Consider the following 144179-nt stretch of genomic DNA (forward strand, 5'->3'; position numbering starts at 1 on the left):
TCTTTGGTCCAGCCTATATGGGGTTCGGTATGCTTCTTGTACTTTCATGGGCATGTCCTTCTTCAGATTTGGAAAGTTTTCCTCGATGATTTTGTTGAATATGTTTTCAGCACCTTTGAGCTGGGCTTCCTCACCTTCCTCTATGCCTGTTATTCTTAGGTTTGGCCTTTTCACGGTGTCCCACATTTCCTGGATGTTTTTGTTAAGGATTTGTTGGATTTACGATTTTCTTTGGTCAATGAATCTATTTCCTCTAGTTTGTCTTCTGCGCCTGAGATTCTCTCTTCCTTCTCTTGTATTCTGTTGGTTATGCTTGTGTCTGTAGTTCCTGATCATTTGCCCAGTTTTTCTATTTCCAGCATTCCTTCAGTTTGTGATTTCTTTATTGTTTCTATTTCAGTTTTCAAGTCTTGAACAGTTTCCTTCACCTGGTTACTTGTTTTTTTTCTTGGTTTTCTGTACTTTCTTTAAGAAGTTTATTCATTTCTTCCAACTTTTTGTTTGTTTTTTTCTCCCATTTCCTGTATGACTCATGTTTTTTTGTTGTTTGTTTGTTTGTTTTTCTTTGCTTTGCTTTTTTAAATTCTTTTGCAAGCAGAACTGTTGTTGGTTTGAGGGACTCACCGTACTATCTGTAGAACAACCATGCACCAGGGTTCCAACTTCTCTACTCCTGCAACACGTGTTTCCTTTTATCTGGCATAAGGACGAGACACAATCTAGGATCAACAGAGAGGAGGGTCTCCGTAGGCATGGTCTGATTCAGGTTATCCTGTGGGAGACTGTCATAGCTATGTTAACTAAGGTGATCCCCCCCCCACTACGAGTGGCGCCATCCCCTAAGCAGGAAACCCTGGTGGAGAAAGTGAGCTGAGCACTGGCAGACCTGCATGCATTTCTCTCTGCTCTTGCCTGTGGATAGGGTGTGACTTCCTGTCCATCTCCTGACACTGTGACAGCCATGCAATAAGGCACTACATCCCGGAACTCCGAGCTAAAATCACCCTTCCTTCCCCAAGTTGCTTTTGTTGGGTATTTCATCATCCCAATGGGAATGAGGTTGGGAGAAAAATGGAAAGCTTTTGGTTTCTCATTTGAGAACATTTTATCGAAGTTAACATATGTATGGTATGAGACAGGCTATGCACAAAACGCTGACAGCATGCTTCCGGGGTGCACACTCCACTCTTCGCTCTGGAAACGTTCCCTCCAGGCCCAGCCTTCCCTCTCAATTCAAGTGGGAACCCTTCAGTGAGTGATAGCCTTGACCACGAGTTCCATTGTCCCCACAGCATCTGGTGGCTCCTGTTTCAGAAATGACAAGAATAGCCAAGTCCTTTCCAGGACCCGGAATGGGCTCCAGAAGCTGGCGATGCCGTGGGTCTCCATTCGGTGGCTTGAAGCAGGGGTTTTAGTGTCCCCAAGGGTCATGTCCCAGCTGTCATCCTGAAAACATTTCCGGAGGCCTCACCAAGAGGTCCCTCTTGTGCTCTCCAGATTGCTGCCCGTGCGTGTGCAACTGGGATTGACCCTGCTTCCCACAGTGCAACTTCCCCTCCACCATGAAGGCTGCCTCTGATAACACTGGGTGGGTCCTAGGCTGGGTCACTAGGACCCAGGCTGCTGGTGACTGTGGTTATCTGCAAAGGCTGGGGGTGACAGTGAGACAGCCACCCGCAGGAGCCACAGCATTGGAGGCCTTTAGAGGGTGCCTGGTTCAAGTCTTAGGGCTAGTCCTTCTCCTCCCTGAGCCACGGGTTCCCCGGAGACTGACATAGCACGTATGAATGAAATAATTGACCCATGTGATTGTTGGTCTGGACAGTGTGCCCTGCCAACCTTCCACAGTTCCCTCTGGCCTGTTCTTGACCCCGAGGGTGGGGTCCCTCCTCCAGAGCGTTGTTGTGTCTGCTGGCTCAGGAAGGGGCTCGCAGGACAGGAGATGGCAGGTCCCTCCTCTGCTAAGTCTGCTTTAGCCTATAGCAGTGATGGCATGCTGCTGTTCCCTCTAAACTGACCCCTAACTCAGGAGGAAGTCACAGGACTCACAGGCCTCTCCCTGGGGTTTACAGGCAAGAATTGATTGCTGAGGGAGAGGAGACTCTGGTGGAGCTGCCGGCTAGCTGTTCCAAGAGCTGCACAGATTCAGCTTTCCCAAACTAGCTTTTTAGTGATGCAGCTGCCTAAGTCACTCATGCTCCTGAGACCCCAGTAAAGATCCCTCTCAACTTGATTGGTCTTAGCATCACTTTGGAGACCCAGCTCTGGGTGTTTGGGGGGTTTCCACAGAAGCCCCAGAAAAAATGGAGAAGACTCCCTGAGTTTGTGGCTGGGGTACCCAGCTTTAAAAACAGAACAGAAAGTGAGCCCAAAACCAACACTTACCCACCTCTGCTTCCCAGATATAAAGTGACAGTCCTACTCTGCCCCCCATTCCGGCCATAATGGACTGAATTCAAATGTGAGCCAAGATAAACCCTTTCTTTTTAATATTTCTGAAATAGTTCTGTTGGGTATTTTGCCACAGCAACAAGTCCCTGATGCACCAAGCTAGACTTGGGTGGAGTCATCTCCGTGGTGTTCCATCCCTCCCTGCCTGGGGTGAATAGTCCTCTCTTCACACCTCCCCAGGAATCCTACCACAACAAAGGTCACTGTCTCTAGCTTGCTGCAATGCTGTGGCCTAATGACAATTTCCCCAAGCCTGTTTCTCCCAGCCACGGGGCCAGGAACGCACTTCTGTGTTGGGAACTGGTTAGGGTGTGGCTAAGTAGACAGACCACAGGGATATATCCGTCCGAGGTGAAAAGGGACACGGAACTTCAGAGTACCAAAGGGGGACTAGGACAAAAATAACAGTGTTTGCCATTTCCCTTAGGGAAACTGTGGATCAGAGGTTGCTGGGTTCCCTCTTGTGGCCACCTCGGGTATTGCAGAATCAAGGCCTGAAATAAAACTACTTTAAAGATTTCCGTGTTTGTATAACCTTCATCTCAGTGTAACATATTAATAACAATATCTGCCCATGATTGTGTCCTGCTGTCTGGCTGCTGCTGACCTCTGTGCACATGTTAACACCTCCCAGGCTCTGAGATTCTGGCTCCTGCCTTCCCCACAAATCTCAGACAACAATACACTACTGCCCAACATAAGCATGTCCCAGAGTTTAAGACATTAGAAAAAACCTCTTTTTGTTTATTTGAACTTCAAGTCTAACTCTTGGTGCCGTGAGCAGGAGCCCACCCTTCCTGGATCTGGGCCAAGGTCATACCATCATTTCATGATCTCTCTCTGGGCCTCCCCTTGTCCCCTGGAAATGCCACGGTGGTTCTGTCTCAGTCTACAGGCATTTTCTACCTTCCCTCACAGTGCCCAGGTGTAGATGGAGTGGGAGAGACCACACCTCAGAGCAGATGCCGGTGATTGCTCAGGGGACTGGAGCCTCTCTAGAGCTCAGCGGTCAAAGAGGCAAAGCCATGACCCTGCGTGGGGGGGGGGGGGGGAAGGACAGGGGGATGCCGCTCCTAATCAGAGACAAGCCCCAGTGTCTTTATCACTTTGTCCCTGCTGCGAGGGCTGGCAACGGACCTTGATGTCAGTGGCCGTGGAGAGAACATGGCCCAGCGCTGAGGCAGCGCCCACAGGAGTCGCCTGCACCCCTGAGGGACTTGGGTAAACTCATGAGCGGGCTTTACTTACACGGTGCCTTCTGTAGATGAAATTATGGAGTGCTTTATGGGGGACCTTGTTTAGATTTAGGGACAAGACAGGAAAGCTGGAGGCCCCAAGTAAACACAGCCTCTGTGTTGTTCTGAACACCCTTGCCTTGGATGTCTTAGAAACACGTTATCTTTCCAGGTGATGCTGGCGTCGTTGGGTGTGTTGAAGACTCTTGGCTCTCAGGCAGCTGCAAATGCAAGGAAGAAAATCAGTCTTTCCTCACACCCCCTTAGGCGTTAGTTTCTTATCCAACCTCAGTGGGACCCCAGGCTGCCTCTCTCAGAAGTGTTTGCACAGCTGAGCATCAAGGACTGGCTGTCACATCCATTCTTGGTCCCATGGGACCTCCAAGCTGCCTGTGGATTAGGGGTTGTAGTAGCTTAAATAAGAAATTCCCCCACAGCGCTGGGCTTTTGAATTCTTGGTCCCTAGTTGTGCTACTGTCTGGGGGTTTAGGAGGTGCCGCCTTGCTGGAGGAAGTACATCACTATGGCAGGTCCTGAGAGCTTAATGGCTCAGTGTTGTGGGTGACCCTGCACAGACACAGAGTCAATGACACAGCCCTGGGAGTCAGATGAGTAGCAAAACCTGACTCATTTGTTTCACAAATCAGGCTGGCCTATGTACCCCCTCCCAAGGTGCCATTGGCTCAGGTGCCTGACTCTGATTGTTCTTTCCACATCGGCATCAGCAGTCTCTAGGTGTAGTAGCAGACCTTAGGTTGACTCAGGGAGGAAATGCCCGCCAGGCATGCTCCTGTGGGCTGGTTTGGACAGGGTGATGTGGCTTGGGTAGGTTGGATGCAGTTCCTACAGCTCAGTACTTCTAGTTTGTTCTCTCTGTTTCAGTCCTTTGATTCAAGATGTGAACTCTCAACTTCCTGTTTCTGCTGTCCTTCCTCCCTTCCATGGCAGACTCTGTGCCTATGCACCACAGGTCACAATAAAGACGTCTGTTGTGGAACATTAGCTTAAGATGTGTTACTTCATTTATGCTGTGGAGTATTTGTTTGGTGATGCAAAGATGTGTTGTGTTCTTTCATGTTGCATTTGTTTAACTCTGTGAAGCTGTGTTACTTTGCCTGCCCAAAACACCTGATTGATCTAATAAAGGGCTGGGTGGCCAATAGCAAGGCAGGAGAGAGAAATATGCAGGTTAGCAGGCAGAGAGAATAAATAGGAGCAGAAATCTAGGGAAGAGAGCACAGAGAAAGGAGGAGAGGAGGGTGCCAGGGGAAGCCACCGAGCCACACAACCAGCCACAGAGTAAGAAGGAAAGAAAGACATACAGAATAAAGAAAGGTGGAAAGCCCCGAGGCAAAACATAAAGTTAGAAAAGCTGGCTAGAAACAAGCCAAGCTAAGGCTGAGCGTTCATAAGTAAGAATAAGTCTCCGTGTATTTATTTGGGAGCTGGGTGTCAGACCCCCAAAGGAAGGAGAAGAAGGAAGAAACCTGTTATGAGCATTTTCCTGCCAGTCTAGTCCCACAGCCCTATCAGCCCCAAGTAACACACAGACACGCTGTATTAATTATGAAACTGTTGGCCATTGGCTATGGTTTCTGATTGGCTAGCTCTGTCTTAATTATTAACCCATAATTACTAATATATGTATTTCGGGGGGGGGGATGCTGTCATTTTATTTGCCTACAGTGACACCTGCTGGAAACAAAAATAAGTCTACCTTTTCAAAATACAAAAGCAAGCTTTAAAAGCCATCAGACATGCATCATCTTCATCTTTATCAACATCATTTGACGTGCCTTGAGCATCAATTTGACTTCAGATTTTGGCTTTGAATTTTCTTCTCTGTACAAGCTGAGTGCTAAAGTTGCATTCTGCTTGGTGATGCCATCGTTGCACCAGTGTGAGGAGGCTGGGGTTCATGCCCATAAAATGCGCACTGCTCTAAGAGGACGCCCTAAGGAGCCCTTTGGTTGTAACGTTCCTCCTGAAACACTGTTTTAAAACTTGCCATATTAACCCCAGTGGATAGGAAGGGATTGGAACTCTGCCTTAGGATAACACCAAGATACCGCTCAGCGGTTGAAGTATGTGATAGGAAACATTCACGGGTTCGGGGGCCATGTTTCAAGCATGTTCACAGTACCTGACACTCTGTGTACTGAAAAACCAATTGGAGATTCTACACATTAAAACTGATTTTAACACTAACTTAACATACTAAGGGTTCCCACCATGAAGTGACACAAGGGAGGATTCCTACTCTTAAGACCCATTGCCATCAGCAAATTTATCCACAAAAATTCCCATCTACAAGAAACTGCAAGCATCCATGCGGAAGAGCCTCAGATGCAGTTTCCTGTCACAGTTTGGCCTAAGATTTCAGTTTATTAGTATTATTATTTAAATATATTTTAAAATTCTTATATATCGATCCCAGTTCCCTCTCCCTTCCTCCCTGACTCCTATGCCCCCCAAACCCCCCTCCCATCCCATTCCCACTCACTCCATAGGGAGGGTAAGGTCTTCCAGGAGGGGTCATCTAAATCTGTGAAGTCATTTGGAGTAGGGTCTATGCCCTCCCTCCTGCCTCCAGGCTAAGGGAGTATCCCTCCATGGGGAATGTGCTCCCAAAGTCCTTCTGTGCAGCAGAAATACATCCTGGATCCACTGTCAGAGGTCCCTTAGTTGCCCAGGCCTCCTAACTGAGACCCATGTTCAGGGGGTCTGAGTTTGTCCAATGCTGGTTTCCCAGCTATCAGTCTGGGGGTCCATGAGCTCCCCCTTGTTCAGGTCAGCTGTCTCTGTGGGTTTCTGTAACCTGGTCTTGACCCCTTTTCTTATCACTCCTCTCTCTGTGCAACTAGACTCCAGAAGTTCTGCTCAGTATTTAGCTGTGGGTGTCTGCTTCTGTTTCCATCACCTACTAGATAAAGGTTCTAGGATGGCATATAAGTTAGTTATCAATCTCATTATCAGGGAAGGGCATTTAAGGAGCCTCTCCACTTCTGCTCAGATTGTTAGTTGGGGTCATCCTTGTAGGTCTCTGGACATTTTTCTAGAGTCAGTGTTCTCTTCAAACCTATAATGGCTCCCTCTATTCAATCTTCCTAGTCCCACATGCTTTCCTCTCCTCCCTTCTCTTTCTCTTAGTTCCCTCTCCACTCACTGCTCCCCCCGCCGCCCCATATGCTCAGGAGATCTTGTTCCTTTCCCCTTCTGTGAGGGACCTTGTATGAATCTCTTAGGTTCCTCCTTGTGTCCTAGTTTCTCTGTTGGTGTAAATTATAGACTGACAATCCTTTGCTCTATGTCTAAAATCCATATATGAGTGAGTGCATACCATGTTCCTCTTTTTGTGACTGGGTTACCTCACTCAGAATGGTTTCTTCAAGTTCCACCCATTTGCCTGCGAATTTCAAGATTCCATTTTTTTTTTTGGTTTGGTTTTTGTTTTTTGTCCCCCCCCCCCAGTAGTATTATTACATTGTGTAAATGTACCACATCTTCTTTATCCACTCTTCAGTTGAGGGGCATCTAGGTTGCTTCCAGGTTCAGGGTTAGGAACATAGTTGAACAGATGTGAGTGTTGCATGGATATGGATAATTTAGGTATATGCCTAAGAGTGGGATTTCTGGGTCCTGTGGTAGACTGATTCCCATTTTACTGAGGGAAATGACCACCCCTGAAGACCGTCTCTGCCACTGAGTAGTCCATTGCTGGGTCATATGCTGGTGGCACGACTGGAGAGTAGTGGAGACTTGAAAGAGGTCACTGAGGGTGTGCCTTCCAAGTTCTCCTCTGGCTCAACTCTCCCAAACCCTGGTTGCCTCCAGCTCAGCATCTTTCCCCCTCCAGAAAGAGCAAGCTAGACAACCATGGGCAGAAACCTCTAAGTTGTCTTATCTCCCTTCAAGATGCTCTCCCAGAGACAAGGCTGGTCCATCTGGAGTATTGATTGGGTCCCAGACCGGTCTACTGCTTCCTTTTCATTTCAGGATTTGGGGACAGAAACCAGCTCACTACTCCTGGGTTTTAGGACCTCAGCCATGTGCTTATGCAGGTGCAACCATGTCTCCTGTTGGCACAGCCTCTAGGTGCAGGCTCTCTCTTCCATGTTCACTTTCTGCCCTAATGTCTCACCTGGTCCTGACAGGGGTCTGATGAGAGCGCACAGATGAGAGCTTGCACACAGCCAGATACAATGCACTCTGCCCTCCTCTGCAACCACACTGAGCCCCAGCGTCCTGCCAAGCTCACACTGGAATCTCACCTCACAGCAATAAGGACACACCGCTTTGCACAATGAAAATTGAGACAACGGTGAACCAGACTATACTCTGACCTGCACTGCTTAATTCTGCACAATTCTATCTTGCTTCTTCCTCTATTTATAACCAAAGCTTGTATCAAGACCCTGAAGATGGACATAGCATCACCTGATGCCTTGACTCATTCTTCTTCCCAAGATGCCCATATTGAACAAACCTCCTTTATTTGCCTTTTATTTAAAAAATACCATTCATCATAACCGAACTGGCTTTATTCCAGTGATGCTGGGATGGTCCAACATATGTAAACCAATAAAGGTAATTAATCCCATAAATGTACTCAAAGATAGAAGCCACATGATCATCTCAGCAGACAGAGAAAGCCTTTGACGAAGCCCAACATCCCTTCATGGGGAGAGCATGAAATAGAGGGGGCATAACCTGACACAATAGAAGTCATATATGGCAACCTATGGCCAACACTTTACTAACTGGAGAAAGGGTCAGGAACAAGGCAGGGTGCCCACTCTCTCCACTTCCTCATTTAGTATGTAAGGTCTTAGAGAGCAAGAAGACAAGATGAAGAAATGAAAAGGATAGCAGGAATAGAAGTAAAAGAAAAAAAAGCATTTGTAGATGATAAGATTCTTTATGTAATTGGCAAAAAAGGTCTCAGAGCTGATAAACTCTTCAGCAAAGTGTCAAGTTGCCAAATTAACACACAAGAGTGTGTAGCTTCGCTATACACCAATGGAAAGCATATGTAGGGCCCTGCATGGACCCCTGAGGCACCTTGAGCAAGCCTGAAGCTGTTGGATGGAACATCTTGCCCCAGAGTTGTTACTGGTACTCTTCTTGATTTGCTAACACACATCAGGTGGGGAGGAGCTAACCCTGCTGTTTTCCACCGTGCTTTGAGTCAGTATATAAGTCCACTCCATTCTCTCAATAAACGGCATTCGGCACTCCAACATTGCTGTTGAATGAATGACCTGCTGTCTTGTCTCTTATTTCAATCTCTAGGCCTTCGCCTGATTCCTGGAGCAGATCGTAGCACGGGCACTACAAGTGGAGGTCCCACCGACATCGGGAAGAAAGGATCACCTAAGAGATGGCCCTTGGAGGCCGGCCAACAAAGTAAGTGAATAAGAGTGTATTGAAGGATGGGTGCCATAGCACTAAAGATATCCTCAGTGGGCAGTTAGTGGCCCTATTGAAAAGACAGATTTAAACTAAGACAGCTAAAGAATTCATTGCCATATTAGAGAAACATAGTCCCTGGTTTATGCACTCTGGAGGCTTCAACATCCCCGATTGGGAACAGGTAAAAGGAGATCTCCAAAAGGCGTATAAAGAAGAGAGGCCTGATAATTTCCCTATTACCACCGTTTCCCTTTGGCGTCTAGTTAAAGATATGCTCCTGAGCCACAATGTTAAAGTAAAAGAACAAATGACAGAAATGAATAGGGCTTTTGAGGAAGTATAAGATTTAGAATCTGTGAAATCTATCAGGGAACAAGAGGGATCCCAACTAGGAGATGACAGTCCTACTGTAACCAATGACGATACTTTGGAGCACAAATGTCATCTCCTGTGGCACAACCCCTTTTCTTGTGATCCCTTTAGTAGAGCCTCTGCACTTTGAGGGATAGAGGAAGAGGCCAAAGTTTTAATAACGAAGGTAGAAGCATCAGGAAAGGAAAGACAAGCTTTTCCTGTGATTGAGACAGTGGAGCCTCAGGGTAACAGGATTAGGGAGCACAACCCACTAAATTTCAAGGATATAAAACAACTTAAGGAGGCTGTCACTGCTTATGGGCCCCATGCTCCTTTCGCTCAGGCAATTTTTGAGTCTTTCACAGCGTTTTGCACCCTGTTGATTGGATGCAGCTCTATAGAGCCACACTGAGTGGGGGCCAGGTGCTAGCTGTTACCTTTTCTCAGAAACTTCTAAGATGCTCACAGGTGTGGCCCCTTTTCCTGACCACTAATTATAGTTTGGGTAAAGCAGCTATAGAATTACACTTTGGTCCAAAGGATAAGAATTTAACCCCACTTCAGGCACCTGTATTCTGGCTCCCTTCTTTATTGTTGTAACCAATGCTACTAATTTTGGAGGAAGTCTCAACTGTTCTCAGCGAGTCTGCCAACTGGTTAGCTGCTGGACACATGAAGTAACAGCTGTCGTGGGCCACGTACCCCAGGCGGTACCTATTCGGGAGACCTCTACAGATGACCATCTTGTGTTGCACAGAGGAAAGCAGATTTCAGGATCACGGCTGCAATTGTTATTTCCATGGCTGCCTCGGCCACTGCCGCTGCATCGACAGTTTCAAGGACAGCCCGCTCCCAATCCGTAAATACTGCAAGCATGCACAGTAGATAAACTATCAGGTGACGTGGCTGAAGCCTTAGCCACCCAAAGCACACTCAATAATCCCGTGCAAATTGGCATTTTAAAACTAAATCTACAAACTAGCCTCCTACAGGGACAGTTGGATTTATTGTGGGAGGCTCATATGGCTTCTTGTTCTCCCTCTCACACATATCTGTGTTACACCTGCTAAAGTTAAGAACGCATCAGTGGTAGTTAGGTTTCTCCAGGGGTCCTGGAGTGATCAGTTTTTAAGTTATACACATGCTTTAGCCATGCAGACCATTAACATCAATGAAACTATCTGATTACTACCAGATAGTAATCAGTGCAGAAGACCTTTCACAAGGACTTGCAGGCAGATTAATTAGAGAATGGGCAAGCTCTCTCTCACTGGGGCTCATAGATTTTGTCCTTGGTGCTATCTGCCTGATCTGCCTATGCCGCCACAGCATTAGACAGGCCCAGGCCAACTTTCAAACAAGACAGATTCTACTGTCTTTGGCTCAGGAGAAAGCGCCTCTGCCCAAGTATGGCCGAACTTACAGACAAATCACCAGAGATGGGTAAGACAGAAGGAAGAAAATATCCAACCTAAGACAGGAAGGTTACAGGCCTGGGTGACCTCTCCCATGATGGATAAGGAATTATGCTGATGTCTTCTGCCACCTAAGACAGGTGTTAGATTATACTAAAAGAAAGGGGAAGCTGTAGGGCCCTGCACAGACCCCTGAGGCAGTTTGAGCAAGCCTGAAGCTGTTGGCTGGAACATCTTGCTCCATAGTTGTTATTGGTACTTGATGGGAGATGTCATTCTGTAAATATGTTTCTCATACTGGTAAATGAATAAAGCACTGTTGGCCAATAGGAAAGGAGGATAGGAGGGACTAGGAGACAAGGAGGAAATAGGAAGTAGTAAGGAGGGGTCAAGATGGAGAGTCTGGAGAAAGCAGAACCGCCATTCCTCCGCTCTCGGTAAGACCACATGGAAATACACAGAAATGGGTTAATACTTAAGACAGAGCTAGCTGATAAGAAACAAGTATCTGACCAACAGCATTATATCAAATACAGAGTCTCTGTGTGTTAATTGGGGCTGGCGCGGCGGCGGCAGCGGCGGGACAAGACCAGCGGCAGGAGGAAAAACCTTACTGTTACAGGTACTCTTCCTGTTTTGCCGACACACACCTGATGGAGAGGAGCTAAGCCAGAAAACCCTGCTGTTTTCCACCATGCTGTGAGTCAGTATATAAGTCCACTCTGTTCTCTCAATAAACGGCACTCCAACATTGCTGTTGAACAAATGACCCCCTGTCTTGTCTCTTATTTCAATCTCTAGGCCTTCGCCTGATTCCTGAAGCAGATCTTAGCGCTGGTGCTACAAGTGTACAGAGAAAGAAATCAGGGAAACAGCTCCATTCTCAATAGCCAAACACAAAAATGCATGAATGAAATATCTGCCAATTAGTCTAACTGATGAGGAAACCAAAGTCCTACACGGAAGAACTAATTTGTGGAAGATGCTGAAAGATAAAAAGACTTCCTGTGACACAAAGCAAAAGAACCAGGCTTGTAAACATGGCCCCCTACCAACACCTACCCACAGATCCAAACATGGTCTCCTACCAACACCTACCCACAGATCCAAACATGGCCCCCTACCAACACCTACCCACAGATCCAAACATGGCCCCCTACCAACACCTACCCACAGTTCCAAACATGGTCTCCTACTAAAACCTACCCACAGTTCCAAAAATAACCCCCTAACAAAACCTACCCACAGATCAAAAAAAATGGTCTCCTACCAAAACTATCCACAGATCCCTTCTAATTACAATCAAAATCCCAGAGCCATTCTTCACAGATAAAGGAAACCCAATCAAAAACGAGTATGGAGACATAAAAGGCCAATGTAAGGAAAGCAATACCAAACAGAAAGAATACTGCAGGAGGCATCGCCTTACCTGAAGAGTGTTAGTGATAAAATGAGCGTGGTGTTGACATAACACCAGACACAGATTGAGGGGACAGAATAGAGGACGCAGATATAACTCCACAAAGCCAGCTGATCTTTGACAACAAAGAAACATGCACACACACACACACACACACACATGCGCATGTGTATATGTGTGAGTGTGCGAGTGTGCATGCGTGTGTGCATGGGTGCACGTGTGTATATGTGTGTGAGTGTGCTGTGTGAATGTGTGAGTGTGCATGCGTGTGTGCATGTGTGTGTGCGCGAGCATGTGTGTGAGTGTGTGTGTATGTGTGTGCGCGTGTGTGCGAGTTGTGAGTGTGCTGTGTGAGTGTGCATGCGTGTGTGCATGTGTGTGCGAGCATGTGTGTGAGTGTGTGCATGTGTGTGTGAGTGTGTGAGTGTGCATGCATGTGTGCATGTGTGTGCGTGTGTTGGAGCATGTGTGTATGTGTATGTGTGTGCGAGTGTGTGAGTGTGCTGTGTGAGTGTGCATGCATGTGTGCATGTGTGTGCGAGTGTGTGAGTGTGCATGCGTGTGTGCATGTGTGTGCGAGCATGTGTGTGAGTGTGTGTGTGTGTGTGTGTTCAGCAATGCCGGGGAGCAGACTTTCTGGGACAAAGGCCTGTTTGACAGCATGGGGCATGTCTGAAGCCCTGTACCACCTCCCCCTGGCACCCACACAGGGCCAGATAATATATCTCACAACAATCCATGCACACACATTTCTAATTTATGTTTTGATTTACGCATTGGAAATATACATCCTGTATAAACCGAAAGCTGTTTTCAACCAATGACTTGACTTTTCTTTTTGAGACAGGGCCCCCTTCTGTAGCTCTGGCTGACCTGAAACTCCCTGAGTAGACCAGGCTGGCTTCAAACTCACAAAGATCTACCTGCTTCTGTCTCTCTGGTGCTGAGATTAAAGGTGTGTTCCACCATACCTGGCTGGCTCTGACTTTTTTTAAGACCACAAATCCTGTCTCAAGCCCAGATGTCTCGCCTGCTGTTTTAGGGGACCATTCGGTTGTAACTTGTGCTGGCCACAAGAGGGAGCCCCAACTCCTTTCTTCCAGGTTAAATTGGAGAAAGTTCATTTTCTAAGAAACAAATTCTTAAGTCCCCAGAATTCACTGAGGACACCAGGTTAATATATAAACCGTGACTGCTCCAAGGTTCAGCTGAGAGGAAGGTTTTCATGATAGATGTGTGAGAGGGGACCGCCAGAGGGGTCTAGAAGAGTCTAGAGCAGAGAGAGAAAGTAGTAGACACTGAACATGGCCAGGTCTGGACTTGGTCCTGGGAGAGGGAGAGACATAGAGAGAGAGGGGACCCAGCAGGCGCATGGCTGAACCAGCAGGGTTGGAGGGCAACCCCACCCCACCCCACCCATACCCCACCCCACCCCCGCGGAGTTAGGGTGAGGACAGGGTCAGTGGGGCCAGGGGCCAGCATGGACCCTGAAATGTGAACTGGGTCTTGTGATACTGAGGGAGCTCAGAGGTCACATACGCTTTGGGATGCTACCAGACACCACAAACGGCCATTTGTCCCGCCTGCCAGCAATACGGAAATGGGTCCTTTGGTAGAGGGCAAAGGGCAAAAGAGGGAACTTGCTTCACAAGTTCCAGAGGAATGCTGGCCTTTGTCTAACTGCCAGAATTTGGACTTGACATTTGAAAGCCACTGATGAAACAATCCGAGTCGTGCCCTCCTCATAAGCAAAACTGTTTTTGTTATTTTTTGCTGTTTACACATTTCATCCATAAGAAAAGTATAAAGAAGGGGTGGATCATCTACACACATGCACATCCACACACACACATGCACATCCACACACACATGCACCCACGCACGCGCGCGCACACACACACACACACACACACACACACACACACACACAACAATCCTCCCTCCATCCTTCTCTGGGAGACACATCACAGTTCAGTATTCACAAAGTTCACTGCTCTGGAGATACACGAATTGCACTGATGAAGGTCACAGGTCCCACCAAGGGGACTGTATGTGACCATTCCACTGAGACCAGGAAGGGGACAGATAGGGAGAACTGGTATGTGGTCACAGATGCATTGGACTTTGAGATTAATATAAAGGAAACAATTGGCAGAGGAAGTCTAGAAGCTGTTCCACATCCAAACTGCATTTAACAGATGATGTGTTAAAACCTGACCCATACAAGCTGGAGAAGTATGTACTCTGCAAAGGTCCTGTCATGGCTCCCTATGGGATGGCCAGATGTCCTGGTGGCTTTTCCCCAACTCACTGGCTCACCCCCATTCTTGGGTGGACTTGGGTGAACAAGGCATGTGTTTGTCATCCAAGAACCACCACATTCCAGAACCAGATTCTCCCCATCCCTTATCCTGCCTCCAATCCATCAGCACTAATGGTCAATGCATCACGTTTCCACCTTCATATACTTTCCCTATGCACATGCTCCATACCCCTATTAAGCCCGCCATTGCAGCTTGACCTGTGGCCATCTCCATCCTGCTAAGAGTAAGCCTTCTGTGACATTGTCCCCAATAAATCTCTTACATGAGGCTCATTGCATAGTGTGGTCTTTGTAGCATTTGTTAGCCCTGATTGCCAAGATACTTTCATCACAAAACTTTCAGCATATTTTCCCTTGCGTTTCCTTCTCAGATGCCAGCCGAAGTGGAAGCATGGTTTCCTTGACACTCTGGACTTCCTGTTTCCTAAAGGGCATGGCCTTTTCTCCATGATGCCCCGTCCTGGAAGCTGCTCCAATGTTCAGCATGACTGCTATATTGTTTTTCTCCCAAACTTGAATAAAATTGTCCTCAAGCTTCAGTGTGAATCTATTTTTTTAAGTAATGAGACCAAGGACCCAAATGTAACCTTTGTTTTCCCTAGTAACAGGGTGTCTTAGTCAGAGTTTCTGTTCCTGTGAAGAGACACCATGGCCCCAGCAACTCTTATAAAGGAAAACATTTAATTGGGGTTGGCTTACAGTTTCAGAGATCTGCTTGCCTCTGCCCCCTCCCCAGTGCTGGAATTAAAGGCTGTGTGCCACCACATCTAGCTACTTCTTCTTTCTTTCTTTCTTTCTTTCTTTCTTTCTTTCTTTCTTTCTTTCGTTCTTTCTTTCTTTCTTTCTTTCCTAATAAAAAAAAAAAAAACCACTTTATCCTTTTTCTCTCCCAAGCCTACGTATATTTTTAAGCACACTATAAACCTTTGGAGATTTTTCTTTATCTGAATCTGTCTTTACTGTAAATCTTTATCTTTTTCTGTCCATGAGTCCTTTATCTGCTAAACAACAATATTGATAAACTGAAAGCCATAGCTGTTTCAGCCACTGTCTATCCAAGATGGTGGGGTACGTTTACCGCCAGCACTGAGAGCTGTGCTCACTGCCTTGGTTTATGCTGCTATCCAGCAGCATGCTGCTGGCTTGGAGATGTGGTCACTGCCATTGCCAGCTCTCGTATATACCATTCAGTTGCTAGCAGGACTGACAATACAGGTGGACAGTTTGAAATTTCCTGCTTTTCTGGGAGATGTAGTAGAGAGAAGTCAAGATATAGGATGAGAGAAGTAAGATGTCTGGACCATTTCTCTGGTAAGATAAGACCACATGGAAACACTAAGATTGATAGAAATGGGTTAATATTTAAGACAGAGCTAGACAATAAGAAACCATAGCCAATGGCCAACAGTTTCATAACTAATACAGTGTCTCTGTGTGTTATTTTGGGACTGACACGGCTCTGGGACCAGGATGGTGGAATTAACTCACCATGACCACAACAACTCTTATAAAGGAAAACATTTAGTTGGGGTGGTGGCTTACAGTTTCAGAGGTTGTGCCCATTGTCATCACAGTATAACATGGAGGCAGGCATGGTGTTGAAGTAGCCGAGAGTGCTTACATCTTGACACAGGCAGTAAGGAGTGGTTTGAGACAGAGTGTGGCTTGAGCTTATATGAGACCTCAAACCCTCCTCCAAATGACACATTGCCTCCAATAAGGCCACACCTACTCCAACAAGGCCACACCTCCCTTTGGGGGCCATTTTCTTTCAGATCACCACATTCCTGTTTGTTTATTATAAAAGGTGAGCAAATAGGAAGGGGTGATTGTTGAGGGATATTTTTATTAAACTATGTAAAAATGTGTTGTTGCCTGCCTAAGGTAACTGATTGGTTTAATAAAGAGATGAATGGCCAATAGCCAATCAGGAGAAGTTAGGCAGGACTTCTGGGCAAAGATAGGAACTCTGGGAAGAATAGAGGCAGATTTTTCCAACAAGTCACTGGGGGAGACAGACATATGTTATGGGGGAAAGGTAAGGAGCCAAATAACAGAATGTAGATTAACATAAATGGGCCAATTAAAATTATAAGAGCTAGTTGTGAACAAGCCCAAGCTAAAGCCAAACTTTTATAATTAATAAAAAGTCTCTGTGTCATTATTTGGGAGCAGGCAGCCCCCAAAAGAAAGACCAGCAGTATTGGGTGCCCAACATGTACACGTAAATCCACGTAGAGCCTGAGAAAGCTGATAAAAAAGTTCCAAACATGGAGCCAGACACAGCTTCTGGCGACTGTGGCCTCTCTAGTAGTCCAAGTTCTTACAGCATACAGCAGCATGGCTCCTTTACGAGGCCCTGCCGTTCAGTGGGGTACCTGAGCAGTATGTGTGGTACTTGCTACTTAGCACCAGATAAAAATGCCCACCACAGTATGAACCCAGAAACTTCCCAGAGCTGGGGCAGGTGAATGGGCTCCAGTGGGAGCCAGACATCAGCACCCTGTGCTAAGAGAAGACTTGGAGTGGTTAGACTAGCAATTTAAGGTTTGCTTCATGTTGCCAGAAAAAAAACGAGGCAAGTGTGGCAGGGGAGGTCAGATCCAGGCTGAGAAAACATGACCAGGTACAGAATGCTTGAAAAAAGTGCTCATGCGCTGAGGACAGGAAGGAGAATGGGTACAGACAGTCCAAAAAATAGTTTAAAATAATAAAGTCTTTAAAGAATATAAAATGAAATTTCCTACTTTACTAAGAAGTCTACCAGATCCACAGTGGCCTGTGGGCCAAAGATGGAAGTGTCAGTTTACAGAAGAACTTCGGGTGACTGCCCAGGTAGCGAGATGTCTCTGTCAGTTCTAGAGTTTATATAGTATCCTTCTGCGGTCTTTGATGATGTTAGAGGCAGATAGTTATGGTTACGGTTTTCTTTAGTTAGGATTAAAGATAAGTTACTGATAAGACTTTAGACTCACAAAGATAGGATGGATGATGGATAATTTCTTTAAATCTTGCTAAATGTTAATGGACTAAATATTGTTAACTATAGTTCTTACTTGACAACTGTTTTGTTATATGTAATTTTACAATGTTAGGGTTAAAACCATTCTTTTTATTTAGACAGAAAAGAGGAGATGATGGGAGATATCATTCTGTAAATATGTTTCTCTTATTGGTTGATGAGCAAAAACACTGTTGGCCAATAGGAAAGCAAGATAGGTGGGACTAGGGAGATAAGGAGGATTCTGGGAAAGGTAGGCATTGAGTCAAGATGTAGGACACAAGAGGAGTAAGAGGTCTTGTCCGTGTCTCTGGTAAGATAAGACCAACAGTTTCATGATTAATACAGTGGTTGAGTGTTCATTTGGGGCTGATGTGGCTCTGGGACCAGGCTGGTGGGAAGAATGCCCATAACACAAGACATCTGGACCCTGTTTGGTGCTTTGCTGACTTGGACTTTTTAAATGCTAATGGACAAAAACTGGCAGTTGCTGAGGTGTTGTATTGCTGAAAAAACTACTGAATTGACCAGTCCTATATGTTTTAAGGATGTCTTAACTTCAAAGTGGAAGTCAAGAAATGTGTTGCATTGGAGGAGAGGCTATGCCTTTGTTTCCACAGGAAACAAAAAGCTGTGGATTCCTTCACAATGAATAAAGGTCAGATATGACCAGGGAAGACATGGAAGTCTTGACTACAGATACAAAGGAAGAAATCAAGAACTACTACAAGATGGGTGATACATAAGCTCATTCTTCAACATGGGAACAGCTCTGAGACTGGATGAGACATGATAAATCTTGTTGGCTACGGAGTCCTCATGACTTAATATCACAAGCCAGCCTTTCACATTGCATGGATGGAGACTTATACTGCAGTTTGGTTATGCAGTCTAAATGGACTTAAAAAAACAGACAGGCACATTTTACTTCAAACAAGGAGCAGAGAATCATCTTTAGCTGACTTGTGCACACCGCACACCCCATACTTGTGTTAAGGCAGAGATGTACGTGACCTTTAAAGGTTTGTATGTTTTCAGAACAAAAGGACCAGACAGTAATGAAGGCAAGACAAGCAGAGCAGGTAATCCAGACTCTTGAAATGTTCTGTTGCAGTTTCCTCAAAATTCTGCATCCAGAACAACTTTAAAGCTGCTAGCTGAGGTGGTCCAACCTCACAGACTACTCCATCCAGGACTTCAGATAAGCTCTACACTTTAACACCACACAAAGACTGAGCAAATAAATAAATAAATAAATAAATAAATAAATAAATAAATAAATAAATAAAGCAGCTAGCTCTTCCAGGCCTTGACCTTTATGTTCCCTAACGATGCCATTAACCCTAGACAACAGGGAGTAATTTTAATAACGTGATGCCCACATTCCCAAGAGGTTGGATGGGTTCTTTTTGGTGGTGTTAGCCATCATTTAGTGGGTTGATTCTAAGCTATTGGTCATGCTCAGGAAGGAAACTAAGCAAAGGGGGTTAGATTCAGGGATCTCCTTCTGAAAGGATAAAAAGGAGCTACATAGGAATGATAGCATGGAAGGGTAATACAAAGTAAAAAACAACTATTAATTTCAAATATTTTACATTGGTGTAGGTTTTTGCATATTGATACAAACCTAAGGTTATTTTTGTTATACTCTATATGCTTCTACTCCCGTTTAAAGTATTTTTATATATCGATACAAATTTAAGGTTATTTTTGTTACAGTATATTATAAGGGGCTGTATCTATCCAGTTCATTTAAAACTGTAATGTAAAGTTCTAGTCCTTGGGAGCTATTATTATAAACTACTTAGGATAATTAAGAAATACAGGTTAGTAGTCAACTATGACAATCAAACTCATAGTCGTGTTAGGTGTGTTTTCAAGATCAATCAGAGATTTATTTTAGATATATAGATGGTCTTCAAACACTTCAGATAGCTACCTAATATGGCATTTAAGATGTTATAAGAAGATAAGGCTTTTAATGACACTGAGATACGTATGATCATGGCAGCACTAATCTACGTCAGAGAAGATGATGCTTATTGAAGAACCTCCATACGGAGTTTGCTTTCTTTGGTGGCAAAGCTAGCCATTGTGCAAGAAACTGCCCTTGCCTCCACTGATGACAGTTGCTGTCCAAATTGGGCAATCAGGACACAAGACAAGTGACTTCCAAACTTTGCAAAGACAAGGTAGGCTGGTTCTTCAAAATGCCTGCTTCACAGAAAAGTCTAAGGGATATTCTAGGCCTGTAGGCTGAAGACAGATGCCCTGACATTGCAGAGGAATCTTGGCAGCTAGCTCTCTCTGTCATTTCTTTGTTTTGGAAGCTGTTTGCTCTGCAATTCCTGTGTACTCAGGTAATACTATATCCTTCTTGGGTCTCTGATGTGGCTGAAGAACATAGGGTTATTGTTTCGCAGTTTTCTTTGTTACCAAATTCAGAAAAGAACCTTATATGGAAGATATAAAGTTTATAAGATGGAGAAGCATAAAAGTTTAAGTTGTTTATCTAATAAAATGTTTTAAGGTCTAAAAAAAAGTATTTTATGTCAGTAATAAAAGCTATGATAGAAAGTGATTTAGGAATAAAACTTTGGATTCATCAAGATATGGTAGATAACAGATGGTTTCCTTTGAATTTGCCAAATATAAATGGACTGGACATTGTGAATGTAATTCTTACCTGATAACTGTTCTTATTATATATATTTTTACTATGTTAGAGTTAAAAGCTTTCCTTTTAATTGTATGAAAAAGAGAAGATGTATGAAATTTTATCAAACTGTGTAAAAATGTATTGCTGTTTTACCTTGCCTGCCTAAGGCACACAATTGGTTTAATGAGGAGCTGAACAGGCAAGAGAGGTCAGGCAGAACTTCTGGGCAGAGATAGGAACTCTGGGGAAGAGTTGAGGAAGATTTCACCAGCAAACAAGGAGGGAGACAGACATAAATTATAGGGGAAAGGTAAGAAGCCAAAGTGCAAAATGTAGATTAATAGAAATGGGCGAATTTAAACTATAAGAGCTAACTGTGAACAAGCCTAAGCGAAGGCCAAGCTTTTACAATTAATAAAAAGTCTTTGTGTCATTTTCTGGGAGCCTGCGGTCCCAAGAAGGAAGAAGGAGACTGCAAGGCACAACTGTAGTTGCTGTGACCCTTAGGCTGCCGCCTGCTATCGGGTGGCATTGGCATCTTTGGAGACCCCAGAGATCTGCGATGATGGCCAAGTCCCGCAAGAGCAGACTGTTTCATTCGCTGTCCAGTTTCCGTGAGACCTTCTGTGGCTAGGGAAGTGCAGGCTTAGTTCCAGCAATTTGTACTTAGTTGGAACAAGCTGGACTACCTGGTTCTGGCTGATTTGTAGCTGTCTGGGATATAGACTTTGAGAGAACACTTGGACCTGATGGGCTGCTGGAACAGATATGGTGTCGGAGCATGAGATGAAGTTAAGAAGTTTAGGGGGAAATTCTTTTCTTGGGTATACAATTGAAACAATTAGGCCCATAGTCCTGGTAGTTGGGAGAGGGGAGTTCTAAATCCAGGGAAAAGGAAAGAGATCCCACCCTCGGGGATAGGCAGTAGGTGGGGAAACAAGCTTTTGACTGACAGGAGTACTTATCCGGAGGAAATTTGACCCATGAGAGGTGGACTCAAGCCAATTCCCTGAAACTTGCAAGAATTTTAAGTTTAAAAGGAGAGATAACGTTTAGATATGTTAGCATTGCCATTGTTTGCAATCACTACTGAAATCCATGTTATAAAAAAGACAGTAGTGCTGTGAGCCTCTATCATTTATTACAGAAGTATCAATTATTATTCTAGGTATCAGCTCCAGAATATCTGTTACTATGAATTTGGCTGTATGTAGAATGTATACTGGGTGCTTTGTATTCTCAAATGGGCCCCAGAGAAAGCAATTCCTTCTCACCAGGGCATCAGCAATAAGAGCTGAAGCCTCTAGATCTCACTATATATATATATATATATATATATATATATATATATATATATATATCTTTAGTTTTTCCCTTTGACATAGCACTGAGAAGCCCCCTCTACTGAGTTAACAGCATGAGTTATAAGTCCCATCTCCCCTGAGACTTAAGTTTCCCGGAACGTTGCAGTTTTCCAAGTCCAGGGGAGAGATGTGAGGTGCCTGCTTTCCTCGAGATCCTATCCACCTTCCTGGCTTGGAGAGATACGCATGCCTGTGGGTATAAAAAGCAGAAGCCTGGTGGGAACGAGTGACCTCAGGAGAACTTTTAGAAGAAGGAACTTTTGGAGACTTTTTATAGGAACATCCTATTTTTTTTTATAATTTTTTTTTTATAATTTTTAAATTTAATTTTATATAACAAAGTCCATAAACAAACATTTATAGACAATATTTCGGAATTTGGGCGTCGTTCTTTCCAAACTACTTCCTGCTGGTAAGGGGCGCTGTCTTGGGGGATTCGAAGAAGATTCAGATATCCTAGCTGTAGTCTGTAGGGCTGTTTTGTCCAGCTGTTTTGAATGTAGGATCAGCTCGTACTCTGTTTCAGGCGGTCCTCCAGAGAATTTTTAGAAGGAATTTTTAGATTTTAAGAGAGCTTTCAGAGAGAAACATTAGAGAGAGCTTTTGAGAGAGAACTTTATTGGGAAGGCCCCATCTTTGAAGAATACAGAGCCATGAGAAGGAGGAGTGTGTGAGCCGGTTTATTTCCTGCTCACCCTCAGACTCCTTTTGGAGTCTGTCTAGCCCTAGCCTGGACCCCAAGACAGCATCGAGGATGGAATTTGAATGCTCTCATTCCAGAAGAAGCTTGGGTCATAGTAGAAGTTTGGGACATTATCATGGTTTAATAAGGATCAGAAAAAAAAAAAAAAAAAACAGGCTGAATAGATGAATAACATACATCAGAGACAGATGAACACAGCAGGTTCCTGGTCCCAAGGATGCCTCCAGCCTTCGGATGCTCCTCTGTCCCCATGCTGCCAGCAAGAGAGCTCCAGGTCCCTTCCCCAGACCTCACATCCACCCCTGTCCCCACCCACAATGGGCATGGTCATTGACACAGGTGCCAACAAAGTGAATATCTCATTACAATTCCCCTTTTAATCTAAAGAAAAGATTTAGGCTTGACACAAAACAGTGAATAACAAGTGTGCTCTAAGAAAAGGAAAATCAAGAACATAAAAAACTTAAGATCTACATATCTAGTTCTAGGGTGAAGTCATAACTGAATTTACAATAGAGTTGTCCTAAGCTGGAAAACGTAAGTCTAGTACCTAATATATCTAACTAGGAAGAGAGAATAATAGTTGTGATAGTTTAATCTTCAACCTCATCAAGACCTGAGAAGGAAAATAACAATACTAGAGTAGACAGGAAATGCAGATGGGCAACTTCCAAATGATGCAGTGAGGACAGAAACAGCAAGCCACCTGAACAGTCACCCTAGGTCTCACAGCAATGTCAAAATCAGGGAGGTAGAAAGGCTGTCATACCCTGACTTGGCAAGGTTCAGCAGTCTCCTATGTTTGTCTCTTGCAAGCACATAGGACCTCATGTCCAAATCAGTGGTCAAGGTGGGGGCAATTCTTTGCTAAAGAGGCCATAGCTGAAGCGAGAATGAACTCCAGAAGGAGCAACAACAGTGTCCAACATATTTTCAGAAAAATGTGTGGTGCTGTCAGGAGCAACAGTGTCTCATGTTAATGGAGTACTAATATTAAAACATTTAAATGCCATGTTCTTCAGGTCTATGAAGTGTTTGAAGATCAAGCATCTATGTCTGTTTAATCTCATAGGTATAGGAAACATGGGTGAAGATAATCTTTAATACTCAGGAACCTTAATATAAGACTGATTGAAACTTCCCTGAGTAAAGTAGGGACAAATACATAACAAATACCTAAACAATATAGATATATATATATACATATTTACATATGTATATATATATATATGTCCCTAAAACAGAGGTAGAGTAGAAATGTCTTGACCAGAGGTAGAACAATAAAGTGTAGCATGATAAAAATATCCTAAATTGCATTGATATGCAAAATGTCTTGAACATAAGTAAAAGTATACATACATAGAGTATGGTAAGGATAATGTGCATAAAACATCATAAATGGAAAGATTTTATACAATATGATAAAATATAATATAGATGTCATTCTTAAATATGTTTCTCTTATTGGTTAATGAATTAAGCCCCGTTGGCCAATAGGAAAGCAAGATAAGTAGGACTTGGAGACAAGGAAGATTCTGGGATAGGAGTAGGAGATTCAAAATGTAGGACCGAGAGAGCAGAACTCCTGACCCTCTCTCTGGTAAGATGAGACCACTTGGAAATACTTAGATTGATAGAAATGGGTTAATATTTAAAACAGAGCTAGCCAGTAAGAAATTAGTAACTGGCCAACAGCTTTATATCTAATGCAGGGTCTCTGTGTGTTATTTGGGGTGGATTGTAGGCTGTTAATCCTTTGCACTGTGTCTAATATCCATATGAGTGAGTACATACCATGTTGTCTTTCTGTGACTGGGTTACCTCACTCAGAATGATTTCTTCTAGTTCCATCTATTTGTCTGCGAACTTCAAGATTTCATTGTCCATTCTCCCTAACCTGCATCCCCTCACATCCCTCCCCCCACTGAGTAGTACTCCATTGTATAATTGTATAAATGTACCACATTTTCTTCATCCATTCTTCAGTTGAGGTTCTAGGGCACCATCTTTGGCTGCTGGACCTGGAAGATCCAAGATTTTCCTGTGGAATAGCAACTTGGGGGACCATTGTTTCTATTGCTGTGAAGACACACCATGGCTACAGCAACTCTTTGTGGAAGAGTTAAAGCCTCTGGAAATCAAAATATCAAAGAAGCCACACTAGTCAGCTAAAGAGGCTAAGCAGTGGTGGCATACACCTTCAATCCCAGGCCTCAGGATTAAGAAGTAGATGGATCTCTGTTAGTTCAAGGCCACACCGACTACACAAAATTGATCCAGTCCTAAAAGAAACATCTTACACAAAGGTGATCTCAGCACCTGGGTTCATAGGCCTTCAATACCGGCACTTGGGAGGTGGGGACAGGGGGATATGGCTGGGTGGAGAAAGGAAAATAAAGGAGGAGACAAATTGAGAGCCTTTTGCCTCTGAGGATGGTAGAGACAGGAATGCCATTTCAGTTGATAGAGGTGAGAGCTAGGGGCTTAGCTGATTTGTTAATCTGATCTTCTTCAGCTTGCAGCTTGAACCCCAACATCCGTCTTTGGGTCTTTCATTTTTCATGCTACACCTGGCACCCAAGGTTAAAGTGTGAATTCATGAAAAAGCTCCTTTGAGGTCGCCTGCCCAGGCCTAAGCCTGAGCTGCAGGCAGGACCCCTGCGTCCTTCCTGCCTGAGTCCCTGAGGGACCAGCAAGGTTTTCTTCTGTTTTCTCCTCACATATTTGAGCAAATGTGGGATTTTTCAGTTGCAGCTTTTCTAAACAGTCTTCAGCTGCCTCCCAAACTCGGGAGGCTTCAAGGTTTCCCTAGAGCCCCTCTCCTTGGGCCGAAACTCTCAGTTCATGACCACAAGCTAGTTCTCTGATCAGACGTGTTACACCCCACAGTTCACTGACATTGTCCGAAGATTTTTAAGTCAATTGGGAATTCTTAAAGGAAGGGATTAGTTAAAAAAAAAAAAAAAAAGTTTTCCCCACGTTAAAAAAAAAAGGAAAACAGTATTAAAATGAAGAGAATTATCTCTCTGTGTGATTACATAATAGATGATTTAAAAAACGGAACAATTAAGTGGAGGGATAATCAACGTAACTGGAACTGAAATACTGTAAATTATCGTTTTGATAATTTTTGTTGTCAGTTTGATAATTGTTTATATCTGAAAAACTTAAAAACTTGGTTAATATAAGTGCTCACTTAGGAAAATTTATCAAAACATATTACAGCGATATTCAAACACAGACTGAGGAGTTACACATGGAACCCAATCCAGCCTTACATTTTCAGGTTAAACAGGAACATCTAAGGTCTTAAGAGACTCACCTTTAATATTTCCAGTAATTTTTTTTTTTTTTTTTTTGGTTTTTCAAGGCTGAGTTTTTCTGTATTGTTTTGGAGGCTGTCCTGGAACTCACTCTGTAGTCCAGGCTGGTCTCAAACTCACAGAGCTCCACCTGCCTCTGCCTCCCAAGTGCTGGGATTAAAGGCGTGCACCACCAATGCCCAGCTATTTCCAATAACTTTAAAGGAAGTACCAAATGAAGGCGATCCTGTAAGAGCTACTTGGAAGCTTGTGACAGGGTTAGATTTAAAGAAATTCAAGGGAGCTGTAGTCTCATGTGACATCCATTCTCCATTTGTGAAGCAGATGATAAACATGTGACACACAACTTTAGTCCTAGCACTCTGGAGGCAGAGGAAGGAGGATCTCTGTGAGTTTGAGACCAGCCTGGTCTACAAGAGCTAGTTCCAGGATAGCTTCCAAAACCACAGGGAACTCCTGTCTAGAAACAAACAAACAACAAAAAAAAAGCAAATAGCAACAACAAAAAACAAAAACAAATAACAACAAAAAACAAAAGCAAACCAACAAACAGAAAAACAAAAAAACATGTGGTCTATTTGTAATTTTAATAGGTTTATCCCTGTAGGTTAGATAGATTTGATTAAAGCTGTGCTAGAACCTGAACTATAATTAAAATGGATTTTCTGGTTCAGAAAAGAGGCTCAGAATACTGAACAAAAATCTAAAGTAAGAGGCATGGGTGTCCCCCAAGGTCAAATCCTTAGAGAAGAAGATTATGCTACTTTTGAAAGGCAATGTCAGTATGATGACCATTGTTATAATTAGTTTTTCTGCCAGCCTGGTCCCACAGCCACGTCAGCCCTAAATAACACACAGAGACGCTGTAGCAGATATAAAGTTGTTGGCCTGTTGCTAGCATTTCTTATTGGCTAGCTCTGTCTTAAATATTAACCCACTTCTATTAATCTAAGTGTTTCTACATGGCCTTGTCTTACTGGAAAGGGGGTCTGGACCTCTCCCTCTCAAGTCCCTACATCTTGACCCTCCTCTACTACATCTCCCAGAATCCTCCTTGTCTCCTAGTCCCACCTATCTTGCTTTCCTACTGGCCAACAATAAGAGAAACATATTTATAGAATGGCATCTCCCTTCAGACCATCTCTTTGGTTTATGCCATGTAGCAGCTTTGAATGTTTGGGACAGAACTGGAGGGGCAGGAAAGAAAATTGAATCATTTACAAAGTTATACAGGGCCCAAACGAAACATTCACAGATTTCTCACAAAGACTGTCATCGGCAGTCAATAGAATGGTATCAGATTCAGGAGCTAGAAAAATAATAATTGAAGCAATGGCTTTTAAAAATGCTAATGTCCAATGCAAAAAGATAATTAGGTCTTCAAAAGCAAGATCAGTTCCTCTGGAGGATTGGGTCAGAGATACAATTAATATTGAAGCTCATGATCATGATACATGGGTAGGAGAGGAGATTTCAAGAGGTTTAAAGAAAAGAATATCAAAATGTCAAATGTTTTTATTGTGCCAAACAAGGTTACTTTAAAAAGAATTGTAAACAGGGCATTTCTAGAAACAAATCTTTTTATAAATATAATCCAAACAGAATGCCCTCCCTTCTGGATTATGCAGAAGGTATGACAAAGGCAGGCTTTGGGTTAATGAATATAAAACAAGAAGAGACTATCAAGATAATCCTTTGCCTTTGGGACATGCCTCGAGGAGGCTCTCAAAAGCCCCTACATCAAAATCTGTTCATTTGATTCCTGCCACCATGGATTAAATTCCTTCCTAAAACAATTAGATAACCTAATGCCTATTGAAAGAAAATATATTGTTCTGTGTGCTAGAAGAGCTTTAGAAACTAAACAAAAATCTTCAGGAGAAATTACAAATCAAAATTGATAAAGGTTAGATTAGGAGCTTCCTGAAAGTTAGGGTTGGGGAAGAGTTTTGTTTTAGTCTCATCAAAAAAATAAAAACCATACTTCTTAAGAAATTTAAAGACCTTCAGACAAATAAGCATCCAAAGAAGAAAGGAAAACTACCTGGTAAAAATTACCAAGACAAGAAATATCTAACCTAATGCCATCTCTGATGTCTCCAAAAAGAGGATGGAATCAGCTGTGTGATGACACACGCTTTTCATCCCACCACTTGAGAAGCAGAGGCTGATGGATCTCAAGTTAGTTTGAGGCAAGCTTGATCTACAAAGTGAGTTTCAGGACAGCCAGGACTGTTAAAACAGAGAAAACATGTCTTGAAAATTAAAACTAAAATAAACAAAGAAGAGGAGGGGAGGAGAGGAAGAAGAAAGAGAAGGAGGAGGAGAAGAAGAAGAAACCCCACAATTTAACAATTTCAACAGGACTATAACACGATTAAGCTGAACAATATCAACTAACGATTGACTTTGAACTACAAGCTGCTCATAACAACTTCAAGGTTACAAGCTGAGATGATCCAGCCTCACAGACACTGCTCAAAACAATTTCAGGGTGCCTAGCTGAGATACTCCAACCTCATAGACTACTCTAGCCAGGACTTGAGACAAGTCCTGTAGTTGCCCATTACGCAGAGACAGGTCAGTTAATCTAAATTTTTTTTTCAGGATCCCCTAAAGATGCCATCACTCCTAGACAGCAGGAAGTAACTTTAATAGCAAGATGCTCACATTCCCAAGAAGTGGAGCAGGTAGTTTTTGGTAATTCAATAGGTTATGGATATTTGTTATTGTATAGGGGATTGGTTACAAGTTGCTATTGGTAAAAAACGAAAGAGGGGAATATATGTATGATAGGATAAAAGGGTAGATTACTGAATCTACTCTGAGGGGAAAAAGGGGAGGCTATAGATATGATAAGATGAGAAGGTAGATTGTTGAATCTATTTTTACAAAGCAACTATCAGTTTTAAATATTTTACGTTAGATTAGACTTCTGTATATTGAATACAAATATTGAATATTGATGAAAATTTGAGATTAGTTTTGTTAAAACATACTGTATATATATTTCTAATCTTGGTCAAGTTATTGTACCTATACAGCTCACTTAACAATGCAGTCAAATTTCTAGTCCTTGAAAGTTCTTATTACTATATAACATAATAAGGCTATGCCAGTCAATAATTAGTCACCTGTTACAATGGAACATGTAATCATATTAGGTGTGTTTTCAAAGTCAAACAGAAATATATTTTTAGAAAGATAGGTCATCTTCAAACACTTCAGAGATCTACAGAATATGGTATTTAAAATGTTTTTAATCACATGGGTGTTTTTTTTTTTTTATGACAATGAGACATGTCTGCTCCTGACCATACCAATCTACTTCAGAGAAGATGGCGGGCATCAAAGAAACTCTGCATGGACTTTACTTTCTTTGTGGTAAAGGTAAGCCACTGGGACAGAAAGCACCCTCACCTTGACTGATGCCAGTATGCTGCCCAAATTGGACAAGGAGGACACAAAAGAGAATGACTGTAAAACCTTGTCCAGACAAGGCAGCACAGAACCTTGGAAAACCCTGCTTCACAGAAAAGTCTGTCACGGATGCTAGGCCTAAAGGCCTAAGATGGGAGCCCCAGTGTTGCAGAAAACCTTGGGTGACTGTCCAGGCAGCCAGCTGTGCCTGTCATTTCTCACGTTTTTTGGAAGTCACTTGCTTGTACTTCCTGTTTACTCGGGTAATAATATTATTAGGACTCTGAGGGAGTTGAAGACTTACAGTTATAGTTTTCATTGTTTACCAGGCTCAGAAAGGAAATTACTAAATATATGTAAAGTGTAAAATGTTGAGAGACATGAAAAGATAATTTGATAATGCAGATTAAAATAGAAAGTGAATTAGGTAGAAGACATTGGATTCACCGAGATAGAATAGATAATGAAGTATTTTTTTCTCAATTTGTTAAAATGAAAATGGACTAGATATTGTCTCTGAATTTGTCAAATGCAAACGAACTAAATATTTTCTCTGAATCTTTCAAGTGCAAACGGGCTAAATATTGTTGATGAACTTGTTGCCTGTATATATTGTATATACTTATTGTACTTGTATAGATTTTTCTTATGTGAGTTGTAGCCTTCTCTTTTTGTGTTAGACAAAAAAAGGGGCAATTTGTTGATATATTGTTTATGATTTATTAAAGCCACTACAAAGAAGTCACACTAATTAGCTACAGAAGCTAGGCAGTGGTGGTACACACCTTTAATCCCAGGCCTGGGGGTTAAGAGGTAGAGGTATCTCTGTTAGTTCAAGACCACACTGACTACATGAAATTGACCCACTCATAAAGAAACAGCTCACACAAAGGTGATCTCGGCACCTGGGTTCACATGCCTTTAATCCCATCATTAGGGAGGTAGAGGCAGGAGAGCAGAGAAAGGAATAGATGGAGGAGGAGACAGGACTCCGAGGATTCATGGAGAGAGTAAGAACTAGGTAAGAAGCTTATTTGCTTCTCTGGTCTTCAGCTTGAAGCTTGAACCCCAATATCAGTCTCTGGGTCTTTCATTTTTCGAGTTACAATCTTATGAATGTAAACATTTAATTGTGGCTGGCTTACAGTTTCAGGGGTTCAGTCCATTCCTGCCATGGAAGGACATGGTGGCATGTAGGCAGACACAGTGCTGGAGAGGTAGCCAAGAGTTCTACGTCTTGCTCTGCAGGCAATGGGAAGCATTGGCAGCACTGGGCTAGCTTGAGCATCAGATACCTCAAACCTCACCCCCACAGTGACACACTTTCTCCAGCAAAGCCATACCTGCTGATAGCACCACTCCATAGGTGGGTCATTTTCTTTCAAATCACAACAGACCTATGTTGTCTGTGCAAAGCTGGGCAATCAAATTCCCCAGTATCCTGTTTGTCCACAGTTTGGATAGGGTTCTGGCAGCAGCCAAAGTGAAAAACAGATCTTCACTCAGTGGCCAGCTTTGCCACATTGAAAGCAAGCTCCTGGTAGAGTTCTGTGCTCTGTTGTCTTTTATGGAGAAGATTGGGGCTGATGCCAGGAGCTGGCATTGCTCTCCATCAGGTAAACCTGTCCTGAAAACACTTTAAATGCCACATTTAGTAGATCTCTGAAGAGTTTGAGGACCATTCCTCTATGAAGAATGTCTAAACTAGATAGACTTTGCCTCTTTCTAGTTACTTGTTTTAGGTTTAACTTTGAAAACATATTCAGGAGGCTAAATAAATCTTATTCCTGTAATTAATTATATTAATACTTAGCATGACTGAAAGTATAGTTCTGAACACATTCAAAAAGGTGACTAACCATTAACTTCATGTCTTAATTATGCCAAACAGTGTACAATGGGTTAGTAGCATTTATAAGAATAGGACGTTAGATTCATTCCATTCCTGTTTTTTTTTAATTGAAGTTCTTTTAGTATCAAAATAAAACTTTTAATCATAGATACAGTCCATAGAGAGCCTGGCAACTTTACTGATCCCTTTATAGTGTACCATTCTGAGCTAGACAAATAGTGCTGTGAACCTGAGTAGCCCTTAGGAACTTATAAATCTTGGTTTAAACAAAGAAGCTAGACAAATATCACTGTGAACCTGAGTATACCTAAGGCATTTCTAAATCTTGATTATCAAATATCAAACAGATGCTGTTATTTGCCTAAACTTTCTTAGCAGCTTATGTTGAACAGTTAGCAAAGACATAAGTAGCTAGACATACATCTTAAATCAGCTTTTGTTCATCGGAATAGACCTATATAACCGTAAAAAAATTTATTGTCATATACAGTATATTCTAAGCAAGAGTCAGATCACATATATAGTATGTTATAGAAAATATAACTATAAATTCTTATCATCATACAGAAATCCATACTATCCCAGATATTTGAGACTTGTTGTTTCCTCATTCCAAAGGGAGATATAATGATGACCGGAGAGCTCATTAGGACTAAGAAGTTTTACAGTCCTTGCTTTATGCCATGTGGTCATCTTAGGATGGTGAAGTCACATGACATGTACTCTCTAACCTTGATAAAGATGGCTGCCAGTGATGCGGCAGTTGCTTTCATCTTCAAGGATGCCAGCCAAGATGGAGAAGAGCCACTTGGTTGCTATGTGTACTTACTTTTCATTGCTGACAGTTTTTTTTTTTTTTTTTTAATATTTACTTATTTACTATGTACACAGTGTTTTGCCTGCAATGCAGGCCAGCAGAGGGCACCAGAATACACTACAGATGGTTGTGAGCCACGATGTGGTTGCTGGGAATTGAACTCAGGACCTCTGGAAAAGCAGCCAGTGTGCTTAACCTCTGAGCCACCTCTCCCGCCCCCAGTTGCTATTTTTAGAACATCTGTATTTCCATATGTATAATTTCGTTGAAAGTTGCATTCAAGTTATACACACACACACACACACACACACACACACACACACATTCATGTATGGATTTTTAATTATAAGCCTTTTGTTATAAATTTGAAGCAAATTTTTTCTGCAGATTTTATAGATTTTTTAACCATCCCAATGAATTTACAAATTCTGAGATAAGGGTTCACAGCATAATCTTTAAAGTATTTTTTTTTTTTACTAGAGCACAGAGAAATCACAGAGATAAAAGATTTTTTAAGGGTGAGAAGTATAGAAACTGTAGAAGTTTAGATACAAAATATTGGGGATCATTTGTTTGTGCAAGTAGCAGTTGTTAAAGATTTGGGAAAATTTGGACGTGAAATTCACCAACTTTTTGGCCATTGTTTGTACTGGGGCCAAGCTGTCATAATAAAGGCTATGGAGGAAGAGAGGGAGGGAGTCACAAAGCAGAACACTGTGTGTGTGTGTTTAATTGTTATTCTTTTTACATACAGCCACAGTTTCCCCTCCCTCCCCCTACTCCCCCCACCTCCCCCTCCCACCTCCCATCCTCTCCTCAGAAAGGTAAGGCTTCCATGGGGAGTCAACAAAGTCTGGGACATCAAGTGAAGACAGGACAAGCCTCTCCCCCTTGCACTGAGATTGAGCAAGGCCTCCTACCACACGGAATGGGCTCCAAAAGGCCATCTCATGCACCAGGGACAGATCCTTGTCCCCCTACCAGGGTCCCACAGCAGCCCAGGCTACACAACTGTTGCCCAAATGTAGAGGACCTCGTTCTGGTCCCACAGAGTCTTCCTGGCTGTGGGTACAGAGTCTGTGGGCTCCCATGAGCTTGGGCCAGCTGTCAACACAGAGATTTCTTATGAGTTAGGAATGCTCAGCCTTGCTTGGGCTCATTTCTGGCTAGCCCTTTTAATTAATTAGCCAGTTTCTCTTTATCTACTTTTTGCCTCGGGGCTTTTTACTTTTCTTTCTGTATATCTTACTTGCACTGGTTAGCTGGTGGCTGCCTGGCTGCCTGGCCTGGTCCATGTCCCTCTTTCTCTGCTTTCTCTCATTATTCCTCTTCCAAGCTCAGATTCTCCTCCTATTTATTCTCACTGCCTGGCCTCTCTCTGCCTAGCTATTGGCCATCCAGTTCTTTATTAGACCAATCAGATATTGGGAAATAATGCAACTCATCTTTACATAGTTAATCTTTACAAATGTCAAATAAACAAACTGTCATTTAAACAGTTAAAGGAATAACCCATAGCATGAACACTTAAAATAATACTTCACAAACACTGGCCTCCATTCAGGGACACTGACACATGCCTGGCCTCAGTGGCTTTATTCCACAGCCCCTTTGACCACATGGCTGAAACGTGTAAGTTCTGCTGCTTACTGGGGCTGGAATATGGCCCCCTTCGTTTAATCACATCTTCGCCAGCTTCCTGCTTTCCTACACTGCTTAAGTGTGGCTGTCTTTGAACTTGTTCATTAGACCACACTGGCCTCAAACTCAAAGATCCGCCAGCCTCTGCCTTCCCAGTACTGGAATAAAAGGTGTGCATCACTGAGGTTACCAAAACATCACAAGAACGACCTCTAGGCAACACGCTAAAATTCTTCTCCTGAAATCTCTGGAGTGAGCACTCCACAATTCATCAACTCACACTCAGCACCAATATCTTTCCTGTTCCTGCCAGGATGAGCCATTAAAGCATTCTACTGCTTTCCTAACCCAAAGTACCAAAGTCCATACCATATTGCTCCAAATAAAAGCCTGGTCAGGCCTATCACAGTTAATGCCCCAAACCCTAGTACCAACTTCTGTCTTAAGTTTCTATTGCTGTGAAGAGACACCATGACTATAAAGAACTCTTATAAAGAAAACATTTAATTGGGGGATCTTTGAGGGAGTTGAAGACAAATAGTTATGGTTATAGTTTTCTTTAGTTAGGATTAAATATGTTACATATAGGACTTTAGACACACAAAGATAGGATAGATGATGGAATATTTTCTTCAAATCTTGCTAAATGTTAATGGACTAAATATTGTTAACTGTGATTCTTTTTTGATAACTGTTGTGTGATATATTTTGCTATGTTAAAGTTAAAACCCTTCTTTTTATTTAGACAGAAAAGAGGAGATGATGGGAGATGCCATTCTGTAAATATGTTTCTCATACTGGTTAATGAATAAAGTACTGTTGGCCAATAGGAAAGCAAGATAGGAGGAAAGAGGAAGTAGTAAGGAGGAGTCAAGATGGAGAGACTGGGGAGACCAGACACAGGCCCCATTCCCTGGTAAGATGAAAGCATGTGGAAATACGTAGATTAACAGAAATGGATTAATACTTAAGACAGAGCTAACTGACAAGAAACTAGTACCTGGCCAACAGAATTACATCAAATACAGAGTCTCTGTGCGTTATTTGGGGTTGGCACAGCGGCGGGACAAGACCAATGGCGGGTGGAAAAACCTTACTCCTTACACCCCACAGTGACACACTTCCTCCAATAAGGCTCTACCCACTCCAACAAAGCCACACCGCCTAATAGTGCCATTCCCTATGAGAGTATGAGGGCCGATTACATTCAAACTCCCCTACCATAGATGAGGTAAAGGAGGAGGTTCAAGGCCTGAAGTCCAAGGCATTCCTGTGACTCAGGGGATTGTTCAATGGATTGTCTGTTGGAGCTGAGTCCCTGGAGGGCAGGCTGGGGCAGCACCTGACTTTTAATAGGCACTCTCCAACAGAGGCTGTGTTCTCCCAACAGCTACACACAATGTAGGCCTTCAGATACATACCCAGATACATACCCAGGACCTCCTTGACCTCTGGAAATGAGATGGAGTATGGTGATGCTTTGTTGGTGCTCTAACAAATAAAGCTTGCTTGGCGATCAGAGGGTGGAGCTACCACTAGTTAGCCACAGAGGTCTGGAGATGATAAGGGAGTGACAGGGAATGATAAGGCTGGACAGAGACAGTGGCTTAGCCCTTTTCAGGCTGAGGAGTTAGCTGTGGCTGGCTCCCTTATCTCTCCCGTCTTTCAGCATTTATCCCTATATCTGATGCCTGTTTTTGGTTGGTTGGTTGGTTTGTTTTGTTTTGTTTGAATTACTATTAAGATCAATTAGAACTTGTGCAACAATGGGGATAGCCCCCTTCCATGCAGGTAGTGTCACTAAAAGCAAGAGCTTGATCAGTGATCAGAATCCTTGCTTGTTGCTGAGTAGGTGACACACCGAGTTGCCCAAAATCGTGGGTCAGAGGACAGAGTGGTGGAGTGAGAAATAAGCAATAAACAAAGGCCGGTCATGAAATGGGGAACTCATCCCCACCAGGTCCTTGCAGGGCCTCAGGTGGGAAACATAGGCTCCAAGTTTGTGGCCATTATCAGGATTTTACACAAAGTTTGGGTCCTACCTTGATTGAATGTCCACATTGATCACTAGAAAAATTAAGTTCTGATTTTATTTTTAAAGGTAGCATCCCTATGACAGCTACTAACATGAGGTGAATGAGCAGCGAAGACTACCTGGAACCTGGATCTACAGATTGTTTTTGAAAGTTTAAGTCATAGGTTCTTGGGTACAGGGCACACGGTGCCCTCTAGTGGACACTTAGGGTATTCAACCCATACAGGTTTGCGGAGTCTTGGCTGCAGTCTTTGCAGCAGCCATTAGAGGGAGACATAGTCTGCTCCAAAACTTCAAACTAAGAACACAAAGCTAGAAACTGTCTTGTCTGCTCTGTGAGACAAAAGTCTCCTGACACAGAAGGGACTAGAAAAAGGACTTACCTGTTCTACCCCCACATAGCACCCCCATGAATGGGACTCAGAACTTTGCTTCCGTGTACTCCTTGGACGAGAGGCCCGTAACCTGGAAACATCCTGATGGAGTCTGACCACCTATAATGCTCCCACCAGCCTCCTTCCAGACAGTCCCAGCTGACTGGAATGCAGACCAGACTACTGCTTGGGCAGATAAATGCAGCAGCCCTTCCACTCATGACTCTAGCAAACATGCTCCCACCCGGGGAAGCGAGTTTATCTCCGAAAGACTATTGGTCTCTTCTCCCACTACTTCCCTGCCTCCTGCTGGAGAACCAGGGAGCCTGACTCTGAGAGGCTGCTCGTGCTGTGAAATTTCTATCCTTTTCCCCACCCCCACCCTCCTGTCTGCCTCTGGCGCTGGGACCTGAAATCTATGTCTGTGTGGGGCACTGGTAACACCGTAAACTCATTACCCACAAGTCTGCCTCAGTTTCCCCTGAAGCACCACATTTGAAATCTTTCACTAGTGTACCCCAGGCCTGTCCAGGACTCCCCCTGTACCTGCAAATCACTATTTTACAAGAGATCTGCCACATTAAGATGGATGCTGGTCACTCAAAGAGAATAAGACCCACAGTCTAGAAAAGTCAGGCCAAACTCCCAACAGCCCTTTCTCTGGAACCAAGAGTCAAGTCACAGCCCCTACCGCTAAGAACTGCAAAACAGAGCCTCACTCAGTACCAGACTCCACCTGTAAAATCGCATAGACTAAACACAATTGTCCTAAGAAATAAATCACCATTGTTTCCGTATGAAACAAGCTCAGAGCTCATCAAAGAGTCATCAGGCCCTTTCCCTGGGAAGAGACACTGAAGAACCCAGCCCACCTCCATCTTAGGCTTAAAACCTATCTTAGGGTAAAGACAAACTCGGTTCATCCCTGTTTATAATGAAAACTCTGTGTCTCAAGGATTGAGATGCGCCCTGTCTATAACATTAACTACAAATTGTTCTGTGTGCTTGTCCCAGGAATAGCAAACACGCCCTGTTAACCCCAACGGCGAGAATAAGACCACTCTCACAATCTGAGCCCAACCCAGAGCAAGCTTGATTCTCATTGGGGCGTACCCAAGAGCTGGCCAGCAACTGCTTCCCAAGTCAGGTTAAAGAGAGCAGCCCAGAATCCACCTCTCGGGCCCCTTTTAAGGAGTAAAATCGCCAGTAGTTTTACAGAAGGGGACAATGGGACAGTAAAGAAATAGGAAAAAAATCTTTATGAAAAATTCATGTAATCTGCTAGGGAATCACACAGAGACAATTGACCTGAGCCCTGAGCGAGTGGGGGTCACGGACCCCGGTCTGACAGCTGGGAACCAGCATAGAACCAACAAGACCCCTGAACATGGGTGTCTGTTAGGAGGCCTGGGCAGTGGAACCAGTATTTATCCCTAGTGCACAAATGGGCACTGGGAGCCCATTCCCCATGGAGGGATACTCTCTCAGCCTACACACACAGGGGAGGGCCTGGGCCCTGCTCCAAATGATGTGACAGACTTTGAAGATCCCCCATGGAAGGCCTCACCCTCCCTGAGGAGTGGATGGGAGGTGGGGGGGAATGGGAGGATGGCAGGAAGAGGGAATTGGGATTGGTATATAAGATGTTTTAAATAAAAATTAATTGAAAAAAAATGTACTTGAAAATTATAACATATAAACCACCAAAAAACAATTTTAAATCATGTGATCACCAAGTATTAGAGGGGAGTCAGAGAGGGCCAGGGAGGGTCAGGGAGGGGTCAGAGAGGTTCAGAGAGGGGTCAGAGAGGATCAGGGAGGGTCAGGGAGAGGACAGGGAGGGTCAGGAAGGGGTCAGGGAGGGTCAGGGAGGGTCAGGGAGGGTCAGGGAGGGCCAGGGAGGGCCAGGGTATTCTCAAAAACAAACCACAGTCATGGGTTGGGGAAGGTCAGTTTCCAGGAATCAGAGAGAAGCTCAACTGTTACAGTAGAAAGAAACTTATTTTTAAAAATACAGCATAATGGCTTCTGCCTTCAAAATGGAGTCAGACAGGTTCCTTAGCCCTTGTCTCAGAAGTCAATAACTATCATGCAGCTGCATCCTTGCTTCAAGATGCTCGTTAAGGCTGCTTGCAACAGCTACCGTTGCACCCTGCGATCATATCTTTTGGGGGGGGTCCTTATGACTAACTCCTTATGGTTTCGTTCTACTCCTGTAAGACCCACCTATCGTGCCTGCCAATCACCATTTGGGAACCCCTACCCCTGGGCTATAAAAACTTTGTCTTCCTCATATCTAATGCTCATTAGCTTTTATGCGGCAGAAGTACCTTGATGTATCGGACACAAGGCGCGCTGCAGCAGAGCTCACACCCTGCACGGATGGAGCAAGGGGGTGTCCTGCGACTGGGTATACATATTGCAGTGGCAGCTGCTGATGAGGCAGCTGCTGGATCTCAGCCACTGAAGCGGGCTGGGGCTAACACCCCTCCCTTTTGGAGATAGCACTGTGCCGCTGAGGCAGGGTTGGCAGTGAGGGCCTTGCTCTTTAGACTGCTTCCCATTGTCTGCGTGCATCGACATCCATCGTTGGGGACCGCAGAAAACTGGCGGGTTTTCTTCTCTCTTTCTCTGTCTGCCACGCTTCCAAGTTTGTGCCTTCACATGAGGCCAGATACGGTTAGCTGGCAGCTGAGGCCTCTTGCTGAGGGCAACTCTCTGACATTGGCTAAAGCCCTTCTACCCTCTTTCCGGATCCTGACAGCCTGACTGGGTGTGGAGACTTTTTTCCCTCTCTTGTAAAAAGCCTGGTAATACATCAGCCAGTTAAATATCACCAGGGTGGTCAACAGTTTCCTAAGTCTGCAGACGGGCTTCTGTTTGCTAGGGCGCTTTAATCCTCCAGCAGCGAAACCGCCCTGGGAAGAGCTGGACTTCACAGACTGCACTTCCTTCCTTTCCTATAATGGGAAACTCAAAATCATCCCGAGGAGATCTCCAAATCCATTCCCTTACAGCCTTACTTAAACCAAGGGGACTTAAAATCTTCCAAAGAGAAGGCCTGGGGTTATGGAATGAGGTCCTGGGTCCTGCCGGCAGATATCTCCGACCCTAATGCCTGAACCCTGTAGTGATAAATTATTTATGATTCATTAAAGCTTGACAGAAGATTCGGAAAGCAAAGTCAGCTCCAAGCTATAGAGATCAGGCAGTGGTGACGCACACCTTTACTCCCAGCAGCCAGAAGCTAGGAGGAATCCTGGGACTCAGGGTTAAGAGGTGGATGGATCTGAGATAGAATCCGTCTAAAAGAGTAACAGATCACACGCCTTTAATCCAGCACTAGACGGCATAAGAGATAGAAGCAGGGTCTTCGGTATTCAGTGTCAGGCATTCATGCTCCAGCCCTGTTAGAGGGAAGAGCTCTCTGGTAGCTTGGCTGCTTTGCTCCCCTGATCTTCCAGCCTGAACCCCAATGTCTGCATCTGGGTATTTTATTCGTTCATGTTACAGCGACCCATTAGGGAGCCAACGGGGCAGACTCCAATGGGGGAGAAGATTGTGAAGATTGCCCAACTGCTGGCTGAACTGCCCTTGAGAAAGCTGCCAATCAAATTAGGTGACATCCCAGCCCTCCATCCCCTTCTCCCTTGTGTGTCCTCATGGGCTCAGAAGACAAAGAACTGGAGCCATCATTGACTCCAGAGAGCAAAAGCTGATATCAAGGCAAAGGCCCAGCCCCACTGTTTGTGCCACCGCCTGTGGCATCTCCCTTAACGCCTTTGAACAGTTCTACAACCTCAGATACTGGGAACAAGTGTCCCCGATGGCTTGGTGTGGCCCTTTAAAATCTGCTGCTGAGAGGGGCTACCAAGCTCTTGTTACATGAAGATTCCCGGGGAAGGTCCCCATGGGTTGGAGGCTCTGGATGACAAGCCACAGGAGGGTGGAATTCATGCCCCCCCAGGCCAAGTCTATTTCAGTGTCAATGGCATCCTCTTAACCCCCCAAAACTGGAAAGACACGTATCAATCCCCTCTTCCCAGCCCTCTATTAGTACAATGGGAAGCCCTTTTTAGAGATGCACGTCAAATACGTGATAAAGTGAATTACAAAAACAACACAACAACACAAAGATGAGCTCCACCCCACCCCGGCTCAGTTAATAAGCTGGGAACATGACCAATCGTTCAGCCAGGGCAACTTTCCACAGGAATACAGCAAGCCCCACTCCCTGCCGGCACAAATCGCCTATGTGCACTCCAAGCCCGGGACCATTTGACTGCCCTATGCAACAGGAGCTGGGGAGGCCCCTTCACTGACCTTTTTAAAACAGAAACAAACCAAAACTCTCCCAGATTTCATACTGAGAGTACAGGCCAGTCTTGACAGAAAAATAACAGACCCCACAGCAAAAACAAAGTTCCTAAACAATCTTGACCCCGGAGCACAGACACGCTTGTCACGGCCTAAAAAAGAACATGGCTACTCATGACATTGGGACTGTCTCATATCAGGCTTCCTCTCTTGCCTGAGCCTTTGCAGTCACAACATGGTCTAATTGGAAATGATTTAAATGTGGAGAGACAGGAGAGCCCAAAAAAACAATTCAACTGCCTCCAACCCCCTCCCCAAAGCCTTCTGAACCCTTACAGGACAGGCTTTCACTGGAAGACGGACTGCAAATCCAAAACTAGCCAAGAAGGCAACCTACTACCACCTTTAAACTGCACAGAAAGCAGCCTTCACCCCACCATTAAGAGGAAAAAACCCACAAGTGCCTTGGATCGCTAACATACTTGAAAAATCTCACCCAAAACATTCAATTAAAATTGACAATAAAAATTTCAAATATTTGATAGACACAGAAGCAGACAAAACTATTCTAAGGCAAGCCAAGGTCCTCCTACATTAAACCCTCCTACCCAGACATGGGTGTAGGTGGTCTCTCCTGAATATTCATAACCCAAGACTTTTATATATGGGAGGACCCAGAAGGAGCACATAGGACCATTAGACCCCTAGTGTCAGATATGGCAGCCAACATACAAGGAAGAGATGTCCTAGAAGATTTAAATGTGGTCCTTGCTAATAGAGAAAAAGAATTCATCCAAATAACACATTGCTAAAATGAGATCGAAAGAACCCCAATCCTAGGGGCCACTGCTGAATACCTCACTCCCTGCCTGGAGTGGATCATAGAAGATCCTGTCTGGGTGTAACAAGGGCCTTTAAACAGGGAGAGATTAACTATTTATAGCAACTAGTTAAGCATCAGTTAGAAACAGGCCACGTTTGCCCCTCTAGAAGCCCCTGGAAAACCCCACGTTTTGAAATTAAAAAAAAAAAAAAGACCAGGACTTGGAAGTTACTCCAGGATAAGACCAATAAAATTTGGGGCTCACCCTTTGCCCCAATGGTAGCTTTAGACATTAAAGATTGCTCCCTTCCAAAACCACTCCAAGAACAAGACTGCAAGTGTTTCACCTTTTCAACACCTAAAATCAACCACCCAGGGCCGGCTGACAGATATGGGAGGAGGGATAAGTCCTCAAGGCTTGTCTAGCAGCCCCTCTATTTTTCAGGAAGCTGCAGCCTGCGCATTAAAACCCCTTATTAAATCAGGTTTCCATGAATATCATTACATGGATGACCTTTTAATGTGGCAGGGCAAGCAACAGGATCAAAACTAAGCTGGGAGAACCTTAAACAACACGCCATAAACACCCTGAAGGACAGCAGAAAGTAAACGCCCTCAAAGACAGCAGAAAGTAAGGGCCAACTTGTCCCGTCCCACCCTCCCCCCATCACATTCAGACAGGGATTGCTCTGACCTTAGTAGGGCCAGCTGAACCTGTTACTGACTTCAGCCATCTAACTTTAAATATCCTTCCAGGCTTCCTGGGCAAGGCTAACTGGCTGAGTCCTTGGTTCCCCACAGGGACCAGCCAATTGCAGCCTTTGTTTGATCTACTTAAGGGCGACAAAACCCATTCTAGCCTCTTTCCCTGGCACCAGCATGTAAAAAGGTCCTTTGTTCTATTAACAATTATATTTCAAATGCTTCCCTGGCCTGTTAGATCCCACAAGAGCTAATCCAAATCCTTAGATTCCTTGCCCGTGGTGGTGAGCGCCCTATTCCAATCCCACAGGGTTTTAGAACAGCTTCACGCACCAGTAGAGGGAGCTCCCAGACCATTAACTGAAGAGAAGGCACTTTACAAATCACAGGAAAAGAACCTGATATGATCATTCTACCCTTCCCCCTCCCAGCTATCCAATGCCTCCTAAGAAACTATACTTCTTTTGCTAACAGCCTCATCGGCTTTCCAGGTCACATAGATACCCACTGCCCCGAGGATAAATCTCTGGCAACCATACCACTCCTAGGGTGGTCCCCTTCCCCAGTTACTCCCTTGGTCCCCTACCCTACAGGCCCCACAGGGAGGGGACAAGGGTCTGCAGATGTAATATGTCAAGGAGAAAATGACACCGAGTCCCACCTTTCTTCCTCCCAGAGAAATCCCCCTCCCCAATTCTCTGCCACCTTCCTGATTCTAACACACCTCAAAGAACCATTTAACCTATAGTCAGACAGCGTCTATGCAGTTAACCTGCTCCCTGGACTAGCCCACTCTTATGTCAGGCTTGATGGCAACCTTCCCTCTCCCCACTACTAATAAAAACTTTCAAATATGCCCCCAATAAGAGCGGGGCCCATTTTGATCACCTGTATCCGAGTGTACTCAATCCCTCCCTGTCCCCTGCCTGGCGTCAATAAAATCGCCACAACTGCGTCCTTCACTATGTCACCCCTCACCAGTGAAGAACTCCAGAAGCTGACACACATCAACTTAAGAGGACTACAACCTAAATTCCCCAACACCCCCACCAAACGCCTTAAATGTATTGGCAAACTCACTCCTCTTGTAACCCCTTAACCCACACTCCCGCTATGCAACAACTGGGCACCACTCCCAGAGGCCATGAGGTCAACCGCTATGCCATACCATTGTCACCATCCATTCAGTCATTCCCTAGGTAGAAATGCACTCATCACTGTTGATACCTGGCCCCGCTTCACCTGGGCCGCAGTGGAATGAAGCCGGGGAAATTCAAAGCAACTAATTAATCACACGGTCTTCACTTCTGCTGTCATGGGGTCCCCTCCAGATCAAAACTGATAATGGGCAGGCTTTGTGTTTGTTTGTTTGTTTTGGGTTTTGTTTTTGTTTTTGAGACAGGGTTTCTCTGTAGCTTTGGAGCCTGTCCTGAAACTCGCTCTGTAGACCAGGCTGGCCTCGAACTCACAGAGATCTGCCCGCCTCTGCCTCCAGAGTGCTGGGATTAAAGGCATGTGCCACCAACCCCTGGCCTAATGGACAGGCTTTTAAGATCCACAAATTTAAAAACAATTTTTTTCCTTTTTTTTTTTTCTTTTTTTTTCTTTTTTTTTTGCAAGACTTGGAAAATAGCTTACCACACCAGCGTCCTCCACAATTCTCACGGCCCAGCCATCACAGAAAGAACACAGCAGACACTCACAAAACAGTTTGTCAAACAAGCACAGGTCTCCCTACCACCAAGCATCCAATTAAATACGGCAGTACTCACATCCAATGTGCTAAATGTTCATGCTGCCCAGGACAAAAGCCCCCATTGCCCATCACCGGGGTCATCCACCACACATGCCACCCATTTTGGCCTAAAGAAGTGCTGAAGGTACCTGATACCTTGCTAACAAGTGGGAGGAGATTAGCTCTTGTCTTCCAAAAGGATCAACCTCGTCCTGTCTGGGTACCAGCCCATAATGTCCCACATGACCCCTTTAGTCAAAGAGATGGCACGCTTGTTGGTCACACACAAGAAAAAGAGAAAGTGATGCGGGCACCCAAGGACTCCGACCACATCACCTGGGATGACCTACATGCCCTTGTTGCCACAGCCCAGTGCAGCTGCTGGCCCCAGTCTTCCCTTTCCATTATTCTTGTGGTCATTTTTGCTCTTTTAGATGTTAATGCTCACAGTCTGCCCACCCCTGATATTTCCACTGGTGTGTCTTTGTTAGGGAGACTTACCAAAGTCACAACATCATTACAGGCTCTAGGGACTGCCGACTAAAGGATGCAGGAATGCTGTCTCCCTCCTCTTCTGCTCCAATTCCACCAAACGTTCAAACGCCCCTTGCATTTGCTTCCCATACAGACAATCCAGATTTGAACAAGAGTGCCTGGATGAGATAGAAACCCACGGGGGATTCAGGAGAGGAGGCTGTGTGTGATATGGAAGAGTCCTGTAATCTAAACGCCATGTTTTCGTCAAGGAAAGCCTCCTCCGTCACAGTACCTCACCCCTGGAATGAGCGCTGGCTCACAGCAGTTTAGGTGAAGTTCTATGCCCCACCATAGCTCAAACACCTGTGGCTCATCTTCCTGTGTCCCAGCAGCTTGTCCCGGCACCCCAGTCCACTCTAACACATCACAACCGTCTCTCTTACAAAGAGCAGGTTCATCAACAGATCAAAGCCACTGTCACACGGAGCCGACACATCCCATACCTGTTTCTCCCTGTCACCACCCACTCCAGCAATATACCTCTGCTGACAGCCGTATCAGTCAGTACTGTAGCCTGAATTCTAATTGGTCTTAATGATAAAAACCCAGACAGCAGGGGTTAAAGCTGAAAGGTCAGAGAAGCAGAGCAGCAGCCAAGTTCTTACCTCTATGAATCCTCAGACCAAAGGGGCGACCCTGTCCCTAGGAATCCTCGGCTGAATGCAATGAGCTCCTGTCTCCTCCCGCCTTATAGTCCTGTCTCCAGGCAGCCATATCACTCCTGTCTCCACCTCCCTAGGGCTGGGATTAAAGACTTGTGACTCCCAAGTAGTGAGGTTAAAGGTGAGAGACGCCACCCCCTGGCTGTCTCTCTTTTAGATCGGATCAATCCCCTGTAGCCCAGGCTGGCCTTGAACTCACAGAGATCTGCCTGCCTCTGCTGGGATTAAAGGTGTGCGCCACCACTGCCTGGCCTCTACGGCTAACTAGCAGCTAGCTCTGCACTCTGATCTTCAGGCAAACTTTATTTGTTAAAGCACAAACGAAACATCACCACATTTCTCCTTACCTATCTAAAATAGAAAGGTTATAACTAACATAAGAAAAACTATATACGATTAAGTACAATAACTATATACAATATATGCAGGCAATAAATGCATCACCAATGTCTAGTCCATTAGCAACTGACAAATTCAGAAAAAAAAAATACTCCATTATCTTATCCTATCTTGGTCAATCCAACAGGATGTACCTAATTCACTTTATATTCTAATTTTCATTGTCAACATTATCTTTTAATGTCTCTCAGCCTTACACATTTTACACCTCTTTAGTATCTTTTCTGAGTCAGGTTTAAAAAAAAAAAAAAAAAAAACCAGGAAAAGTATAACTGTTTAATCTTGAACTCCCTGAGCTACCGAGAAGGAAATAATATTAACTGGGTAAGCAGGAAGTACAAGTGACTTCCTAAAAACGTGAGAAATGACAGAAACAGATGGCTGCCTGGACAGCCACCCGAAGTTCCTCTGCAAGGTTGGGGCGCCCACCTTTGATCTACAGGCCTAGCATGTCTGACAGACTTTTCTGTGAAGCATTGTTTTTAAGAACTGTCTCACGTGTCTTAGCAAGGCTTGAAGTCACTTTCTTTGGTGTCCTGCTTGTCCAGTTTGGACAGCATTCTGTCAGCAGTCGAGGCCAGGACACTTGCTTGCCTACTTTTGCCACAAATATGTTTCTTTGTGGAGTTTCTTCAACGCCCATCATCTTCTCAGACAGAGATTAGTGCTGCCAGGAGCAGACATGTCTCATTGTCTTAAAAAAAAGAACCATATGTTATTAAAACATCTTAAATACTATATTCTACATGTACACCTCTGAAATGATTAAAGATGACCTGTCTATCTAAAATAAATCTCCGTTTCACCTTGAAAACATACCTAACATGACTACAAGTTTGATTGCAATAGGTGATTTAACTACTAACCTGTATTTCTTTATTATCCTAAATAGTTTGTAATAATAATTTTCAAGGACTAGAATTTTGCATTACATTGTTAAATGAGCTGTATAGGTACGTTAAAAAAGATTAAAGATTAGAAATGTGTGTACAAAATGTTCTAACAAAAATAATCTTAAATTCGTATCAATATACAAAAATCCATGTCAATGTAAAATATTTAAGACTATTAGTTTCTTTTTTGGTTTAAAAGTAGATTCAATAATCTATCCTTATCCTATCATATCTACATGCCCATTTTTTTCCTTCTCAAAACAAGAACCCTGAATCTAATCTCTTTGTTCAGCTTTTTTCCTGACCATTACCAATTACACCTTGTAACCAACCACTGTAAATGATGACAAATATCCATAACCCCTTGAACATCCAAAACCCATCCAACCCACATTTTGTGAATGTGGGCGTTGTATTTTTAAATGTATTTCCTGCTGTCTGGGGATGACATCATCTTTAGGGGACCCTGGAAAGAAAAATTTGGATTAATTGTCAAGTCCTGGGAGAGGTAGCTTTATAATTTGTTGTCCAGTCTGTTTTGTAATGGGAAATGTTCAGGAATTGTCTCTAGTCCTGGCTAGAGTATTCTGTGAGACAGGATCATCTCAGCTAGTCATCTCGAAATTGTCAGGAGCTTGTAGTCCAAAGCTGATCATTAGGTGGTTTTTGTCTTAGTCCTGGTTAGGACTAAGTTAGGTGGTCACGGTTCACTGCAGAAAATTGGTAGAAACTCAAACCTGAAATCATGTACAGAAAGCTAAATGAAGATTTTTCCTAGAATTAGTTAGCACTCTATACCATCAATATCATGACAAAGGTTTTAAAAAATATATGTTAAGCTTATAAATTTAAGATAACATTTATATCTTAAGAAAAGCTTTAAAGAGTCAAAATAAAACCAAAAAAAAATTATGTTAGTGGCAATAAAATAGACATGTCAGGTGGCTCTTCTGACATGAGACAGAGATTCTGGTTTTTAGGTTAAGAAGCGTGCTTGGATTTAAAGGAGAGAGCCACAATCCAACTCCAGTGTCATCTTCAATTTTTAATTGGAACAAGACTACAAAAAGACCATTTGCATTATGTGTCTGTAGAGAACAGCAGGAACAAACATTTGGGAAGATTTATGAAATTTTATCCTGTTATAAATGTGATATGTTGTTAGGCCAGTTTACTCTTTTGGGGGAACATTTTTTCTGTATGATTTGTTCTTTTTCTTCAGATGTCTCATTTGTCCAGTGGTCTTCAGATTCCATAGTTATAGCCTTCATTCCCCTGAGAAGACAAAAACTAAACCAGTCCCCAACCCTAACTTTGGGGGATTTCCTTTTTGGCAAGTTATAGCTAATCAAATGTGTTTATTAGTATTTATTAGTCACATAAGTTCATTTAGATTGAATGGTCATGCTGTTTGATTAACTATCACCTCTTCAAATCAAAAGGTGTCTCTTCTTCAAACTTTATCAATTTTGATGGTATCCATAGCTTTTCTTCTCCTGTGGAAACAAAGGCAAAACCCCTTCCCCAACGTAACCCATGGCCTGGTTTCCATTCTGAGGTAAGCATTCTTTAAAGTACACAGACTGATTTAGTTCCGTATTTTTTTTTCTATTATCCAATGTCTCTCTATAGCTGTCTGTCATTCTTTTGCATTAACATTTAGAAAATTCAAGTTAATAAAGCATTATGCAATGTATTTCTGGGGATCTTTATTACCCTTTTATGTTTATTTAGCATATCCTTTAGAGTTCGATTTGATCTTCTATAGCTGCTTATCCTGTAGGATTATGTGATATACCTGTAATATTCTTTATATTGTAATAAGCAAAACTCCATTTCATTTTACTAGAGACACATGCTGGAGCACTGTCAGTTGTAATTTGTACAGGTATTCCCATGATGGCCACAACTTCTAGAAAATGTGTGATTACAGAATCAGCCTTTACAAAACTCAAAGCAATTGCCCATTGAAATTCTGAACAGGCATTTATAGTGTGGGTTTCATATTTTAATTTTCCAAATTCTACAAAATGAAACACATCCATCTGCCAGATTTCATTCTTCTGAGTACCCTTTGGGTTGCTTCCTTGCAGGTAGTAGAGTTTGGTCTTATAAAGAACAAGTAGGTCTCTCTTAGGATCCTCCTTGTTTCCTGGTTTCTCTGGGGTTGTAGATTGTAGGCTGTTAATCCTTTGCTTTATATCTAATATCCACTTATGAGTGAATACATACTGTGCTTGTCTTTCTGAGTCTGGGTTTCTTCACTCAAGATGTTTTTGTTTGTTTGTTTGTTTGTTTGTTTTTGTTTTTGTTTTTTTTTTCTAGTACCATTTTTTTTTTTTAAACACTGAGTAGTACTCCATCGTAAAAATGTACCACATTTTCTTATCTATTCTTTGGGAATCTAGGTTGTTTCCAGGTTATGGCTATTACAAATAATGCTGGTATGAACATACATGAGCAAATGTTCTTGTGGTATGAGTGTGCATCCTTTGGGTATATGCCCAAGAAAGGTATTGCTGGGTCTTAAAGTAGATTGATTCCCAATTTTCTGAGAAACCACCATACCAATTTCCAAAGCACTATACAAGTATGCACTCCCACCAGCAATGTAGACATGTTCCCTTTACTCTACATCCTCTCCAGCACAAGCTGCCATCAGAGTTTTTGACCTTGGCCATTCTGATCCATATAAGATGATCTCAGAGTAGCTTTGATTTGCATTTCTCTGATGACCAAGGATGTTGAGTATTTCTCTAAGTGCTTTTTGGCCATTTAAAAATCCTCTGTTGAATTCTCTGTTTAGATCTGCACCCCATTTTTTTTTTAAATTGGATTATTTGGTATTTTGATGACTAGCTTCTTGAGTTCTTTGTATAATTTGGAGATCATCCCTCTATCAGATGCGGGGTTAGTGAAGACCTTTTCCCATTCTGTAAGCTGTTATTTGCTGGTTGACTGTGTCGTGTGCCTTACAGAAGCTTCTCAGTTTCAGAAGGTCCCATTTATTAATTGTCTGTGCTACTTGTGTTATATTCAGGAAGTGGTCTCCTTTCCCAATGTGTTCAAGGGTACCTCCCACTTTCTCTTCTAAGAAGTTCTGTGTGGCTGGATTTATGCTGAGATCTTTGATCCATTTGGACTTGAGTTTTATGCATAGGGATAGATATTGACCTATTTGCATTCTTCTACATATTGACATACAATTGTGTAGTTTCATTGTATAGTTTCAACTTCATTTTTTTTAAACTAATCCCCCCCTCCCTTTAAGCTTAAGGCTACATTGTTTGTCTTATCAGAGAACAGAGGCAGGGAACAGACTGAGGACAGCTGCAGCTGCTAGCTTGTAGCCACAAGCTAAGAGTGGCAACCTGAGGAGATGAGGTCTAGGGAAAGCCCACAACCCACCAGAGGGGGGACACCCCCCCACTGTCTGAAAGACACACACGGGATTGTACAGAAGCAGCATGTGTGGTGGGAGCTGCCTGAAGGCAGAGCCAGCGTCCAGGGCAGGCAAGTCTGGTGGTGTGTTTGGAGCAGGCACCTCTGGAGTTTAGAGCCTTCGGGATTTGTTGTAGAGAGGCTGCAACACTTGTTTAGAGGCTTAGGGGAAAGGGAGAGAAGAAGCTAGCCAGTGGAGTGCTGACTCTGTGGGAGCACCGTGTGCAGTTCCAGCCTGTGCTGGTGGCTGCAAAGCCAAAGGCAAGTGGCTTCTTCATGAATCCATGCTTTAAAGTTGGGCTCTAAATGTAGCCCAATTTCTAATAGGTCTTAATAACAAAAGCCTGGAGCCAGGTGTTGGGGTAAATCCTGAAAGATCAGAGAGGCAAAGGAGTAAACCACAGCCACACCTTACCTCACCAACTTCCCAGCCGAAAGGAGACCAAGCTCCTGTCCCCTCCCACCTTATATTTCTCTCTCAGCCGAGCCATGTCACTTCCTGTCTGTCTGTACAAACCTCCAGACCTCTATGGTTAGCTAGTGGCTAGCTCCACCCTCTGATCTTCAGAGAAGATTTATCTGTTACACTACAAGGTGTAAAGTATATAAGGGTGAGAGGACACATTAAAAGACAGTTTGGGCAATGCAAATTAGGATAGAAGGTGAATTAGGTACAGGATAGATAAGGAGTATTTTCCTTAAATCTGTCAAATGCTAACGGACTAGACACTGCTGATGTATTTATTGCCTGAATATATTGTATATAGTCATTGTGTTTACGCATATGTATATAGTTTTTCTTATATCAGTTATAACCCTCTTTAAATTGTAGACAAAATGGGGAGATACGGTAGGGTGAATGAACTACTCCCATATCTCACTTGGCAGGAGATGGACTCAGTCATCCAAGGGGGATCTTGGAGCCTGTACCCATGACTTGGATGGCTTAGGCACCAAAGGGAAGGTGGCAAATACTCTACACTCAGCGCCGCCCATTCAGATACATGGTGATGCTGTGGACAGGGAAACCCTCACTCAGTCACTCAGGCCTACTGCCCAGTCGCTATAGGACCTGAGAGCTGGTTCATCTGGCCAAAATCTTTCTTTCCTCTGCTCTTCAGTTTGCATCCTCTCAGTGAAGTTCATCTTAAGGGCTAAAAGTCATAAATCCCTAGGTTCTTAGAGTCCCCAGGGACGTTCCAAAACATTTAAGTCCAATTAAGTTGTAAGATTCAAACCTCATATATTCTTCTGGTGGCTAACAGTATAGTAACTATTATAACCAACACATATGTATCCATCATGCCTGGGATGATCTTGTCTAGCCAGCTGGAGAATGGGACTTCACTTGGTATGGTGTGAACAGAGAAGGGGGATTTTGTGTCATGCTTAGTGGGAGCTGTTACCCTTTATTCCTAACAGTGTATCACCTGGTGGGACAATGGCCAAGGCCCTTCCAGTATTGACTACACATGCAATGAATTAACAATAGTCCCAGAATGATGATCCATTCGTAGGCTAACTGGAAGGGTGTTCTGTGGAACAGGAAGGGCTATGGCTTCAGTCCGAAGTTTCCAGGTAACTGTGAAAATATTAACTTCGGTAGGGTGCTGTATTACTCTTTATATAAAGGAGACAACTAGGAGAAACTCATTGAAAAGACTATGGCGGTTTGGGTAAAAACTGTCTCGTCCTACCACCCCGAGTCTCAATTCTTTACTTGGTCCCAGTTGCTGATGCTGCTTGGGGAGTTTGTGGACCCTTTGGGAGGCGGAGTCTTGTTGGAGGAAGTGAGGTGGCCGGTGGTGGCGGGTTAGCATTTACAGCCTTTCTCCACTTTCAGTCATCTCGCTGCTTTTCCGGGTGTGGCTGGGGATGTGTCCTCCTATCTTTCTGTCCAGCCGGCTACCGCGCCTCCACCGCCACATGGGTTCAGCCTCAGAAACAGGAAGTTCGGATGAATGCTTTCCTTCACAAGCCACTTTTGACTTTTGATCACATCAAAGAGTTTAGAAGTGGGTAACAGGAATCGGGTATCACTCTGAAAAACCTGGCTGTGTTGTTTTTGAAGGATTATGGACGACTTGGTAACTTTGAATGGGAAAAGTAATTGAATTCTGTAGATAGAGCTTGAAATCTGGCAGTTCTGAGAGGAATATAGACTGTGGAGGCTCCACTCCAGAACTGCACAGAGGAACAAGATCTGCACCTGGGCTAGAAACAATTCTGAAGCCACACTAGGACACGGGCATACTCGAACATGTGGCTCTGGCAGGCCATTCCCTTCTCTCCCATCCCCTCTGCCTTGCTAAAAACCACTGGGTGACATTCCTAAAGCTGCCACCAAGGTCTGTTCCCTTGTTTGGCCACTTCCACCTCCTGAGGCTGACCACCAAAGTCCAGCAATCAGAAGTCCCCTTTGGTTCACCCAAGATGCCCAATTAAAATTAAACACTGCAGCCTAACATGGAGTTTCCCCCTTTACCGTTATAAACCACCGTTTTTTCTACGTGCCATGTCTATTTCCCCTCTATCCAGAGGAGTCCTTTGTCCCTCCTGGACAAATACCTCTTTTCCCCTTTCCTTGTCCCCTTCTCCTTTACCACAGCATCCTGGCCCATTCTCACACAGACCTCCCTTCTCTTAAAAATGACACCTGCAAGGCCATTCGCTGCTGTTTTCTGCCAGAGTCGGGAAGCAGCCGCTTAAACTTCCCCCCACTTATTAAAGGGTCTGTCTGTGAAAACAGGTGTTTGGATGTGGTTTGTTCCTAATCTGGGGTCTGTGAGGAAGCCCCCACTGCTGTGGGGTGTGTCTCCTTCATTGGTGCAGTGACCCACTCTCTGTCACATGTTCTAGTCCTCCTGGAGCCTGGCTTCCTCACCCAGCAGTGGCCGGACACCCAGCCGGCTGTCGTAAACAGTCCCCAGATTATACAGTGACAGCCACTGAATGAGTGTCCAGTGTCCCTGCTCTGTCCTGTGGGATTGCGGAGACTGCACCTACCACAGCCTTCACTGGTCATGGTGGACTCCCACAGACTGTCTGCTGTTCATGTATGTTCTGTGCAGCCATGCCGGTTCTATGCAGCCATGCACGTTCTGTGCAGCCACGCACGTTCTGTGCACTCACACACATGCTGTCCACTCATGCACACATGTTCTGTGCGCTCACGCATGTTCTGTCCAGTTATGCACATTGCATCCACTTAGGCACCTTCTGTGCCGTCTGATTTCATAGGGGGCTTCCCCCCTTTTAGTTGGTCCCACTTCCAGAATCCAGTGCCCTTCCCTTCCTCGGGGGGAAAAATCCTGTTAACAGGTCCCAGTTTCCTCCTCGCATGCACTGTGGTCCCTCTCTTGGTAACAGAGCCTGGGTGACAACCCCCTCCCTCCCAGAGGCTGTTCCTTAGCCTCTGGAGACACACAGGGATGCTTGGTATCTCCACCTTTGGCCTACAGGCACCAAGAGTGACTGACTCACTTTGGGATGACAGCTACAACACGCAGACATCAAATCTCCTGATACTACACAGGCTTGACCTCCATATCCACTAGATAACCAGTCTGAATGACAGCCCATCTCCCAACAGCTCTCTGTGCTCACCAGCTGCTGCTCTGCGCACGCACCCAGCCCTCCTTCTCCTCCATCAGTTGCCTTCTCAAAAGTCTCCTTCATCTACCATCGCCCGGCTCCTCCATCCACCAGGATTTCACCGAGGCTAGGTAGAGCAGCTTCTCCGCCCTTGGCTCCCCCGCCCCCAGTGACTTCCTCCATTCACCCAAGTCCATGGTGCCACAGAGCCTGGCCCAAGCCCACAGCTCAGCAGGTCACGTCCCTTAGGCCCAACTTCAGTGCTATGATGCCTGCAGGTGCCGAAGTCCCTGCCCCTTCCTTCCAGCCAGTCTGACCCCACCTGTGCTCCTGGACATCAGCCTCTCCAGCACTCCTTAACAGCCCCTCTCTCCTGGAGTTCCGCAGCATCCTTAGGTCCATGTAGGGCTACTCGGAGCCCGCCACAAACTGCCTCCCCGCCCCTCTGCCTCTTGTCCCAGCTACCTGCTCCAATGGCCATCCCTCACTCCACATTCAGTACAATGCTTCTCCCATGCCCGTTTAAAGCCAAATTCTTCCCTGTTGACAACCAAATAGCTACAGCACAACTTAAACCATGCGATAACACTTCCTTCCACCAAGGTCCTTGAGTTTGCCACTTTCCCACCTTAATCTTTTCTGGTCCTGATATCATCTACGGTATAAACTGCTAAAGGTAATTAAAACATACAGGTTGATTTCAGATGCCTCATAAATAATCATATTCTTTAATATGTCCATAACTATAATTATAGTCATGATTAATTACATAAGTAAGCTACAGTTAGCCATATATGTACACATACATATGTGTGAGTGTGTGTACATACATACATACATACATACATACATACATACATACGTTTTCAAAGTTAAGCCTTTGGAACAAGTAACTATAAACCAAGTTTGTCTAGTCCAGTCACACTTAATAGACAATGGTTCTCAAACTCTTCAGAGATTTACTTAATATGGTGTTTAAAATGTTTAATTTAAAAAAAAAGAAAAGCTTTTTGTGATAGGAGACAAGCTAGCTCCTGATGGCACCGTTAATATTCTCCAAAGGAGATGGGTGGGCACAGAAGTTTTCTTTAAATGTGGCAAGGCCAGCCACTGCGTGAAAAACTGCCCATTACCTTAGCTGCTGCCAAGACCCTGCCCAGAGTGTGGGGGAGGTGATTGTCATGCTCTTCCTAGACAAGGTGGGCTGCCCTGTCCCACCAAGTTTCCACTCTATGGGAAAGTCAGCTGGATTTTCTGAGCCTGGTAGCCAAAGACTGATTGATGCTGCCCTGGGACCCCTGCCCCCAACTGCCCAGGTAGCCAGCAAATCTCTGTCATTTTAATTGATACAAAATCTATTTAAATTATACTTTCTACTCAAATTAATCCTCCGTGGGTCTCTAAGACATTGATGACTAGCTGTAGGTTTAACAACAGCAAACACCCAGCTGTCTGGTCAAACCCATTTCATGCGTACAGTTTGCTTTGCTGACAGGCTTTTCACTAACAAAGATTTAACATTTCTAAAGGTTATGAGAAACAGACGAATGAATTATGTAGGTCAAGGAAAATAAATGATACAAGTTATGACAGTTCAAGAAACGTGCTAGGGTCTGAAAATGCGAAAGTTCAAGTCATGAAGGTTTAAGTAAGTCATTTATGGGCTTAAAAAAAAGCAATTTAAGGAATAAAAAAAATTGTTTCATATTTCTTCCCTTCTCTGTATGGGGCCCCACTCACCCTCACAAATAGTCGGAATTCACACACAGTCCTCCAGCCTTACAGATCCCCCCCCCCCAGCTTGCTCCTTTCAAGATTTCTCTCCTCATTCCCTCATGTCCTATTCCCTTACTAGGAAAGGATGTGCTCTCCAGAATGGACATGGATGTTCCTTTTTCTCTGACAGGACACCACCTCTCCGTCTGTTTCTGCACTCGTGAACCCCTCTCTATTAAAGTCATATACCCTTCTCCCCATCTGCAAACCCCAATACTCCTGACCCTTAGCCAGCCTCTGCCTAGACTTCACCACCTCACCCTACAGCACTCCCTTACTAACAGACAAAGAGACTAACCAGTCCTTCCTTCCACCTAGTCCAGGACCGTTGCAACATTAACTGCTGTTCCTTTAAACTCAGTTAAGTCTCTAACCCTTAGGCTATCCTCTCCATTATCCCTAACAACACCACACACTTTTCAGCCCTAAATCCTAAAAAACACTTTCTTCTCGGTACTCATGGATATTCATTCCCATGACATTTTTGCCTTCATGATGATGGGTTCTGATATTCAACCATCTCTACAACTGACCTGGACAGATAGTCCTTCCCCAAGGGGTCAGAGATGGTACCCACCTTTATAGACCAAACATTGACTTCAGACCTGGCCTGCCTTTTCCCTTTCCTCCTGCCTGCTTCAGCATGCAGACAACTTCCTTCTTTATGGTCCTTCCCTCCCTCATAGCCAGCCTGACATCGCCTCGCTCCTCAGTATCATCAGATCCAGCTCTGTCCTTCCAAAGCCCAGCTCTCTTCCCCCAAGTCACCAGTCCTGGATTCTCTCCCACCCTACTCTAGAATGCCTTGCCCATCTCTGATGCTTATCTTTGCCCTCAGCAAACATGAACTGCCTTCCCTTTGGCCAATTTCTTCTGCCCATGGGTCCCTACATACTCACTCTTAGTATATCCACTATACCAAGCAGCCTCTGGAACCCCCAGAAGTCTCTCCCCATTGGTAAACAATTCTTTAAACAAAACAAACAAACAGCAACAATAAAAAACCCTCTCCTGCAGCCCCAGCCCTCCTCCTCCCTCCCAGACCTATACAAACCTTTACAGACATTTCCATCCTTATCCTTCCAGAAGACAAGGTTATGCCCTCAGGGTCTTAGTATACTCTCTAGAACTGAACTTTGCTAATGTCACCTAACTTTCTAAGAATCCATCATCATGAAGGCAAAAAGGTCATGGGGATGAATATCCATGAGTACTGAGAAGAAAGCGTTTTTTAGGATTTAGGGCTGAAAAGTGGGATGAGTCCCACTGGAGCTTCAGCATCCTTGGACATCTGCAACACCTGCTGGCCAAACATCATCATTGCAACTTAAAGTTAAGACCATGAGAGGCATGGATGACCTTCTGGATTTAATATGAGGTAAATTACTGGATAGTTTTGTGTTTTAAGCTGGTAAATAAGTTATTAATACGTTTTAATGGTTTGTTAACCACTGCTATAACCATGGCAGGTAATATTACCACACAAAGATTTAAAAATCTTTTTGCTTTTACTATGAATGGAATTTTAAAAGAAGTATATTATCAGTGTATTACTGTTAGCCATAATTTCTATTAGCTTAGTAATTCATATCATATCCTTAAATAAATGGTTTGATAATAAAACTAAGCATGAGGAACTTATAGAAATGATACAGATTTTCCAGACAGGTATTGAGAACTTAGCAAAAATGATTCATACACTTGAAAATGACAATCATAATTTGACAAACAGAATCCCCAAAATGGAGCATGGTAATGAACACTTAATAGAAAAAAATCATCCCATGTCTAAGAGTAATGGCAAGCTTGCAGATAAAACCTTGTTTATGGAAGGCAATCTGCATGCCATATAAATAATCTCTTAAGATGAGAATAACAAATCTCTGGAATCATATGTAAATGATGAGAACAAGAAACTGACTGAGAGAATGAAACTGTTGGAAGTTTTTACATTTCAGTAAGTTCAAATGCTTCAAAAAACAATGGTGCATTGATTACAGGCCTAGAAGACTTTCTTCAAACTGATACACCAGGAATTACGGTACAAACTAAAGAGAATTAAAAAAAAAAAAAAAAAGATTTAACATCACTAGTACCTTTCAGTGCCAGAGATGACTGAACAATAGTCATATCATCATTACCTGCTATGGTCTATTCTATTACTATTACTCAAAACCTAGCAAATATTGAACACCAAGAAGGATATAAAATGCAAATGGCAGCCTATACAGATGAAAGATTTTAAAGATGTGAAGGAAGCAGTAGTTTCTTATGGCATGCATTTGCCATATGTGAGGCAGTTAGTAAAGGCATGGGCTACACGAAAGAGAATAACTCCAAGTCACTGGCTTCAATTAGGCTCGGCATTCCTAGAACAGGGTCCACATCTGCAGTGGAAGTCATATTGGAGGAAAGAGAGAGGCCAAGGCCCTTGAGCATCAAGGCATAATCAAAGGTTATGAGGCTTCACAAGATCAAATTCTTGGTGAGTGCTGTTATGCGGATGCTGGTAGTCAAGCTACATACAATGAACACATCTTGTTCCTATGCCATACAGCAACTTGAATGCTTGGGAACCAGAGAAAAGATGGCGTCATATACTAAAGTTATACAAGGCCCAAAAGAACCCTTTAGTGACTTTTTGCAAACACTGACTAAAACTGTACAAATAGGAGTCGCAGATGCAGAAGCTAGATTAATACTCATTGAATCTCTAGCTTTTGGAAATTCTAATTTGTACTTATATAAAGTAAATAATATACTTGAAGGATTACTGGACATAGGTGAAGATGTCAGCATTACCACTCCAGAATCTTGGCATCTAAGTTGGCCTCTTCAGGCAGTCAAGGTTCAACTCTTAGGGACTGGAACCCTATCTCAGGTAAAAACAAAGCATGAGAAGGGTTGGATGTATTGGGCCAGAAGTACAAAAAGGAAGGCTAGGACTATATGTGGCTAATAGACCTGTAAATGTAAATCTATGGAGCTGTAGTATGTTGCATAGGTGTCTGACCCCTAGCAGATGATAATGATGAAATTGATAAACTATCAATAGGAAATGTACTAAAGTCCTCAGAGTTTTATAAAAAATCAAAACCATGTCAGTAGCAAAGGTTTGCAAAGACTTTCATCACTTAGCAACAAGCCAAGGAATCATAAGGAAAGGTCCTATTCTTTATACAACCAAACTCCACTATCTTCAGGAAGTAACCTGTGGTGATATATTGTTTATGACTGATTAAAGCTTGCTTGATGATTCAGAAAGAAAAGTCAGCCACAAGTCATAAAATCCAGGTACACACCTTTAACACCCACAGCCAGAAGCTAGGACTCAGGATTAAGATGTAGACAGATCTCTGTGGATCCAAGGCCACCCAGATCTACACGAGATTGATCCAGTCCTAAAGGAAACAGCTCACACAAAGGTGATCTCAGCATCTGGGATCACATGCTTTTAATCCCAGCATTAGGGAGGTATGTAGGACAGAAGCAACGTCTCAGTATGCAGCATTAATTCTCCAGTCACACTGAGGAAAGGCAGCGATTTTAGGCTTAGTGTAGAGCTCATGGATCAGTCCTTTCAGCCTGAGCTAAAGGTGAGACCTAGTGGCCAGATGCTTTGCTTTTCTAAAGTTCAGCTTGAAGTTTGAACCCCAGTTCCTGTCTCTGGGTTATTTATTTTGTGTGTGTTTTACAATAACCCAAAGAGTACTCAAAGGAACAAAATTTGGCAAAGGGATGTGTTGCATTTTGTAAAATTTGGAAAATTAAAGTATGTACACCATACCATAGATAACCTCAGCATTTCAATGGACAGCTGCTTGTAGTTCAGAAAATGCTAATTCAGTAATTACATGTTTGCTGTAAGTTATTACCATTGTGGGTATACCTGCACAAATAAAGACAAACAACACTCTATCATATATCTCTCATAAAATAAAACTTTTTTTTTTTGCTTATTACACTATAAAGCATATACAGGTATACCACATAATCCTTCAGGGCAGGTAGTTATAAACAGATCAAATTGAACTCTAAAGGACATGATAAGTAAACAGAAAGGGATGATAAAATACCCCAAAATAGGTTATATGGTACTTTATTAACTTTGAATTTTCTGAATGCTAATGAGAAAAGATCAACAGCTGTGGAGACACATTGGATTATAGAACAAACAAACAAACAAACGCAAAAAATCCTATGGAATCAAACTAACCAATATACTTCAAAGATGTATTGACCTCTGAATGGAAACCAGGACATTTGTTACATTGGGGAAGAAGTTTTTCCTTTGGTTCCACAGGTGAAGAAAATCTACGGATAACATCTAAATTGATAAAGGTTAGCCACTGGTGAAGAACGTGCCCTTTTCTCAACTGCTGACAGTGTGCTGTCCAAATAGGACAAACAGGACACCAGAAAGAGTGACTGAAAACCTTGACAAGACAAGGCAGCCCAGTCCTTCAAATCATCCTGATTCATAGAAATGTCTGCAGACATGCCGGGCCTACAGACCAATGATGGATGCCCCAACATTGCATAGCAATCTTGGGTGGCTGTCTAGGCAGCCAGCTGTTTCTGTCATTTCTCACATTTTTTGGAAGTCATTTGCTCACACTTCCTGCTTATTAAGTTAATATTATTTCCTTCTCAGGACTCTAAGGGAGTTGAAGGCTAGATAGTATAGATATAGTTTTGCTTATTTACCAGACTCAGTAAAGAAACTCACTGAAGATGTGTTAAGTGTAATAGGTTTGAAAGATATTAAAATATAATTTGATAATACAAATTAGAATAGAAAGTAAATTAGGTATGAAACTTAGAGTCTAAAGAAAGAATAGATATAGGAGTGTTTTCTCTGTATTTATTAATGTACTTGTTGCCTGTATATATTTTATATACTCATTGTACTTACAGTTTTTCCTATATTCGTTATAATCATTTTTTAAATTTTAAACAAAAAGGGGGATATGTGGTGATATCTTGTTTGTACAAATAAAGCCTGTCTGAAGGTCAGAGAATGGAGCTGGCCACTAACCAACCATAGAGGTCTGGAGGTCTGTACACACAGACAGGAAGTGAGATGGCTGGGCAGAAACAGGAAGTGAGGTAGCTTGGCAGAGAGAAGATATATGCAGGCAGAAATGACCTAGCTCTCTTGTCTGCTGAGATGCTAATGAGGTGAGGTGTGGCTGTGGCTGGCTCCTTCATCTCTCTGGCCTCTCAGCATTTTCCTCTATATCGGACTCTGGGGTTTTAGTACTTAGACCAATTAAGAACTCCATTTATACTTCACTCTGGTCTAGAAACTCTTGAAGACCACCACTTAACCCATCCTCCTCACAGGAGGATCTCTAGCTACTTCTGGCTACACTTGTCATATAGATGGCAGCTTCTTCCTGTCAGGTGGCCACATCAGACTAAAACCAACCCCTCCGTTAATAATATTCATCCTCACCCTCTGGTTCCTGTTTCCCCAAGATCATCTGTCCCCACAAATCCCATCTCTCTTCTATCACTCCTAATTTTCCTCTGCCCAAATGATTGCCAATCATCCACTTCCAAAATTCATTAACTGGCCAGACATTAATTACACACTTTAAACAAATCCTACACTTCTACACTCACAATTACAAAATGTGACTAAATCCAAGCCATCCCCCCTCTCTCTGTCTGTCTCTCTCTCTTTCTCTCTTTCATATACACACTAAACACACAATGGGCTATGTCCTTCTGTATGCTGTGAATATATGTTTCTCTTATTGGTTGATGAATAAATGCTGATTAGCCATTAGCCAGGCAGGAATTGTAGGTGAGTCTACCAGACTAAGAGAATTCTCGGAAGGGGGAAGGAAGAGAGAAGTAGACAGGGAGATAACATGCAGCCACTGAAGGAGTGACATGCTGGAGAATTATGGGTAAGACACAGCCTCATGGCCATACATAGTATAATGGAAACGGGTTAATAATTGAAAGAGAGAGAGAGAGCTAATAGAAGCCCGAGCCATCTGCCAAACAGTTTATAATCAATACAGGCCTCTGTGTTTATCTGGAACTAAATTTCTGCAGGCCTGGGTGGAACAAAACTTCTGTCTACAAATGGTGCCCACATGTTTGGCAAGAATTTCCCCATAAAACATGACAAAAGTTTAAAAAGGGTTCTGAATGTACAGAAATAGAGTTGCACTGGGCACCCCAGTCTCACAGTCTTATGCAGGCCGTGGTGCAGAGACACTGTGGAAGTCGGGCATGCACACGGCATGGCAGATTCCTGCTGCGGTACACAGAGGCAGTGTCTCCGAGTCACAGAGCATGCATCATGGCACATTTAGCTTTTACTCATATGGACAAAAAAGGTTTATAGACAGTGTGCTACAAGCTGCCTGATGGCAGCATAGAGCAGAGTTGAGCTGGTGACCAGAGCCTCCAGAGCTGGCGGTAAATGTATCCCTGTCCAGTTGGAAAGCCTGATAGGTTGCAGCTAGCAACCAAAACTTCAGCTTTAATCTTAGCAGTGCTGTTTAGCAGATTAAAGACTCATGGTCAGAAAAAGATAGAGATATAAAGACTGATTCAGATGAAGAAAAAATCTCAACAGTTTGCGTGTGCGTGCGTGTGTGTGTGTGTGTGTGTGTGTGTGTGTGTGTGTGTGTGTGTAGCCTTGGGAGAAAAAGGATAGTGAAAGTCCTTAAAAAGAGAAATAGAGTAGCTGGGTGTGGTGGCACATGCCTTTGATCCCAGGACTAGGGGGGCAGAGGCAGGAGTATCTCTGATTTCAGGGCCAGCCTAATCTACAGAGTGAGTTCAAGGACAGCCTTAGTTACACAGAGAAACACTGTCTCAAAAAAAAAAAAATAAGTAAAAGAAGTAGAGTAATTTTTAAAAAGCCATGAAAAGATGGGAAGAACACAGAGCGTCTGGGCACTGTATGTTATTGTGTTGCTTTGAATTGTTTGACTGCTGAGGACGGAGCAAGTACTGCTAAAAGACATTTGATTATAAATGCTGCTGGATTAATCCAACTCACATATTTTGAAAATGCCTTGACTTCAAAATTTAAATCTAAGGACATGTTACTTTGGAAAAGAGGTTCTGCTTTTGTTTCCACGGAAGATGAAAAGCTATGGATTCCTTCCAGGCTAATATGATTTGATCAAGCCAGACCCCCAAAGCAGTGGCCCAGGTGGTCCAACATTCAAAACAGCTGAGATGTTGCCGCCTCACAGACCACTACAGCCGGGATTTGACCAGGGTTATCAGTTTCCTCGGGGTCCCCATGGGATTGACAGGGCCCACAAACAGTAGGAAGTAGTTTAGGGAGAACGACACTCAAATTCCCAAATATTGTTTATAAATGTTTGTTTTCATTTAAGTGGGGTTGGTTATAAATGGTTAATGATCACAGTCAACAATATGATATAGAAATAAATACTCTACATTAATATAGATTTTGGCTTATTGATACAAATTTAAGGTCAATTTTGTTATATGTATATTTCTACTCTTGTTTAGGTATTGTGTTTATACAGCTCCTTTTTAAAAATGTAATATGTAATTAAATAAAGATTACAGATAGTTACCTGTAATAGTCAAAATTTATGTTATTTGGGGTTTCTAGATATACAGAGATATATTCTCATATGGATAGGTTTCTTCAAAACCTTTCAAAGAACTACAGAATATGGCATTTAAAATGGTTTATTAGGGTTTTTCATGACAGTGAGACACACCTGCTCCTGGCAACACCAATTGTATCAGAGAGGAAGATGGGCATCGAAGAAACTGGTTATGGAGTTTGCCTTCAATGTGGCAAAACTGGCCGATTGGACAAAGAACTGTCCTGGCCTCAACTGCTGACAGTGAGCAACAAGCTGACAGCTTGTCCAAGCTGGACAAGCAGGTTACAAAGGAAAGTGACTGCTGGAGTTGCCAAGGGACAGGAAGGTTCTTCAGGGTCCCTGCCTTACAGAAGAAAGCAACCAACAAACTGCCAATACAAGACAAAACAGACCTTCAAATTTCCTACTTCATTAAAAGTTCTGCTAGACACTGTGGCCTATGTGAAGTTGGGTGCCCCAATGTTACAGAGGAACTTTGCGTGACTGTCCAGGCATCAAGATGTCTCTATCAATTCTAGAGTTTATATATTATCATTCTGAGGTCTTTGTTGGACTTGAAGACAGATAGGTATGGTTATGGTTTTCCTTAATTATGATAAAAGATAAGTTAAATATAAAATTTAAACACACATAGATAGGATAAATGATGAGACATTTTCTTTAAATTTCGCCAAATGTTAGTGAACTAAATATTATTAACTATAGTTCTTGCTTGGTAACTGTTTTGAAATATATGATTTTACTATGTTAAAATTAAAATATTCCTTTTTATTTAGACAGAAAAGAGGAGATGATGGGGGATGCCCTTCTGTATGCTGTGAATATGTTCCTCTTATTGGTTGATGAATAAATGTTGATTGGCCATTATCTGGGCAGGAAGTACAGGCAGGGCTACAAGTCTAGGAGAATTCTGGGAAATGGAAAGGAGAGAAACAGTCAACAGGAAGACACCACCTAACTACTGGGAAGATAGGATGCCAGGAATTCTCTGATAAGCCAAGACCATATGGAGACATTGTTTAATAGCAGTGGGTTAATAATCAAGAGCAAGCTAGCCAATAAGAAGCCTGAGCCATCAGCCAGACAGTTTATAATTAATATAAGCCCCTGTGTGCTTATTTGGGGCCCTCTCAACTTCACTGATGCTTCCTTCAATTCTTCCCACTGCTTTCCTGGTACCTCCCTCCAACCTCCCCCCCCCCCATAGCCACAGTTCCTCTCACCAGGGATGTTCCACTCACCAAGGTCCAGCCCCATCCCACTTGTCCCCAGGAAGCCAAGCTCCGCTTTGGGAGCCAAAGACAAATTCTCTCAATCTCTCTGTTCAGTGCAGAAATTCTGTTACAGACCGTCCCTTTCACAGTTTGAAAAAAGTCTCCCAAATTGTCTTCTCCCCTGCACAGTCACCCTGCAACATCTAGTCTCTTTCTTCACCATCTAATGTGTCCCTTTCTGCACTGTGCACCATCCAATGGGTCTCTTTAAGCACCATCAAAAAGGTATCTCTCTGCACCCTCCTGTGAGTCTCTGTCTGCTCCATCCATTACTTCACTGTCTGTACCATCCATGTAGTCCCTGTCTGAACCCTCCTGTGAGGGTTTCTTTATGCCCCAACAGTCTGTCTCTGTCTGCACCATCCAGTGGGTCTTTGTTCACACAACCCAGGTGGTCATTTTCTGTACCATCAATGGGTCTCTTTATGTGCCATCCAATGTGAAACTTTCTTCATCATCCAACGTGTCTATTTCTGCACCATCAAGGGTGTCTCTACATGCCACAGCCAATGTATCTTAATCTCACCATTATATGGTGTCTCTGCCTGCCATATATATACACTGGATTTCTTGTGCACCATCCAATGCATCTCCTTCTGCACAAACAGGTCTCCTCCTGCACTGTCCAATGTGTCCCTCTCTGTACCGCACAATGGGACTCTTTCTGAACCTTCCAATGTGTCACAGTCTACACCATGTGGTGGGTGTCTGTCTGCATCATCAACTGAGTGTCTCTGTGCCCTGACCAGCAGGAGCAGCAACAATGACCTGAACCCCAAAGGAGCTGGAATGAAGGAGAGGAGACATGAGAAACCAGCAGCAAGTCAGGCTGCCTGATCAAGCTGCAAAAAAAATTATTTTTCCCAAGCATTTTATATAGTGGTTAGGGAGGGAAGCTAGGTACAGCAGGGATTCAAAAAGGAGGAGGGAGGTCGTTGCCTGGTAACCAGACCACCTGGTGTTCTTAATTATAGGTCACTGAAGGTGAGCAGGATATTGGCTAAGAGGAAATGCAGGTAGAGGCGAGCAGGTTGTTAGCAGGGGAAGAGGTCTCAGGAGTTGCTAATACACTAATTGCATAAGGAGGGGTTACCAAGTAACCTAACTGCATTCCTGTAAGCCCCAAACTCTACCTGTCAGGAAGTTGGGGAGGGGGAGGAGGTAGATTGGGACTGAAGGTAGCAATCTTCTAATTCAATGGGCTATTCTAAGAAAAAGCTGGCAATCTCTGAGGCTTATGCCACGATTGCTCCCAGCATCTCTGCATCAACCAAATTAGCTCTGTACCATCCAGCGAGTGCTGTCTACACTGCCCAACCCCCCCTCTCCCCACCATCACTGGGTCTTTATGCATCATTGTGTGTGTCTATTTCTCCCCATCCAGTAGGTCTTCCCTGAGCAAAACAGGGACAATTACTTTAGCTGATGGGAGATGATGTCATTCTGTAAATGTTTCTCTTGTTGGTTAATGAATAAAGCACTGCTGGCCAATAGGAAAGCAAGGTAGGTGGGACTGGGAGACAAGGAGGATTCTGGAATGTAGTGAGGAGATTCAAGATGTAGAGACTTGTGAGAAAAGGTTCAGACCCTCTCTTCAGTAAGATAAGACCACATGGAAACACTTAGATTAATAGAAATGGGTTAATATTTAAGACAGACCTAGCCAATAAGAAACTAGTAACAGGCCAAGAGCTTTATATCGAATACAGCTTCTCTGTGTGTTAAGTAGGCTCTGGGACCAGGCTGGCAGGAAAACTGCTCATAACAAAATGATGCCTGCAACGTGGGTACTAAGAACTTCCACTTAAAACTTAACAAAAGCTTAAGAAAGGATTTTAAAAACAAAATAACAGAGACAAGCAAGTCTTCTTGGTAACAGCATTTTTCTCAGTTGGGCTCTGTTTTGCTAGAGACAAGCAGAGATTTGCACAGCTCCTTTAAGGGGAGTTCCTGACTCGGCATAAGTGGCAAACCCTGCTAACAACTTAATGGTGTGTATGAGAGCTGGCAAAAGCAGTGACCACATCTCCAAGCTAGCAGCACGCAGCTGAATGGCAGCATAGACCAAGGCGGTGAGCACAGCTCTCAGATCTGGCAGTAAACATACCCCTGCCATCTTGGATAGACAGTGGCTAATATAGCTGTGGCTTTCATTTTAGCAATGTTGTTGTTTAGCAGATAAAAGACTCATGGCCAGAAAAAGATAAAGATTTACAGTAAAGACAGATTCAGATAAAGAAAAACCTCTAAAGGTTTACAGTGTGTTTTAAAATATATGTAGGCTTGGGAGAGAAAAAGAATAAAATGGTTTTAAAAAGACAGAGAGGAGCTGGGTGTGGTGGCACATGCCTTTAATTCCAGCACTGGAGAAGCAGAGGCAAGCAGATCTTTGTGATTTCTAAGTGAGCCTGGTGTATAAAGTGAATTCCAGGGCAGCCAAAGTTACACAGAGAAACCCTGTCTCAATAAATGAAAAAATAGAAACAGAAGAATTAGAGTAATAAAAAAGCCATGTGAAGATGGAAAGTACACAGAGAGTCTGGAAACTGTATGCTATTGTGTTGTCTTTGAATTGCTCAATTGCTAAGGAAGGAATAACAGCTAAAATACATTTGATTATCAATGCTGCTGAAATGATCCAACTTATATACTTTTTCACATATATTTTAAAAATGTTTTGACTTTCAAATTTAAGTCTAAGGACAGGATACTTGGGAAAAGAATTTCTATTTTTGTTTCCACAGAAAATGAAAGGATATGGATTATTTCCTTTGGTTTGATCAAGCAAGACCCCCTGAAACAGTGTCCCAGATGATCCAACATTCAAAACAGCTGGGACAAGGCAGCCTTGTAGACCACTACAGCCAGAATTTCTGGGTCTACCCAGAACAACACCCAAATTCCCAAATATTGTTTATGAGTATTTGTTTTCATTTAAATTGGATTGGTTATAAATGGTTAGTGACCACAACCAATCTCTTTATAAAGGTAAAAAGGGGATTATTGTATAGAAATGAATACTTTGTTTTGGAACGGATTTTCATTTATTGATACAATTTAAGGTCAATTTTGTGATATGTATATTTCTCCTCTTGTTTAGGTATTGTGTTTATATAGCTCATTTAAAAATGTAATGTATAATTAAGTACAGATTGTAGATAGTTGCCTATATAGATAGTTAACTTATAGTTAAATTAGTTATGTTTTCTAGATATACAGAGATGTATTTCAAATGGATAGGCATTCTTCAAACCTTTCAAAGACCCGCAGAATATGGCATTTAAAATGGTTTAGGGTTTTTCTTAACAGTGAGGCACAGCTTCTCCTGGAAACACCACTTGTGTCAGAAAGGAAGATGGACACCAAAGAACAGGTTTTGGAGTTTGCTTTCAATATGGCAAGACTAGCCATTTGGACAAGATACTGCTCTTGTCTGGACTGTTTGACTTTATGCTGTATAAACTGGACATGCAGGACCCACAGCAAAGTGACTGCTGATTCAAGATGGACATTGCTACAGAGTTCCTGCTTCATGGAAGAGTCTGCCAGACAGTCTGCAGGATACAGAGAAAAGGGACTGACAAACTGCCAGTACAGGTGGACAATTTAAAGTTTCCTGCTTTGCTGAGGAGTCTGCCAGACACACTATGGCCTATAGACTAAGATAACTTTACAGAAGAACTTCAGGTGACTGACAAGGTAGCAAGATGTCTCTGTCATTTCTAGAGTTTATATGTTATCCTTCTGTGGTCTTAGAAGAAGTTGAAGACAGATAGTTATGGTTATAGTTTTCTTTAGTTAGGATTAAAGATAAGTTACATATAAGACTTTAGATTCACAAAGATAGGATAGATGATAGAATATTTTCTTTAAATATTACTAAATGTTAATGGACTAAATACTGTTAACTATAGTTATTATTTGATAAAATTTTGTTATATATTTTACTATGTTATAGTTAAAACACTTTTTATTTAGACAGAAAAGAGGAGATGATGGGGGATGTCATCCTCTCCCCAAAATTCTCCTCGTCTGGTATCCCTGCCTATACTCCCTGCCTGGCTACTGGCCAATCAGTGTTTTACCCATCAACCCATAAGAGAAATTTATATACAGAAGGACCTCCCCCATCATCTTCTCTTTTCTCTCTAAATAAAAATGTTTGAGGAAGTAAAGAAAGTTTTGCCTAGCTGGGGATTACAAATTGCCCCCAAAATATACAAAGAGAAGATTCTATCAGTTATTTAGGATATATAAAATAGGTCATTAGAAAATTAGACCACAAAAAGTACAGATCAGAAGAGATCATTGCCAGACTCTTAATGATCTTCAAAATTTGTTGGGAGAGATTTCTCAGCTACAGACTATTATTGGAGTAGAAAGGCATGATTTAAAAGTCATAGAAATGACCTTAAAAGGGGACAAGGACTTAAATAGTTCAAGGATTTTATCAGCTGAAGCTGAAAAGGAATTAGAAGGGGTAGAAAAGAGGATAGTAGAAGAACATGTGGACCGTGTGGAACTAAACCTAGACTGTATTCTGGTTATATTACCATATAGAGAATACCCTTCAGGGACTTTGATGCAGAGGGAAGATATCATATTAGAATGGATATTCTTACCACATAAGCAGAATAAAAATTTAAAAACATATATAGACAGGATTTCTGATTTTATTTTAAAAGGTAAATTAAGACTTTGTCAAATGACAGGAAGGGATCCGGCAGAAATTATAGTACCTTTAATTAATGAGGACATTTCCTCCTTATGAAAAGGTAATGAATATTGGCAAAGAGCTTGCAGTAACTTCTTGGGAAAGATTAGCAACACCTATCCCAAAAGTGAGAGAATCAAATTCATAAAGAAAATGATTTGTATCCTTCCATGCATTGTAAGGAAAACACCAATCTCTACACCAATGCAAGCAAATCAGATAAGGCAGGATATAAATCAGGAAATACAAGTAAAGTGGTTCAAAGCCCTTGTAACTCTGTACAGAAGGCAAAATTGTACGCCATTCTCATGGTACTTACATATTTTACAGAATCTCTTCTCAATATAATTAGCAATTCTCAATATACAGAGTCTTCTTACACATTGAGAGTGATAAATTTATTCCTGATAATACAGAATTACTTTCATTTGATTACAATAAATAATCAGAAATAGAACTCATCATATGTGTGTGTGTGTGTGTGTGTGTGTGTGTGTGTGTGTGTGTGTTACACATCAGATCCCATAGAGTCTGCCAGGTCCTCTGGCACAAGGCAATGATGAAATTGATTGTTTATTAATAGGAAGTATGCTAGAGGTCTCAAAATTTCATTAAAAAAATATACTATGTAAATAGCAAAAAATTTTTAAAAAGGATTTTTTCATCACTCAGCAACAAAATCAGGAAATAGTAAAAAAAAAAAAAAATCCTACTTGTTCCTTCTATAACCAAACTCCTTTACTAGTAACCCCAAAGTAAACCTAGTTTACTACCTAGTAACCCTAAAGGTATACATAGAAATGAAATTTGGCAAATGGATGTGTTTCACTTTGCAGAATTTAGAAAATTAATATATGTGCACCATACAATAGACATATTTTCATGGATTCAATGGGCCACTGTTCCAAGCTCTAAAAAGCCTGATTCTGTTTTCACATACCTATTAGAGGTAATGGCCATTATTGGTATATCTATACAAATAAAAACTGATAATGCTCCGGCATATGTCTCCAGCAAAGTGAAACAGTTTTTGAATATTATAACATAAAGCATATAACTGGCATACCACACAATCCTACAGGACAAGCAGTTGTTGAGAGATCTTGTCGTACGCAAAAGGAAATGCTCTATAAAAATGCAGGGGGAACAAAGACCCTCAAACACAGATTACATAATGCTTTAATAACATTAAACTTTCTTAATGCTAATGAGAAAGGAAAAACAGCCAAAGACACTGGACAATAAAAAACTTCTAAAACAGCCGGTGTACTTCAAGAATGTATTGACCTCAATATGGAAACCAGGATATGTGTTTTGCCTTTGTTTCTACAGGAGAAGAAAAGTTTTAGATACCATCAAAGTTGACCAAGATCAGATTTGAACAGGAGAAGCCTCTGGATGAGGAGAAATGATAGGACATCTACCAAGGTATATCCCACGAGTTGTATGGATACCTCACAAAGGTAGGGGGGTTGTTCTGTTCTTCTCTTTGCAGAAAAACAGAAAACACCCATCTTCAAGAAGCCAAAAGACACCGATTGTGTAGATGCCTAATGAAGAGAAGATATCTATCCATAAAGGACCATCAAACAAAGAAGAATCTGACATAACTCATGCAATCCTTATACTAGACTCATCTTCTCACTTCCCAGTACGGTCATAGTTCCAATTCACATAAAAATCAAAGCTGGCTTTGGAGCTGTAGTTGGCCCTCCTTCTTCAAATTTAAACATGTCATTTAAAGCAAGTTCATAGTTTCTGTATCATATCCAGTGGCCATTGAAGTAAAACAGAAGAAAACAAAATCTAGGACTACTATTGTCTTAAGTCTGTTTTCTCTCAAAAATCCTATTCCCTCATACTTGTTTACATGCTTATTGTTACCTTTCCCTGTATGATTACCTATTAAGGTTAAACGTTCTGTGCTAATAGTAATGTTTAAGTATTCTACAGTGAACAAAATCTTCCTAACAGCAATCTTTGAATTCTCCAGAAAGAAGATAGGGCCCCACTTCATCAATTCCACTTGATTCAACGTGATGTCTTTTGAACAAGTATACACCACCCTAAAACTGGTTTGAGACTGTACTGCTCTAGACATATCCAGACTACCTAGCTGAAATGGTGCACCTTTTTTATTTTATTTTTTATTATATTTTTCTTATTTTGCATGTCAATCCCAGTTCTCTCTCCCTCCCATCCTTACATGCCCCCCTTGACCCTCCCTCACATCTCATTCCCAATCTATTCCCCAGTGAGGGTGGAGCCTTCCAGAAGTGATCATCAAAATCTGTCAAGTCATTTAGGGTAGGGCCTAAGCCCTCCATCATGTCTCTAGGCTAAGGGAGTATCCCTCCATGGGAAATGTGATCCTGAAGTCCTTTCATGCACCAGGGATGCATCCTGGTTCCACTATCAGAGGTCCCTTAGACTGACCACACCTTCTAACACCCACATTCAGGGGGTCTGGGTAGGACCTATACTGGTTTCCCAGATATCAGTCTGGGGTCCATAAGCTCCCCCTTTTCGAATAAGCTGTTTCTGTGGGTTTCTGCAGCCTGGTCTCGACCTCTTTGCTCATCACTTCTCCCTCTCTGCAACTGGATTCCAGGAGTTCGGCTCACTGTTTAGCTGTGGGTGTCTGCTTCTGCTTCCATCAGCTACTAGATGAGGGCTCTATGATGGCATATAAGGTAGTTATCAATATCATTATCAGGGATTTAAAGTAGCCTCTCCTCTATTGCTCAGACTGTTAGTTGGGGTCATCTTTGTAGATCTCTGGACATCTACCTAGTACCAGATTTCTCCTTAAATCTATAATGGCTCCCTCTATTGTGATATCTCTTTTCTTGTTTTCCTCTATTCTTCCCCTGACTCAAACTTCCTGCTCCCTCATGTCCTCCTCTCCCCTCCTCTTCTCCCCTTCTCTTTCTCCTGACTCCCTCTCCCCTCACCCCATGCTCCCAATTTACTAAGGAGACCTTGTCCCTTTCCCCTTCTGTGGGGACCATGTCTGTCTCTCTTTAGGTCCTCCTTGTTTCCTAGCTTCTCTGGCAGCATGGATTATAGGCTGGTGATCCTTTGCTCTATGTCTAAAATCCATATATGAGTGAGTACATACCAAGTTCATCTTTTTGTGACTGGTTTATCACTCAGAATGGTTTCTTCTAGTTCCATCCATTTCCCTGTGAATTTCAAGATTCTGTTGGTCCCCCCACCCACTGAGTAGTATTCCAGTGTGTAAATGTACCACATTTTCTTTATCCATTCTACAGTTGTGGGGTATCTAGGTTGTTTTCAGGTTCTAGCTATGACAAATAATGCTGCTATGAACACAGCTGAAGAGATGTCTTTGTTGCATTTTTGGGGTATATGCCTAAGGGTGGAATTGCTGGATCCTGTGGTAAGCTGTTTCCTATTTTACTGAGGAACTGCCATACTGATCTCCAAAATGGCTGTACAACTTTGCACTCCCACCAGCAGTGGAGGAGTGTCCCCGTCTCTCCACATCCTCTCCAGCATAAACTGTCATTGGTTTTTCCAATTTTAGCCATTCTGACAGGAGTAAGATGGTATGGTATCTCAGAGTTGCCGTGATTTGCATTTCCCTGACAACTAAAGATGTTGAACACATTCTTAAGTGTCTTTCAGCCATTTTGGATTCCTCTATTGAGAATTCTCTATTCAGTTCCGTACCCTACTTTTTAATTGGATTATTTGGTGATTTGGTGACTAGCTTGTTGAGTTGTTTGTATATTTTGCAGATCAACTTTCTGTCAGATGTGGGATTGGTGAAGACCTTTCCCCATTCTGTGGGCTGCTGTTTGGTCTTGTCAACTGTGTCCTTTGCCTTACAGAAGCTTCTCAGTTTCAGGAGGTCCCATTTATTAATTGTCGATCTCTGTATCTAAGCTACTAGTGTTATTTTCAGGAAGCAGTCTCCTGTACTAATGTATTCAACAGTACCTCCCACTTTCTCTTCTAAGAGGCTGGATTTATGTTGAGGGAATAGACATGGGTCTATCTGCAGTCTCCTACACACTATCATCCAGTTATTGAGATGCTTTCCCCCTTCCATTGTATAACTTTAGCTGTTTTATCAAAAATTAAGTGGTCATAGGTGTGTGGGTTAATATCAAGATTTTCAATTCAATTCCACTTGTCTACCTGTCTATTTTTGTGGTGATACCAAGCTGTTTTCAGGACTATAGTTCTATAGTAGTGCTTGAAGTCAGGGATGGTGATGCCTCTGGAACTTCTTTGCATTGTTTTCCTAGTTTCTACTTTATTGATTTCTGCCCTCAATTTGTTTATTTCCTGGCATCTACTCCTCTGAGGTGAGTTTATTTTTGTTCTAGAGCTTTCAGTTGTTCTATTAATTCTCTAGTGTGACTTTTCTCCAGTTTCTTCATATGGACACTTAATGCAATGAACTTTCTTCTTAGTATGTGGTGTCTTCATTCTCATTGAATTCTAGGAAATCTTTAATATCTTTCTTTATTTCTTCCTTGTCCCAGGAATGGTGCAATTGCTCATTGTACAGTTTCCATGAGTTTGTATGGTTTATGCAAATTTTGTTGTTGAATTCTAATGTTAAAGCATGGTGGTCTAATAAGATTCAGGGGGCTATTCCAATTTTTTTGTACCTATTGAGGTTTGCTATATATGTGGTGCTGAGAAGGAGTTATATTCTTTTATGTTTGGATGGAATGTTCTGTAGATGTCTATTAAACCCAATTGGGTCATAACTTATGTTAGTTCTTTTGTTTCTTTGTTAAGTTTCTGTGTGGTGGTCCTGTCCAGTGGTGAGAGTGGGTGTAGAAGTCTCCCACTATAAGTGTGTGAGATTTTATGTGAGATTTGAGTTTTAGTAATGTTTCTTTTATGAATGTGGGTGCCTTTGTGTTTGGGGCACAGATGTTCAGAACTGAGACTTTGTCCTGATAGATTTTTCCTGTAACGACTGTGAAATGACCGTCTTCATCTTTTTTGATTGATTTTAGTTTGAAGTCTAATTTATTAGATATTAGGATAGCTACACCAACTTGTTTCTTGGGTCCATTTGATTGGAAGATTTTTTTTCCCAACCCTTTACTCTGAGGTAATGTCTGTCTTTGATGCAGCAGAAGGATGGATTCTGTCTTCGTATCCATTCTGTTAGCCTGTGTCTTTTTATAGGTGAGTTAAGACCATTAATATTGAGAGAAATTAAGGACCATTGATTGTTAATTCTTGTTTGTTTTTTGATTTGTTGTTGCTGGTGGTATTGTGAATAGATTAATCCTGCTTTTTCTTTTGACTTCTGGTAAAATGGGATTATCGATTGCCTATGTGTTTGTGAGTGTAGTTAACTTCCTTGGGTTGTAGTTTTCCTTCCAGTACTTTCTGTAGGGCTGGATTTTTGGCTATGTATTGCTTAAATCTGTTTTTGTCATGAAATATCTTGTTTTCTCCTTCTGTAGTGAGTGAGAGTTTTGCTCAGTATAGTAGTCTGGGCTGGCATCTGTGGTCTCTTAGTATTTGTAAAACATCTATCCAGGACCTTCTGGCTTTTAGAGTTTCCATGGAGAAGTCAGGTGTAATCTGATAGGTCTGCCTTTATATGTTACTTGGCCTTTTTCCTTCTCTACTCTTAATATTCTTTCTTTATTCTGTATGTTTGGTGTTTTGATTATTATGTGGTAAGGGGATTTTTTTTTGTTTTTGTTTTGTTTTGTTTTTGTCCAGTCTATTTGGTGTTTGGTATGCTTCTTGTACTTTTCTTCAGGTTGGGGAAGTTTTCTTCTATGATTTTGTTGAATATGTTTTCTGCACCTTTAAGCCTTCTTCTATTTCTATTATTCCTAGGTTTGGTCTTTTCACAGTGTCCCACGTTTCCTGGATATTTTATATTAAGGATTTATTGGATTTAAGATTTTCTTTGGTCGATGAATCTATTTCCCCTAGTTTATCTTCAGTGCCTGAGATTCTGTCTTCTATCTCTTATATTCTGTTGGTTATGCTTGCATCTGTAGTTCCTGATCATTTTACCCAGCTTTTCTATTTCCAGAATTCCCTCAGTTTGTGTTTTCTTTGTTGTCTCTATTTCAGTTTTCAGGTCTTGAACTGTTTGAATTCTTTCCATCATCTGTTTGATTGTTTTTTCTTGGCCTTCCTCACCTTCTTTAAGAGATTTGTCAATTTCTTGCAGTTTTTTTTTTTTTGATTGTTTTATCTTCCATTTTTTTAAAGGGTTTTTTTTATATCCTCTTTGAGGGCCTCTATCATCTTCATGGATTTTTTTTTTTTAAGATCATTCTCTTTTGCTTCATCTGTGTTTGGATGTTCAGGTGTTGCTAGTGTAGAATCCCTAGACTCTGGTGGTGTCATATAAGTCTGCTGTTGGATGTGTTCTTATTCTGTCGTCTTCCCATCTCTTCTTCCAGTGGGTACAGGTGGGGTCTCTCCCTCTCTTCTCTAGTAGAGGGTGGAGGGGCATGGCAGGAAGGGCTCCTGATGCTGGGTCCTTTGTTCTGCCTCCAGGTCCCTCTGGGAGATTCGGTCAATGGTGAACCTTCTTATTACACCCTGGCCAGAGCTTCAGAGAAGAACTCGAAGTAATCCTAAGAAAACAACACCCCCTTTTCCTATTGTTGGCATTAATGGTATTTTGGGGGTTTCCTTTTCTCTCATCACTAAAAAAGGGATAATTCACCTGCTTGGGGTTGGTTTTAAGTTGTATAGGGTTGAATATGATGCTCAGAATCAGGTAACTCTTTTAGATAAGCTTAAGGGTCTGGAGGGGAAGGGTATGGTTAGGATGGGATATAGGTAGATTAACATATCTTCTTGTGAACTAATTCTTAGCAAATATTAGCTATGTATATTCATCTTGTATACTGATACAACTTAGGATATTTTATCATATTGCTCTTTACAGTTCTACCTTTAGTCAACACATTTAAGTTCTATCTCTGTTATTGAGAATTATATATATTATATAGTTATATTTTTTGAAGTCATTGTCCTTGCCAAATTATTTTGGGAAGCTTCAATCGTTGTACAACTATGTTCCTGAGTATTACAGATTATCATTACCCATGTTTCTTATACCTATGAGATTAGTCAGACATAGATATTTGATCTTCAAACACTTCATAGACCTGCAGAATGTGGCATTTAAATGTTTTAATGTTAGTACTTCATTGACATGAGACACAATTGCTCCTGACAGCACCGAGCTATTCCCAAGTATATGTTGAGCATCGATGACACTCCTAATGCAGTTCATTCTCCTCTTGGTTAATGGCCTTTTGGGCAAAGAACTTCCCCCATCTGGACCACTAACTTTGAATGTGCTATCCTACTGTGCGTGCATGAGATAAATTTAAAGAAGACTGCTGAACCCTGCCAAGTCAGGGTAAGAGCCTTTCTACCTTCCTGCTTCTGTGTTGGTGAGTCAGTTATGCTAGGCCTTAGCCAAAGCTGGCTGCCTCTAAGCTGCATTGAGACATTGGGTGACTGTCCAGGTAGCCTGCTGTTTCTGTCTTCACTAAACCTTTTGGAAGCTGCTCACCTGCACTTCCCGCCTACCCTAGTATTGTTATCTTCCTTCTCAGGTCTTTGATGAGGTTGAAGATTAGACTGTCACAATTATTGTTCTCTCTTCCTAGATAGACTTAAACTGTGCAGTTTAGGACAACTTTGTAAATATCTGTTATGCCTTTGTCCTAGGACTGGATATGTAGTCCATGCCAATTGCTCTACATTGCTTCTCTGGCAGTAGGCCTCAAATTGTGTGTGATTTTACCTTCTCTTCTCCTAAAGCATACTTGTTAGTTGCCATCATTGTATATAGCTTTGTATCAAGCCTAAATCTTCTTCTTTAGACTAAAAGGGGAATTGTAGTGATATCCACCTCCACACCTGTAGCACTGACCACGCCCTTTTGGGTGTGATCCCAGGTGAGGGTGTGACCAGGGATAAGGGTTAGTTTTAGGGCTCAGTTTTCTCTCTTGCTGCCTGCCCCAGTTACAGAGAGAATCCAGGTGGCAGGGTCGGCCTCCTTGGAGTCGTAACCAGAGGTGGTCATCTGTTCCTTGTGTAAGTACATTCTCCCTAAATAAAATTCACTTAACCTGTACTGAGTCTAGTGAATCTTGATCACCACGCAACAAAAGGGTTTTACTTTAATGTAGTAAAATTATATATAATAAAACAGTTACCAAGCAAGAACTATAGTTAACAATATTTAGTCCACTAACATTTGGCAAAATTTAAAGAAAATGTTCTATTATCTATCCTCTCTTGGTGAGTCTAAAATTTTATGTGTAACTTATCTTTTTTCTCATAACTAAGGAAAACCATAACCATAACTATCTGTCTTCAACTCCATCAAAGACCTCAGAAGAGTAATATGTAAATGCTAGGATTGACAGAGACATCTCGTTGCCTGGACAGTCACCCAAAGTTTCTCTGTAACACTGGGGCATCCATCTTCATCCTATAGGCCTGGAGTGTGTAGCAGACGTCTCACAAAAGCAGGAAATTTGAAACTGTTCCACCTGTGTTAGCAGTTTGTCCGTCATTTTTCTCTGTGCCCTGCAGACTCTTCCATGAAGCAGGAACACTGGAGGGCTTTCCCATCTTGTTTTGGTTCAGCAGTCACTGTCCTGTGGGCCCTGCATGTCCAGTTTATACAGCATAAAGTCAAACAGTCCAGGCAAGAACAGTTTCTTGCCAGAACGACTACTATCCTTGTCATATTAAAAGCAAACTCCACAAGTTTCTTCGAAGCCCATCTTCCTCTATGACATAATTGGTGTTGCCAGGAGCAGACATGTCTTATTGTCATGAAAAACCTTAATGAACCACTTTAAATGCCATATTCTGTAGGTCTTTGAAAACTTAAAGAATATCTATTCATTTGAAATATATCTCTGCATATCTAGAAAGCCTAATTAACATAACTATACGTTTTAACTTTTATAGGTGACTATCTATAATTTGTGTTTTATTATATATTACATTTTTAAAGAGATGTATAAACATAATACCTAAATGAGAGTAGAAATATACATATAATAAAATTGACCTTAGATTTGTATCAATAAACCAAAACCCATATCAATGCAAAATACTCATTTCTATCTCATATTCCCATTTTTTTTTTAGAGATTGACTGTGACCATTAACCATTTATAACCACCCCTATTTAAAAGAAAACAAACATTTACAAACAATATTTGGGAATGTGGATGTGGATCTCTCCAAACTACTTCCTGCTGTTTGAGGATACTGTCTGTCCCAAGGGAGACCCTGAGAAAACCGAGGAACCTGACCAAATCCTGGCTGTAGTAGTCTGAGCCAGGATGTAGTAGACCATGAGGCTGCATGGTCTCGGCTATTTTGGATCCTGGATCAGCTGGGCCATTGCTTCAGGGGGTCTTGCTTGATCAAACCATATTAGTCTGGAAGGAATCCATAGCTTTTCATCTTCCGTGGAAACAAAAGCAGACTTCTTTCCCAAAGTTACCTGTCCTTAGATTTAATTTTGAAGTCAAAGCATTTCCAAATATATAGGTTGGACTAATCCACCAGCATTTGTAATCAAATGTCTTTTAGTAGCTGTTATTCCTTTCTCAGCAATCAAACAATTTAAAGACAACATAATAACATGCAGTAGCCAGACCCTCTGTGTACTTTTCATCTTTATATAGCTCTTTCTATTACTCTGTTTCTTTTTCTTTTCTTTTCTTTCTTTCTTTCTTTCTTTCTTTATTTATTTATTTATTTTTTGAGACAGGGTTTCTCTGTGTATCTTTGTATGACCTGGAATTCACTCTGTAGATGAGGCTGGCCTTGAAGTCACAGAGGTCTGCCTGCCTGTGTCTCCAGAGTACTGTGATTAAAGGCGTTGTGCCATCATACCCAGATACTCTATTTCTTTTTTAGGACTTTCTTTTCTCTCTCAAGCCTACATATATTTTAAACACGCTGTAAACCATAGAGGTTTTTCTCCATCCTCCCCAATCTGTCTTTACTGTATGTCTCTGTCTTTTTTTGACCATGAGTCTTTTATCTGCTAAACAGCATGACTAAAATTAAAGTGGTGGCTGGCCCCACCCGATTCCTTGGATTTCTAAGAGTAGCTTCACGGCAGAGTACTGGTGGGACCATGCTTATTACCATAGCTCTGCAGAGTTCCTGAGTCCATACCACCACCAAGAAGCATGCTGCCGGCTGCTCATAAACACCATCTAATTGTTTGGAAAAAGAGCCCTGCGCTTTTTGCCACAATGCTGACTCAAGAAGCCTCTCTTAAAGGAGCTGTGAGACTCTGCTTGTCTCTAGCAAACAGAGCCCACCTGAGAAGATGCTGTTACCAAGAATCCATGCTTGCCTCTGTTCTTTTATGTTTAGAATCCCTTTTTAAGCTTTTATCATGTTTTATGTGGAAATTCTTGCCTCACGATGGGTGTCGTTTATATACAATGGTTCTGTCCCACCTGGTCCCACAGTCAATTAGCCCCAAATAAACACAGAGAGACTTATATTAATTATAAACTAGCCAATGGCTCAGGCTTCTCACTGGCTAGCTCTCTCTTAATTATTAACCCATAGCTACTAATCTATGTATTTCTACATGGCCTTATCTTACCAGAGAACACCTAGTGCATCATATCTTCCTGATAGCCAAATGGTGTCTCTCTGATGGCTTCTCTCTGCCTCCTCTTCCCAGAATCCTCCTCGTCTGGTAGTCCCGCCTATACTCCCTGCCTGGCTACTGGCCAATCAGTGTTCTATTCATCAACCAATAAGAGAAACAGATATACAGAAGGGCATCCCCCATCATCTCTTTATTCACAACCAAATTGGTATCTGCCAGCATCATCCTTTGGGACTCACTCTGCACTATCCAGTGGGTTTCTATCTACAACATCCAATGTGTCTCCCTGCACATTTGAGTTTGTTTCTGCATGCACAATCGAGTGGGTCTCTTTGCACCATCCAATGAGTCTCTGTCTGCATCATCCAACGTGTCTGTGTCTGCATCGTACAGTGGTTCTCAGTCTGCAGCCTCCGGTGGGTGTCTGCCTATACCACCCAATGGGTCTCTTTCTGCACCATCCAGACAGTCTCTTTATATTCCATCCAATGGATCTTTTCCTGCATCATTGAGTGGGTCTTTATAGGCATAATCCAGTGAGTCTACATTATCAGATATTGCGGTAAATAAGGATCAGGATAAACAAATAGGCCGAATAAATGTTTATTCAGGGAGAAATAACTTACAACCTAGACAGATGAACACCAGGAAATTCAACCCGATCCTCTCCTGTCCGAGTCACACCAGCAAGAGAGCGCCTTTCCTCGCCCCCTCCGACCTCCTTCCACAGGTCACTTCCGCCCATGGCTCCACCCCCCAATGGGCGTGGTCAGTGCCACAGAAGGACTATCTCACTACAATTCCCCTTTTACTCTAAAGAAAAGATTTAGGCTTAATACAAAACTATATACAAAACAGTGAATAACAAGTGTGCTCCAAGAAAAGGAAAATCGAGAACAAAATGACCTACATATCTAGTCCTAGGGTGAGAGCAAAATGGAGTTTACAATAGCGTTGTCCTAAGCTGGAAAACATAAGTCTAGTACCTAATATATCTAACTAGGAAGAGAGAATAATAGTTGTGATAGTTTAATCTTCAACCTCATCAAGACCTGAGAAGGAAATTAACAATACTAGAGTAGACAGGAAATGCGGATGGACAACTTCCAAAAGGTGCAGCAAGGACAGAAACAGCAAGCCACCTGAACAGTCACCCTAGGTCTCACAGCGACGTTGGTACACCCAGATTTGGCTAAGGCCAAGAGAACTTGACAGACCACAACAACAGCAGGGAAATAGAATGGCTGTCTTACCCTGACTTGGCAAGTTCAAGCAGTCTTCTATATTTGTCTCCTGCAAGCACATAGGACTGCATGTCCAAATCAGTGGTCAAGGTGGGGGCAATTCTATGCCCAACAGGCCATTAGCTGAGGCGAGATTGAACTCCAGCAGGAGCAACAACAGTGTCCAACATATTTTCGGGAAAGTGCACGGTGCTGTCAGGAGCAACAGTGTCTCATGTCAATGGAGTACTAATATTAAAACATTTAAATGCCATGTTCTGCATGTCTATGAAGTGATTGAAGATTAAGCATCTATATCTGACTAATCTCATAGGTACAGGAAATGTGAGTGAAGATAATCTGTAATACTCGGGAACTTAGCTAAAAAGACTGATTAAAACTTTCCTGAGTAAAGCAGGAACAAATACTTAAACAATATAACTATTTACATATACCTACATGTAAATCCCTAAAATAGAGGTAGAGTATAAGTGTCCAGACAAGAGGTAGAACTATAAAGGGCAGCAAGATAAATATCCCAAATTGTATCAATATACACAATGTCTTGAATACAAGAAAAGTATACATACATAGAATATGGTAAAAAATAATGTGTCTCTTTCTGCACCATCCAGTTATACTCTATCCTGTCTGCATCATTCAATGGGTCTTCTTGAGTACCACCCAATGTGCCTCATTCTGCATCATCAACTGGGTCTCTGCCTGCACTGACCAATGTGTGTCTGTCTCTAGCATCCAGTTGGTCTTGTCAGTATGATTCAGGGGTCTCTGTCTACACCATCCAATGTCTCTTCCTAAACCAACCAATGGGTCTCCTTCTACAGATAATGTGGATTTAAAGCATTGAACCACTGGTATTATCTCAACTGATTTAATTTTACCTGAAAAGGAAATAGAGGAAAGGAAACACAACACCTTATACATAAACCTGATTAATAACATCACAGCCACATCAAGGACCCCAACGCCTCAGGGAATGGCAAAGCATCAGGGTGAGCCTCAGAGACATGGCAAAACCTTCCTGTGGTCCAAGTATGAATGCTGATGGATGATTGACATTAGGTTTAAACGGATGTATACAGGAACTGTCAACCGCCGCTTCCTCCCACCAATGACCGCAGCCTGAGACTGCTCCTCCACAGAGGTTTGCTAATCCATGCCCTCCTTGCCTGCTGTTTGCAATAAACCTGCCTCTGGCTCAGTGGTCCCCAGGCTGCTGGTGAGTCATCAAAACTGTGTGGCCCACCCAAGCCCAGCTTTTCTGTATGTGTGTTCTTTTGTCTGTCATTTCTTCATCCCTGTAACCCCAGTTAGATCAATCCCTAGGCCATGCAGGTTGCAGCATCTTGAAAATGCCCACACCACAGAGTAAAGGACTTAGACTGGGGAAGAAACCACGCAGAATGTTCTAGAACTATGGAACAGTGATGAAAAGTGTGACTGACACATAATGGGAATGCTGGGAGGAGAAACGGAAAGGCAGAAGAAGGATCTGCTGTGATAACCATTGAGAATGTGTTCCCTGAGCTGCTGCCAAGGCAGGGAAGCCACACAACTATAGGCCGGAAGGCAGCGGCACCGGAATGTCAGTGTCAGACAACAGAAAAATCAAAGGCAAACAAAAAGCCTTGAACTAAGCCACGGCCAAATAAATAAATAATCAAAAACAAACCATTTTTCTAGAGAATCGTTTGCGTCTTTCCTCAGAGACCATGTGAGCAAGAATAGAGTGGACAAAGGTATTCAAAGTCTAAAGAGAAACAGACACCCACTCCAACCCTGCCCCTAACCAATTATCCCCGCACATACCACACTGACTCCATGCTCCTGGCCCCTCCCTCCATGGCGCCTGCTCTGTACCCACAGGAGCCACTCACTCGCTGGTACATCTCTTCCTTGATATCCAGTGTGCAGGCAGCTTGTCTCCTGCCTCCCAGATGTTCCATGCAGCCTGCTGAGCTCAGCAAAATGCCAGTCCTGGGCTCATGGATCCTAGGCTTGGATGCCATGCCCTCGACACATTGTCCCTTCTAGCATGTCCGTGCAACAGGTCCCAGTTGCCTGTCCCTTCCACAGACCACTAGTCAGATGCTGTGCCGCCACCGAATGCACCTGCATGCCAGACCCCGTCCAAGAAGGAATCTGGTCAGCCACATTTGTACAGGAAAAAAATAATAATCTATGGGACCCATGTCTCATTCATTACCAAAGACTACACAGCAACCGTGGTGGCTGAAGACACTCAAACTTGAGTTGCTGGCACTCATAGCAGACTGTATCCTTGAACTGGAGCCAGGGTGACCCTCTCCTCATATTCTCATCAGATGTTTTGTCACACAGATGAGAAAATGAAAAGTGTGTCTACCGGCCTTCTTACAGCTTCAGTCTGAAGTCTCCCACAGGCTCCTGCTTTCACACTTGGTCCCTAGCTGCCATTGCTTCTGAGTGGATGCAGGATGCGCGTGTGTGCATGCGTGTGCGTGCGTGCATGTCTGTGTGTGTGCGTGTCTGTGTGTGTGCGTGCGTACGTGTCTGTGTGTGTGCGTGCGTGCGTGTCTGTGTGCGTGCGTGCGTGTGTGTGCATGCGTGCGTGCGTGTCTGTGTGTGTGCGTGCGTGTGCGTGTTTGTGTGTGCGCGCGCGCGTGTGCGTGTCTGTGTGTGTGCGTGCGTGCGTGTCTGTGTGTGCGTGCGTGTGTGTGCATGCGTGTGTGCGTGTCTGTGTGTCTGTGTGTGTGTGCGTGTGTGTGCATGCGTGTTTGTGTGTGCGCGCGCGCGTGTGCATGTGTGTGCATGCATGTCTGTGTGTGCGCGTGTGCATGTGTGCGTGTCTGTGTGTGTGCGTGCGTGTGTATCTGTGTGTGTGCATGTCTGTATGCGTGCGTGCGTGCGTGCGCGTGTGTCCTTTGGGGGATAGAGCCTAACTGTAGATGTATATCACCGTGGGCTGGAGCCCTGGGCCCTGCATGCTTTTCTCCTCCCTGGTCCACTGTGATGTGAGCAGTGCCCACCACACAATTCCTCTGCCTTCCCCTGCTGTGATGAATTGAAAACCCTGAACCCAAATCCACCTTCCCTCACTTAGGTTGTTTGTGCTGGGTGTCATGGTTCCCACAACACAAAGCTACCTGCACAGTCCTGACAGGCAGGGGTACAGAATCCTGGAGTTTGTGGAATTTAGTGAAAAGCTGTGTTCTACTCATTGTTTTTGTGTTTCATCTAAAACATTCATTGCAACAGACATGCACTGTTAAAAAATATTGTGACATTTTCTTTCTTAATTTCTCAGTGAGTCGTTCAGCCTTTCACACACACTGACGCATTCGGGAGGAAGGAGACCAAGTCTGGGTGGCAGCCAGAGGAAAATCACACAGATGACAGGAGGTGGATTTGGATAATTTACTAACTGTATTTGTAGAGAAATAAGACTTTTTCAAACTGAATTTCTAATGATGCTGTTTTGCATGTCATCCGGAAGAGACTCTAAATTCTTCCAGAAATATAGCTAACACAGTCACCACAATTTTCCCTACTTTAAAATGTATTATGTATGTATGTATGTATGTATGTATGTATATATATATTATGTATATATGTATGTAATGTGTATGTATGTATTATGTAGTATGTATGTATGTGTGTGTATATATATTATGTATGTATGTAGTATGTATGTATGTACGTATGTATGTGTGTATATATTATGTATGCATGTATGTAATGTGTATGTATGTAGTATGTATGCATGTGTGTATATATAATGTATGTATGTATGTGTATATATGTTATGTATGTATGTATGTAATGTGTATGTGTCTATTATGTAGTATGTATGTATGTGTGTATATATATTATGTATGCATGTAGTATGTATGTATGTACGTATGTATGTGTGTGTGTATATTATGTATGTATGTATGTAATGTGTATGTATGTAGTATGTATGCATGTGTGTGTATATATATAATGTATGTATGTATGTGTATATATATTATGTATGTATGTAATGTGTATGTATGTATTATGTATGTATGTAATGTGTATGTATGTATTATGTAGTGTGTATGTATGTGTATATATATTATGTATGTATGTAGTATGTATTATGTATGTACGTACGTATGTATGTATGTATATATATTATGTATGTATGTATGTATGAAAGAATAGGGCTCACAAACCTAGTTCAGAGTGGAAACTTGAGGGGGAAGGCGTGAGATCCTGGCAAACTGAGAGCTGGTTCCCTTGATGTGGGAGACTGCGGACACCCATCTCTAGCGCCCATGCCACTGCCCATCCTCTCTCTATTGAGCATTCTTACTTCTTCCCTCATTGGCATCGAGTCTGCACATCCAGGCCCCCATCTGCACAAATCCACAGAGCAGCTTCTTCGCAGATGTGTGTGAAAAGCTGACAACTCGATGAGACATTAGGAAGAAATGTCACAATGTTTTCACCAATGTGTTTCTGTTGGTGTGAATGTACTAGGTGAAAGAAAAAAAACATAATTCATTCTTTACTAAATGGTGTGTTTAGATAACCTGTACACTCCAGGATCCAGTGTGTGTCCAGCTTGGGTGAAGTATGATGTGTCCATGAGTAACTCTGGGGGTTGTGCTGGAACTGAGCAGCTGGCACCCTCTGGGAGACTCCGAACAAGAGTGAGAGAAATAGCCTCAGACTTTGGTGTGCAATAGTCACGTACTTGGAATTGTCCTCTTTCTATTGCTATGCAAAAGCAAATTATTTCCCCCAAATAGGACATATTATGCCCACTTGATCTTGTTTGTACACAGTGGGGACACATCCCTACCTGTTCTGTCTTGTCATGAGGTGAGGACATGCCTCACTCGACTACAGTCAGCCTTGGACTACTGGGACTCTCTATGTGGCCTTCAGTCTTTCAGAGGATAGGCTCTGGGTCTGGGCTTCCACCTAGGGTGATGCTCACAGATAAGACCTTGGGTTTCTATAACATCACATGAGAGCAGCTGTCAACACCTAGGGGTCAGTGGGGGAGGAACTGAAGTCACCTCTCAAGAGGAGGCATGAGTCATAAATTGAAAACATGAATGTAAACTAACACAACACACAAACCCACTTTAGGAAGTATTCAGTAGCTGGGAGATTATTTCAGAAGCCACGGTATAGGTCATGCACCTCAGAGCCTGGGCCAAGACAGGGTCACCTGAGGTTGACCACTGATGCTTAACCAGAGAGTTGGAGACACACACACCGGAGGGGGGGGGGAAGAGTGGAGCACATCAGCTCTACCCTCAGTATTGCTCTGTAAGAGTTGATCCTCGTTCCAACAAGTGACACTGCTCATTTTCCCCGAAGGACTCTGTACTTCTTCAAGAATGATGGGCACACCAGCAGTGATCAATGGACCCGTGCACCTTCAAAATGCACTATGAGCACTCTCTGTGCTAGCCCCACTGTCTAGGTCCAAGGGCCCAGCCCTCACTTCTCACTCTTACATTGGGGACTCTCGAAATGGCCCTATCACACTCTGTCCCTGCTGTTTGGGCTGTTGACCAGTTGCTGTCCATGTATGAGGATCACTTACGGAGAGAACCTCATGCTACTAATGCATCGATCCACATGTGACATGTGTCACACTTCCAGGGTGTCATTCTCTGGCTACATGAAGGTGTTCTCTGGATGGAGCCCTACACATTGAACAGCAAGACTCAGATCCACCAGTGTAGGGCAGGTTCTTCCAGCTGTGGGTAAGAGAAGCCCTTCCAGAAATCTATGCTATTGGGAGAGATGGAGCCGTGCTAATGAGACCCTCCTAATCAATCATCTCTACATGGTACAAGCTGCAGGCTCATGGCAGGGAGCCATTACAGGTCTTAGAACTTGTCAGAGATGACACCAGCTCTGCTTAGTTCAGGAGAATGTAGCTCAGGGCCTGGACAAATAGGAGTCACATGGTGCAGAGAGAACCCTTGCCTTCCAGGAGTCCCAAGGTAAGACTGGTTCTTTGTCAACTTCCCATGTGCCCAGGCATATGGGGCTTCGCCTGCCCTCCTGTGGCCATGTAGTCTGTTGTACCATAATCAGAGATCCCAGCCAATATGCTTTACAAGCTCATAGCCAATGTGACAGAAGGTTCTCCAACACTTCCAGTCAGGGATTTCTCTGGGGACACCAGAGTGAACTTCAGTGCCAAGGGAAGGCTCTGACCTTGATTTCTGTCTCCTAATAACACCACCATATGTTATTGTTCCTAGGGATGGCCTCTGAAAGCTAAGAAATAGGGGAGCACTACATGTAGCACCCCCTGTAATAATAGCCCGAGCCCATTAGCTGCCTACAAGCCATGATGCAACAATCCAATGCAGACTTCAGCTTCATTTACTCAAAGCAATGTGTTTGGAGATGGATGAAACTGGTGAAATACCAGGAGGCTCTGGAAGTGTGGAGTGGGATTTACTAGGATATCTTACCTACTATGGTGGTTTGAAAAGGAATGACCCTGGTAGGCTCATATATTTAAATACATGATCAGTAGGGTGTGGCCCTACTTGAGAGGATTGAGAAGGTGTGGCCTTGTTGGAGTAGGTCTAGCCTTGTTGGAGGAAGTTGGGATGGGCTTTGGATTTCCAAAAACCCAAGCCAGGCCCTGTGGCTTTCAGTCTTCCTGCCGCCTGCAGATCTGGATGTGGGACTCTCGGCTCCTTCCCCAGAACCATGTCTGTCTGCTTATTATCATGCTTCCCACTATGAGGCTAAGGACTAAACCTCTGAAACTGTAAGAAAGCCTCAATCAAACGCTTTCCTTAAAAGAATTTCCATGGTCATGGTGTGTCTTCTCATCAATAGACACTAAGACAGAAGTTTTGGTACCAGGGACTGAGGTATGACTGTGATAGGCCTGACCATGTCTTGGGTGGAGGCAAATGGAAGTCTTAGTTAGGGTTTGCAGTAGTTTGAAAGAAAATGGCCCTCAAAGGCAATGACTCCACTAGGAGGTGTGGCCTTGTTGGAGGAAGTGTGTCCCTATGTGGGTTTTGAGGTCTCTTTTGCTCAAGCTTCCCTCAGAGTGACTATCAGTTCCCATCCTGTTGCCTGCAAGATGTAGGACTCTTAGCTACTCCAACACCACATCTCCCTGCATGCCGCCATGTTCCCTGTCATGATGATGACTGAAACTGTAAGCAAGTCAGCCCAGTTAAATGTGGTCACGGTGTCTCTTCAAACCAATAGCAAACCCTAAGACAGGGTTTCTACTGGTATGCCTAAACACCATAGCTAAAAAGCAAGTTGGAAAGGATTTATTTGCCTTACATTTCTACATCATAGGTAATCATTGGGAGAAGTCAAAACAGGAATGCAAGCAGGACTGGAACCTGGAGGCAGGAGCTGATGCAGAGACCATGGAAGGCTCTGCTTACTGGCTTGTGTCCCATGGTTTTCCCAGCCTGCTTTCTCACAGAACTCAGGAACACCAGCCCAGGGATGACACCACCCACCATGAGCTGGGCCCTCATCCCGCATTGATCGCGAAATGAGAAAATGCTTTACAGTTGGATCTTAAGGAAGCATTTCCTCAGCTGAGGCTCCTTCCTCTCTGGTGACTCTAGCTTGTGTCAAGTTGACACACACAAAAACCAGCCAGTCCATCTGACCCCTTGTCAACTGACACACAAGAGCATCACTATTAAGCCATAACCCTCCCTTTCTCATTCATTCTTAAGTTCTCGCACTGAAAACATAAATAACTTTAAAATACTACAGTCTTTACAAATTCAAACACATTAAAATTTCAGTCCCTTTGAAGTGGCAAATCTCTTTTAAAATTCAAAACTCAACGTCTCTCAATTATGGGTAGACTACTTTCTTGCTTCAAGATGAATGCTATGGAATAATCCTGTTGTACACTGTGACGATTCGCCATTTGCATTGGTTTAATAAAAAACTGACGGGCTGGTAGCCAGGCAGGAAATACAGGTGGGAGACAACCAAACACAAGATACGAGGAAGGAGGGTGGGGTCAGAGGAGTTGCCAGGAGACAGAGGGAGCAAGACATTCTGGAAGACGGGTAAATCCATGAGCCGTTACTATAAATATAAAACTCATCAATATAAATGAGTTGATTTAAGTTGTAAGAGCTAGTTTTAGTAAGCCTGAGCTATAGGCTGAGCATTTGTAATTAACATGCGCCTCAGTGTGTTTGTTTGGGAGCTGCTGGTGGGACAGAAACTTCCGCCTACGGAGGAAAATTCAGCATGTAGTCACAATCAAATCAAAGCAAAATTAAATTCCAGCCCTCCAATGGCTGGGATCTACTCACGGTCTTCAGGACACCTCCAATGGGCTTGGGCCACTCCTCCAGCTCCGCCCTCTGCAGCACACACAGGTGGCTTCCAGGCTCCACCTCCCTGCCGCTGCTGTTCTTGGTGCTCATCCCGTGGTCTGGCATCTCCAAAACACTTCAGTCTGCTGCTGCAACTGGGGTTCGCTTTCACCAAGCCTCTCACAGGCTCTCTGTTCATGGTGCCAAGCCTCAATTTCTCTCTGCATGACTCCTTCAGTCCTGGGCCTTCATCGGGCCTCTCCTGGTCTCTCACATGGCCAAGCCTCAGCTGCTCTCCATGACCTCTTCATGCCTTCAAAACCAGTACCACCTGGGTGACTCTTCCACATTTCCAACTCCAGCTACCAGTACCATGTACAACTGTAACCACCTCTGGAACATAGTTTCTCTGTGCTGTCAGCAGGTGGAGGAGGCAAGGGAAGGCTGGGCAGATGTCATCCCCATGACAATGTTACCCACAGCTCTCAAGGCAGAGACACCACTTTGTAATCATTGGGCATCAGAAGTTTTACTGATTTCACAAAGACTCCAGAGTCTATGGCGGCCTGGATCTTCTCATGGGGGCATCAGACAGGTAAGAGAGGGCCCAGCAAGCATCTGCCAGCAAGTCTGAGTCGCTACTGAAAAGTAGGAGAGACAACACAGGCAAACAAGGAGAGACCTTTTCAAATTGTGGAGGTGGCTTCTCCCCTCTGCAGAGGTTTGACAGGGCACAGAATGCATTCCGCGTCATTGTCAGCTGTGTGAACTTTAGTAAGGAGTGTTAACAAGGGATTAAGGATGGAACAATTATGCAAACCAAACTGTCTCCAGCTGTGTTTCCTAGAGCCCCGACTCCCTGCCCTTGTACATCTTCAAAGTCTGAGTTAAGCAGCTCTATAAAAATGGAGATGGCTCCTGCTTCAGTGACCATTTTGGCAATGTTTGTCAGAGCCCAGGCAGCTTCGAACTGCAATGTGCAATTCTGACTCCTCTTCAGAAACTCCACAAACCGGTCGTCTACTCCTGGAGTGTTAATAACGCCATCTATTGGAGGACTTGGCTCTTTGGAGAAGAGTTTCCGGAATTTCGGAATCTCTGTGTGGTTGCTAACTGTAAGTCAGAACCATCAGAAAAGAGCATCCTCAGCATTCTCTCATGACTCCCCTGCTGTGGAGCTCATGCAGGAATCCATCAGCAGACTGTCCAACATGGCAGCCTCTTCACAAATCAGTTCCGCGTTTCTCCGTTTAAAAAGTTGTCCCCACTTCTGTTCCCGAAGCCGAAAGCCCTCTTCCTCCCTCCTTCATCTCATTTCCTTAGGGTTTAAGCATTGTTCTTATAGCTCTTCGCTGGGTAATTGTCTTTCCCTGGGCTTGCCACGGTCTCCATCCCAGCTCCGCTCGATCAGACTTGGCGGCAGGCACAGCTGTAGCTTGAGCAGCAGCTTCGGCAGACAATACGGTGGACCTCTGCTGGACCCATCTTAGTCACTGCTAATTTCTTAGCTCCAGCTGACCAGCATCAAGTATCCCAGCAAAGCAAAGTTCTGCTTTAATAGTTCTGGTATCTTGTTAATCACAGAGGATTCTTCAGCCCCTGTTAACTAGAACCATGGGATCTTAATTCAAAAGAACAAAGGGTCCTGATAGTCTTTAACTTCCCTCTGAAACTCCACAAGCCAGGTCTCCATCCTTTCCACATCTCTCAAGAGTCTTATCTTCCAAACTCCCATAGGACATTCCACAGAGCTCTTAACACTCAATGGCTCTTCTAGCCCAAAGTTCTAAGTCCTTCCAAAATCCTCCCAAAAACATGGTCAGGTCTTTCACAGCAACACTCCATTACTCTAGTACCAATTTGTCTTAGGGTTTCTACTGCTGTGCCTAAATACCATAAACAAAAACCTAGCTGGAGAGGAAAGGATTTATCTGGCTTACACTTGGAGATCACTGTTCATCATTGGAGAAAGTCAGGACAGGAACTCAAGCAGGGCAGAATCCTGCAGGCAGGAGCTGATGCAGAGGCCATGGAGGGTGCTGCTTACTGGCTTGCTTCCCATAACTTGCTCAGCCTGCTTTCTTATAGAACCTTATAGAACCCAGGACTGGCACCCCATGGATGGTACCACCCACCGTAGGCTGAGCCCTCCCCCACTGATCACTAATTAAGAAAATGCCTGACAGCTGTACCTCATGGAGGCATTTCCTCAGCTGAGGCTCCTTCCTCTCTGATGGCTCTAGCTTGTGTCAAGTTGACACACAAAACCAGCCAGTACAAGGGCACACCCTGGGACTTTAGATTATAAAAGCTATCGGACACTTTAAGTGGGGCTTAAGGGGACATCCTAATAGGATCATGGGAGACCTCGGTGCTGATGATAATTTGAACTATGGGAGCCAGAAGCAAGAAGTTTCAGAGGGAAAGAATATCAGTAAGTGGTCTGAAAAATGGTTTTGTGATATTTCGGCAAAGAATGTAGCTACTGTCTGCCCTTGTCTGAAAAGTCTGCTTGAGGCTAAATTAAAGAGTTTTGAATTGACAGCTTTGGTAAAGGAGATTTTAAAACAGCCTGGCGTTGACTGTGTATGTCATGTGGTTATTAATGGCCAATCTTATGCAGATCCATAAAGAAAACGTGCAAGCTAAGGAAGGAGAAATACAATAGAGAGTAATGCAGCAAAATCCACTGCCCAAGGTCATAAAAAAGTTAAAGAAAAACTTGCTCCTAAATGGAATAAAGGGGTGATGACCTCAGGGCTAGGCCCCACCCAGTTAAGCTTCTAACAAGTCAAAGGAATTAAAGAAAACTTAAACAGTAGAGGAAACCATTGAGAACAGATAGCTGATGCAGATATAATGGAATGAGGAGTTATGTCCCAGAACTAGCAAGCTCAGAACTTGGTAGTTTGGCCACGTGGTTCTGACTTTAGAGTCAAGAATACAAGAAATGGGTTATGGAATCTCCCTCCACGGCTAAGGAAAACCTCTGAGGCCAGTCATGTGACAGGCATGTCCCTCATGGAGGCCCAGAGAGGCCATTTCGTGAAGCTGTGCATATGAAGCCTAGGTTGCCTTGGAGGCCCCAAGAAGCTGGAGATGATGGAGCTGTGGATATGCTGAGGAAACCTGCAGACTGCGTTCGGAACCAGTCCGAGAGAGAGAAGTGTGTCACAGTCAACAAAGCTGGAAGGAGTCGGAGATCGGAAGAGAGTTTTGACATCAGACACTGCAATGCAGAGTTGGAGTCTGCCCGGCTGGTTTTCAGTCCCGCTTTGGTCCGGTGTTTCCTCACTCTGCCCCCTTTCCTGCCTTTATGAGTAGTAATGTATATCTTGCGCCATTTTATGTAGGAAGTTTTGAGTTTACATGGGATTACAGGTAAGAGACCGTCTTACATCTCAGAAAAGACTTTGGGCTTTTAAACAGTGTTGGCATGGCTACAAACCATGGGGATTTTGAAGATGGGCTGAATATATTTTTGCATCATGATATGGTTACGAGTCTATGGGGGCCATGGAGTGGAATGTGGTGGTTTGAAAAAGAAGCCCCCCCCCAAGCTCAGATATTTAGACGCATGGCCATTGGGGAGTGGTACCACTTGAGACCCACCCAGCGGCTCTCTCTTCCTGCTGTCTGCAGACCCAGATGTGGGCCTCTCAGCGCCTTCTCCAGCACCGTGTTTCCCACATGCAGCCATGCTCCCTGTAGTAAGGCTAATGGACTAACCCTCTGAAGCTGTAAGAAAGCCCAAACTAAATGCTTTCCCTTAAAAGACTCTCCATGGTCAGGGCTAGAGGGGTAGCTCAGAGGTTGAGAGCACTGGCTGCTGTGCCAGAGGTCCTGAGTTCGATTCCCAGCAACCATGTGGGTGGCTCACAACCATCTGTAACGAGATCTGGTGCCCTCTGCTGGTGTGCTGGTACACTTGCAGGCAGAACATTGTATACATAATAAATAAACAACTTTTTTTTAATTTCCATGGTCATTGTGTCTCTTCTCAGCAATACAGCTCTGACTAAGATACCTACTACAATCAGGGAAAAAAGTATCCTTTTCAACCAGAACAGAAGCTGAACAAAAGGCAAATGGGAGCTTTTAGAAAGTTAAATGTGAATAGATAAAAATTATCCGAAGCCAAGTCCAGCAAAGCTCAAGGCAAGTGGAGTACTTTGCAAGGAGAAGCTGTGGGTTGGGGCACGCACCTGTGTCTCTGTAGGAGGACAGTAGGGTGTGCTCCCAGTAGAACACCACCGCTAGGTGGAGCCAAGGGACTCCTTGACAGCTCAGAGGTCAGAGATCATGTGCCCAGAACTGTCAGGGTACAGAAGCTGCTTTCTTGTGGTCTTGAAACCCTAAAGAGCTACTTCTGAATGAGACATCCAGTCATTGGGGATGTAAAGCACAAAGCTGACGTGAGGGTTTTGAATATAGAAGTAGATGTGTGTGATGGGATATACTATTTATTTAACTGTGTAAAAAACGTGTGGTAATTGTGTACGTCGTTTAACCATGTACAGATGTCCAGCTTTTGTCTGTGTGGCATTTGTTTAACTAGTAAAGATATGTTACATTTGTTTATGCTGCATTTGTTTAACTATGTAAAGATGTGTTACATTTGTTTATGCTGCATTTGTTTAACTATATAAAGATGTGTTACATTTGTTTACTCTGCATTTGTTTAACTATGTAAAGATGTGTTACATTTGTTTATGCTGTAGTTTAACTATGTAAAGATGTGTTACATTTGTTTACTCTGTATTTGTTTAACTATGTAAAGATGTGTTACATTTGTTTATGCTGCATTTGTTTAACTATATAAAGATGTGTTACATTTGTTTATGCTGCATTTGTTTAACTATATAAAGATGTGTTACATTTGTTTATGCTGCATTTGTTTAACTATGTAAAGATGCATTGCTGTTTCACCTTGCCTGCCAAAGGCACCTTTATTGCTCTAATAAAAAGTTGAATGGCCAATAGTTAGGCAGAGGAGGGACAGGGGAAGCTGGTGGACAGACAGACAGACACAAAGGAAAGCAGGATGGACAGTAAATAGATGAGATAAATGAGCCTTGGGGCACCACATAGATTAATAGAAATATGTTAGTTTAAGTTTTAAAAGTAAAAGGCTAGCTAAGAAACAAGCCACAACTAAGTCCGAACATTCATAATTAATAATAAGTCTCTGTGTCATGATTTGGGGGCTGGCAGTCCAAGAAAGCCTGCTACATAGGCGAGACATGAGCAAGATGAAATAGGATGCTCCGAGTGTATCCTCAAAGAGATGCAGCCTCAAAACAACGCACATTGCAAAAGAGGTCCTTGTGAGGTGTCTGGTACAAACAAGAACATCAGAAAACATGTAGTACTGCAGACAGACAGCAGAGGGAGCGAGAGTCCAGATAAACTCCTAAATGGAAACAGGCAGCTTGCTTTTTAAGCCAAACTCAGGAAGCACAGAATGGCAGGGATGGCCCTGCACTTCTGATCCCCCTGCCTCCACACCCCTAGTGCTGGGATTGCAGGGGTTCAATACCAAGCTCTATAAATGCCTTTTAAATGTTGTTTGTTATTGCCGTGTATGCATGAGGTCAGGCAGGGGAGCATGTCACAGCTCACATGTCACATGTCGCATGTGAAGGTCATAGCACCATCTTGGGAATCATGGTCCCTTGCTGCACTTAGAGGTGAGTTAGAGCTCAGGTTGCCAGGCTTGTGTGGCTTTTACATGTGGAATCTTCTCACTGTTTCCAGAAGATTCTTTAAAACGAGGAATGAGGCATCAGCTGCTCTTGCATAGGACCTGAATTTGATCCCTAGCATACGTGTTGGCTGACAAGTGCCTGTAAGCCTACTTCTGGATAATCTGATGCCATCATCTAGCCTCCAAGGGCATTACATACTTACAGACATACATGCAGGCAAAACATTTCTATGAATTAAAAAAAAAAAATTGGGCAGAGCACACCAATCAACAGATTCCGTTCCCTAAGACCCATTCCACTGCTCACCTGCCCTCCCCCACTTACACTGCCCAGCTGTGGGCCATACCAGTCAAAAGAACAAGGAGAGGCCACAGCAGTTGAAGACATGATAGAAGAACGAGACTCATTGGTTGAAGAAAATGTTAAACCAAAAAATTCCTAACAGAAAACACCCAGGAAATCTAGGACACTATGAAAGACCAAACCTATGAATAGTAGGAATAGAAAAAGAATCCCAGCTCAAAAACTTAGAAAATATATTTAACAAAATCATATAAGAAAATTTTCCTAACCTAAAGAAGGACATGCCTATAAAGGTACAAGAAACTTACAGAATAACAAATAGATTGGGTCATAAAAGTCTCCTAGTCACATAATAATCAAAATACTAAATAAAATAAAGGATGAATATTAAAAGCTGCAAGGGGAAAGGCTAAGAAACATATAACGGCAGACTGCCAGATTAATACCTGGCTTTCCAACAGAGACTCCTAGTAACGGGGGACGTGGATCCTGAACCAGTTGTCCTCTGTAATCATGGAAGGTCTCAAGTGGAGGGCCTGGGACACCAACCCAGCCACAAAACCTACAGCTTGTCCTGCCTGAAGAGTGTTCTGGGACTGGAACCTACAAGAATCCTCATTAAAGGGACCAGAGTAACTTCATTCAGCATGTGATGGGAGCAGATGCAGAGTCCCACAGAATCTCACAACCAAACATTAGACAGAGCTCAGGGAGTCCTAAAAAGGAGGGGGAGGAAAGATCAGAGGGTCAGGGACACCTCAAGAACAGAAGCAGAGTCAGGAAGACTTCTGAGTGTGAGGCCAGCCTGGTCTACAGAGAGAACGTCAGAACAGCCAGAGCTCCACAGAGAAACCCTGTCTCAAAAAACTAAAAACAAGAAGACCCAAAAAACAGGACTTTAACCGTGTGTCCATAAAGCCAGGACATCACAGATTGGGTGTCCAGGGCGGCAGGTCCTGTGCTGAGACATGATAGTGCTCTAGCTGCCGGCTGTCCCCTTAGCTGGGCAACGTGCCGTGCCAGGGAAGGTGCCAGCTTCCCCCAGCAGCGCCTGAGCCATCACTTCCGCCTCGGATCGGCTCCGCACAGTGGTTTCCCAGTCCCTCGACCCCAGGTCATCTCTCCACACTCAGTGCTGCCTCTCCTGAGCCTGAGCAGGGGCTCTGGGAACTCAGCCACGCACACCATCTTCTGGGTGTGTCCTCAATAATTAATGACAGGAAAGGATGACCTGACCGTGACAGCACAGATAAAGCTCACCAACTCCCGGGAGGGGGCACAGTGGCCACGACAAAGCCTTAGGGACAGCAGAGCCCCTGGGAGTGGAACTGGGAATGTGCTAGGCTTTGGAGAGTTCTCAGGGAGGTGTGGGTAAGGCAGAGACGAAGGCCTTGGCGCTCAATCCTCACTCTCTCATCCCAGAGAACTGGGGGAAGATGTTGTCCTTGGTACCTGGCAACCCTGCTGAGACACAGGGCCAGAGGCTAGGAAAGCCCAGAGTCTGGTAAGGTGAGACCATGGTAAGGCCCCCAATGCATGATGGGTGTGTGTGGAGGGAGATGCTCACCCCTATGCCCGCCTATGTGCAATGGGGCAGCAACATGATGTCATCCCGGGGAAGAGACCCGGGGATTCACCATCCTGAGCCTGGCACATCATGGTTGGTTTCCATCGCTTCCAGAGAGTCTTTAATGCGGATACAGATGGCCACACCAAACTCTACATTTGGCTAAAAGGGGGCAATCGATGTATGCTAGTTTGAATGTAATTGACCCCCATGATCTCATGGGGAGTGGCACTATTAGGAGCTGTGCCTCTGTTGGAGGAAGTGTGTCACTGTAACAGTGGGCTTTGAGGTTTCCTATGCTCAGGATACTGCCCAGTGTCTAAGTCGACTTCCTGTTGCCTGCAATATGTAGGACTCTCAGATACTCCTCCAGCACCACGCCTGCCTGCACACCGCCATGCTCCCAACATGACTGATAATGGGCTGGGCCTCTGTAAGCAGCCACCCCAGTGAAATGCTTTCCTTTATAAGAGTTGCCATTGTCATGGTGTCTCTTCACAGCAATAGAAACCTAAGACACAGTACCATCCACAGGGAGGAGCTCTGTGTCCTGGGATGGAGGGTCTCAGGTGGGCTCATGCCTGGCCTCTTGTCTATCATCTTTTCCAAGGACAGCTGCCTCTCATCACTGTGATGAGCAGGTCTCGGGTGACCTGGTTCTCAGAGCATTAACTGATGAGCATGGTGGCTCGGCTCTGCAATCCCAGAGACCGAGGCAGGAGGATTAGGGTTGCATGGTGAGGCCTTGTCTCCAAACAAATACCTACGAAACTTGTATTTTCTTGCCATATCTAGGAATAAATTAGTTACCTTCAGCCTAAAACAAGAGCTAGGAACTGAGCCTCCGGCTCAGATGATATGTGATGTGTGAGTGTTCAAGGACAGGGTCTGCCGTGTAAGGCTCCTTCAGTAATGTTCAGGAGGTCCTTCTCTGTCCCATCCCACAGCCCCGGGCCACCTGTCTCCATTCTCCCTATGACAACTTTGGGTGAAGTTGAAATCCTGTGCGATTTCCCTTTTGGCCACTAGAGGGACACAGGTATTCCTGGAGCTCCTTTCCTGAATGAGTTCCTCTACCTTGGCCTGCCATTCCCTGGCCTTGCCTCACCACACAGGGGTTCCCACAGGGGTGTAGAGGCCCACTGTGTATCAGGAGATGTCTGGCAGATAGACAAGCTTCCCCTCAAATAGATTACAGGATGTCTTGCTTTTCTGTTACTGTGGTAAACACCCTCACAAGAGCGACTTAGGGAGGAGGGACTTACTCTGCCCCAGTTAGAAGGTAGACCCCATCTTCCAGGGGGTGCGGGTAGGGGGGTCAAGACAGCAGGAGTTAGAAGCAGCAGTCGCGTGCTTCCATGGTCAAGGACAGAGAGTGAATGCATGCTACTTCCCAGCTCCCTTACCTCACTTAGACATCCAGGGTCCCAGCCAGGAATCACGCCACTCACAGTGGGCAGGGTTCCCCACATCCATAAACACAATCAAGATAGCCCCCCTCAGGCATGCTCAGGGGCCTCTCTCCTGGCTGATTTTAGGTCCTGCCAAGCTGACAATACTAACCCACACACAAATTTAAAAATCACACCCAGTATGCGTCAGGGCACATCACTCTAATCCTAGCATTGGTGGCTAAGGCAGAAGGGTAGCTAAGATTTCAGGGTCAGCCTGGGCAACTTGAGACCCTGATATGGAACAGAAGGAAAACAAATACTTAGGACTATTGTATTGCTACTAATCTAATTTTTGTCATTATATCAATGGTCATATAGAGTACTAACCAATTCTAGACAAAGGTTTTGTCTACCTTCATGTACCTGATTTCTGGTTTGAGTCTTTATAAGTTTTTCTACAGTGAGCCATGGCCATGCCTAACAGCAACCTTTGAAGTCTTCAAAAGGAGGATGGGACCCCACAATGACAATTTCACCAGGACTATCACAACACCATTATGCTGAGCAACACCAAACAGAGATCAGCTTTGAACTACAAGCTGCTCATAATGTTTTTGAGGAGGTCACTGAGGTGATCCACACTCATAGACTACTGTAGCCAGTAGCCTTCTACTTGCCCGTTATACAGAGACTGGACCACACATGATACAACTTGACAATTAACCCAAATTTTCTTTTTAGGATCCCCTAAAGATGTCATCATCCCTAGACAGCAAGAAGCAAGGTTAAGAACACAATGCCCACATTTCCAAGAGGTGGGGTAGGTGGCTTTGAGTCACTCATTGGGTTATGGATATTTGCTATTGTTTAGGTTACAAAATGTTGTTGGTTACAGTCAGGAAGAAAGTTGAATGAAGGATTAGATTCAAAGGTTTTGTTTTGAAAAAATATGATAGGATAAAAAAGGTAGATTATTGAATCTACTCTTAAAAAGCAACTACTAGCTGTAAATGTTTTACGTTGGATTGGACCTCTGTATATTGTATACAAATGTTACATATTGATTTGAGATTAATTTTGCTAGAATGTACTGGACATATGTTTCTCATATTGCTCAAGGTATTTATGCAGCTCTGAAGGTGTGGATATAAAGATTTCACTAGACCTAAGATAATGACAAATGGGTGTTTAATTGGGGAACACTTACACGGATAATAACAAAGAACCTCAGAACCATTTCTCTGCCCTTCCTATCAGATCGGCTGACCCAACAGAAAGAACACATGCAAGAGAAGCCACACCTCATACTTCCCTCTTTCTTCTTCTGTTTGCATGAAGCCACGCCCAAAGGGCGTGGCCACCTTACAGGTTCACCGGCAAGACACCACTACACAGCTCATTTGACAATGTAATGCAAATTTCTAGTCCTTGAAAGTTACTATCAGCAATATAGGACAATAAGGAAATGTAGTTTACTAACTAGTCAGTGACCACAGTTAGACTTGTAGTCACGTTGGGTATGTTTACAAGTCAAACTGATATTTTAGAAACACGGGTCCTCTTCACAAACTTCAGATGTGTACAAAATATGACATTTAACATGTTTTAATAACATAGGTTTTTTTTTCTTTTTTCTTTCTTTTTTTTTTTTTTTTTTTTTTTTTTTTTTTTTATGACTATGAGACATGTCTGCTCCTGGCAGCACTAATCTATGTCGGAGAACACGGTGAGCATCGTAGAAACCCCACATGGGGTTTACTTTCTTTGTGGCAAAGGTAAGATGGCGGGAAAGAGAGTGTCCTCGCATCATCAACCGCTCATGGTGTGCCGCATCATCAGCTGCTCACCGTGTGCTGTCCATACCGGACAAACACAACACCAAAAGCAGTGACGCAGACTTGGCCAAGAAAAGGTGATGCAGTCCTTCATAATATCCTGATTCACAGAAATGTGTCAGGCATGCCGGGCCTACAGGCCAATGATGGACGCCCCAACATTGCATAGCAACCTTGGGTGGCTGTCCAGGCAGCCAGCTGTTTCTGTCATTTCTCACCTTTTTTGGAAGTCATTTGCTCACACTTCCTGGTTATTCGGTTAATATCATTTCCCTCTTGAGGCTCTGAGGGAGTGGAAGGCTAGATAATGTACATATAGTTTTCCTTGTTTACCAGCCTCAGTAAAGAAACTCACTAAAGATGTGTTTAATGTAATAGGTTTGAAAGACATTAAGAGATAATTTGATACCACAAATTAGAATAGAAAGTAAATTAGGTCCAAAACTGTGGACTCATCAAGATAGAACAGATATCGGAGTATTTTCTCTGAATTTGGCCTAGACTTCGTTAATGTACTTGTTGCCATGTGAATATTGTAGATAGTAATTATACTTATTGTACAGTTTTTCTTGTATTAATTATAACCATTTTTTAAATTTTAGACAATTGGAGGGTTATGTGGTGATATCTTGTTTGTACAAATAAAGCCTGTGGGGGGGGGGTCAGAGAATGGAGCTGGCCACTAGCTAACCATAGAGGTCTGGAGGTCTGTACAGAGAGACAGGAAGTGAGGTAGCTGGGCAGAAACAGGATATAAGCAGGGAGATGCTAAGGAGGTGAGGGGTGCTGTGGCTGGCTCCTTCTCTCTCTGATCTCTCAGGTTTCCCTCTACATCTGACTCTGGGTTTTTATTATGTAGACCAATTACGAACTCCACTTACAAGATCCACTCTATAAACAAAACAAATTCAAACAAAGGTGATAATAGGCCCATGAGGCAGGCGAGGTTCCTGGGGAAAGGTCTGAGGTTCATTGGTGGTGTCAGTTTGGGAGGCACAAGCAGGGACTGGGGGGACCCTGTCAGCTGACCATGCAGCAAGTTTTGAGAGGGACTGTGGAGCACCCCTGGGGAGCACGGAGTAATGGTGCTCCTCTGAGCAGGGCCAGCCTGGTCCCTGACTGAGCACACGGCATGTGCATATCAGGTGGCGGCCAGAGTGAGGCACCGAGTCAGGGAAAGTTGTTTACAGGCTCTAAGCACTGCAGTGATTCACGTGTTACCTTGGCTCCCTGTGCCCAGGCTCTCAACATCCCTATCCATCCCCCTGCCCCAGAATCCTCCGGATGGGAGAACATGAGACATGAGGATTGATTAACTCTGAGCATGGTGTACAAAGCTCTGTCTTGTGGGAAGGGAGAGCTACTAGGGTCCTGGAGACTCACACAGACTCCACCTATCCACTCCCAATCCCCTGCAAAGGACCAGCAGACCCGAGAGAGGCTGGATTCCAGTTCTGGAACAGAAGGGAAGATTCACACCAGAGGGGAAGATTCACACCAGAGAGAAAGAGTCACACCAGAGAGGAAGAGTCACACCAGAGAGGAAGAGTCACACCAGAAGGGAAGATTCACACCAGAGAGGAAGAGTCACACTAGAAGAGAAGATTCACACCAGAAGGGAAGAGTCACACCAGAGGGGAAGATTCACACCAGAGAGGAAGAGTCACACCAGAAGGGAAGAGTCACACCAGAAGGGAAGAGTCACACCAGAGAGGAAGAGTCACACCAGAAGGGAAGAGTCACACCAGAAGGGAAGATTCACACCAGAGAGGAATATTCCCAAGGACACGGGGTTCCTGACCTGAGGATGTAGGTGACCTGGACAGTCCCATGCCTAAGAAAATGTCTAGGAAAGGTGATGGGGGTGACTGGGACACAAGGACCTTATGAAAGGCCCATTAATGGGGGAAAAGACTTTCAAAATGATTCTACATTTATTTCCTCGTTGGGAGGGGCAGGGGGTGTGCTGTGGAGGACAAGGCAACTTGTGGAAGTTGGCTCTCACTTTGCAAACCTTTTGTGAGGGCCCCAGGGTGGAGCTCATACCATCACTCTTGGCCCACAGAGCCTTCCCCCTCACCAGACTTAACACTGTTCAAAAACAAGCTATTAAGAAAAAGTTTTAAATGATACCCAAAGCGTTGGCCTTGCATTTCCTGTACAAATCGCATCCCGAGGCAAGTGAACGCTTGAAGGGAAATTCCCCACCACCTTTTTTATTTTTTATTTTTTTTAATTGGAGACAAGCTGGACTGGAGCTTGTTATGTAGGAGAGGCTAGCCTCGAACTCTCAGAGATCCACCTGCTTTGGCCTTATGAAGGCTGGACTGAAAGGTGCAGGCCACCAGGCCTGGTGGCTCTTTTCTCATTGACAGGCACTTTCTAGCTTCCTGGGGTTCTTTTGTTCCTAATCTTAAACCTACACTGAAGTAGCTGATGTGTCTTTATTGGGCTTGCTAACCCTAATTAATCTTCCTTTAGCATTGAAGCCACAAATCCCAGTGTGGCCTGAGGCGGCGAGGCCCCTAAGGCTTACAGGGACTCCTGGGGCTGCTAAGGTGACCCTAGTTTCTGGACCCTCCCTGACAACAGTGCTGAGACTGTCCTTTGTCTGTGGCTTGGCTAATCTGTCCCACATGGCTTGCACAATGCCTTGGGTTCCTTTGTTTCTGTCTTTCAGTTCTGAGACCCACTTGGTAAAAGCTTGTAATGCTGGCAGGAGTGGACTTCCCCAGGCGCATGTGTACTGTGTTGCTATATCCCCTGGATGTCCTAAACCAGTCTCTTGCCTTCAAGAGAGCCACTCCCCACCAGCAGCATGGGAGAAATGACTGCTTCCTCGATTTCTCATAACCTGACCTCTTAGATGCTCCCATGGCACACAATTCCACCCCAGGCGGCGTGAGCCAGACCTTAAAGAGATGGGAAGAGAGACTCCAGCCCTTTTAGCTGGTGCGCTTAGATTTTATGTAATTCTACCATGTGTGTAAAAATATGTAGCATGCTATGGCTACTTCAGCCTTTTTTATTCACTTTTATTGTGTGTTAAAAATATTATTTTTATTTGCAGCATGCCCAATTAAAATGCTCATACGCAGATTTATGAATGTTTTTTAAAGGCCTGATGAGTGCTGCTTTACACATATGAGCACTTTGAACCCTTTAAGGCCTAATAAAGCGATATCCCAGGCCTATTAAATATTTCATAAAACTTTAAAAGGCTAATTCCTTGTTTAACAACATGCATTAGAGTCAGAAGATAAAGATTTCATTCAGTTACAAAGTTTAATGTTGTAGACATAGATTTGGTAGAAATTTTCTTCTAAACAAGTTCTAAGTAAACATATATTAGCTATAATTATATTTCATTTGTGTAATAGTCATGGGTAACATAAAAAAACATGTTATTTCTGTTATAAAATACTTTTTTCTTTTTTCTTTTCTTTTTTCTTTTTTTTTTTTTTCAAGACAAGAGTTTCTCCATGTAGCCCTGGCTGTCCTGGAACCCGCTGTGTAGACCAGGCTGGCCTTGAAATGACACAGATCTGTCTGCCTCTGCCTCCCTACTACTGTGATCAAAGGTGTGTGCTACCACACCAGGCTTCAAAATATTCTTAATATGAAACTATTAAATATAATGTTTTGATCCAGGCTGGACTACATGTACAATGATGTGTATACATGTTCGCTAAAGATCTTGGAGTTACTTTCTTTGCTCAGTGAGGCTGGCAAGAGCTATAATCCCAACCCACAGTAACATTCAGTCTTAATGTCTGAAACCTACCTTGCATATGGTTACATATATGTGTACTGTCTCCATGTGTTTATGTTTTTCTATCCTGTACTCAATACCAAGCCGGCTTGTATGTAAGTGCTCATGTAAACTAACGCCATTAAGCTGGCTCAGACTCCCAACTCCAACCACTCCTGCAGGCTAAGCCTGGCTGCAGGCTGTGTGCCAGTCAAAGGGACAGATAGTGTTGAAGGGTAGGAATGCATATCCAGTCAGTGTGAGCATTGACAAGTAGGGTCTAATGGTCCTAGCACCTTCTTCAGGGAAATCAACATGAATTTTTAAATTAAAAATACATTTCAAAACATATACAGAATTACACAGTTCTGGTTCAAGTGCCTCCATCCATGTCTGGCACTACAGGATGGTCCTCACTGCCTAAGGGCACCAATTAATTTAACAAATGATTACTCATACACCAGTGTGCAATTTTTTTCTATGGGATAATTGCCTTCCCCTCAAATGCTAAACCGATGACTTATCTGTTTTGTATGCATGTGAAAATAAATGGAAATATAAGCACCGGATGGATTTTAAGGATTTTTTTTTTTTTTTTTTTTTTTTTTTTTGGCTACTGCCACCTCTAATCATTTTTAAATCATTTTAAATCCAAGAAATCACTTTAAAAACCACTCAAAGACTCGCGAAGGCATCTGAAGCTTTACAGGTGATCTTAGAGTGTCACGCCATTACTGTTATACTTGAGACAATCATCCCTCTATGTTTAGTTCTGGAGAAAGATAGAATAGTTCAGGTGAAATACCTGTTGAATGACTAACACACAGGTAGCTCAAAAGGAATAAAGTGAAAAATGCCAAACTTTATCCCTGCTTCGGACAACTAACTCACAAGTCAGAATAAAAGCCAATCCCTTTTAATCCTGGCAGAGGCAGGCAGATCTGAGTTTAAGGCCAGCCTGGTCTACAGAGTGAGTCTCAGGACATCCAGGGCTACACTGAGAAACCCTGACTCAATTTTTTGGTTTTGTTTTGTTTTTTAGACAGGGCATCACCATGTAGCTCTGGCTGTTCTGGAACTCGCTCTGTAGACCAGTCTGGCCTCAAACTTACAGAGCTCTGCCTCCCAGGTCCTGGAACTAACACATCTGGCTGAACAATTTTTTTTTTTTTTGAAGTGCCCTTTATAATGACATAACTTTAGCAAGTAATTCATTTAAATTGGTTAGGGAAATGCAAGAGTATTACTGTAGTTTGTGTTTGCCATTGTTAGATATGTGGGGTACTGTTTTATGTACAGCCTCCTGGGTTTTTGTTCAAAAATTATCTTACTAAAATGTTTCAAAAACAAGATATATAAATGTTATAGCATGAGTTAGACATTTTGGGGAAAGGAAGATCGAAGGAAAGGAAAATGCTATTGTATAAAAATGCACTTTATGTGGTAAGGTAAAAACTTCCAGTGAAATGATGGGTGTAATGCTGGAAGATTAAAGTACCACGTGAAAGGGTTACGGAAACTAACTCTTCAAAAGTGGACGTGGCTGTAACTAAGCTGTTTTTTGTTTTTTCCGCTCTTGAGATAGGGTCCCACAACTATGTCCAGCTGAAACTAGCTATGCGTAACAGCCTGATTTTCAACTCACAGAGACCCACCTGCCTCTGCCTCTGGGATTAAAGGTGTGCACCACCACACCTGGCTTGCTAATTGACTTAACAGCAGTGCATGCATTTTCTCGTAAGTTACGTAACCATTGTGCTACTCCTTTGAACGGACGAGTATTTATGTCTAACGAATAAACAACACTAATAATACTCCTTTCACTTTGGGAGACTGGGGACCACGGGTCCCTCTAGTGGCCACTGTTAGTACTGCAGTTAAGATTCTGCAACCTTGTATGGGTGCCTTCTGCTCAGGTGCCAGGCAGAGGGCTCTTGGTGGTCAGTGTCCTAGAAGACCGCTTTCATCTGGCAGAAGTCCAAGGCTTTGCCACTTAATGAGCCCATGTTGCCTGCTGTCACAGGACACTCATTTTAAATGTGAGGACATATTTTAAAATGTCACGGTGAACAAGGCCTCAGGTCTTTATAACCCCAGGGTTAGCCACGCCGCTGAGAGTGGCCAGGGTCCATCACCCTAAGCCAGGAGTTCAGTGACCTCTGTGTCCAAGCAGGGCATTGACACGGCAGGTGTGAGATGCTCCTGCTGAGGCCCAGATCCTTTTTCTGTCCACTTACCCAGGCTTACGCCGTCTCTGGCTTAGTGGCCTAACGTACACGGCATCCTAATCCTCTACAGCTCCGAGAAAACAGGAGCATGACCTGGCCTCTGAGGACTGGGTTCAAGGACGCAAGTACATTTCCTGAAGCCCCACCCCCACCCCCATGGCACATTCTCCCTGTGACGATACATCCATGTTGAAAGGGGCTCCCATTCATCTGCAGAGATGCTCAGGAAGACCCAGGGCTGACAGCAGGGCAGCACCTTTGCATCCAAGCCTGAGGCCTGTCCTCTGTAGGAAGCACATCCTCTACTTACAGCCAACAGAGTACCCCCATCTCCATGCCCCATGAGCAGCTGCCTACAGGGGTTTGGGGTGAGCATGGCAGCCTGAGCCACAGGAACTTACTTTGCATTCTTGAAAACAATTAGGTCTCTCTTTCCTTGGAGAAACGGGGTGGGAGTGGGGTATATCCCCCTGGTTCCTGAGTGTGCACTTCAGATGGATTTTTTTTTTTTTTTTGGCCTGTGTGTGTGTGTGTGTGTGTGTAAAGCATGAAGCAACAATGTGAACAATAAGAAAAACTTAGTGATTAATAAAGAAACCAGGCTGCTGCAAGAAGAGTCCCACTGCACAGTCACACTGCACATTCCCACTGCAGAGTCACACTGCACAGTCACACTGCACAGTCACACTGCACAGTCACACTGCACATTCCCACTGCAGAGTCACACTGCACAGTCACATTGCACAGTCACACTGCAGAGTCACACTGCACAGTCACACTGCACAGTCACACTGCACATTCCCACTGCAGAGTCACACTGCACATTCCCACTGCAGAGTCACACTGCACATTCCCACTGCAGAGTCACACTGCACAGTCACACTGCACAGTCACACTACACAGTCACACTACAGAGTCACACTGCACATTCCCACTGCAGAGTCACACTGCACATTCCCACTGCACAGTCACATTGCACATTCCCACTGCAGAGTCACACTGCACAGTCCCACTGCACAGTCACACTGCACATTCCCACCGCACAGTCACACTGCACAGTCACACTGCACAGCCACACTGCACATTCCCACTGCAGAGTCACACTGCACAGTCCCACTGCACAGTCACACTGCACATTCCCACTGCAGAGTCACACTGCACAGTCCCACTGCACAGTCACACTGCACATTCCCACTGCACAGTCACACTGCACATTCCCACTGCAGAGTCACACTGGTCACACTGCACATTCCCACTGCAGAGTCACACTGCACATTCCCACTGCAGAGTCACACTGGTCACACTGCACATTCCCACTGCAGAGTCACACTGCGCAGTCACACTGCACATTCTCACTGCAGAGTCACACTGCGCAGTCACACTGCACATTCCCACTGCAGAGTCACACTGCACATTCCCACTGCAGAGTCACACTGCAGAGTCACACTGCACAGTCACACTGCACAGTCACACTGCACAGCCACACTGCAGAGTCACACTGCACAGTCACACTGCAGAGTCACACTGCACAGTCACACTGCACAGTCACACTGCACAGTCACACTGCACAGCCACACTGCAGAGTCACACTGCACAGTCACACTGCAGAGTCACACTGCAGAGTCACACTGCACATTCCCACTGCACAGTCACACTGCAGAGTCACACTGCAGAGTCACACTGCACAGTCACACTGCACATTCCCACTGCAGAGTCACATTGCACAGTCACACTGCACAGTCACACTGCAGAGTCACACTGCACATTCCCACTGCACAGTCACACTGCACATTCCCACTGCACAGTCACACTGCACATTCCCACTGCAGAGTCACACTGGTCACACTGCACATTCCCACTGCAGAGTCACACTGCACATTCCCACTACAGAGTCACACTGGTCACACTGCACAGTCCCACTGCAGAGTCACACTGCACAGTCACACTGCACAGTCACACTGCACAGTCATACTGCATAGTCACACTGTACAGTCACACTGCACAGTCCCACTGCAGAGTCACACTGCACAGTCACACTGCAGAGTCACACTGCACAGTCACACTGGTCACACTGCAGAGTCACACTGCAGAGTCACACTGCAGAGTCACACTGCAGAGTCACACTGCAGAGTCACACTGCACAGTCACACTGCAGAGTCACACTGCACAGTCACACTGCACAGTCACACTGCACGGTCACACTGCACGGTCACACTGCAGAGTCACACTGCAGAGTCACACTGCAGAGTCACACTGCACGGTCACACTGCACGGTCACACTGCACGGTCACACTGCACGGTCACACTGCACAGTCACACTGCACAGTCACACTGCAGAGTCACACTGCAGACACCGAAGCTGGATAATTCTCAGTATCTGTAATTGAGGGGGGTCCTCAGAAGTGACTGGGGCAACAAGACTTGTTCCTGTGAGGTGAGGTTTGGTCAGCTTACAAAGGGAACAGAAGTGTCAGGTCCCTGTCATGACTGCTGCTTTGTGTCTGGAAAGGGGGCTTTAGCTTATGCCAGAGATTTAGCTCTAACACACAAGTGCTCTTGTTTGTAATCGAAACATAAGACTATCTGTTTAACTCTTTAAGAGGATGTAGCAGTCTCCTTACACACAGATTTGCGACAGTCAACTTTGAAGCTTTACAAAGTTGAAAACAGACCCAACACTGTGTTCCTAGGGTTTACCCTAAAGAAGTGAACACACACACACACACACACACACACACACACACACACACACACACACACACTACATAGTCAGGATATTTATAAACATTGCAAATTAAAGGAACTGACTCTCCACCACTTCATGAATAAACAAGTCGTAGTGTGTTCACAGCTGCTCAGCTACAGCAATGAACTTGGTGTTAACCTCATAGTCAGTGCAAATGGGCCTGGAGTGCTCCCTGTCCCTCGAGGAGGCTGCTTAACCGTTAGGAGAATCAAGGAGGGAGAAAAAAGCAAGCAAATAATATTAACATGATTCACAGAGGGAAACATGCAAATGGCCCTGAATTCTGTTGCAGGATGCTCCACTTCCTTTATAAAATGAGAGACACTAATTAAAATTGCTGCTTGTCAAATTAAAAACAGATCTGAAATTCTGATTGCTCACTCTTGAATCCAGAAGCAGGCCGTCTTCTACACTGCTGAGAATTCCAAGTGTGGAGATTTGTCTGTCTGTCAGAAGATACCAAGGCCTCTCTGCATCAAGTGTTGGGAAACTTACACAGAGAGAATCAGGAGAAGCAGAATAGGACTCCTATTCCAGGGATCCGGTTATACCAGGGCAGTAAAATAGTGGGGAATAAGGGAAACCTGGTCCATGTCTCCTGGGCAGGGACAGAGAGGAGCAGACAGTTGAGCTTCTCTATGTATCTGACTCAGGTAATTTTGCTTTTCGATGCAGGTTTGTGTAATCCCGCAACTATAGACAAAGGTCGGGCTAGGGAAGATGGCTTCCTGGTAAAGAGTGCTCACTGTTCTTACAAAGGACCAAAGTGTGGTTCCCAGTACCCACACTGGGCATCTTACAACCACCTGTGTGACTCCAGCTCCACGGGATCCAACACCCTCTTCTGGCCTCTGTAGGCACCATTGTTTGTGTGCAGACACCCACACATGGAGACACACATCAACAGAGTTAAAAATGAAAGCATGTCTTTGTTTGTTTGTTTGTTTGTTTTTCAATGGTTTTAGTTAGGACTAAACAGTTGGTTCTGTCGGTAGACAGCTTGCTATGCAAGTGTGAGGACCTGAGCTCAAACACAAACTGTGACTCTGTAACTCTGGTTCTCGGAGACAGGAAGCAGAGACAGGTGAACCCTCAGAGGCACGCGGGTCAGCCTAGAGTATGCAGGGCTGGAGTAAGAGCTCTTGTGTCAAACAAGGTGAGGCTGCCTTCTAACCTCCACACCAACAAGCAGGCATGCACACAGACAACTGAAGATGATTTCTTAAAACACAACATTAAGTTGGGGGGGGGGACAATTCCTGAAATTGAAAAAGGAAAGGAGATAATCGTAGAGTCCATGAGTGGCAGTGTGGCCCTGTGAAGTGGCCTTTGGTTTAGACACTGCGCCAGCCAGCTATGGCTGGACATTCTAACAGGGAGCATCCTAAAGGACTGAAAAACACGTCTTGTGCATGTGTGGAAGTGTGTGTCTGTGCATGCGCCATGACGTGTTTGTGGTTAAAGAACAACTTGAGAGAGTCATCTCTCCTTCTGCCCTGTGGGCTCCAGGGGTCAAACCGAGTTCATCAGAGTTAGTGGCAAACACACCGTTACCCACTGAACCATGTCAACGGCCCTATGGGTAATTTTCTTATAGGCTAAAGCAAAAATAAACAAGTAAATACTCTGCTAACTCTTGGTCTTTATCTCTTTTATTTTCCAATTTTTGTTTTATGCGTATGAGTATTTGGCCTGCATGTGTCTGTTTGCCACATATACACAGTGCCTGTAGAGGCCGGAAAATGGCATCATGTCCCTCGAACTGGAGTCTCAGAAGGATGTGACCCACCACATGGATGCTGAGAATCAAACCCTGGGCCCCTGCAAGAGGACATCTTAACATTGAGCCATCTCTCTAGTCACTGACTTTAGTTTTGCTCAATTAGTTGTTGAAGGCTGAGGTTTTCAACTTAATAAATAAAATATTTTAGTCAAAAGAAGCAAATAAATGCCCTATTACCTATTACCAATCTGAGTTGAAAATGTCAGCAGGAACCTGTAAGCTTTCGCTATAATATTGACAACCCTTTCTCCTAAAAGAGGCTTTGAGAACTGCAGAGCAGAGGTACTTCGAACTCTCTACTGTAATTCTATGATTCCAAAGATTGATAAACGAAAGGAAAGAAAACATTTTGGGGGGCCTGGGAAGAGGGGACTCAACAATGCTGTCACCAACCCTGATAACCTGGATTAGAGTCCTGGGCCCCACATGGTAAAAGGAGAGAAAGGACTCCCACAAGCTGTCCTCTGACCTCCAAGTGTGTACCATGACAGATGTGTGCCCCACACAACCACAGATAAGTAAATGCAAAATCTTTATCTGGACTTTTCCACGTGAGTTAAAATTCAGAGTAAGCAAGGAGCAACTTCAGAGAGAGCCCTGTGAATGGAGTTCTTAATTGGTCCAGATAATAAAAACCTGGAGTCAGATACGGAGGAACGTGCTGAGTGATCAGAGAGGAATAAGCCACACCTTAACTGCTAAGCATCTCAGCGGAGAAGAGAGGGAGCTCTTGTTTCTCCATGCTTATTTCCTGTTTCTGCCCAGCTACCTCACTTCCTGTCTGTCTTACAAACCTCCAGACCTCTATGGTTAGCTTGTGGCAAGCTCCATTCTCTGACCTTCAGACAGGATTTATTTGTACAAGCAAGATATCACCACAGAGCCGAGCTAATAAGATAGATTTGCACAAATCACCCTTTGAACCCCTAACAAAATAATCAGCCCAGGCAGCTTGTCCTTGGACGCTAAGTCCGTGGGGTGAAATATGGGTATGGAACTACATTGTGCTGGTTCACTGAAGGTGACATTGTGAACTGACTGCGGAAGTCAGCCTCGGGAAATGTGGTAGCCCAGACAGGGCACTGCATAGCCTCCCTGGAGAAGCTTCCTGCATTAGGACAGAAAGGAGCATGGAATGAGTTTCGAGGCAAGCGCCTTTACCTGCTGAGCTGGCTAGACATCTGCTTAAGTAGCTTTAGACAGTCTGTGGTCTTGGCTACTCAGGAGACTGAGACAGGATAACAAAAAGAGAGCTGAGGATGTATGGACACTCCGTGGTACAGTACCTTGCCCAGTGTACAAGAGGCCCAGGTTAGTTCACTGTAACACAGAACAGAACAGCCAACCAAGGGAGAGAGAATGCCACCCAAACATGACGGGAGCATTTACATTACAGCCCAAAGATCCGCTCAACAGAAGGGGATAGATCCTCGCCCTCGGGTGGCAAGTTTGTAATCAGGGCAGAGAGAAGTCCATGCTAGGTTGAAAGGCATGGGTTCCCAGACAGAGAGGAAAGTGTGAACCAGTGAAGGAAGGAAATAGTCCCATCGGAACGCCAACACGCCAGGACGCTGATGAGCTACCTCTGTGTGGCCGGTAGAATAGCCAAGGGGTGGGCGACATTCTCTGCAGGGCTCCTGGGAAGTGGGTGTTGTTGCTGCATACAGCTGGGGGGGGGGTAATGTGGAGTGGGCAGGGCAATACTACTATGAAAGGAAATTGAATATCTTTCAAGAAAGAAAAATGTGCCCATGCATTCATTCCTTACCCCAGCAATTCTACTTCTAAGAATTTAAAGATTGATGGGCCAAAATCACAAAAAGGCATAGAAGTCATAAGGTTAATCACTGTATGGGGGGGCTATTAATCACTGTTATCTGGACTTTTTAGTGTGAGTGTGTGTGTGTGTGTGTGTGTGTGTGTGTGTGTGTGCGCGCGTGCGCATGTGAGCGCGCACACACGTGCGTATGTGCACATGCATGGATAAGTAAGTGCGTATGGCAGCCTGACATCAATGTCGGGAGTCTTCCTGGATCACTGCCCACCTTGGTGCTTTAGACAGGGTCTCTCCCTAAACTTAAGCTTATCCCTTTGGCTGGATGAGCTGGCCAGCAAGCCTTGGGAGTGTTCCTGCTTTACTGCCCAGAACTGGGATGCCCATTATTTTCACTCTTGTTCCGGGGACTTAAACTTGGGTCCTTGTGTTTGAAGGACAGGCACTTTACCTACAGAGCTATCTCTCCAGCACACTACAAAGGGTTTTAAATTGCATTGTCAAAGGTCTTGAAACAATTCAGAGGTTACAAAGGGGGCCTGGTGGAGTATGCCACTGCACACCCACAGGACACAGCCACGTGATTTCGGAGAGATCAAAATAAAAGTGCAGAACCAGTAACAGCATGCGTGGTATGACACCACCTGGAAATATCACTTCCTGACCTTTTGGCTAAGTGTGATGTGTGTTTGTGTGTGTGTGTGTGTGTGTGTGTGTGTGTGTGTGTTGCTATGGCCTGAAAGTCTCTATCAGATTCATATGTTGAAACTTAACCCTCAAGGGGTAGTTTTGGGGGGAGGGGGGTTTTGGGATATGATCAGGTCCCCGTGGTTGTGGAACCGGATGAACAGGACCCCAGGATCCCTTGCGTGTTTCCCACACTGCCTACCAACCAGGAGCCAGGCTCTCCCAGGCACAACAGCCACAGCGTGAACTTGAACTCCCAGCCTTTGCACCGCCTATGTGTGAGCCACCTGGTCAGCAAGAGAAAGGGAGCAGAGCTCAGGGGACAGGGTAGAAGCTAGCCTTCCCACAGTACAGCCAGTTCACTGCTGTGACTTTGAACCATGCAAATATTTTACATAATTATATAAAATTATTTATAATTGTATAAAATTAGCAATTGATAAGTAGTAATAAATTACATAATTAAGTATTTGAATTATATAATTATATGTAAATTTTTTTAAAAGCAACCCCTTATAATTACACTCAAATTGAAATAAGTAAGCCTCGCTGAGTATCACGCTGGTCTGAACAGCTAAAAGACTGCCAGCTCTCGAGCTCGGTGCTTTGAATCTGTATTTAGCACATTTTACAAAACTAAGAAAAAACTTGGAGAAACATCTTGAGGCTGGAGAGATGGCTCAGAAACCCAGCACCCACTGCTCTTGCACAGCACCAAGCCCAGATCCAGCACCCAGGAGAGGCACCCACAACGCTCCTGTAATTCCAGCCACAGGGACTTTGGTGTCGTCTTCTGGAACCTATAGATGTCTGCACTCAAATGCATGAGTGTGTGTGAAGGTGTGTGTGTGTGTGTCTGTGTGTGTGTGTGTGTGTGTGAGAGAGAGAGAGAGAGAGAGAGAGAGAGAGAGAGAGAGAGAGAATTAAAAAGATAAGAATAGGAGGCCAGAGAAGTGGCTCGGTGATTAAGGAAGAACACCGCTGTCCTTGCAGAGGGCCTGGGTTTGGTTCCCAGCACCCACATGGTGGCTCACAACCCTCTGTAATTCCAGTCACAGAGGACGTGAGCCTCCACGGGCACCAGGCATGAACATGGTGCACATTCCATGCATGCATATGAGCAAGCAAAACATTCTTCCACATAAAAATAAACAAATCCTTAAGCAATTGAAATAAATCTTTAAAAATTTCTGAGCATAGCTGGGCATTGGTGGTGCACACCTTTAGTCCCAGCTCTCGGGAGGCAGAGGCAGGAGGATCTCTGTGAGTTTGAGGCCAGCCTGGTCTACAGAGCTAGTTCCAGGACAGGCTCCAAAGCGGCAAAGAAACCCTATCTTGCAAAACCAAAACCAAAACAAAAAATTTCTGAGCTTGATTCTAGTAAGATTTTTTTTATCCTCAGAGTGTTACTTTTATTCCAAGAGAGCTTTGTATGTACTATGGGAGTCAGTGGTAGGATAATATCCTTGATACTGAAAACCAGGGGAGAAAGAGAGAGAGAGAGAGAGAGAGAGAGAGAGAGAGGGAGAGAGAGGGAGAGAGAGAATCAGTGGCTCATCAAGATACTCAGGAATCTTAACTGAATAAAGAAATCAGGCAAGTTCCAAACGGATGTCTGTAGGGAGTCTGTGAAGTCCTGCATGGGTGCATGTTAATGACATGGCCATGGCAATCAGCAAGAAAAATAACTGCAGTGAATTAAAACATGCAAACAATGTTTGAACGTAAAATCATATGATCAAATAAAAAGAAATAATTTATACCTTAGGGAATGCAGGTGACCAAACAAACATGAAATTGGTTTTAAAAACGAGTAAGAATTAAGCATTTCTCTGTCTTTTGAGGAAGGATGATACCACAAGGCAACCAGACAGTGAAGGAAACAGCTTTGTGTGTCTGAGTGCACATAGATGTGCATGCGCACATGTGTACTCATGTGTGTACGTGCGGGCATGCTTCTACGGCAGCTCTGTGTGCAGGCCAGAGGGCATCTTCAGGCTGTTGGTCCTTGACTTTGCTGGCCACTGCATGGGACAGGTGGACTGTCCCAAAGGAGTCCAGACACTCTCTTGCCTGTACCTTCTATCTCACAGCAGGGACACAGGATGACAGACCCTATGGACACCTTCCCACCATCCCAGCCTTGCATGCCTGAGCCAGATGCACCAGTTGTAGCTGTCTTTGTGTGTGTTTGGCCTCCCGTCCTTCACGCACCTTCCAGATCACTCTGTTCTTCGTAAGCAGATCTCACAAGCCTGCCTGTATTTTCTTTTGCATGCAAACGGCTGAGTTCTCCAAGGCGCTTGGCTCTGTGTGACTCACCACTCCTGAAGAGGCCACCGATGAGGCCTCTAGCTCTTCTGCCTTGGTCACAACTCTGTTCTCTTTGGGGTTCTAGCTATTATAGTTATTTTCAGCTTCTTAGGCCTTTTTGCCGGTGGTCCCTTTAACTCATGTCAACTGTCAGTCGATGTCAAACAGGGCAGTCCATGTTTTCCAGGTTCCTCATCTGTCACCCCCAACAGGACTGAATCTCAGTGCTCTCAGGATCAAGGGATCTGTGTGCTGCTTGAATGTCTGAATTATTTCTTCCATCTTGCTAAACCCATGGAAATGGCCCATTTTCGTTCTCTACCACTGACATGCACTTTGAATTTTGTAACCGTAACACACACGTGAGGATCACGTGGGGTGTCCTTTGACCTCCTATAACACATGGACAACGGTGAGTGGCCTCATTTCCAGAGACCGCCGTCCTGATGATGAGCCGTGCTCAAGCCTGGGAGGTAGATGCCTCTGTTCCAGCCATACTCTATTCCATGTCCTAACACACCCACAGTCCTGTCCCCCTTTTCTACTCAAGGACCATTATGAGCCCCCTAGACCGTCAAGGAGACAAGAGGGTGATGGATAAGCACAAGACCGTCCAGGCTGACTCAGTACAACCTCCTGTTGTGTCATTGTTATGCCAGCTGCTGTGTGGGCACTTCACACTCTCTCCAGCTCTGTCCTGAAAAGAATGCACCACTGCTTCCATTCAACTGAGGCCGGAAAATTCAATTAATTCACAAGTGCTCATGTAGGTAGCTACACCCACATCATCGATCCAGCATCATTCGGGCCCCTGGGGCACATCACATTGGGGGCAGAACTTTAGGTGTCATTGATGCCCATCTGGAACGCCAACCCCAAGCCCACCGCTTCCCTACCTCCAAGCCCTGTGAATAATCAGATTAGAAAACCTCCCTAACACCTTCTGTGTGAGACCTCTCCTGTGTATAAATGAACAGATGTCTGCTTGGCCCAGATAGGAATCCAATGGGAAGCAAAAGTAAATGCCTAAGTTCGTCTTGGCAAGTGAATGAGTTTCCTGGAGTTACTTACAAGATCATGGATGACTCAGAGAACCTGTGACAACAAAAAGCCCACCCCAGCATAGGTGACAGCTCAAAAGCTATACCCAAGGTCTAGGTCTCCTCCAGGTAGCCCCCAGCAAAGTTCTCTCCCCCCAAAATTATTTGCTGCTTCTATAGCCTTGGGGTGGACCTTGTGAATCTTGTGTAGCTTGGTTTTCCCAATGTGAATATTCTGCTTACCTCAGGGGTCCCGTGAGCCTCCCTCCAGGAGGGAATGTTCCAGTTCTGAGGGAATTGCTATGCAGTACCCTCTAATTGAGGGAACTTGGCTTCCTCTGGTAAGTGTTACACCTCCTCACCCCCCCCCCCCAAATGCCCCTTCCCCACCCCGCTGCCAAGAAAGAATAAACTCCACAATACCTCTTAGCATCTCTGATCACAGACCCTCAGTGTAGGCTTGCTTCAGGGTTCTAACTGGTATGTCACCCGGAGCCTGATCTGAAGACACTGGATGTGGGTAGTAGCTGCAGGCAGCGGAGCGGGCAGGGCTAGCCCACCGACTGCAGAGTAGTGATGAGGGAAAATATGGGTGGCAAACACAGGCTGACATCTCTCCACTCCTATTCTTTTGCTTCTGTCTTCATAGTATTGTTTTTGTTAAAACTGGTAGTGGAGGGCTCTTTCATAACAACTTGGATTATGTGTCTCCGAATTCACCTGTTGAGGTTCCATGGACCCTTGCACCTGGAAATGTGACCTCATTTGGAAATAGGATCCACCGTCGATGAAATCAGTTACGATGAGGTCATGTCATGGCAGGGAAGTGGGGGGGGGGTTTAGTTCAACAGATATCAGAGTAAGAAACTGACTGGTCAAAGAAACTGTGGAGAGACAACCAGTGACCTCCCCTGCCTCAGCCCCTCCTTACCACTTCCTGTGTGTGTGTGTGTGTCCTGGGTCCTCCAAAACCTCCCGGGCTGATTTTGGTCAGTTAGTAGCTAGCTCCACCCTCTGCTTCAAAGTAAACACTGTTGGCAGTCTTGGCATTATCAGAGTGCAATCAAAATATCTCCAGTTTTCCTAGCCCAGAAAGCCAGAGCCTGGCTTAAGGGACGCCCAAAAGTGTGCCAGCATCTGCAAAAGAGGTCATTTGTGCCCAGGTTTCCGAGTCATCTGTGGTGCAACAGGGCAACCCCAGAAAGACAACGCTTTATGCTTTGTGCTTGGGAAGGGAAACATTGGTCACCTAGCGTGGTGTCTGGGTCTGAATTAGTGGCTTTTCCCATTGTTGTGACCAAACACCTTGAAGGGAACATCTACCAGGGGAAGGGAACATGGGCCCTCATGGGGAGGGCATGCCGGCAGAAGCTGCTCACAGCTGGGGTAGCAGGAGTGACAGGATGCTTCTCTGCCTAGAACAAGAAGCAGAGAGGGACCAGGATGTGGAGGAATGCTATCAAGGTCAAGGCCGGTCCCCAGTGACTCGCTTCCTCTAGCTAGCCCCGACCTCCTAAAGATTCCACGATCTCTCACAAACATCACCATCAAGCAGGGATCACATATTCAAAACACGCAAGCCTGTGAGGGACATTCCACACCGAAGCCACACCAGGGTCTTGGTAGCTCCTTCCCCAGTCTCTAAGGAATCACATCATCAGAACATGCAGAAATCTCACAACGATTCCAGCCTCCCCCACCCCACCCCTTGAGTGGAGAGCACGGGTGTAGCCCCCGGGAGGCTGACCAGTGGCCACCAAGGGATCGGTGGACAGTGCCGCAGTCTCCATTGGTTCAGGAAAGCACGGGTTCCTGGAACCGTGGAAAGCAGAGGCAGACAGAGGCGCAAGGGGGTCAATGCGGGCAGCATCCAGCCAAGCTGAGAACAGGAGGAAAAGAAAGAAGCTAGAGGAGGGAGGAGAGGAGAAAGATCAGGATGGAGGGGGAAGACAGAGCTGTAGGAAGATGGAGATGTAGGGGAGGAGGAGGCTGGCGCTAATGTCAGAGCACGTGCGGAGGGGCCACGTGCGCATCCTGCTCTTCTACGCATGAGCAGGATGCTGTGGACTATGGAAGAGGTTATGTTCCCAACCCCTGGCTCCGCAATACCACAGTGAAGCTTCACCAGTTTTCCCATCAAGAGCCCCCTGCCAGAATAAATGGATCCAGCCAGATCCCCTGCCGGGCTCTGCAATGATGGGGAGGAAAGCACTCGGGTCCCTTGCAGCTCTCCCCACATGCTTTGGAATTAATGGAGATTTCATGGCCTTCTCTCTCATAATGGTGGTGTTATCCTGAGTATAAAATAATGATGTTTTCTGCTTTTCACAGTTTCAGGCCAGAAGGTGTGGCAGGCTTGATAGCTCAGGAGCCTGTGACGTTCAAGTGGGCCAAGGATGGATCGCTTGACTCGGGACACAGAGTCCACGCCGTGGCCCACCTGCCCTCAAGGAGCCACGCTAGCTGGGAGAGAAGGGCGGCCCGAGGCCACCTACGTTCTTTGCCCTTTGCCTCACTTGGACTGCCTGACTCAAACCCCATCTTTCCCGTCACCTCCACTGTGAGCCACTGGTCCCTTGTGAATGGAGAGGGAGGATGCGACCACTCACATGGGCACGCGGTTTGGTAAGGATAGGGGCTTCTGGGGCTGCAAAGGTGCTCACGGCTCAGGTTGCTTTTCAGAGGATCTGGGTTCAATTCCCAGCACCCAAAGTTCTGCACTTCCTATCCTAGGGGGTCTAATGCCCTCTTCGGGCCTCCTCAGGCACCAGACACTCTTGTGGTACACAAATATACATGCAGACAAAATACCCATGAACACATAAATAGTTTTCAAAAAAAATATATTTATTTAGTAGACAACAAACAGATGTAAACCTAGCTAACATTAATGAACATTATTCGTGGGACAGGGGGTGAATGGAACCAGAATGAGTTCACACATCTGCCAGAAATGGCCCCAGTGAAAGCTTAGGAAGCAATGCATGGGAAAGATGACGGGCAGCCACAAACTTCCCTTCCTGCTGTGTGACTGGCTACAGGCACTCTAGACTAGGCTGAAGATGAGGCCTCCCAGAGCCCTGCCGCCCAGCAGGAATCCACCACAAGCATGCCACATGTGAGCCAGACTTGCTCACCGCTCCTCACAGTAGCAGCACTGTCCAGGTGGCCACATGTACAAACCATCCCCATGCCCTTCAGCAGAAACAGAGACAAGTTTGTCAACCATACAGTGCAATACACCAGGAATAATAAAATCACAACAAAGGAGGGCCCAGGACTAAGACCTGTGTTTGGAGAATCCCCTCCCTGGGAGATGTAAACAATGTCTAGCCCTTACTCATAAAATCCCAACAACAAAACAAAAATATGATGCCATTTGCCAGGAGCGGTCTTCGTGGGGCTGCAATTGGAACCAGCCGAGTGGCCCCAAGTCCGTACCTGGGTGGGAGAGTGTGGATGAGGGAAAGGTTAGCTATAGTCGATAAAGACAGAGAGAGACAGAATAAAGGTCAGGAGGGCAGATCAGTCAATACTGAAATGCCACGAGTTTATTTTTCACCACTCTTATATACCTTATCCAAAAAGGGGAACACAGTATCATGTATACGGAACAAATAAACTTTTCTTCCTCATTCTAAGGGTTCCATAACCACACACACAACCCTAGCTCCAACTTCTTGTTCCCTAGCCTTGAGAGTCAGGAGTAGCCACACCTCAGATTCAGGTCTGTTGTTATTTAGACTAAGGCAGCCAAACATCCTTCTGTAGCCACACCTTTGATCTTTAGGTCTTATGACTTGCTGAGGACAGTTTTGAACTCTCAGTCCTTGGGCCAAGATGGAGTGCAGCCATCTTTATGGGCACCCACAGCCACTGAAGTTTAACTTGGGTAACCAGTGAGTGCACTGCGCTTACTTACAGTGGGGTGATGGAAAGGAGTGTGGGCGAGCTCAAAGCAGCCACACTGGAACATCTCCATTCAGCATGGAGGATGGCTTGCCATAGCCATGGAGATGTGTCGCTCTCCCCCCCACCCCAGCCCCCCTCAGTTCTTCTGGGACTCTGAGACTTCCTGCAATTGGGGCACAATTGGGGCACATGTCACAGAGAGATTGCTAGAATCTCAGGTGAGAATCTAATGACCACCCCTCCCCATTCCCTCCTTCTGTGTGTGACTCCAAAACACAGCACTCAGCAATGGTGATGAGCCCGATGACAAGGATGGTGGCCTAGTTCTGTAACAACCTGACACCTGGTTTCATGCAGCCCTCGACCTGACAGCGGTGTGGTGTGCATGCTTGGAAAGGCTTCTAGAAGATTACATTGGTGGTGGTGGCAGGTGCCTTCAAAGCATTTTCTCTGACCTTTAAAGAACAAGTGAACAACAACAAACAGCTTGCAGCCTCTGAAGTAGAACCCGAGGCAGGCACACTTCGGGGGAATCTCACACTCGTCTGTGGAAGGCATCTTAAGTGGATACATCCTATTCTGTTCATTTATGTAAAGGTCAAACTTCATAGGTAAAAGGAAGACGTAATCTTCAGCACAAATTAAGCAAGTGATTTGGTCGGGCTTTGGGTTGAAAATTCTGACTTAGACTCATTCCTGGGCCCGCCCCACGCTCCCCTCCAACCCCCACTCCTCCCACCCTGCCCGGTGGGTGATTGGGAAGCCTCTGGGTGCAAAGAAAACCTCAGGCTATTTAAACTTTAAATGCCACCTGTGGTTTCCCTGGTAACACTAGAAATGTAAACATTAACTTTGCTGTTTCCAGGGAATTAAAATTTCCATATGAAAAGGTGACGGTAGGGCGAAGGTGTCTGGGCTCTTTTCTCAACTCCTAGGCTAGACCGGACTTCCAGGACGCCCGAAGGGAGGTGGGAGGGGTTCTCGTGTCTTAAGGAGGAAATATACCTTCCCTTCCCAGAAGGCACCTCACAGGGCACAGCACTGTGGAGCCTCTGCCTAGGCAGCCTGCCTGCTTTTCTGAATTAGGGCTTGGATTAGTGGCTTCCTGCTGTCCACATGGTCCACTCAAGGTCCCTAAGGGGACCCGGAGCTCAGCTTAAGCAATAGTAGTGATCTGAGCTACCAAGACACTCAGGATTTGCTCACAATCAGCTACGCACCATGTTTCTTTTTCATTCTTTCATCCCATGAATTGCACGTGAATGTTGATTTAAATGTTAACGTGTGGGGTTAGTGTATTTTCAGCAGCCAAATGGTCGAACAAGGGTTGTTTTAATTAGTTACAGCTAGGTTGTTCATGGGAAGCGTCCTCGGAGTACTTACCTTTCACAGACAAGTCTATTGTTGTCCTCTTTGGAGATAAAAAAAAAAAAAAGAAAGAAAAGAAAGAAAGAAAGAAAGAAAGAAAGAAAGAAAGAAAGAAAAGAAAAAAGTCCCAGGCTAGTGGATGCTTGGAGGTGCCCAGTGTGTCCTGCTGACCCCACTTTACGTGAAACTGGTTGTGTGCTCTCTGGAGCCATCCAGGTCTCCAGGATGGATGAGCCTGCTGATACCACCCAACAGAATTTACAGATCCGTTTGTGTGCCTTGGTCTAGCCTCATTAGAGCTCAAATACGCGTATGAGTCCCAATGGGACAAGCAAGACGCTGCCCAAGAGTGGGTACCCATGCCACCCAGAGTTGCTAGGCATCCAGGAAGGCAGTGAGTCTCATCCTGTGCATCTGCCATTGATTGATGATGTCTGCAAGGAGTGGTGCTGGTGTGTGAAGGTTTCTTGATTGCATACTTCAGACCTGGAAGGCTGCTTCTCAGCATAGGCTGCAGAAGGCCCTTTTAAAGAGTGTTTATTTTATGGGAATGGGTGTTTTGCTTACACATAGATCAGTACACCGTGAGAGTGCCTGCTGAAGCCTTAAAAGGAGTCAGGTGCCTCAGAATGTCCCTTAACCCAGGCAAACTTGGACAGTTGCTCAGGTGCGCGCCTTGTTCCTTTGGGGAGGGGGGATTTTGTGTTGAAATTGCAGGGGTTTGCGGAGGGGAGTGATTGTCAAGACCCTGATGGCTGGACATCTCTGACCTGAGTCTCTAGGAGCTTCCTACTGGTCCACAGTTCAGGAGTCTGTTCCCTCCCAGTTATGGAAGATGATGCCCCAATCGGGATGTCTTCGGGGGCTTCTGACTGGGCAGATCCTGCCCCTTCCCTGGGCCTGCACTTTCCAGGTATCCCTGCAATCTCTGGTTCTCAGCTGTGTGCGTGGTCACCCTGTGCCCCTGCCCTTCTCCCACAAAGACACCCACATGTTAGACTTGGGGTCCACTATGATCCTTTCTGATCTCATCTCCTTTACACCCTCAAGGCTTTGCTTCCAAATAAGGTCCCATTCACAGGTGTGGGGTCACTTCTAAGGGGACACAAGTCGGCCCAGGGTGGGCTCCATTGTCCCGAGTTGCTCCAAAGCAGCTGCATGAGTCTCTGCTCCCAGCAGAGCCGGTAGCCCGCTGCCCCTGCCAGCCGCAGCCCATCTCAGGGGACTTAACTTTGTTTTAAAAGTGCATGGGTCGTTCACACATGGAGATACACGTTCTCGCTTCTTTCGTGCCTTCAGGAAGACAGCATCGGACGGGTTCTCTTTCTCTGTGGATTTAGAGCAAAAGCAAGCTCTCCGCCAGAAGATAAGATAGAGCACGCGTGATCACACAGAGACCACCAGAGTCCCCAGGTGGGAAGAGGACCCGGAATTGGTGTGCAGTCGTAGGAGGACAGGACAGGCTCATCGTTTAGGGACATTCCCTGCATTCTCTTTCTCCCCGGAAAGAGCTACTTTGGGCCGTCGTCGAAGAGGATTGGATGATCCACACAAAGACAGGGAAGCTGATTGGCTCCCGACCCGGAGCATCTGGTGGGAGATTTGAAAGGCACCAGGAACAGTTCCCTTTGTGGTAGAAAACAGCCCACTCCGTCTTTGTCTTGGTGGGGGTGGGGGACCGGAAAGCCGGTCATCTTGCGTGTTTAAACATACATTACATTGACGTACCTACAGCCTTTCCCCTGTCGGTCTGTCGGCCAGGGATCTGACAGACTGCCCTCCCTCCCCCTCTTCTCTCCCTCCCCCCACCCCCACCCACCGCTCCCTCTCCTCCCTCCCCCTCCCTTTCTCCTCCTTCCCCTCTCATTCTCCTTCCTCCCCTCCCCCTCTGTTATTGTGTACAGAGTTAGGGACTGGCTTGTAAGAAAGCTGCTGCAGACAGACCTTCCCTCCCTAGCTCTGAAATCATGCATTTTTACATTTCCTTTTGTAAATCGTACCACATTATCATCCTAACCACTGCTAGGTGTGTCGCTCTGGTAGACATGTGCACTTTACATGGCTGTGGTGCTCGCTGCACACACACTAGACTAACTTTTTCTTCTCTTTTTCTTTTTTTTTTTTTTTTTGGCGGGGGATTTTATTTTATATGTGTGAGTATTTTTCCAGCATGCATTTCTGTGCAGCATGTTCACGCCTGGCGCCCTCAAAGGTCAGAAGAGGATGTGGTATCTCCTGGATCTAGAGCTACTATTGATCTCACAGATTTGAAGATAAAGACCACTGACCCAAACCATGGCCAAATTAATTGAAGCAAGTAATTAATTCAAGCAAGCTTTTTAATTCGTGTACACTGATGGACTTGCTGTCTCCCCCTAAAGGCAGGGTTCAAGAGATCAGCACTGGACATGGTAAGGTGAAGGTTTTAATGGTTCAAGAGCAGGGGGTTTCCAAGTGAGGGACTTGGCAGGCAAATAGGCGGGGTTACAGAAGCATAACAAGGTGGTCATGGCAACCTCCCAAACAAAGACATAGTGCAAGGTGCTCATAACAAGGTGGTCATATTAACTTTTTGAGACAAAGGCACAGTTGCCATTCCTGGGCAGGCCAGTACAGAACCGTTTGTAGTTAAGGTTACAGGTGGGGCATAGCCCAATCCTTGAGAAACAGATTTAATTGTAAACAGGTGTGAAACTAGTTTGCCTTTATTATAAGAAGACTTCCAAGATGGAGGCGGGCTGGCTCATCATTGCAGATGTGTGGGTGCTGGGAACTGAACCCGAGTCTTCTTCAATATCTTCTTTCCTTGAAAAATGATTCTTTTTAAAGGAAAAAGTTCTAGGAAATGGTTGGCGGGAGATCTAGAGATGACCCACTGGTTAAAAGCACTTGCTCTTCTTGAAGAGGGGACCTAGGCTCAGGCTCTAACACACAACACACACACACACACACACACACACACACACACACACACACACACACACACACGGCAGTTCCAGGCCATCTCATACCTTTCCATGGCCTCTATGGGTATGAGCTACTTTTTGTGATTTGCATATGAACATATGCAAAACACTCACATACATAAAAATAAGTACATTAATCTTTAAAATAAATTCAGTGTTGGGGGGGTCAAACCCAATCTAAAATGTTTTCATTTGGCAACTGAACTTCCGTGATGATGATGACACACTAATCCCCTTCCCAGGGACTCCCATCAGAACTGTCTGTCTCTATGATTTCACTCGGGGACCTTCGCCTGCTGGTGACCAACACATTCCCATGAGCACGAAGCTCTTGAGAGTGCATCTGATAAAGCATATATGAGTTTTATTTACATTTTAGTATCTGATGGGAAGGTGACCTAGGTCCAGTGGCCTCTGTCACCTAGAACACAGAATTGTCACGATGTAGGAAAGCAGTGCTGTCAAAGTACAGACCCAGAGCCTAGCATAAGCCTTTTCTCCAAGCATAGGCACCAGCCCCACAGGACCTCTGGTTTCTGTTCCTTCCTTCCTTCCTTTCTTTTTTTCTCCCTTCCTTCCTTCCTTCCTTCCTTCCTTCCTTCCTTTCTTTGTTTTTGTTGTCCAGCCCAGGCAGCCCCTGATGACCTGTTGGGGTCCTTGAAAGCCCTCTTTAATTGTTCGGAGTGTGAGCAGACACCCAACAATGATAGTTGAGTCAATCCATGGAGGGCCCCGAATATGTCTCCTGAGGAACCTCCAACATGCCCCCTCCCACACCAATGCAAAGACCAAGGTTTATTACTCTCATTTGATAGAGGTCAGCATGGCCCAGAAAGGTTAATTAATTTCAGCAGGGTCACTGCACAGGGCTGAGATGAATCATTCTGCCCACATCCGGGATGGAGCAATGGAGGCCACATTCAGGTGTGGTGTAGATCACCCCCTCCCCCAGCTTGTCAACTGGTCCTAGCAGGGTGGAGGCCGGGCAAAGTGTTGGGGCACAGGAAGGGCTGCAGGTAATGTTTGCAGGCCTTCTGAGGCCTAAGCTTTAGAGTCTTAGTGGCTATTTTCCAAATTTGCATCAATGGAAACACTCTGTCTATCCTGGAAGAGAAATCCCCCTAAGGTCCAAGGGGCCTGGGTTTGAGAAACAGACTACCACAATGGCCTTTCCAAATTCCAAGGCCATGCTTGTTCACATTCCTACCAGAGAGCTATGAGACAGTAGTTGGGGATGCTCTGATGGTATCAGCAAACGCCTTTGTCACCCACTGCACTGATAGAGAGGTGTCCCTGCTTCTTCTGGGTTAACACACTCCCTACGGGAAGACAAAGGAGGCCTCACACAAGTTGCAAGGCTCAGAATACTGAAGAACCCCCTCCCAACCCCCACCCAAACGTTATAAACCTCCTGCAGCTTGGAAGGCGGTCACCCATGCTGGTGTGGGCTCCTAACACTACAGCCCCGGTGGTGAGTAACTCCTAAAAACTCACTGTCCCACAGCTGCAGAATGTTGGTCTGCTCTCAGTGGCCAGTGTGGGGGAGGGTGGATGTTTGTTCTCCTCCCTATGGGAAATGATCTACACAGAAGATGTGTAGCAAACAGCCTGTTGAGTGACAGGTTTGCAGTCCCCTTCCATAGTCCCCTACACCTTAACTTCAGTATCATTTACTATTTCTTACAAAATCCACCATCAGCTTTGAAAACATTATCACCAGCAACAGAATCACATTATCCAACTCTAAAGGAACAGTTGATTGATATCCAATTCAGCAAAGAACAGGCCCCCTCATTGACAAACAATTATAGCTAAATGTGGGTTGATATTTTCATTTATGTCAGCCAGCAAGATGAAAGTAACATAACAAAGACTTGTCAAAACTTGCCTCCCTTGCCAGATAACGGGAGGAAACTCCCTTGCCAAATTAGATAATAGTTTCTGAATCCTGGACCAATATTTTTCCATTATTCACACGATTGATAGCAGCTATAGATGTGTATTTAAATTTAATCTGCATGATTAACAATTTCATTAGTCTAGACAATCAACAAAACAATAGATCCAGGACTGATTTCTATAGTGTAAATATTCCCACTGTGGCTAACTTCACACTATTCCAGAAGACAGAGTGAGGGCTGACTGCTCTCCCAGGATTCCAGGGAACCCACAGAAAAGCACGTGAACAGGCAATAATGACACAATTAATTAACCGAAAGGGGGTGCTCTTAAGCAATCCTTTGCATTGGCTAGTTTTGCCGTTGCATTAACTTACTCTGGGGAGAGGTGAACAAATGTCTACCTACCCAAGATAGGGTACCGAGGACAGGACTCACTCAGATCCAGCTTGGGGAACTAATGTTCACTGGGTTTACTCTAGGGCAGCTGTGTTATCAATAAGCCAGTGCCAACATAGGCAACAACTACACAACAGATGCCTCCCTGGAGCTCAACCTGCAATTGGATCCACCGAATCCTACTTGGTGAACAATCAATGTGTTTGGCTTATTCATAGGAGCATAGGTGGAGGTTACTTACCAGAACCTTCCAAACAGCTGCATCACTGCAAGTACCCCCCAATCATGGGGGGTACAAACTCATGGGAGCTGCATCATCGAGTCTCACCTTCAGGTAACCTTCTAGTTCCTGTTCTCCATCATCTCCAGGGTCACTTACAGCTGGGGGCGGGGCAATAATTAGTAATGGCCAGAATCCAAGATGAGGATCCCAGGACCCTCCTCCTAACTCCATCCACAATGGAGTATTAATAGTCAAATGGCCATCACCATGGACCAAGGACTTGTTACCTTTGTGAGGTGCTATGCTGTTGGCCAAGATTATCTCTAATCTAAGACGGTGATGGGATGATCAGATTATGCTGGGGAAAAGCAAACACATTATAACATCTTAAACTACCCCAATGCCATTAGAAACGCAGCTGGCGCTTCAAAGGGAGGTAAGAAGTGGGTTATTCTCAAGCCAAATGTGACTGACTGTGGCCTAGGAACACAGATCCAGCTTGCCCAAACTCTATGTTCAAGCATGATAATGGCTTCGTGACGTTTTACAGTAACAGAACAAAGAAAGTAATGAATCAAGACACTTAAAATAGTTACACTAGTGGAAACATTGAATAGGTAGTTAAAACGCACAGTTGGAGGAACTCCGCTGCGGCCTCGGAAGCACGCTGGCGAGATCGCAGTCTTTTGGTTAGCGGACGCCCAGAATCTGTTAAGATATCTCAAATGGTTTGCCTCTCAGTCATAAGGGTGTTAGGTCAGACACAGAGGTGGGCTAGGGACAGCTAGAGATAGCCCCAAATAAGTTGTGATTAGATTCAGGACCTGCAACATTCCAACCTCTCAACCATCACGGCAGTCCTACTCAGTTCATGCAGGTTCACGGTTTGCTTTAAGGTGCAGCTGTTTGGTGGACCCTTCTTTGCTCACAATACTTAACTACTCCTTTGACACAATGTTCTCTTTTTGAGAGAGGGGATCTTGCTATACAGCTCTGGCTGGCCTGGAACTGCCTATGTAGACCAGACTGGCAGCAGCTCACAGAGATCCACCCGCCTCTACCTCCTGAGTGCTGGGATTAAAAGGGTGAATTACCACACCCAGCTGTCCTTTAACCGCTTTCGTTTTTAAAAATTGCCGTGTCTGAGGGAAGCTTATACATTTTTGAAAACTTAATCATTGGCTCCAAGAAAACCAGTGTGTCACACAAGAGGAGGGAGCTAGTGTCGTCTGGATTAAGCAGTTTTTCTTTCATTGATTTGAAATACAGTTGATAGCTCTAACTGTTAAATTACATATCCATTTGTTTTGAAGTCAAAGCCTTTCCTCATTGACGTTGAATGGCAGAACACATTGGCGTAGCATGCCATCCCTAGCTTTCATACTACGAAGTCGCAAGCATTGAAATCAGTCAAGATCCCACAATAAGATATTGCTACCGAGTGATTTGGAGAATCACTGTGTGGGTGGCTCATGGGAAACTTCAGTCCCCAGCGGTCCCACATTTGGATACACACACAGAAATGAACAAAGCAGCAGCTGGAACAGATGTTGGTGTACCTGCATGCAAGGTGGCACAATTCTAACAGCCAAAACATGGGCACAAGCCAAGTGTTGGCGGCAGGTGAGAGTGGTCTGTGATGAGTGTGTTATGACAGACAAGGTACAGGTATGTTTGGGTCTTTCTACAGTCTCAGAACTTACTGAATAACAAGTGACGATGGTTTAAATGGCAGCAATTTGCAGATATTTCTCTTACTTTGGTTGCCAATCAAGGTGAACAGGTTCCCTTTCATTCTTAGTGACTAATATTAATTCTCTGGTCTCATATCACACTGTGAATCAATCAATCTATCTATCTATCTATCTATCTATCTATCTATCATCTCTCTATCATCTATCTATTCATCATCTATCTACCCATCTATTCATCCATCCATCCATCTTTCCATCCATCATCAAGTTACAGAATGGCTGCAGAAGATTAAAGCAATTAAAGGCTACAGAAGTGTGGACGAGGAGGGGGGTTGGTAGAAATATAAGCAGAGTCTGTGTTGATAATAAACCTAGCCACAGGGCAGATGCTGTGGAGGCTGAGGCAGCTGTCAAGTCTTGCTACAGAGGTAAAGGGCGGGACTGGATTTAGATAAAGAAATGAGCAGATGGATTGTCAGAGGCCCAGGTGAGGTGACAGGTGAGTGGGGTCCAGGGAAGGAAGTTACACTCTTTTCTTGGTCTGAAACAACTGTTAATTCTGGGGCCTGATATCCCTGGTAGGATTTCAATTTGTTCATATGACCCTAGAGTGGCAATTCACCTTGATAAATTTGTAGGGTGGTAGCCATTCTGCTCCCAGAATCATGCATCCATCCTAGCTGTGTATAGAGTCACACGGGTGATGCTGTGTACACATCCACCCAAGCAGTCACACTTTCACCTCAGGCACAGCCTGAAAATCACTTACTTACACAAATGGAGTGACTTAGAGGAAGACACAGCCTGCTTGCAACCGTACGCAAGGGGATATTAGCCACCCTTCTAAAGAAAGGGGATTCTGACCTGTGCTACCTCCTGAGTAATCTTTGAAGCCTGTCACAAAACTACACAGCCATGAACTCAGTCAAGGCCATGGAGTCAGTGGTGAATGCTGCTTCCATATCTAGAAACCATCTAATTGGTGCAGAGTTCCAGCTGTGGAAGGTGAGAATATTCTAGAAACAGCCAATGGCAACTGTACAACAGTGTAGACAGATTCAATGCCACTGAATTCTACTTAAACACAGCCCATGCCATGATGTTGATGTCGTGTGTGTTTTATCACAATAAGAAAATAAGTTAAATACAAGGTAATAAATACATGGAAGGACACATGAGCAGGCTGAAAAAAAAAGGAAATCCCCAAACAGCAGAAGAAAAGTAAAGAGTCAACTTCTGGAAATGACAATAAGTTTGGCAAACCTTTAACAAGACATATCAAGAAAAAGAGGCAGGACTGGGAGGTGGCTCAATGAGCTTGCCACACAAGCATGAGGACTGAGTTCCTCCCCAGCACCCATCTAAAAATGTCAGGCTTGGCAACATGTGCGTGTAATTTCCATATTGGGGAGGCAGAGAAAGGAGAGTCCCCAGGGGTCAGTGGCCCAGTAGTGTAGCCCCAACTGAGGAAGACACCCAACATCATCTTTTGGGCTTTACAGGAACACGCACACACATGCATTTATATTGGTGTGCACACCCACATCCTTAAGTGTATACACACACACACACACACACACACACACACACACACACACGGTAAAGAACAGAAAGCAGTGGCAGATAGAGGACTGTGCTCAAAGTGAGAAGACACATCTCACAGGTGCAGCAGACACTGACAGGATATCAATGGCAAACACCTTTCTGTCAATAAATTTACAAATTAGATGAAATGCACAAGTTCTTTGCAAGACAAAGAGTGCCAAATCAATTTAAAAGAAAGTAGAACTCAATAGCTCCATATCAGCTGCAAAATCGAATTCACAGGAGAAAAGAAAAAAAAAAAAAATCACTTAGTGCTGGAAACTTTCAAGGACTCAAAAAGACAAAGTCCCATGGTTCTGCTGACCTGAGAGTAAAGAAAGCACAATACACTAAAGAGGGCGTGGCGCTCACCCAGCGCACAGGGCCCTGGGTTCGAGCCACTGTGCCACACACACAACGGCATACAGGCTTATCGCATTATTACCAGATAGAGCCAACGAAAGAAAGGCAGGGGGATTTTGTTTTGTGATTTATGAGGGTACAGCTCACCAAAGCGGGAAAATTATGGTAGAGCTCAGGGAACAGGGATGTGTCTGGGTTTCCCCAGAACCCAGCAGAACTGGAAGCAGAGACCAAAAATGCAAAAGTGGTTTTCTTTCCCTTTTCAGTGCATGTAAATGTGCATGCGTGTGTGCATGTGTGATCGTGTGTGTGCATGTGTGTGTGCATGAGTGTGTAGGTGTGTGATTGTGTGTGCTTGTGCATGTGTGGTGTGTGTGTGTGGTGTGTGCATGTGTGTGGTATGTGTGTGTGGTGGGTAGTGTGTGTGGTGTGTGAGTATGTGTGGTGTGTGTATTGTGTGTGTGTGTGTGGGAGGGTTCTGTGCTCATGCTTGTGCATTGTACCAACTGAGCATCTCCCAGGCCTGTTTCCCTCCTTTTATTCAAGATTCCCTTTCAATGGGGGTCATGCCAAACACGTTCAATGTGGTCTTCCCTGCCTCAGTTAAAACCTCTTTGGAAACTTCTTACAGACATGTCCAGACATGTGCTTCCTAGTGTGCAGCTGGAGAGAGTACACACCCATAGACAAGAGTTCACACCCATAGATGGAGAGGATACACATCCATAGATGGAGAGAATTCACACTCATAGATGGAGAGGGTACACACCCATAGATGGAGAGAGTTCACACCCATAGATGGAGAGAGTTCACACTCATAGATGGAGAGAAATCATGCTCAAATGGAGAGGGCACACACCAATAGATGGAGAATTCATACCCATAGATGGAGACAGTTCACACCCATAGATGGAGACAGTTCACACCCATAGATGGAGACAGTTCACACCCATAGATGGAGAGAGTTCACACTCATAGATGGAATTGTGCCACTGAAAACCTTAAGTCCCAGAACCTGACCCTTTTTGCCTATCCACAGGATGTTACAAACAGGAAATCCCACCCCTGACTTCCTGTGAGTGGTGCACTGAAAACTGTAGAAAACACTTTCCAGCTTCCTAGGAAAGGGTGAGGGTGGGAACGAGAAATGTGTTCAGACCGGGTCTGATCCCAAGGATGCCTCACTAGGATATACGAAGCTTCGAAGATGCTGATCTGAGATACCTCCAAGTTGGAGCATTTTGAATTAGGGACCTGCAAACTTTACCATGGACGGTGAACAGAAGGAAGACGGGAGCAGGTCTCCAAGGCTTGAGAAAAGACAGGTGGGTCATCTCTTGAGTGGGGAGGACTTTTCTGGGCTCTGAATGGAAAGCAAGCTGTGCTGTACTGTGAACTCAGCCCCCAGAGCCCTGAATTGGTGTGGTCTGCCCGTCCCTCGCAAAGCACCTGGGGCCAGGTTCCTTTGGAAACCTATCTAGACTATACTTCAGGAAGTCAGCATTTAAGCTAAGTAGAGGTCCATGGGGTAAGGATTGTAGCTTTATTATTAGATGTTTGAACAGACTGGGATTTGGGCTTCTCTATACTTGGGGATCATGAGAGATCAGATCCAGAATGCAAGGGTAGATGAGAAGTGGCAGGTGGGTTTATCTGTTTCCCCTCTGTGATTGTTGTGGCTGCATGGAAGGGAACCTCCTGTGTAACCTGCTCTAGCTTGGGGGAAACAATGTGATTGATTGGTGATGTCTGCCTGGGCAAAGAGAGGGAGTATGGAGTATGCTCAGGAGATGTGGTCACGGCAAAGGCATGGACAAGGGACCGCTTGCTGACCTAAAGTTCGTGAGGGCGCAGGGCCGTAGCAGAGCAAGAAAGCAGATGGGAATGGTCCTGCAATCTGTTGAACTCAGGAGAGGGAGAAGGGAGGAAGAAAAGGCGGTGTTAACAATAAAGCAATAGCAGGAATATCACACACCTATGGGAGTTGTCAGTCCAGAAGGGATGGAGAGTCCCACGGGGCTGCCGGGAGTCCCAGGCAGGCCTGAAATTAAAAAAAAAAAAAAAATAATGGAATCAGGAGGCTATCTGCAACTAGAAGGCGAGAATGCGCATCTCCCTTACTCTTTTCTTTCACTGTTTCTGCCCTGACTCAATCCCCATTGCCACGTGGGAGCCACATCTCTGGATCTGCCTATGAGGATACTTCCAAGGGTTTAATTGAACGCACACAACACCCTTCCCTGGTTGGAGTCAAGGACTGAATAAAAAGGAGAAGGCAAGCTGGGCACCAGCCTTCATCTTATCTGCATCCCAACTGTGATGCAATGAGCCTTCTGCCTCGGGCTCCTGATACCTCAACTTCCCTGTCTGGATGAGCCTGTACCCTCAAACAATGAGTCAAAGCAAACGAAGAAACACAAACAAATGAAATAAGCATTCCTTTCTTAACTTGCCTCTCTCTCTCTCTCTCTCTCTCTCTCTCTCTCTCTCTCTCTCTCTCTCTCTCTCTCTCTCATGGATTTTGTCACAGCCCATGTAACTATTATGAAGCAAAAGAAATCCTCTCAGATTTTTCTAGAATCCTGGGAACTTTATCTTTCATTTTCCTAATATGGCTAATTAATAAGAAAACCTATTATCTGTTTTCAAGCCAAAAGATGGATCAGGGCCTCACAAAGAGCAGTGACCTCCACTCTGAGAGACCAGGGCGTAAAGCCCAGAGTAAGGACCTCTCAGCCCTGACCTGGCCCCAAGGCCTCAAGGGTGTGTTAGGACCCGGCGTCACTCGGGGACCAGCTGTGGTCCCATTGCTTGTGTCTGCTTTACCTCTTTCCCCCAACATCTCTATCCTGGTCTCATTGCATGCCGTTGTGCACCGGAGGCCACTGCCGCTGAGGGCAGCTGAGAACATACACCTGACAATGGTGGCTTGATGGGAATTAGCTCCATTAGAGGGTCCATTGTGTGCCAGGCTCAGTGCAAAATGTTCCCCACCCCAGCCCCTCCCACACTCACTCCGATGTGACAGGAAACACAAAGGCTCCCAGAGTTCTGTTTCAAGGGGGCCAAGCTGCCAGAGCTACCCAGCTCCCTCTCTAGAACTGATCACACTCTATGGTTCCTACTTAGACATCCCCAGCCTCCTCCCCACTGCAGGGCCAGCCCCTGCTTTGTATCTCTTTCCCTCCTCCATGAATAAAATCCGAGCCCTTTGGGACCCTCCCCACGTCCTTTGAGCCATAGTCTAGTCCTTCTGGAGGTTGTGTGGGCTTTTCCTACAGACAGACCTGTACCTACCAGCTAGGCCAGTGGGCCCTAGCCTATTCCTCAAGGCTCTCAAGCCTATTCACCGCATGGCCACCAGGGGGAGCAGTCTGAAGACAGTAAGGTAGCTTCTTCACTATTCTGGAACTGTGGGGGGACCTGCTCCTCCATCCCTCCCTCTTCCCAGAAAATAATTTTTCAAAAGATCATTTCAACTCTGATTATCCTAAAGATGTAGGACTCCAGCAAAGAGAGAAGCAATCAGCGGGCTGTTTCCTACGTGTGGGCATGGACAGAGAGCACTGACCCACAGACCACACCTCCTCCTCCCCAGCTCAAAGCCAGGCCATTTTACATGCTCTGCCACAGGAAGCTGCAGCCTGGTGGCAGGGAGCTGTCCCCCTCCAGCTCCTCCTGCGGCTTCTCCTCCGGAGGATCGGGGGGCAACAGTGTTCCAGGGAAGCCCCCTCTGTCATGTTCACACCTGTATACACACTCGCAGATGCACACATAGCATCCATCCCTGAACGAGTTCTAGATCTGAACACTAACAGGCAGGGCCCGGACCCTCCCTCTAGCCGTCCTCATGTCCCCTCAGTTTTCCCTCTGTCTGTCCCACCCTAACCCTGGGAATGCGACCTCCTAGGGCCCCTAGGCCTCCACCATGTCTGCGGAGGAAAGACTCCACCCACCCTGCACCCTGCCCCTGTGATAGACAGACGTGGGAGATATTATACTTGTGTTGTTGTTGTTGTTGACCACGGAAAGCAAAGGAGTGAAATCCTCTGTTGGGCTCAGTGGAGGCATGCTATTGCCATGTCCCCCAGAAGCCAGGAGGGAGAAGATGGCTGGAACTGGGGAAGACAGACACAGCAGGTACCACCGGGGTTGTCTGCACTTAAGGGGACACATGTGGGACACAGGTGTCCTTCCAGGGCCTCTGAGTCCCACCTGGGTGGACACTGTGGAGAATCCACTCAGCTGAGCTCTAGAGCTTGCAGCACCTGGTGCATGGGGGGGGGGGTTGGGATGGGTCCCTGGCCACTAAGCCCTATGCGTATATTGTCTCGTAAGGCCTAAAGTATGCGTAGAGGACTTCCGAGGTTACAATTCTGGAAGCTGCTGGTGCCCCGTCCTTCCCAGGAGCCCTAACAACAGGGGGGACATTGTTAAAGTGGGGTTAGCAGGCAGAAGGAAATTTACAGAGGCTGGGTGCCTGAGAGCTCCTCATCTTTGCTGGAGGGACTTCATAGGAGACAGGAAGAAGACAATAGTGACAGAGGCAAAGGTCAGCCTCAGTCAGCAAAGACTGGGACCTTGATCTAGACAAGGGACTGACCAGACCCCTGGCAGATGGAGCAGAGGTAGGCCCTTCCCCTGAGGCCTATGGAGGGGCTTGACCCTGTGGACACCTGGATTTCAACCAAGGCCTCCATGGTAAATTGAGATGCTGAGCTTGTCGTCCTCAGTGGCTACACGTGTGACAGAAGATTAATATAAGGCTATGTCACATTATAAAAGAGGAAATATAGATTAAAAATACTAAAAAGAAAAAAAAATCCACCCAAGCCATAAACAAAGCTGAGGGCAGGTTCCTGATCGGCCAGCACTCACCTGGACTCACTCAGGCCTGTGGAGCAGAGTTCTACAGAGGAGAGGAGGTTCCTGATTGGCCAGCACTACCTGAACTCACTCAGGCCTGTGGAGCAGAGTTCTACAGAGGAGAGGAGGTTCCTGATTGGCCAGCACTCACCTGGACTCACTCAGGCCTGTGGAGCAGAGTTCTACAGAGGTCAGAAGAACTCAGTTCTTTCCTGTACACTGTGCTGGTGACCTTGACTAAAGGTCAGATGGATGGAGTCACGTCTACACATCCATGAGTTTCTCTGAGTTTCTCATCAGTGATGGGTAGAAACACGCCTCTGGCTAATAGTCACTGTTACTGTTTCCTAACAATAGGACATCACTTCCAGTCACTCCCAGGTGTAGGCCATGCAGCCTTTCTTGTTCCTGAGAGTCACCTGGGGAGGATAAAACTTAGATTCTCAGGCTACACAGTGACCGGAAGGGGGTGGGCACCATGTCCTTTACTTAAGATCCTTCTTCTGATGCAAAGACGGCCCATGGTCAAGCTGACAGCTACACAATTGCCTGCTGGGCCTATGTTCTGTTCATCAGGACTGACTCCCCAAGCCCTTTGGGGGGACCTTCTTTTCAGATAAGTATCTTAGGGTATAAGCCAGGCCCCATGGGGACTCGTTTCTTAAAAACCGCTATAAAGACAGCCAACCCAAATCAACAAATGACAGCTTTAAAAACTCTTAACTTCATTGGGGCAGGGGTTGTTGTTCTTGAACTAAAAGTCACAGTAGAAGGAGCTGTGTCATTAACCAGCACCAGATGTGCAAGATTCAGAGCCACTTCTTGTCCTGGCGAGATTATCCCTCACCCCTGTCCCCTGTCCCCCCAACAAGGGAGAAATGTTGCAGCCAACAGGGTCTGGCTTAGCCTGCCTTGAAGGAGAACCCTGGGCTTCAGTGCATTGGCCCACCTCAGCTTCCTCACAGTCAGAGTTTCTGCCATGTTGAGGCTGCCCTGTCCCCAGGCCTGATAGGGCTATCAGTCACCATGTCGTCTGGCCATGGCACAAATATGTCCTTACTCTCCCCTCTCCAGCTGGCACAAGGATCCCAGGGGCCTGGTGAGGACCCCAGCCTTCCAAGCTGCAAGACCTAACACCGGGACCCAAGCTCAAGCTGATGCTGGGCTCTCGGGATTTTCTTTCTGAGTTCTGTTAGTGGGTGCTATCTGACCTGAAGCTTGAGCCTATTGTTTCTGAGGTCTCAGATGGTGACCCCTCTCCCACCCTCTGGAATTTACCACTCTGCTAGGCTTTATGTGAATTGCTTTTCAAATTTGACCGTGTGTACACACGTATATCAATCCACTGTCCTGATATTTTTTATTGGAGAATCAGCAGTAGCATTTTAAGGATGCTAATAGTAACACAGGCAGTCCCCTTATCTGTAAGGAGTCATAGCTAATTCTGATTGTCAACTTGGCAGGATGTAGAATCACACAGCTGGTGCATGGCTACCAGCAGGTGACATCCCTCCCTCCCACCCATGTGGATGATCTATCTGTCCACATGGCTACTTGAGTGACCTTCCAACATGGCTTCAGGCTTTCTGCGGTGTGAGGAGAACGGACCTTGCCTGAAAGTCTCACTGATCTGTTACCACAGACTGTTCCTAGCTGTTTTGATTTGAAGTGGAGGCTTGGGGTCTGGCGTCAGCACCCTGAAATCCCAGTGTTTTAACTGGGGGTCTATTTCTACTTATTCAAGTTAGTTGGCAAGGAGCAACCAACAGAATGAACTATTCTACCAAAGAGCCACACTCATTAGAGGAGTTCCCTTCTTTCTGCGGCTGTGTGTCCTTGTGAGGGTTGGGGAGGGGGGTGGAGGAGGAGAGAAAACTTATGGAGTCCAGGCTAGCCTCGAACTCACCATGTACCAAGGCTTTTCTCAAATTCCTGATCTTCCTTTCTCTTCCTCTCTGGTTAGCAGGTGTGTGCATGCCCAGCTCACATACTTTCCCTTCCTTCACACCCCTCCTGCAGTACTGGGGATTGAACTTGGGGCCTCATGCACACCAAGTAAATGCTCTACCACTGAGCCACACACCTAGCTCCCTCCCAGCAATCATCAGCTGCTTGTCCATCATAGGGAAGGTTAACAAGGCCTAATCTTCAGTCATCTCATTGGAGTGACCACAGCTGTTCTGATGTTAATGGACATGTCCAACCCATAGGAAAGAGCCATGTGACACACTTGGCTCCACTACTCCTTGCTATGGGACCCTGGAGAAGCCTTCTGCCTCCTCTGACCTCAGTTTCCTTATCTGTGAAATGGGCATGATAACTGACCCAATGCAAAAAGCCAATGGGAGCATTGAAGGATCTGAGGGAAGAGGCTGGTTGTAAGGGAATACTTCCTAAACACGGGATGGCCCACATGCCGTCCACACTGGGACAGAGCTGAGCCTCCGCACAGGCCTGCCACCCAGCCAAAGCCTTGGTTTGAAATGCTGCTCCCTCACTTCCAGCTTCTTGCCTCAGTTTCCAAATCTGCAACATGGGCACTATCTACCTCCTCCTCGAATGAAGCTGAGGGAGAACTTCGCACCACTTCCGGGCCAGAGGTGGTCTGGATACCAGGTTTCAGGCTGAGGGCGTGTGGGACATTGCAGAGCCTTGGCCACCGGGGTTAGAGGCAAGCAGAAGGGTATTCCTGCTAGTGTCACTCTTGCCTTCTGGGTTCTGCGTGGCGTAGCGGAGTCTGACTCACTCCTGCTTTCATTCACTAGTTCAGGCACCCACTTTAAATAGACTCCATTTGGGATCTACCCTGGGATAATTACTTAATGTGCCGTTTAATCGGAGATCTAATTAACGCAGGCGTTCTCTGACAGCCATCACGGGGCACAGAGAGCAGGTAGGCACAAGGCTGTCACCTGGATCCTGGAGCAATCCCTGAGTCGCAGAGAACAGCTACAGAACATTCACACTCTCACCCCCTAACTGCCAGCTTCCACAGAGCTGGGGGGAGCAGCGGATGCGGGTTCTGAAGGCCCAACCCCTGCCGCTCACCTGGGAGACCCTGCCGCTCACCTGGGAGGGCAGTGAACTTCTGTATTGCACGGTGGGACCCCCTCCCCTCCCCCGGCTGGGCTGAGTCCCTTCTCTGGGTAATGGCAAGGGAGAGGGGCTATAAAGAGATGCCATAGGGCCCAATGAATAGTTATTGGGGCTCACTAGGGATGACTGCCAAACAGGGCTCCTCACAATGCAAAGGACGTGTACTGGGAGTAGACACGGGATTGTCGCGACCACACTAGCTGTAACACTGCTTTCTGCACCTTCACCAAATCTCACATGGTTACTCCACCTACTATGAGGCCACCGGATGCCAACGTCCACTCTACTGTCCTATCCAGTCACACGGGAGGGACTCTGCAAAGGCCCTGCTGGCCCCAGGAGGGGCAGCTCTCTTCTGTCTTCAGTTACCCCCCTCATCTTCACCCTGAAGAACCAAGGGAGGAGCCAATTCCAGGAGAGCCTGGCTTTCTGGAATTTTACAACGCAAACATCCAAGGTAATGGGGTAACCGCAATAAGGTCCAGTCACAGCTCCCAGAACTGTAGACGAGGTACTGACTGCAAGGGCAAGATTTCAGTAAATGTGCACTGTGGGGACAGGAGTCAAAGAAGGAGCCAGGGGTCACCCTCTGCTGTGACACTTCTGACTCTACCATCCAGCATTCCCAAGCAGTGTCAGCCGGGGCTAGAAGTGGAGGGACAGGACACTGTGACCCACAGTAACAAGGGACCCAAGGTTTTGTTGCGCTCTCTGGACACCCCTGTTCTCAGTAAGGCCACTTAATAATTGTTTATATTTCATTTAAGAGCCCTGAAGACCCAGAGAAATGTCCTAAAGGTAATTCTTCTGTCTGGCCCCAGAGGGTGCTATTGTCTCACAAATGAGCTGCCTTCCCTTCACAGAGCAAAGGCGCCTAGAAGTTTCCATGCACAGACAAATCTTCCAAGGTTCTGGGATTGATCTCCATTTTCCCCAGAGGAAGTCTTTCCAAACCCTGAGGCTGGAGCAAAGAGCAGACCTTTCAGAGCTGGGACACTGGTAAATCGTCACTGTGTCTACAGTCTGTTGCGACGTGTCAGAGCATGTCACCACATGTCATCATGTATCAAAGCCTCGCCCCCTGCTCTATGGGCTCTGACACCCTCCTCTCTGTGGAGCGGACATACTGCCCCTATGCTGTAGGGCCTTAAAGCAACTGGTCACTTGCAAGAGGTTACGGGGTCTAATGAGCAACAGGGCCTGGGTCTGCACAGTGCCCTTGTGTCATTTAGGACTTGTGACCCTAAATCTCAGCCGACCCCTCTTGTGTTCAGGAGAACACACGTCTGTAAGGCATTTCCGGTTCCTGCTGGCCCTGCTGCAGGGCTCTCTGGCCTCTGAGCTCCCTGGGAGGTATCTGGCAGCCACGGAGCCCTTGGAGGAGATTGTGTTCAACAACCAGCTCCGGCCAGATGTTCTTGGTTTTTGAGCCATATTTTTTATGAACCAAGGAGGACCCTTTTTGCTCATTTCTAAGGAAGGAAAGAACTCACACGGGTTGGAAAGTTGGACTTAGACTGTCTATTTGACACTGTAATGTGCAGAGGAGGCCAAGGTTGGGTTCCCTCCTCAGCTTCAGCTGAGCCAGCAATGTTGAAGGCCATAAATCAGGCAGGGGATACAGGATCGAAGAGGAAAGTTTTCTTCACACATCTATGCACAGAGCAAGGGGGAGGAGAAGAGGGAAGGGGATAGGGAGGGAGGGATGGGAAGATGTGGGAGATGGACAAACTGCCATTAGCACCACCCTCTCCGGCCTGTCTCACAATAAATCCCACACCAAGTCAGTGCTCGTGATGTGGGCTTCCCTTCCCATCAAGGTCATCGTCCTGATAATCTGGCCTATTTCTTGAAGGCCACTGAGGTTTCGTAAATCAATCTAATGAATATCATTTGACGGAGGGGAAAAAAAGAGTATTGGGGCCGGGGAGAAAGATGTCTTAGTGGTTAAGAGTGTTTGCTGTGTAAGCGTGGTAACCTGAGTTTGATTTGCCAATATCCACATTAGACCTGGGTAGGGCCATATGCAACTGTAATTCCAGTATTGGGAGGTGAGGGTATAGAGACGGAACAATTAGAGAAGCTTGGTGTCCGGTCAGTCTAGCTAAAAAAAGAGAAAAAAAGTAGGGGGAGGCCAGCCTCGGGTTCAGAGAGAGGCCCACCCCCATGGGAAAAGTTGAAGAGTGGTAAAGGAAAGAACAATTGGATACCTTCCTCTGGCTGCCACATATACACACATGGGCGCGCGCGCGCGCGCACACACACACACACACACACACACACACACACACACACACACACCCCACAGAAATAGGAAGTTAAAAAAAAGGATCATTATTAGGCAAAACGTGCAAATTAGACAGACACTAACTGTAATGGACTTCGTGAGGAACTGGGTGTGCTGGGGTCCAGGAGGCAGAAAATGATCAAAGCTTCCTAATTCGCCAGTGTCCACCCAGTGGTGCTCACTCAACCCAAAACATGTCTGGTTTCCAGGAAGCCTGTGACCAGCATCCCAAAGGCCCAAGAAAACAAAATGGCAGCAGAGACCTTTTCAACATGGTGGGCGTTCCAAGCTTCCGGAGGGCCCTGCCCAGCGTGCTCCAATGAGGCAGAGACTGGCCTGCGTCCCTTCCCTAACCTTTAGCAGCTTTTCTTGGTGGCTTCTCTCCCTGTTCCTCCCTCCTGACAGTGGCTCAGGTGGGTACATATCTCCCACCACCCCAAGTGCTAGCAAGAGCTGCCTGAGATTTCTTTATGCTGAGCCGCGGATGTTAAGAATGGTTGCTCTTCTAGGTCAGTTTGGAACCCCCTATTAGGTAAAACGTTTCCTCCTACGTGTGTGTGTGTGTGTGTGTGTGTGTGTGTGTGTGTGTGTACTGTGGTGGCTTGAATGAAAATGGCCCCCATAGGCTCCTAGGGAGTGGTCTTACTGAAGGAGTGACCTCGTTGGAGGAAGTGTGTCAAAGGGGTGGGGTTTGAAGTTTAAGAAGCTCAAGCCAGGTCCAGGGTCACTCTCTCTTCCTGTTGCCTGCCTATAAGTGATTAAATGTTTTCCTTCATAAGAGTTGCTGTGGCCACGGCATCCGTTCACAACAATAGAACCCTAAGATAGGTGTGTAGGAATACCAAACCAATGGTGCACAGCTACTGTGATTCTGAAACATCCAGGGGCAGTTTGGTCCTTGCAGTGGGAAGTGAGTAGGGGTGCTCCTACCAGTTAGCAAATGAAGGCCACCCCGCCGATGGCGGCATATCCTCCCGTGCTGAGGACAGCCTGCCATGCTGAAATGATAATGACACCAGAGGCGAGCCCCTCTGCAGACGTGCCCAGGACTCTGTCTTTGGCTGTTGCAAATGTTACCACAAAACTCAAGTGTGTTCAGAGGCTGCAAGGGAGGGCATCACTGACCATCCACGTTATTGGTAGATGGTACTACATGGTAATAAGAAGAAACAGGGCATCCATTGTATTCATCTGGTGCCTGTGCAGAGTGACTCCTAAAGCCCAAACCCTCCAGGCCCTCTGGGTGGGTTGAGCCCAGCCGGGACTCTGCCATCTGCTGAGGGCTGCGTGGCCAGCCTTAGTCTAAGCCTGTATGACCTGTACCGTTGCTGCCTGGAAAGGCCCCTTTCTCTTCCTCCTCCTTCCCACTAGTGACCCATTCTTTATTACTGCTCAGTGGGTCCTGTCCTCCCTCCTGTCCCCTGCTCTGTCTTTGGGATTCAGATTAAACGTTGCTGTCTGGGAACTGCCTCCCTTGATTATCTTGAGCAGATCAGCATAGTGGGTCCTGTGGGATGACCCCCTTTGGGTCCTGGTGGAATGACCCCCTTTGGGTCCTGTGGGATGACCCCCTTTGGGTCTTGTGGGATGATCCCCTTTGGGTCCTGTGGGATGACCCCCTTTGGGTCCTGTGGGATGACCCCCTTTGGGTCCTGTGGGATGACCCCCTTTGGCTCACCTGTTTATGTGCTTCTTTGGGGGCGGGGGACAGGTGTTCCTTTCCATAGACAGTGAACCTCATGAGGTGCTCACCACAGAGCTGACTCTCCCAGAGCCTGGCAGGGTGCTGGCATTAATGGGTCATCAGAGAGACACCTTGGTAGCACAGGGGTGGTTACCACGCTGCCACATCCTCCCCCGAGCTGTTGGTCTCGACCTTTCCTGCTCATGCCTGCTCTCTGTGAGACATTACTCTGCCTTGTCCTCCTGGCCAGGGCCATCTGGAAAGGCTCTCTCCGCTCTGAGAACAGCACGGATTTCCTTGTCCATGTCTTTACACCTAGGGTGCCCCATCTGTAAACAAGAGTGCATCAAGGGCCAACAGCTGAGTAGTCCAGTGAGCACCAAATAAGGAAGGGCTTGACCGGGGCTGGACACCCCATGGGTGGGTACCCTGTGTATTCACAATTCTGTGTAATCATGGCACACACATAAACAAAGTTAATCCACTTGATAAGCCAGGATACTGAGGACTAAAGAAGGCTTAGCTAGACCTCTAAAAATAAAGTCAGGAAATCGGGGATCTGCGCTTGACACAGACATTTGTGCTCCATGGCCCTGCCGTTTCTCGGAAGTGTCTGGAGGATCAGGAGATGAATTTAGACATCTGTTTCAGGAGTCAGCACTAATTGTCCACATTCAAGTGTGTCACATCTTGTCTGAGGCGAAGTCAAATGTTCCATTCTCCCCTTCCCAGATCCGTGCATTTCTCCAGTTTGGTCTGAAAACAACTGTGGTCATGGGAGACAGTGGCAATCCAAATGTCTCCAAGCCAGGAGAATCTGGAGAGAGAAGCAGAGTGGGGGGGAGCTTGATTTATTCATCCAAGAAGGTGTGAGAGGCAAGCCTTCAGCCTTCCACAAGCTTTCGTCTGTGTTGGTCTGAGCGTGAGATGCCCCCTTGTGTTTTAACAATTGGTCACCAGCTGGTGAGGCTGTTTTAAGAGGTTTCTGAACCTTTGGGACTATGGCCTAGTTAGCAAAAGTGGGTCCCTGTAGGTGGACCTTGAAACTGATCCAAACCCACAGCTTCCTGGTCAGTCTTGGTGTGAACAGGTCACCCTCAGGGACAGAGTGACTCCGGTAGCCATGATCGACTATATCCCCTGAACTATAAACCTAAATCAACCCTTATTTGCCCAGTTGCTTCTGTTGATTATTTTGTAGAAAGTATAATAATATATAGGTAAAAGGGAGAAACTTCTGCACAGCCCTTAGCCTTAGAGCCTTGCTGATAAGCCAAGTTAGCCCTGATGGCTCAGTGCTCGCCCGGTCTTTGAGGACAGCCTTGGAGCACCAGGCATGTAGATCTATTCCCAGGTGTCTTATGGATTGTAGTGATGCCCGCTGCTTTGGAAGCCACTGATCTCCCCAGAGTGCCTCTTCCCGTTACAGCCTTCGGCCATGTGAAGCCTGGAGCCAGCATTCCTTATGGTCCTGTGCTCTCCAGGCGGGAGTAGATATGGACCCATGATCTCCAGGCTGTGAGGAGTTGCTGTTCCCGAACTGCAGTCTTCACTGTCAGAGCTGGTCCTGGAAGGCTACTGCTGTTGTATGACAAAGCACACCAAAGACTCTTCACCCTCTCTCCAAACTGGAGGATGGAAGGGATCTCTTCAGACCATCTTCCTTCCTCAGAGATGTCTCCCCCCCAACACACATAGACTCACATCCTCTTCAATGCTTCTCTCCAAGTTCCTTAGACTTCCCACACAGCACGACCTGGCATTTGTTGCCCCTAATCCTTCTCCACGTGACTAGAGCTCTTGCTATGGATATGTGTCTTGCCCAAACCTTGTCTCTTGTCCCCAGAGAACTCATCAGTTCCTCCAGAACCACTACCTCTTGCAGAGGACTCCTGGACCTTTCCCTGACACTGGCAGAACATTGATTTATGATACTCTCCCACACACTTTGAGTCCTGTGGTGGTCAGGGAAGTCTTACGCAGACATCCCCTCAGTGCTCAGGAAGGGCACAGTACTCAGTAGAACTCAACAGACACTGGCTCCTAAATGAACAAGTACAGCCTCAGTTATGATATAACCTGCCTATATCAACACATTTCCATCCTTCTGGAGCATCGCATGTTAAAATGTTAAAAATAATACCATTGTCATTGCCATAACCTTTTGGTGCATGCGTGCGTGCGTGCGTGCGTGTGTGTGTGTGTGTGTGTGTGTGTGTGTGTGTATTAT

At 44.8% G+C, this 144179-nt stretch overlaps 1 pseudogene; it reads right to left on the reverse strand.

Moving 5' to 3' along the window:
• Window positions 1–1248: 1248 nt before the first annotated feature.
• Window positions 1249–96457, reverse strand: LOC127225300 (importin subunit alpha-7-like; annotated as a pseudogene).
• Window positions 96458–144179: the final 47722 nt, after the last annotated feature.

Source organism: Phodopus roborovskii, unplaced genomic scaffold (genome assembly GCF_943737965.1).
Source record: "Phodopus roborovskii unplaced genomic scaffold, PHOROB, whole genome shotgun sequence".
Classification (NCBI taxonomy): domain Eukaryota; kingdom Metazoa; phylum Chordata; class Mammalia; order Rodentia; family Cricetidae; genus Phodopus; species Phodopus roborovskii.